This window comes from Armigeres subalbatus, chromosome 1 (genome assembly GCF_024139115.2).
Source record: "Armigeres subalbatus isolate Guangzhou_Male chromosome 1, GZ_Asu_2, whole genome shotgun sequence".
In the NCBI taxonomy this organism is placed as follows: Eukaryota; Metazoa; Arthropoda; class Insecta; order Diptera; family Culicidae; genus Armigeres; species Armigeres subalbatus.
In genome coordinates this window covers 267,422,350-267,548,317 of record NC_085139.1, presented here as the reverse complement: position 1 = coordinate 267,548,317, position 125,968 = coordinate 267,422,350, and the positions used below count along the sequence as shown (strand labels likewise).

Genomic DNA, 125,968 nt, shown 5'->3' with positions numbered 1-125,968 from the left:
CTCCCTCCATTCGGGTACGTACATTTTGCTCTCAGCTGAGCAAGAAATCCTTTTTCGCGAACGCATCACACGCGTTTTTGTGCGTGTGGAGCAGTGTAGTAGCTCCAAGTTGGCGGCAAAATAGGGAGCAGTTGGTATGCGTGCATTTGGGCTCCCATAACGGGCTTTCCTAATTCGATTGCGTGCTTTATTCGTAGATGGAAATGTCTACTCATACTCACCTATGAAATAATGAAACGCGATTTTTTATGGGATTATAGATTTATGAATGAAATTTTTTAAGTTTTTATGAGGCCGATACAAATATTAAATTCATTTTATGTCACCCCGTCCCCTTCTTCAATTTTCCAAAAATATCGAGGGGGTGAAAAACAAATTTTTTTAGAAGGGTTTTTTTTTTTAATTTTGAGCATTATGTTTCACTGTTTTTATTTTGGCACGAAATATATCATTTATAAAGCATAAATTTGTCACCAAGAGTATTTAAAATAAAAATACGAGCTTATATCTCTATCGGCATAAATATTCTATATCCTATCAGGTCACGAATATTAAAGGGACTCTTACAAATTTCGTCTAAGATCCCTTGCAATATATCGGTACTTATCGGTTGCTCGTCACACGATATCCAACTGTTATCGTCGGAATTATAAATTTCAGGCATCATCTGCGTTTCACGATAGAGTAGTACATTCGAATTTTGGTACGTGTATCAATCCAATCCGGTTAGGTCTCCAAGTATTTCCAAAACTCGCGAAGGTAGCCATTCTGACTAGTGCTTCAATGTCGATCCCAATTTTGCAATCTGATGATATCAGACTGTCAAGATATTGAAATCTTTCGATCGTTCGACTACTTCAAAGTTTGAGAGGCTGTTCTCGATGGCACTCAACCACAGCGCCGTAACGCTGGGTAGACACCTCTGCGTGGTGTTTTACGGTGTAAGATCAACCACGGTCAAATTGTCAGCTACACGCAAATCCTGACCCAACGAATACCTTCCCCAAAATCCAACTCTGTGGTACTTATGAGGGTGTCGCTGAGTCGGGGGCCTCTCGTTAAGTAAGTACTACATCAACACTTCCTTCCCCTCCCAAGCTACGGTGAAGATGGGCGTGGCCAGGAGTAGTAATCCTCAGATTGAAATCAAGGATCACACCCACCTTGATTTCTGATAGCAATCTGAATAAGGATTTCAAAAGAAAAACATCAGTATCACTAGTGTCCAATCTACGAAGTACACCGTAACTATGTTATGCTATGCTATGTTCTCGATGACACTCAACCACATGGTCCTGCTGACGTTGATGGTGAGATGTACCATAGAAGCATATGGTCAGCTCGTTGAGCCCATTCCGCAGAAAAGAGCGTTGCAGTACTGATATAGCGTTTCGTGGTCATTAGCCAAATTGCAGTCGTCTTGGTGTTTCACAAAATAAACTGTCAAACAGCTCAAGGTATGACACACCGTCAATCGTACCTACCAAGATCTCATTGATTGAGATGCGATGAGAAGTAACAATGGGCGCCACACAAATTTTCGTGATTCAGACAAAAGAAATCCTTTCCGTAGTCAATGAATATTTCCGCAGTCAATGATATTGTATAATAATTCCTTCAACATTCACACAGACAGCATAGGGGCAGCCCTGAACACCCCGCTGAAAGCCGATCATTAGATTTCATGCGTCGGATGGCTGCTTTTTGAAGAACACTGGCTGAGACTTGAAGAAGCTGTTATAAGTGCTCGAACCAACATTTCAGCTGTCCAAGTCAGTGAGTAATTGAGGCAATAATCTCCGGGTGCTGCAGCCATCCTTTCTTCATCGGTCAGAATGTCCACCTATGCCTGACTACAGCAACGCCCGTTTTCCACTTACAGATAAACATACCATTGACGGGACTCGTAATTTACTCCTCTGGTTCTTCCCGTTTTTCAGTCTTTGCTACTCTACGCTCCTAAATCTACGCCGCGTAACATATGTAATCCATTCTTTTCGTTCAATACACAGCTCACCCAAGTTGTTCTCGCCGGTTTCGATAAAAGCATTCTTCGCCGCCTACTTCTCTTCTACACTACTACCTTCCAGAAATGCACTACCCCAGTTACAAGTTCTTCAACGAACGATCTCAGTTGGATCCTCTAGTCCAGCGGTTATCAACCTTTTTCTCGAGAGGTACCCCTTCGAACTTCTCAATTCGTTGAGGTACCCCCTTTTCCAGTATAAATAAAAATAAGCGTAACCCATAAGATACATGAAAAAGAGTCCTGAAAACTATCGAGTCTTTTGAAAGGAGATTTCAGAGACTTTTGGAGAAAGGCTTCTGAGCTTTCTGAAAGGAGGTTTCTGAGCCTCTTGACAGGGGGTTTCCAAGCCTCTGGAAAGGAGGCTTCCGTGCCTCTTGGAAGGAGGCTTCCGTGCCTCTTGGAAGGAGGCTTCCGTGCCTCTTGGAAGGAGGCTTCCGTGCCTCTTGGAAGGAGGCTTCCGTGCCTCTTGGAAGGAGGCTTCCGTGCCTCTTGGAAGGAGGCTTCCGAGCCTCTTGAAAGGAGGCTTCCGAGCCTCTTGAAAGGAGGCTTCCGAGCCTCTTGAAAGGAGGCTTCCGAGCCTCTTGAAAGGAGGCTTCCAGGCCTCTTGAAGGAGGCTTCCGAGGCCTCTTGAAAGGAGGCTTCCAGGCCTCTTGAAGGAGGCTTCCAGGCCTCTTGAAAGGAGGCTTCCAGGCCTCTTGAAAGGAGGCTTCCAGGCCTCTTGAAGGAGGCTGAGCCTCTTGAAGGAGGCTTCCAGGCCTCTTGAAGGAGGCTTCCGGGCCTCTTGAAGGAGGCTTCCAGGCCTCTTGAAAGGAGGCTTCCGGGCCTCTTGAAGGGCTTCCGAGGCCTCTTGAAGGAGGCTTCCGGGCCTCTTGAAGGAGGCTGAGGCCTCTTGAAGGAGGCTTCCAGGCCTCTTGAAGGAGGCTTCCGGGCCTCTTGAAGGAGGCTTCCAGGCCTCTTGAAAGGAGGCTTCCAGGCCTCTTGAAAGGAGGCTTCCGGGCCTCTTGAAGGAGGCTTCCAGGCCTCTTGAAGGAGGCTTCCAGGCCTCTTGAAGGAGGCTTCCAGGCCTCTTGAAGGAGGCTTCCAGGCCTCTTGAAAGGAGGCTTCTGAGCCTCTTGAAAGGAGGCTCTGAGCCTCTTGAAAGGAGGCTTCCGAGCCTCTTGAAAGGAGGCTTCCGAGCCTCTTGAAGGAGGCTTCCAGGCCTCTTGAAAGGAGGCTTCCGGGCCTCTTGAAAGGAGGCTTCCAGGCCTCTTGAAGGAGGCTTCCGGGCCTCTTGAAGGAGGCTGAGGCCTCTTGAAGGAGGCTTGAGCCTCTTGAAGGAGGCTTCCAGGCCTCTTGAAGGAGGCTGAGCCTCTTGAAGGAGGCTGGGCCTCTTGAAGGAGGCTTCCGGGCCTCTTGAAGGAGGCTTCCAGGCCTCTTGAAGGAGGCTGGGCCTCTTGAAAGGAGGCTGGGCCTCTTGAAAGGAGGCTTCCAGGCCTCTTGAAGGAGGCTTCCGGGCCTCTTGAAAGGAGGCTTCCAGGCCTCTTGAAGGAGGCTTCCAGGCCTCTTGAAGGAGGCTGGGCCTCTTGAAGGAGGCTTCCAGGCCTCTTGAAGGAGGCTTCCAGGCCTCTTGAAAGGCTTCCAGGCCTCTTGAAAGGAGGCTGAGCCTCTTGAAAGGAGGCTTCTGAGCCTCTTGAAAGGAGGCCAGGCCTCTTGAAGGAGGCTTCCAGGCCTCTTGAAGGAGGCTGGGCCTCTTGAAGGAGGCTGGGCCTCTTGAAAGGAGGCTTCCAGGCCTCTTGAAGGAGGCTTCCAGGCCTCTTGAAGGAGGCTTCCGGGCCTCTTGAAAGGAGGCCTGGGCCTCTTGAAGGAGGCTGAGCCTCTTGAAGGAGGAGGCCTCTTGAAGGAGGCTTCCGGGCCTCTTGAAGGAGGCTGGGCCTCTTGAAAGGAGGCTTCCGGGCCTCTTGAAAGGAGGCTGGGCCTCTTGAAAGGAGGCTGGGGCCTCTTGAAGGAGGCTGGGCCTCTTGAAGGAGGCTTCCAGGCCTCTTGAAGGAGGCTTCCAGGCCTCTTGAAAGGAGGCTTCCAGGCCTCTTGAAGGAGGCTTCCAGGCCTCTTGAAAGGAGGCTTCCAGGCCTCTTGAAGGAGGCTTCCAGGCCTCTTGAAGGAGGCTTCCGAGCCTCTTGAAGGGCTTCCAGGCCTCTTGAAGGAGGCTTCCGGGCCTCTTGAAAGGAGGCTTCCGAGCCTCTTGAAAGGAGGCTTGGGCCTCTTGAAAGGAGGCTGAGCCTCTTGAAGGAGGCTTCCGGGCCTCTTGAAGGAGGCTGGGCCTCTTGAAGGAGGCTTCCAGGCCTCTTGAAGGAGGCTTCCAGGCCTCTTGAAGGAGGCTTCCGGGCCTCTTGAAGGAGGCTTCCGGGCCTCTTGAAGGAGGCTGGGCCTCTTGAAGGAGGCTTCCGGGCCTCTTGAAGGAGGCTCTGAGCCTCTTGAAGGAGGCTTCCAGGCCTCTTGAAGGAGGCTCTGAGCCTCTTGAGGAGGCTTGAGCCTCTTGAAGGAGGCCTGAGCCTCTTGAAGGAGGCTTCCGAGCCTCTTGAAAGGAGGCTGAGCCTCTTGAAAGGAGGCTGGGCCTCTTGAAAGGAGGCTTCCGGGCCTCTTGAAAGGAGGCTGGGCCTCTTGAAGGAGGCTTGAGCCTCTTGAAGGAGGCTTCCAGGCCTCTTGAAGGGAGGCTTCCGAGCCTCTTGAAGGAGGCTTCCAGGCCTCTTGAAGGAGGCTTCCAGCCTCTTGAAGGAGGCTGGGCCTCTTGAAGGAGGCTTCCGGGCCTCTTGAAAGGAGGCTTCCAGGCCTCTTGAAGGAGGCTTCCGGGCCTCTTGAAAGGAGGCTTCCAGGCCTCTTGAAGGAGGCTTCCAGGCCTCTTGAAGGAGGCTTCCAGGCCTCTTGAAGGAGGCTTCCAGGCCTCTTGAAGGAGGCTTCCGGGCCTCTTGAAGGAGGCTTCCGGGCCTCTTGAAAGGAGGCTTCCAGGCCTCTTGAAGGAGGCTTCCGGGCCTCTTGAAAGGAGGCTTCCAGGCCTCTTGAAAGGAGGCTTGAGCCTCTTGAAAGGAGGCTTCCAGGCCTCTTGAAGGAGGCTTCCAGGCCTCTTGAAAGGAGGCTTCCGGGCCTCTTGAAGGAGGCTTGAGCCTCTTGAAGGAGGCTTCCAGGCCTCTTGAAGGAGGCTTCCGAGCCTCTTGAAGGAGGCTTCCAGGCCTCTTGAAGGAGGCTGGGCCTCTTGAAGGAGGCTTCCAGGCCTCTTGAAGGAGGCTTCCAGGCCTCTTGAAGGAGGCTTCCAGGCCTCTTGAAGGAGGCTTCCGGGCCTCTTGAAAGGAGGCTTGAGGCCTCTTGAAGGAGGCTTCCAGGCCTCTTGAAGGAGGCTTCCAGGCCTCTTGAAGGAGGCTTCCGAGCCTCTTGAAGGGGCTTCCAGGCCTCTTGAAAGGAGGCTTCCAGGGCCTCTTGAAGGAGGCTTGAGCCTCTTGAAAGGAGGCTTCGAGCCTCTTGAAAGGAGGCTTGGGCCTCTTGAAGGAGGCTTCCAGGCCTCTTGAAGGAGGCTTCCAGGCCTCTTGAAGGGAGGCTGGGGCCTCTTGAAGGAGGCTTCCAGGCCTCTTGAAGGAGGCTTCCAGGCCTCTTGAAGGGAGGCTTGAGCCTCTTGAAGGAGGCTTCCAGGCCTCTTGAAAGGAGGCTTCCGGGCCTCTTGAAAGGAGGCTTCCAGGCCTCTTGAAAGGAGGCTTCCAGGCCTCTTGAAGGAGGCTTCCAGGCCTCTTGAAGGAGGCTTCCAGGCCTCTTGAAAGGAGGCTTCCAGGCCTCTTGAAGGAGGCTTCCAGGCCTCTTGAAGGAGGCTTCCGGGCCTCTTGAAGGAGGCTTTCAAGCCTCTTGAAAGGAGGCTTCCGGGCCTCTTATAAGGAGGCTTCCGAGCCTCTTGAAAGGAGGCTTCCGGGCCTCTTGAAAGGAGGCTTCCGGGCCTCTTGAAGGAGGCTTCTGAGCCTCTTGAAAGGAGGCTTCCAGGCCTCTTGAAGGAGGCTTCCAGGCCTCTTGAAGGAGGCTTCCAGGCCTCTTGAAGGAGGCTTCGAGCCTCTTGAAGGAGGCTTCCGGGCCTCTTGAAGGAGGCTTCCAGGCCTCTTGAAAGGAGGCTTCCGGGCCTCTTGAAGGAGGCTTCCAGGCCTCTTGAAGGAGGCTTGAGCCTCTTGAAGGAGGCTTCCGGGCCTCTTGAAAGGAGGCTTCCAGGCCTCTTGAAGGAGGCTTCCGGGCCTCTTGAAAGGAGGCTTCCAGGCCTCTTGAAAGGAGGCTGAGCCTCTTGAAAGGAGGCTTCCAGGCCTCTTGAAAGGAGGCTTCCAGGCCTCTTGAAAGGAGGCTTCCAGGCCTCTTGAAGGAGGCTTCCAGGCCTCTTGAAGGAGGCTTCCAGGCCTCTTGAAGGGCTTCCGGGCCTCTTGAAGGAGGCTTCCAGGCCTCTTGAAGGAGGCTTCCGGGCCTCTTGAAGGAGGCTGAGCCTCTTGAAGGAGGCTTCCGGGCCTCTTGAAGGAGGCTTCCGGGCCTCTTGAAGAGGCTTCCGGGCCTCTTGAAAGGAGGCTGGGGCCTCTTGAAGGAGGCTGGGCCTCTTGAAAGGAGGCTTCCGGGCCTCTTGAAGGAGGCTTCCGAGCCTCTTGAAAGGAGGCTTCCGGGCCTCTTGAAAGGAGGCTTCCAGGCCTCTTGAAGGGAGGCTGGAGCCTCTTGAAGGAGGCTTCCGGGCCTCTTGAAAGGAGGCTTCCAGGCCTCTTGAAAGGAGGCTTCCAGGCCTCTTGAAGGAGGCTTCCAGGCCTCTTGAAAGGAGGCTTCCGAGCCTCTTGAAAGGAGGCTGAGCCTCTTGAAAGGAGGCTTCCGGGGCCTCTTGAAAGGAGGCTTCCAGGCCTCTTGAAAGGAGGCTTCCAGGCCTCTTGAAAGGAGGCTTCCAGGCCTCTTGAAAGGAGGCTTCCAGGCCTCTTGAAGGAGGCTTCCAGGCCTCTTGAAGGAGGCTCCCGAGCCTCTTGAAGGAGGCTTCCGAGCCTCTTGAAGGAGGCTTCCAGGCCTCTTGAAGGAGGCTTCCAGGCCTCTTGAAAGGAGGCTTCCAGGCCTCTTGAAAGGAGGCTTCCGAGCCTCTTGAAGGAGGCTTCCGGGCCTCTTGAAGGAGGCTTCCAGGCCTCTTGAAGGAGGCTTCCGGGCCTCTTGAAGGAGGCTTCCAGGCCTCTTGAAAGGAGGCTGGGCCTCTTGAAGGAGGCTTCCAGGCCTCTTGAAGGGCTGAGCCTCTTGAAGGAGGCTTCCGGGCCTCTTGAAGGAGGCTTCCAGGCCTCTTGAAGGAGGCCTGAGCCTCTTGAAAGGAGGCTTCCAGGCCTCTTGAAGGAGGCTGGGGCCTCTTGAAGAGGCTTCCAGGCCTCTTGAAGGAGGCTTGAGCCTCTTGAAGGAGGCTTCCAGGCCTCTTGAAGGAGGCTTCCAGGCCTCTTGAAGGAGGCTGGGCCTCTTGAAGGGCTTCCAGGCCTCTTGAAGGGAGGCTGGGGCCTCTTGAAGGAGGCTGGGCCTCTTGAAGGAGGCTTCCAGGCCTCTTGAAAGGAGGCTTCCAGGCCTCTTGAAGGAGGCTGGGCCTCTTGAAAGGAGGCTGGGCCTCTTGAAGGAGGCTTCCAGGCCTCTTGAAAGGAGGCTTCCAGGCCTCTTGAAGGAGGCTTCCGGGCCTCTTGAAGGAGGCTGGGCCTCTTGAAGGAGGCTTCCGGGCCTCTTGAAGGAGGCTTCCGGGCCTCTTGAAGGAGGCTGGGCCTCTTGAAAGGAGGCTGAGCCTCTTGAAGGAGGCTGGGGCCTCTTGAAAGGAGGCCGGGCCTCTTGAAGGAGGCTTCCAGGCCTCTTGAAGGAGGCTTCCAGGCCTCTTGAAGGAGGCTTCCGGGCCTCTTGAAGGAGGCTTCCAGGCCTCTTGAAAGGAGGCTTCCGGGCCTCTTGAAGGAGGCTGAGCCTCAGGCTGGGCCTCTTGAAGGAGGCTTGGGCCTCTTGAAAGGAGGCTTCCGGGCCTCTTGAAGGAGGCTTCCAGGCCTCTTGAAGGAGGCTTCAGACCTCTTGAAGGAGGCTTCCGGGCCTCTTGAAGGAGGCTTCAGGCCTCTTGAAAGGCGGCTTCCGGGCCCCTTGAAAGCCGGCCTCCCCGCCCCTTGAAAGGAGGCTCCCGGGCCCCTTGAAGGGGGGTTCCCAGCCTCTTTAAAGGGAGGCTCCGGGGCTCCTTGAAGGAGGCTTCCGAGCCTCTTGAAAGGAGGCTTCCGAGCCTCTTGAAATGAACCTTTAGAAAAGAAAAGAACCTTCCGAGCCTCTTGAAAGGAGGCTTTTGAGCATTTTGAAAAAAGGCTTCCGACTCTCTTAAAACGATATATAGATTAAAAAACACATTAATAAAGATTTAAAAAAAAGAGGCATCCGGGCCTCTTGCAAGGAGACACGGGCTTCTTGAAAGAAGGCTTTCGAACCTTTTGATAGAAGGCTTTTGAACATCTTGAAATGAGGCATTCAAGCTGCTCTGAAGAAGGCTTCCGAGAAGCGTAGAAAGATGTTTCTACTTGCAACGAAGCAATCGAGCTTTTTTGAAAAAAAAAACTTACCTGCCTTTCAAACGGAGGCTTCCGAAGCTTTAAATTCTAGATCTTAGTTCAAAAGCATGTTTCTAACATATTTTTCAACATATTGTTTAGATCAGGTAAATTGCATTGAAGTTTTTTTTTTAATTTGGTCATTCGACGTTTTGTACGTTCGATCTTTTGTTCCGCAGCCCTTCGTATGCTGTTCTGGTTAAGGAGAGTAGGGTTTAGTTAGTTTTGATTTACTGACATATGCATGGCTATTATGTACAAGACAAAGTTTTAAAATATAAAATATACAATTATTAAAACTTTATCAATAAGCTCCGATTGGAATTGTAAGAATCTATACCATTTCGTCGAAAGTCATTTCGTCGAAAGACATTTAATCGAATGACATTTGGTCGAAAGGACATTACGTCGAATGGACGTTTTATCGAAGGGACATTTAGTCGAAAATATATTTTTAATTCACTAGAGATGTAGAACATTCGGTCGAAAGACGTTTGGTCGAAAGGACACTACGTCGAATTGACATTTAGTCGAAATCAGTTTTCTGAAAGAATCTTCGTACATTTGGTTATATGACGTTTGGTCGAAAGTAAATTTTCGAATTGATAATCTTAGTACATTCAGTCTAATGACGTTCCGTCGAATGGATATTTGAAAAAAAACTTAAGCCAATAAAAATTAAAAAATAAATGATTTATTGCGGTATTCCTAAAAGTCATATAATTATTTTTCCAATATTGTCCAAAGAATGATGGGCTGATAAAAAAAATAAATAATACGAAAACGGTGATATATTATTCTTGACTAGATATTGACTTCCGCGAACCCCTCTAACCGACTACATTGAATCTATACCACCGAAAATAGAATAGGGTATACTGCCGCTAACCGCAAGTCGAGCACATCTGTACATGGAGCCCCATATACAGATGTGTTCGACTTCTGATGCTAACTGTCTCTACTACTTCTGAAGGTTTCAATTTTCAATAATCCACCAGGTCTCCAGAAGTTTCTGTTAGCTTAGATGAAAAATCCTCATTGGCTTCCTTATTCGTTTCTTCAGCTGCCGATTGAAATTCCTCATGTCCACTGAATTCCTCCAACCAGTTTATTCATGTATCTTATGGATTATTTAACCAGAAATGTCTAAATCTCCTTTCGACTAAATGTCCATTCGACTAAATGTCCTTTCTTTCAAATGTCCATTCGACTAAATGTTCCTTCGACCAAATGTCCTTTCAACAAAATGTCGAACTAAACGTCATTCGACGAACTGTCCCAAAGCCGAATTCCATGAATTGACAATTTTTACGGACGTTCCGTATCTTCTGGAGCACCTCCGGTGGCCACCCTTCTTCGTCTTCTTCTTATTGGCATTACATCCCCACACTGGGACAGAGCCGCCTCGCAGCTTAGTGTTCATTCTGCACTTCCACAGTTATTAACTGCGAGGTTTCTAAGCCAGGTTACCATTTTGCATTCGTATATCATTAGGCTAACACGATGATACTTTTATGCCCAGGAAAGTCGAGACAATTTCCAATCCGAAAATTGCCTAGACCGGCACCGAGAATCGAACCCAGCCACCCTCAGCATGGTCTTGCTTTGTAGCCGCGCGTCTTACCGCATGGCTAAGGAGGGCCCCTGGGTCCACCAAAATAGGCCCCCATAATCATTTGTTACTCAAAGTACTATGAGGAAAAGCTTTGGAATAAGCCGCTCCCTTTTATGATGAGTTTCATGAATTGGCCATTTTTACGGACGTTCCGGATCTACTGGAGAACCTCCGGTGGCCACCCAGGTCCACCAAAATGGGTCACCACAATCATTTGTTACTGAAAGTACTATGAGGAAAAGCTTTGGAAAAAACCGCACCCTTCCATGATAAGTTTCATGAATTGGCAATTTTTACGGACGTTCCGGATCTATTGGAGGACCTCCGGTAGCCACCCAGGTTCACCAAATTGGGTCACCACAATCATTTGTTACTCAAAGTACGATAATGAAAAGCTTTGGAAAAAAAGCGCACTTCTAGGATGAGTTCCATGAGTTGACAATTTTTACGGACGTTCCAGATCTTCTGGAGCACCTCCGGTGGCCGCCCAGGTCCACCAAAATAGGTCCCCACAATCATTTGTTACTCAAAGTACTATAAGGAAAAGCTTTGGAAAAACTGCACCCTTTTATGATAAGTTTCATGAATTGGCCATTTTACGGACGTTCCGGATCTACTGGAGGACCTCCGGTGGCCACCAAGGTCCATCAAAATGGGTCACCACAATCATTTGTTACTCAAAGTACTATGAGGAAAAGCTTTGGAGAAAACCGCACCCTTTTATGATAAGTTTCATTAATTGGCCATTTTACGGACGTTCCGGATCTACTGGAGGACTTCCGGTGGCCACCAGGTCCACCAAAATGGGTCACCACAATAATTTGTTACTCAAAGTACTATGAGGAAAAGCTTTGGAAAAAACCGCACTTTTTATAATAAGTCATGAGTTGGTCATTTTACGGACGTTCCGGATCTACTGGAGGACTTCCCTTGGCCACCCAGGTCCACCAAATTGGGTCACCACAATCATTTGTTACTCAAAGTACGATAATGAAAAGTTTGGAAAAAAAGCGCACTTCTAGGATGAGTTCCATGGAATGACAATTTTTACGGACGTTCCGGATCTTCTGAAGCACCTCCGGTGGCCGCCGGGTCCACCAAAATAGGTCCCCACAATCATTTGTTACTCAAAGTACTATAAGGAAAAGTTTTGGAAAAAACCGCACCCTTTTATGATAAGTTTCATTAATTGGCCATTTTTACGGACGTTCCGGATCTACTGGAGAACCTCCGGTGGCCACCCAGGTCCACCAAATTGGGTCACCACAATCATTTGTTACTCAAAGTACGATAATGAAAAGCTTTGAAAACAAATCGCGCACTTCTAGGATGAGTTCCATGAATTGACCATTTTTACGGATGTTCCGGATCTTCTAAAGGAACTCCGGTGGCCACTCAGGTCTATCACAATGGGTCACCACAATCATTTGTTACTCAGCGTTCGATAATTAAAAGCTCTTCTAGGATGAGTTCAATGAATTGACCACTTCTACGGCTGTTCCGGATCTTCCGGAGGGACACCGGACCGTGAAATAACCAGGAATTGTGTTGATCCATGGAAATGGACAATGGCTACATTCTAATAGAATTATTGCTACACAAATTAATGAGCATTTCCAAAATCACCCTTCGAAAGGCAAGAAATCACGCCAAAAATTGACCTAAGAATCTATGTTCCTTCAACATCGATTCCTGGGAACCAGAATGGCCAAAGTGCAAAAATCTGTCCGTAGCGACATCCGTGGATTCCATACCTTCAATTTGGTTCCAAAAGATTGAGAATCGGTTCGAAAATGAACTTTTGGGAGCGAATCAATTTAGGTCATTTTGACCCGCTAATGCACAATGTGTCACTTTTTTTGTTGTGGCGCTCCTAGAGGTCGCTGATAGCTGGTTATCACCCCAAAATTTTCATTTCCAAAAGTTAGGAAAAGTCAGAAAATTTCAACGCCCTATCTCATTTGATTACAAAGCTTCAACGTTTTTAAATCATCTCTGGGCCAAAATAGACCCCAATGCACTAGGAAGGAGAAGCCTAATAAAAAAATCGCCACGCCGATTCACGACGCCGCCGCCGCCGGCTAAAATCCGAAAACGCCGAAAACGCTGCCGCCGCCGACAAAAATTCTAACAAACGCCGCCGCCGCTAAATATCGGACCGGCGCACATCTCTACCGCGAAGTGTGTTCCTTGATGGAAACGTATGATCATCCGTATGATTCAGCATCCGGATGGCCAGTATCGACAAACTGTTGTGACTGCAATAGGTGGTCTGACAATATGTTCGATTAAGTACAAGCCTCCCGGAATCCAAAACTAAATGCACTCGCGTTTTCAAGGGCACCCCAAGCTATGCACAATTGTCATTTTAATATTCCACGCATGCTGTTGGAATAATAAAAATGACAGTTGTGCGTTGCTTCCGTTTTGAATAGTTTACCCTTGAAAACGCGAGTGCATTAAGTTTTGGATTCCATCAATGCAATATTTTATGTTGAAAATTGTGGCAGCTAAATGAGAAAGTATTTGACTAAAAAAATATCTCGATACTTAAACGGACTGCAGAACAAGAAATATTTCATAATTTCACGTTTATTATGATGCACATTGCACATATTTGAAGCTTGAAAATAAACGCAAAATAAAACGAGTGCGCTGTAATTTAAAACGCAAAAAAAAGATAATTGCGCAATCGCGAAGACATGAAGATGATTTAATTGAAATTTAAATATACATTGTGGTTGCAAATAACATCTAACTGGTTTATTCATCTCATTAGTTACTTCCTCACATGTCGTGTAATTTTTGTTTGTATGTAGATCATTTCGATTCTGTGTTGTACATAAATGGGAATAATTACGAGCGATTTGGATTCGACTACAAAACAGAGAAAATAATACTGCATTCGGCTGCATCCATCAATAAATCCCATCCATCAAATTCTGCTTAAGGTCCCCTCAGATTTTAACCCCAAATTTTTCGGGTATCTATTCAAATTTGTTATCCTATTTGATCCCCTTCCAAACTGGTAGCGAGAGCAACCCGCGAATCCCAACTGTGTTTGTTTAGTAAACGGGAGTAGGCACGTACGCAAATTTAAGCCCGTACGCAGCAGGAAACCAACTTTTTCCACCTTTTGTGGTCGTTCGGAAAATGCAGCAGCAGTGATGGCTGATTGCCTGGTTGTCGTCCGGTTCCGTGGGTTGGTTTCGCAATCGCGACTGATGCGCCCGGCACCATCCCGCTGGGACCGGAATATGCTTTGCCTTGTTCTCGCTCCCACACTCCTCGCTATATCAGTAGCAGTAGATACGACGGTCGATAGATAACGATATTTCAAACAAGCTCGTTTGGTTAACTGTGTGCGTGGGCGCTTAGCTATTCAGAGAGAAAATTGGATGCAAACGAGAGATGAAGCATCTATCAGTCAACCGAGTGTAATACGATTTCGCATTCACGACGCCTACTCAAACTCAATATTCGCTGCTGCCGCCGATGTAGTATTGCTATGGCTCGTTGGCTTCGATCGTTGAAAGTGTGCAAAAGGACCTACCAGGCGATGACAACAACGCAACGGGGTAAGAGTTCCAGCAGCTCAGACAGCAGGACGGATGGCTGGATGGCTGCAAGGAAGCACATCCGGTTTGCGTGATTCCACACAGCTAACTTGGATGGATGCGCTTAGTGTTCGTGACGATAGGTTTGAGGCCCACCGTTAGTGCAAATTTCGTTTCGCGAGGAATGCTTGCGTTTCGCTATGTTCATTTTATTATTTCGGCACGTTTTATTACCACTTTAAAGTTCATTATAATCGGATCTTATTTCTTTGTGAGCTGATGGATTATCTTTCCATTAAATTAGTTAAATTGTTCAAACGAAGAAATTTAAGGTTCCCCCAAACACACGCGACGCGATTCTATCGCTTGGCGACAGCGATTCTGTCGCCGTTAATATGGAAGCGTAAATAGAACATTGCCTGCAGCGACCCAACGATAGAATCGCGGCGACTAGTTGTCGCCGTCGCGGCGATGAAATCGCTTAGGTCTGGGGGAGCCTTTATATGATTTTACAAGCTGTCATTGTTATTTTAGAAGATTAATTTTAAAAACATGTTCAAATAACTCAATCATTCTGCCGATACTGTCTAGCCCCGGATTTTATCATGTTACAATAAAAAAGACAGGAATTGGATTCCCCTTCTTCTGCCTCATCACTCTTTCGGACCGTCATCCGATAAACAATGGACATCTTTACGCAATCATGACAAGCGTATGGCTACGTGTAGCACAAAACAATGCAGGATGACGACGGCGACATTCCACTGACAGGGTGGACACAGACGAGTCTTCTGCGTGAGCCACGACTAACCAGCGTTGCTGGAATAACCAGAAGGGGACTCGCTACTCCAGTGCTGCAATATTCAAAACACGTAGCACACAAAACGGCACAGAAAGCCCTCATGCAAAGTAAACCAGTCGCTCTAAATCACCGCGATAATGGCCTTTCACTACGTCACGAAAGTGCGAGAACACAGCATCCCTCCCAACCCTTCCTTCCTAGGCGAGGTGAACGAGGGATGCAGCGAAACCATCTTCCAGCTGGAAGGCATCCTCGCTGAAGCTGTTTGAACAACGATGCATTCCCGTCCCTTCGCTGTCTGGGCCGGGCTGGCGGCTATCAAAGTATGCCAGGCGGCCAGTTCATTGCAGCATCGACCGGCGATGCTTACTGCGATATGCATGGTGAGGTAAGAAGAACGGAAACGTATAGGAACAGAAGGTGAATCCATTTCTACACAGCTGAGGGGTTGCCTAACGTTGTGTTGGATAGAAATTAGTTTGTATTCGCGAAGTGGGTACTTCTATGAAGGGTTTAATTATTGGTTAGAGAAAGTAGATGGAAAATAGATTTCTGTCAGTCTTTTTTGGCATGTGAAATTCAAAGCCAACTACATATAAATTCAAAACAAATGTGAATGACTTAGAAAACATAGGGGAAGAAGCATGTTGTGGACTGATCTTCCTTTATTTTCCCTAAAAAATGTGTTGCGACAAATAAATTAATTGTACCTTTGAGGAACTATTATTCTTCAACCGTGTGTTCAAGAAACATTGTCGTCCTACATCATATTTTATATATTTTAAATACTCTTGAATAAAAAAAAGAATTTAGCAGACATTTCTCTTTATCCCATTTCTTTGACCGTTTCACTTATATTTGAAGAAAATAGCATTACGAGTTTAAATGTATTATCATGAGGCTTACTCTTAAAATTCGAAAACAAGAATGGCAATCTGGCTTAGGAATCAACTGATCATCTACCCTTTATTCTGGCAGTTATATTCTTGGCTGGGTATTGCAGACCCCCAATGCGTAGAGTGACCGTATCTTTGTCTATTAAAACAAACATATTGCCAAATACACGATGTAAAGCTCGGAGACAAAGACATAAACGGTGCAGGTTTTAAAGGAAAAAATATTTCGCTCAATCACGTCAAAGTAATAGAGAACGTTTTAGTTTAATTCCGTATGCCTTTTGGCACAATATTTTTTGAACATATTGCAAAGTGAGGAATAGTAAGTGAAATTTATTTAACTGATAAGTGGTGAGAGTGTTGAATTCATTCTTTTCACTTCTTCCTCTTGTGAAGTTAAAAACGAGACATTAAAAGTGAAAATGAGAAGAAAGAAGTGAAACAATAGAAACAAGAAGCAATAAACACAAAAAAACGAAAAAACGGAAATATGCCAATAGAAAGGATAAATTGGAAACAAATAAGTGAGAAGACGAAGAAAGACGAAAAATAATCAAAGAAAAAAAATTGACATTGACATTGACACAAAAAAACAGAAGGAGAAAAAGTAAAAGGAAAGACAAAAAGACAGAAGAGAAATGGAAGAAGAAATGCGAAACCAAATGGGAGGTTAAAGATAGAAAGAACGTAGTTAATAATAAAAGAAAAAAGAAATGAGAAAGTAATTATTAGCAAAGAAGAATACTGCGGAAACTTAAAAAATAATAAGGAAGAAGAAGGAAAAAAGCGATGAGAGAAGAAAACACATTGGAAAAAAGAAGAAAGACTGAAGAAGGAGAAGGATGGAGGAATAATAGAAAGGATGAAAAATATAAAAGCAAGAATTGCAACAATATTGAAATTATGGAAAAAGGAAAGATCGAAGATAAAAGAAAATGAGAAAAGAATGTGGAACGAAAACAAAAAAAGAAGAACGAAGAAAGAAAACAAAATGTGAAAATGAAAGTGAAGGGAAAAATTTAAGAAGAAAAAAGAGAAAACAAGAAAGGAAAGAGAGACGGGTCAAACACATTAGATGAAGACCAAATAAAGGAAAAAAAGTAATTAAAACTATTAAAAAAAGCAATAGAAGAATTAAAAAAATATGATAGAAACAGGACAAAAGTGAAGAGATGAAGGTAGACAAATCTGGAAAAAAAGGAATGGAAGAAGAAATAAAACAAGTAAAATAAGTCGAAGTCGAGTCAAGTACGAGACACTGAAGACGGCCTTACTTTTGAGGTCGAAATACGTATCTGTCAAGATACAATTAAGTGGTGGAATTCAATGGGATTGTATAAACTCGTATTATGACAGTTGAAGTAAAATAAGACAGATGAAAGAAGAGGAAAGGCAATGAAAACAGAAAGAACAGTTGAATGAAAAAAAAGGAAAATTGAGAAAAAAACAACAAAATACAAAACAAAACAAAATGTAGAGAATGTAGGTAAAGAAATAGAAGAAAAAGATGAGGTTTCGAATATTCATTCAAAAGAGCTTGTAGGAACTTGCGCAAAAATACGTTGAAGAACTTGAGAAACCTCCGGAGGAATTCCTGGAAGAACATCCGGAGGAATCTATGAAGGAATTTCCGGAGGAATTTCTGAAGCAACTTCCGGAGGAATTTCTGAAGGAACTTTCGGAAGAGTTTCTGGTGGAACTTCCGGTGGAATTTCTTAAGGAACTTCCGGAGCAATACCTTAAGGAATTCCTGGAGGAACTTCCGGAGGAACTTCCGGAGGAACTTCTGGAGGAATTCTTGAAGAAACTTCCGGAGGAATTCCTGGCGCACCTTCCGGAGGTATTCCTGGCGGAACTTCCAAAGGCATTCCTGGTGGAACTTCCGAAGGAATTCTTGGATGAATTCCTGATGTAACTTCCGTAGGAATTGCGGGAGGAACTTCCGGGGGAATTCCGGAAGAAACTTCCGGGTGAATTCCTGGAGGACTTCCGGAGGAATTCCTGGAGGAACTTCCGGAGGTATTCCTGGTGGAACTTCCGAAGCAATTCCTGGCAGAACTTCCGAAGAAATTTCTGACGGAAATTGCGGAAGAATTCCTAGCGATACTTCCGAAGGAATACCCGACGGAAATTGCAAAAGAGTTCCTGCCGAAACTTCGAAAAGAATTACTGGCGGAACTTCCGGAAGAATTTCTGGCGGAACTTCCGGAAGAATTTCTGAAGGAACTTTCGGAAGAACTTCCGGATGAATTCCTGATGGAACTTCCGCAGGAATTCCTGGAGGAACTTCCGCAGGAATTCCTGGAGGAACTTCCGCAGGAATTCCTGGAGGAACTTCCGGAGGAATTCCTGGAGGAACTTCCGGAGGAATTCCCGGAGGAACTTCCGGAGGAATTCGGAGGAACTTCGGAGGAATTCCCGGAGGAACTTCCGGAGGAATTCGGAGGAACTTCGGAGGAATTCCCGGAGGAACTTCGGAGGAATTCGGAGGAACTTCCGGAGGAATTCCCGGAGGAACTTCGGAGGAATTCCCGGAGGAACTTCCGGAGGAATTCAGGAGGAACTTCGGAGGAATTCCCGGAGGAACTTCGGAGGAATTCCGGAGGAACTTCGGAGGAATTCCCGGAGGAACTTCGGAGGAATTCCCGGAGGAACTTCGGAGGAATTCGGAGGAACTTCGGAGGAATTCCCGGAGGAACTTCGGAGGAACTTCCGGAGGAATTCCTGGAGGAACTTCCGGAGGAATTCCTGGAGGAACTTCGGAGGAATTCCTGGAGGAACTTCGGAGGAATTCCTGGAGGAACTTCCGGAGGAATTCCTGGCGGAACTTCTGGAGGAATTACTGACGGAACTGCCGGAGGAATTCCTGGAGGAACTTCGGAGGAATTCGGAGGAACTTCCGGAGGAATTCGGAGGAACTTCGGAGGAATTCCCGGAGGAACTTCGGAGGAATTCCGGAGGAACTTCGGAGGAATTCCGAAGGAACTTCGGAGGAATTCCCGGAGGAACTTCGGAGGAATTCCCGGAGGAACTTCCGAAGGAATTCCGGAGGAATTTCGGAGGAATTCCGGAGGAACTTCGGAGGAATTCCCGGAGGAACTTCCGGAGGAATTCCCGGAGGAACTTCCGGAGGAATTCCCGGAGGAATTCCTGGAGGAACTTCCGGAGGAATTCCTGGAAGAACTTCCGGAGGAATTCCTGGCGGAACCTCCAGAGGAATTCCTGGCGGAACTTCCAGAGGAATTCCTGGCGGAACTTCCGGAGGAATTCCTGGCGGAATTTCCGGAGGAATTCCTGGAGGAACTTCTGGAGGAATTCCTGGCGAAACTTCCGGAGGAATTCCTGGCGGAACTTCCGGAGGAATTCCTGGCGGAACTTCCGGAGGAATTCCTTGCGGATTTTCCAGAGGAATTCCTGGAGGAACTTCCGGAGGAATTCCAAGAGGAACTTCCGCAGGAATTCCTAGAGGAACTTCCGCAGGAATTCCTAGAGGAACTTCTGGAGGAATTCCTAGAGGAACTTCCGGAGGAATTCCTGGCGAAACTTCCGGATGAATTCCTAGAGGAACTTCTGGAGGATTTCCTGGCGGAACTTCCGGAGTCATTAATGCGGAACTTCCGAAGGTCCCATAGAGACCACGATGAGATGGACTCCGGCAACGATAACAATAACGAATGAGCATGAGCATGAGCAGGATAACCGTACAATTCGTAGTTGCTACTCCGTGATTGACTAGAACTTGCGAAATTGCACAGGGAACCAATTGAATGGAGCTTGGGTTTAGCTATCATTCTCAATGTGCAAATTTCGGAAATTCAATGCATTTTACTAAGTCAATTACGGCGCCGGCCACGTCCTTACGGTCATCAAGGGAAGGAAGGATTATTAGTTCAACTCTCGTTGCTACTAGAGACCGAGTATACCTCTGCATCTCCACGATAGTCTTAGGATAGGATATTGTGTTAGTATGAAAGGGTATATTTTATCTGGATTCACTTTGGTAAGTGATGCGATCTATGGGATAGGAATATATGAATGAGAATTAGAAGTACTAGAGTAATGAGAAAGTATTAAAGTGAATTCTAATGGGATTCATTTTTTACAGTTAGAATTCGAATGCTATTGGATTCTAATACCACGCACACGTTTACCACACCATCGCTACCCGCACATTAACCTCACACATTCTTACTTGTATGAGGCCTGCACGAGCATAGCGACCGTATATAGCATTCGTATGCGGGTACAAATGAATACCAATCTATTTTTACATTTTATTTACTGCTACTAAGTAACAGGCAGCTTTTTATAACAATTCTATATTTAGAATCATACTTGCTAGCAATGAGAATTTGATTTGCAAAGAGATTGAGTTATATGACTAACGAAATTATCTAATAGGAAATTGGAAAGGGCCAGGGATCAAACCCTTAATCTCCTGCTTATGAGGCAGAAGCAGTGACACAAGGCCACCAAGCACCCCTTCTCCGGCAACGATAACAATAACGAATGTCTAAAAATAGATGCTATGTAGATTTTGTTAAGGAACACGGAGTGCCTACCAAATAAAAAAAGGAATAAAAAAACAAAAATAAATAAAAATTTAAAACGAAGAAAAAGAGAGGAAAGAAGAAAGAAAATAAAGATAAACAACAACAAGAAAGAAGAAAATAAAGCCAAAACAAGAAGAAAAACAAAAATATTGAAAAGAAAATTGAATAAAAAAAGAACTGAAGAAAAAACATTTGGATGCAAGAAGAAGGAAGAATGTGAAGAACAAAAAAATAAGAAAAAAAAGGATTAAAAGAGAAAAAAAACAGAAAAACAAAAAAATAGATGATTTCTGAAGAAAAATATAGTACAGAAAACTATTTGAACGCGTTTAGAGGAAAGTCTTTACTAGTCGTAGGATGGGTAGACTTTATTGAATTTACTTCCAACACTTTGGTATACAACACGATATGTATTTTGACCTCAACAATAGGGCCGTCTTCAGTGTTTCGTTCACGACTCTACTGAAAACGAGTAAAATCCGTCTGTACGGCCGCTCGAAACGATGGTCTTTGCTGTACAATCGTACATAAACAATATTTTTCTGTAATGTACGATCCAGGGTTTGCATACATAATAAAAAATAAATTTTAATGATAAAATTTAAGTGACTTTTAATATATATATTTTTTTTGATAATTGTTTTAAAAAGCTAAAGTTGTGCCGGAATAACATAATTTCATTCGAAAACCAAAATTAAATAAGATGTAACTTGTGACAAAAACCGTATTTTTGATTCATTTGGCGATATGTAGAAAACAATGTTCCGATTTATTCCATCTTATGAAAAAATATCTAACATCTATCAAACGTCCGGTATCGAACAGCAGCACAATGGCAACCGCTCTTGTTTCCATTCCTTTTTGGTAACGAATGACTGAAAATTTATAAACTGTCCATCATCGTACCGGTTTTCACTCGGCTTCGTTCTTCTGCTGGCGGGGTTGCTCTTCTCAAAACGAACCTAACTACCAAATAATTTACGAGGAGTAGGTATTTTGGAGGGTGGCATGCAGGCGAGACATTCCCCAGTTATGTTCGTTCGCCATGCGGCAACCTGGTGATCTCCCTTTCCCCCTGGGGGGGTTTTGCCCGACCGCATTTCCACTTTGTAAATATTTCGAAGAAGTTAAATTCTACCGACCGACCAACCGTCGACGATGTTGGAAAGGTGAAAATGGATTCTTTCTAGCGGACCCAAAGCACGTAACAACTCTTAATTACCACGTCGTGAAAGTGATTTATTGAATTGGGTCGCTTTTCAGGGCTACGGTTTTTTTTTCAGCGTCTCTTTTTAATATTGTTGCGCCGAATTAACATTCGCCCGACCATTATCGGATGATCGCTTTGGCAAAGGAAAAATTCAATTTCCTTCAACCGCAGCTAACCCCTTTCGGGTCGAGAATTTGCTCTAACTAATTTTTCGAGATTTAATTAAAGCTGGTCAGACGGCACGGCACGGAGGGCCATTTGCATGCACTGTGGCTTGCATCAAAAATCAGCCATGCATGCGTTTGCGTTGGTTGCATAATTCAGGAACAGCAGCACCGCAGGTCGCCGCCGCCGCCGTTGCCGCTGCCATGACTATGGTACCGAGAGTCAGCTCGACTGAGCTCGAACCGGAAGGTGAATTAGCATCCTTCCCTCGATTTTAGGCAAACGTGTACAGAGGGGTTGTTGATTCAGTTGCTTCGGCGGCAGACGGATCTAACTGAAAGGGTCAGCAAATGTATGCAAATAATAATTTACTATATTCCGAACCAGTATGTGGGATCAATCCCTTGCTGTAGCAGGAAATGTAATCCGGATTCCTGAATTCGAATTGTTTGCTTTGCTTTCGACTGCTATGCCTCAAATGCTGGCGATGATAGGGGAAGTGACGTTTTTGGCAGATTTTGTTCTATTATTGGCAGGGCTTTATATGTTTATAACTTTCAATAACTACAAGAGTATTAAATGGCAACAGCCAGGCAGGCAACGGCATATTCTCTATTAAAATGTATAGCGAATGGAGATTTTGGTAAATAGAGGGTTAACCATCGCATTAAAGCTCTTAACGTAGTTTACTGTGCAGGTTTAACACAACTCCCTCCATCTCGTTGAGTCGAGCTCAACATGTAATAACAGCCAGTGGAGATATATCAGCTTCCACACTGATATTCTTCCCTCCCCCTTCATACGGGAGCTTGGCAGAAGGAAGGTCGTGCGATATATGCCATCACAAATATTGCCCTCCGCTCGCTTTCAAATCGACTTCTATAAAAACATTCTTCATGCCTGCCGTATCCTAACGGAACTATCAATTCTATACTTTCGCCTCTAATGCTATCATGAACATGTACGTCCAAGTTTGGAAGATGATATTAGCATTTCCATATCAATGTAATAACTTATTTATATCGATTTGACCCGGGGCGTAAAAATAACTCTTTTTCCCATATATTGATCAATCAGATAACGGAGCACGCAAGGCACAGGCTGAAGTGAAGACGATGATGGTCGGATGGCCAACACCATGCCATTGTGTACCCCAGTTCCATAGTAAGGCAGGTGGCAAAAAGCAACAGCCCACTATGAACCGTTTTTCTTCGAGAAAGGAAACATTAACGAAGACGGGCGCAGGACGAAATGAATGCCTTCGCGTGAGCAGTGATTTCCGCCGACCCGGTTGGCTTCTTCGGGGTGGGATTTTCGATTTTCTGTTGCTTTGCTGCTGAACAATTGTGTAATAACTGCGAGCCAATAAAATGTTTTTCTCCATAATGTTGTCGAGCAAATAAAGTTTCGAAAATTGTAGCAGCGGCTAGTTATTGCCCAAAAAAGAAACCGACGTAGATCGACGATATATAAAAAAAAACTAACTGATTGAGAGCAATGAAAATAGTTAATGTTGATAAGTTCATGTTTATTTACCATCATGAAACCTCAATTTCGAAAAAAAAAATTATCAGCTCAAATATTCAATTTTGAACAATGACTCCATTTAGCGTCCCACGAAACTCGACGCTGGATGCTTTCAGTTTTTCCTTTATTTTTTTAAGACAACTACTGTAAGACCACTGAAAGCGTGAGTAGGAACAGCACGCAGAGGATCGGAAGTGCGATCTTCCAAAATTCTATAGTAATCAGCACTGCATCGCTAGCCGATCCTGTCCCAACTACACGGTTAGAAAAAAGTACCTAATTTTAGGCACTTTTTTCTCTTGCATCTCCCTCCCTCTTTCCTTTGTTGTTATAAAATGAAGAGCAAAACCACTCAACAAGGGCATTAAAGTGTGGGAACCCAACGTTGAGTAATCTCATGTTTACAAAAGTTGAGTTAAATTCACCTAACTTTTGGTTAGTTTCTATTTAAAATTAAGTATATTTTACTTAATAGAATTAGATACTGGAGGATCGTAGTGTGCTGCGGTTCAATGCAGAAGCATTTTTTTTCACGCGTCAAAATTTTCCTTATTCGGCATCAGCGGAAAAGCAAGGTTTCGGCTGGTGGTACTATAGTTTATGCGCCATACAGGGAAGTGTATTTCGAGATGTTATAAAGTCGTTTTTGGTGTTGGACACATAGGATGGTGGAAGATGGTCGTATGTGCTGCCTCTGCAGTTCCCGTAGACCCGGAACAATCAGGCGAGTTCGTAATGTTAAGCCTGTGCGATGGTCTGGACGATGCCTGGACGATTTATTGTTTGCACATTTGGACGATTCTATTGTACGATTGCTTGCTGGCTGCCAGACGATGGCCCTTGGAATAACAAATTGCAGTTTGATAAGTATTTTTTTTCTTATTTCTTATATAAATGTCTAGTTAGATCTAGCTAGATTTTGATTCTACAATCACATCATCTCTTCCAATAATATGTTCCTGATTGGAAACATTAGATTTCGCGTTAATTTCCTATTACACTTTATCTTTAAATCTTTGGTTCAAATGAAACTATCTTAACAGAAATCATAACTATGTCATCTTTACCTATTTCTTCATTTCATATTCTTCCTAAAACAATAATATTTGTAAACTGGAATGTTAAGCTTTGAAAAAGCATCAAATTTATACATTAGGCCGATATAAATATTTAAAAACAATGTCCTCCCTCGGATTCTTTTGCCCAACAATAATATTTTGAGAAAACAACAAAAAAAAAAGAAAAAAATTCAAATCAATTTTTAACAAATCCGAGGAGTTGTTTTATTTTATTTTCTTTTTTTTTTCATTTTAATATTTATTTTTTAATCCCTCCTTGACCTTTTGAAGACCAGTAGGACATAATTTATATTTAATATTTGTAACAGCCTTAAGATCAAGTAATAAATACTTTAGTAGAGTTTATCTCAATAGAGTACTTTAGTGGAGTGTACGAAGTATTGTTTAACTACATTTTCCTCAACCGTCTAAGACGGGTTGGGTACTCTCCGTTAGATTCCACCAGTTAATTTTCGTTGTCTTTGCGGATACGTGTTTCGACCGCAGCTGTGTGGTCGTCTTCGGTGTCTCGTACTTGACTCGACTTGTGCGAGACGCTGAAGACAGCCGCGCAGTTGTGGTCGAGGTACGTGTCTGCGGGGATGACAGGGATTGGCTGGTGGAGTTGGATGGGGAGTGCTTGATTCGTCTTAGACGGTTGAATACATTCCACTAAAAGAGCTTTATATATTTTTCTACATTTTCCTCTTTCCTTGTTATTGTGTAATGAAATTTATTTAGCTCATTTTATAAAACAATGACCGAATAGATACCAAATATATTAGTAACTTTATTACATGTTTCTATAAGTAATTCATTTCGTGTGAAATTAACACCTCTGGTTATTCTACAGTTCAATCCTAAACACGATCAGAAACAATCAGTACAGTGCAGATTTGTTCGTGTTTTGTATTGGACGTAGAACGATCGGAGATCGCGTCCAGACGTGTTTGCTTCGGTAAGCAGAACGATCGGCCGGTCATCGAAATTTGATTCTGCTTTGTGCGGTAAGCAGAACGATCGGCCGACAACCGAAAAAAAAATTTGTTCTGCTTCGTGCTTGTGTGTAAATTAATTTGAAAGTAAAAGTTTAAATCGCGTCCAGACATGTTTTCTTCAATAAGCAGAATGATCGGCCGGTCATCAAAGTTTTATTCTGCTTTGTGCGGTAAGCAGAACGATCAGCCGATCACCGAGATTTTGTTCTGCTTTGCGCGGTCTTAAAACAAAATAAAAAATCAAAATTAGTATTGTTTTCATCGATCAAACTACACGCTATACACGGCATACCGTTTACCAAAACGAACCCTGCCACACTCCCTACCCCATATATCCAACATCCCAGTGATCTCTCGTGGAAGTGCAGATGACTCGTCAGCTTCTATCAAAGCGAGTATCACGTCAACAATTTCTTACCTATTCCTTAATTGACCTGCATTCGGACACGGCCGGCGCTGGTATTGCTTATTTTTGGGTCACCAGTTCTTACACATTGAAGATGATGTTAGTCCCAAACTTCATCTGTTGGTTCTCTGTGTAATTACAGCTGGCCTGGCAATAACGGAGTAGCAACCGTGGGCGGTCAATCATGCTCATGCTCATGCTCATGCTCATGCTCAAAATTAAGTATATTTTACTTAATATAAAGTGAGTTTTTTTTTAATTTCAAGAAAAAATTACTTAATTTTGAGTTCCCACACTAAACCTCCGATTTGAGTGAAAAGTACCTAAGGGAAGATCCATTAATTCCGTAACGCAAAAATGGTCATTTTCAAACCCCCCTCCCCCCTACGTCACACTTTTTGTATGAATCATAAAAAAAATTTGTATGGATTGTCACACTTCGGTCAACCCCCCCTTCCCCCTCTAAGCGTTACGTAATTTGTGGATGTTCCCTAACCTAAAAGTTTCTAACCGTGTACAGAGTTGAAGACAAAATGCAAAAAAAGTCGACTACAGCTACGCTACACGGAAGAAAAAAAGTACCCAAAATTGAGTATTTTTAAACTTACTTTTGAGTTATTTTTTCTCTTCTCTTTCATCCACTCTTTCTTTTGTTGTCAAAAACAAAAGAGCCAAACAATCCAACGACGCCAGTTCAATACGGGAAGCCAATTTTGAGTTTTATTACCTGAGGTCGAAATGAAGTGAATTAAACTTACATTTGGGTAAATAAATTTTCCGTTGGGTACTTTTTTAACATGGGAGTAAAGGCAAACTACTTCGATCCTACTCAATTTTGGCTTCCCGTACGGATGTTCGAGGTTGGGTGAATTAAACTCACTATTGGGTAGTTTACTTCTTCCGTGTAAGGAATCGGGACGCCACGTGTCTGACGACTCAGTCAACACCCGTAGCAGACGATGCACATAGGAGTACGCAGTATAAAAGCGTGGCCAAAACTATGCCAATCATTTTGTCGGCTGTAAATGCATTCAAGTAACAGTAAAGCGTATTTTATTGTTTTTGTGCGCTTTGTATTACACTAGTAGTGTAGTATGACCACCGGCGGCGTCAGTTGTTATTATTAGGTAGAACACCACTTGGCGTAAGAACGCTGCTTGCGACGAGTGGTGTCCTCCTCTGACTCTGTCAATGAGTATGGTTTTTATGTTAATTTTCATTCTTTAATTATTACTTACTAAGATTGCTGAAAATGTGCTTCGTTTGTTCACTTCAACTATATCAATTTGTCATCGGATAATGTTAAAGTCCCTGGATAATGTATTGATATTACAATCAATGGAGCAGATCAGATAAATTCGTTGCACTTCAACCGCTTTATTTCTTAACAACCTTTTACATCCGAAAAATTCGTATGCTTTTCATCAAAGTCCAGCTCTTCTTTGAAAGCGAACCATTTTATGAGCTTTGTCGCTTAAAATCATAAATATTTATTTTTTTCGCCTAGCTTTTATTAGAAAACTTCACTATATTCAATTAAAAACAATTCACGATTGCGTGAGGATGCGTGAAATGTTTTTCGTGGAGCTTATTGAGGAAACTTCAATCTTTCCAACGCTGACAATTTTGTTGCTTGATCGGGTTTGGAACCTAATCAAAAGTTTAATTTTGTAAAACATATTATTGTAAAAAGGGTATAAAAAGCTAGCAATTAATATCATCATTATGGATCACCTAAAACAATTTCAGATCGAATCATGCTTGGAAACGATTTTACATACCCTCATTATTGATACCTATATTGATTTTCATCTTAAAAATCAATAAAAACCCAGAAAAAAACGATAAAACATGAACATTTTTTCATGGACAATTGCGATAAAACTAGCATGTAAATTATGGTGAAGTTTTGGCAGCCAGCATTGCTCACAAGTAATCATTATTGATCCAAAAATTCCAGGGCAAGTTAGTATTACTATTTGAGAGTACAAAAACGAAAAATAATATGGAGATATCTAAAAATATTGTTTTTGACTTTTGGCCAGGGTTTGGGGTGAAATACTCCTTAGTGCGATGTACCCATTCTGCTTCTTCAAGAGATGAGAGCTATGCACTCGCTGCTGGAATCCTTCCGGCTCGAAGTTCAAACGTTAAGGATTGAAAACGACCATTTGAAAAGGCTACCGCAGACAACAGAGCTGCTTCATCTCGGATGCACAATTCTCCCAAACTGATTCGATTATTACTCCCGTTCAATCTCCAAGTAATTGTTTAGTATTTCTAGATCAACATTTGAAAAGGGTGTAACAGCCAAAAAATATTCCATCGGATTCCCCGTCTACATACTTAGCTATATAGGGGAACGGTTCGCCACTTCATCTCATAGCTCCTATTTCCATCCCATCAAAAACAAAGCAATGGAAATGAATTTGGTTTGTTTATTATTTTTGTGATTTTTTTTTCAGCAGTAAGCGCGCTCTTTGTTTAGCGATGAGATGGATATATGTACAGTGAGATGGAGATCGGAACAGTTCCCCTACATAGTCAAGTATTAAAAAGAAAAAAATAATCTCCATCTGTCTGCGGTAAATTTTCTACTGCCCTGAGCCTCACAGTTTTCGCAAAAAAGCAACGCCAACTCGACCAATATTTTTCCTGGTCAGGACCAAGATGAATACACCACTAGGTGTTCCAATCTGCCAAATTCACGATTCAGCCATCTTGGATTTTAGTATGGGAGAGCCAGCCGGTTTGTTTTCGTTTTGCACTGAAAATGAACTTTTCACCCCCGCCGTCTTCTCTTCCACAAACTTGGCAGGTTGGAGCACCTACTACTATATTCATCTTGGTCAGGACGTTCAGGTCAGGTCCACAAAACCAAACACATCCAACAAAGACCAGTGGACAAAAATTCGCCTGCAAGTGTCCAAATTCCCTGACGGCGTCCCTTTCTGTCATCTTTCCCACACTGGAACGGAGAAACATTCTTTGACGCCCGAGAATGGATAGGAGAAGGATGCTTTATCCCCTTGCAAGTATTCGAGTAAGCACAAGGTATAAAGTCCCAGCAGACCCGACACGCGGCGTCCCAGGCAACTCTGGCACATTTTCTCGGGTGAACAAGAACAAAAGAACCTCTAATGTCAATCCAGCTCCCCTCACTGACCCTATTTCTGGGTCAAGATGTCATCCAAGCCTAGCTTCCCAAGGAAATCCTGTCAATAGCCGCACCCCTCGGGAAGTTCCAGGAAATACAATCCCAATTTCCAAAATGATCTCCGGTTTCCATCCATCTCCCAGAACTGTTGACCAACGATAGTTCTCAATGAATTATCGGCCTTCCAGACTTCCCAACTCCATGGACCGATCCCTTGGGCGACAATACCCATCAGCGTGGTATATGTCCCTCTCCCCAAAGTTGAGTGATAATTTCAACGGTTCTCCTACCCCCTCTCCATCTGTGGAATATGAATTCGCACCATCTGGTCTGGAAAGGTACCATCTCGGACCCCCCAGATGTCACTTTATCATTTGAGACAACAGACCTGGTGCCATTCAATAATGGACCACCACCTTGTCCACTCCGCCACCGCCATCGCTGAAACATCTCTCGTCAGTCCATCTTCCCTACACTAAAATGGAAGGTTGTTTCCGAACTCTATGAAAGCAACAATTTTCCAATTCAGTTCTTCAGCTTTAGCACCGCTGCAGTACGTCTACACTACCCTAATTCATCTAGATCGAACTCTACTGGAGCGTCTATCCCACAATCTAGTACCAAAACGTGACTAAAAGCTCTTCAATCAGGGTATAAAAATACATCGAGTGATAAGAAAATTATTTTGAGCTTTTTAGTGGAATGTTTTCACCTGTCATAAGACGAGTTTATACAATCCCATTGAATTCCACCACTTAATTGTATCTTGACAGATACGTATTTCGACCTCAAAGGTAAGGCCGTCTTCAGTGTCTCGTACTAAAGTCGAGTCAAGTACGAGACACTGAAGACGGCCTTACCTTTGAGGTCGAAATACGTATCTGTCAAGATACAATTAAGTGGTGGAATTCAATGGGATTGTATAAACTCGTCTTATGACAGGTACATCGAGTGGACAAAGCCAGAAAGGAAATCCCTCCAAGTGCTCAGGAGGCTTCCCCTGGTCATCCAGGTAAGGCAAATGCTTTGCTAGAATATAAAGAAAAACACTATGAGTGCCGCTCAGTCATCCAAGAAAACGGTGAAAGGACTTATTCGATTCCATCAAACCGGTCCAATCCGCCGTCGAACTAACGCTATGGAGCAAAATCAAAAAATTTATTTTGCTCCACAGCGCTCATCTGATTCTTTATCACGTTCTGAGTGTCCTCTGAAAATTTGAGCTCATTTGTATTAAAACTGATTTAGCACAAGCCCATCCGATTACTAATTATTGGGACTATAAATCAACATGCGGTTTTTATTGAGTAAAAGTTTTTAAACATTCCTCTTAGCTATGTAGGTTTTCTTTTAACCTGCGCTTAATGGGGAAGCGTCATTAACAGTATGATGAAAAAATAAATGTCCCCATACTAATTGGCCTGCAAACTTGAAACGACTTGTGCTAAATCAGTTTTAATCCAAATGAGCACATAGTTGGGTAGAGAGAAAAGGTGTGAAATGTTGCCAAAGCAGATTCGATGGATACGAAGAATTGACTAATATCATATCGTTACTAGCTGGTTATAAAACAACTTCTCGCAAGGGCAGCTGTTGTGTAGTTGGTAATACGTCCGTGTACTTAATGGAATAATGTGGGCTCAAGTCCCACCGGCATCTTTTTTCGCAATTTCCCTTAAAAAAACATCTTAAATGGCAAACTTAATTATGTATATCAAAATTGAACATCTTTTCCAAAAAAGTAAAAAATCTGACTGATACCACTGACATACCATGTGAGTCTAACTTGGATACTCACCCTACCACCTGATTCCCACTCTAGCACACCAATCCACAATAGGACAGCCCCACATAAAGGTGTGGCCAAAACTACCAAAAGGCCAATTTTCGATTTGGGCGAGTAAAATGTGATGAATACACAGCTAATAACCTGTATTTCTATAATCAGGACGGTTTTTATTTTTTAGATTTTTTAGGGAGGGGTGGGGGGCGTTCAAACTAGCCCCTCCTAGAAATTATATGTTTACGTTTTTTGGGAGAACGGACAGCTTTGCCATGTTTTCGTCTCAAAAGTAGCATATTTATATATCGTTACAAAGCTCTTAAACAGATCTATGCAATAGGCTTTATAATGTAATGATAGCTCCGTCCAGAATTCAGTTTTTAGTAGTTTTGTAAAAGCATATTTTACGCAATATTTAACGAACAAAACAGTTTGGTACCCCGCAATACCCCGCAGTAAAACATCATGCACTACACTATTGAACTCTTAAGCTTTGAGGACCATGAATAAAATTCTGCCCAAATTCACAACTTTGTAAGATACACGAATTTTAAAAATTGCCCATTTTTGCCTTTCTCGTGTACTTAGTATGCGTAGAAGCTATATGATCGCACTAAAAGCATTTAAAATAGCCCAAAAACTAATAGTGTTGTATACTGATCGACTCAGTTCGAAGAATTGAGGTGATGTCTGTGTGTACGGTGTGTGAATGTCTGAATGTGTGTGAGCAAAAATGGTTTTAACTCTTTTTTAAGCACTTACTTTAAACCGATTTACTCGCAACAAGTTTAATTCGTCAGAGAACGTTGGTCCATTGTTCCCTATTAAAAATAGGCTTGATCGGACTATGGGCTCAAAAGTTATGGCCAAAATACATTTTCATATAATGTACGAGAAAGACAACATTACCGCTAGGGGGATTAATCAGGTGTTTTGGTAAACTTCTTATTTTTAAATTTTAATCTGAGTTACTCAATAATGCCACTTTAATTGAATTTGGTGACGAACACAATTCACATAACATTTTAAGGGAAAGGGTTATGCCTTAACGTTTCGCATAATTCAAGAAAAAATCATCTATCATATAAAAAGCGTTGAGAAGGGAAGTTGTTCAAAATTTAAAATTTTGACATTACTACATTATTGGAGCAAATTATAGATTCAACCATAACGTGTCATAACGTGTTGGGTGAGTAGTGTGAATAACTCTTTGCCACAATTCTATTTATAATTATGAAAGAAATCTTAATGAAATATCAAATAAATGAATATCCATTTCGTTGATGTCACAATATGACGCTAATTGAATCTGTTCTGCCCTCCTTTGTTGGTTTAATAAGTTCTACTCAGTGAATTTTCAACGCCAGAAGCTAATAGTGCTTTTTTGATCATTTTAGGAAATCTGTGTTGCGTCCATTTGTCTGTGACACGAATATACAGTATATGACCATTAATATTTTATCTAGCATCAAACAGGCTTATTGCAAGCCAAAAAGTGACCAAATTCCGTTGGTTTTGTAGAATATGACAAAAATCGATGCTATGCCGAAAATTAGCCCCATACCCCATTGAAGGCTCAGAAAAAATATTTTTCTTCTCTATCTATGTTTTTATGATGAATACCACCGTTTATTGCAGGATTCATAATTTTGGCCAAAAATACCTCCTTTTTTCCTATTGTGCAATCTGAGATTTATTTGGGTGTTAGTCTTACTTAGGTTCTCACTTAGGTTCTCACTTCTGACATGCCACGTGAGGCTGACTTGGATACTCACTCTACTCTCCTCTGACATGCCTCGTGGTGTCGATAGCGATAGGTACCGACAGTTACGACCGTCCTACCTCGGCATGTGCAGTCCATACTAACACCTATGCGCTCACTCTTCTGCCATGCCTCGTGGTGGCAACTGCGAATTTCACCCGCTGCGACACTCTTACCTCGACATGTGCAAATCTCTCATTCACTTCCCCGCGCTTAACCTGGTTTCGCTCTAACTAACCAATTACAAGTGTGCCATGCTTGTCGACTGCTGCTCGGCGCGCCAGATTCTCTGCAAGCTGCAAGTAATGTGAGTGATCGCAGTTGAATCTGCGTCTCACTTCTCCACCGCTTGGCACATCCTCTGGATAAGGGTACCCGAAGTTGTGTCCCGACCGCAAACGTCTAGCATAGCTCTTCTTTCAACGTCGAAAGGACATACGAACAGTATGTGCTCTGCAGTTTCATCAACACCTGGGCAGCCAGGGCAGACGGGGCTCTCCGCGTGTCCAAACCTGTGGAGATACTGCAGGAAGCAGCCATAGCCTAACAGGAATTGTGCCAGATGGAAGTGAACTTCCCCATGGGGTCTCCCCACAGGCGCGATATGTTAGGTATCAGCCGGTGGGTCCACCTGCTTTTAGAAGAGTTATCCCACTCGTGTTGCCATCTGACAACCGAAGTCACCCTGATGCGTTCGCGGGCTTCTCTAGTGCTACGTAGCTCGAAACACTTTCGTCTTCCCGGATGACCAGCCTGACTGGCATCATGCTCGCAAGCACGTAGGCTGCATCGTATGATATCGTGCGGTAGGCAGTGTTGTCCTACACTCACGGCAAAAAATTCTGCTCTTTGATTTTACTCCATCTAAACGATTTTATAGTCTCCACTGAGTAAGTTCAACTAATAAAAGGATATTTGAATTTTCTAAATGTCATGGCAAACTGTCAAAAAAATGCACTCCAGAGCCACAGGAGCGCGCGCGCTGAAAATACACTCCAGTGAAAACACTCCAGTGCATTTTCAGTGCGCGCGCTCCTGTGGCTCTGGAGTGCATTTTTTTTACAGTTTGCCATGACATTTAGAAAATTCAAATATCCTCCTATTAGTTGAACTTACTTAGTTGAGACTATAAAATCGTTTAGATGGAGTAAAATCAAAGAGCAGAATTTTTTGCCTTGAGTGTAGGACAACACTGGCGGTAGGCAGATATCACTCTGAGACGCATCACGCGATACCTGCTCTCCAGCTAACTGGTTACTCCCAGAGCTCTCGCCCAGGACGGGCCACCGTACCTAATAGATACGGCAACGCCTGCCAATAGCCTATGTCTTGGCACACACCTTTGAACTGTTGGACATCATCCTCAATAATGCCGCAACAGCAGTCGAAGCCCTCTTCAACGCATAGTCGACATGGCTGGCAAAGGTCAGCTTGTCGTCTATGACGACCCCAAGGAGCTTCAAACTCCGCTTTGATGCGATCGCGACTTCACCCACGTGAATCGCTGCATGTTGAACCGACTTGCGGTTGTTGACATAACCACATCCGTCTTATGTGGAGCGAGCTCCAGGCCTCTAGCACTCATCCAATCCACCATCGTGCTGATCGCGTGTGCTGCAGTAAGTTCTACCTCGGGAATTGACTCCGTAGACCTCCAAGGTTACGTCATAGGCGAAGCCGACGATCTTAACATCAGGAGGGAACTTTAGCTGCAGAACCTCGTCATACATAAGGTTCCATAAAATCGGGCCCAATATTGAACCTTGCGGAACTCCTGCGGTAATAGGAACGCTCCACTGACCGGCATCGGTCTCGTATAATAGTACACGGTTCTGGAAATAGCTTTCTGAAATCCGGTACAGGCCCACCGGCAGGCTAAGCCGGTGTAACGAGAGCGCGATGGCATCCTAGCTTGCGCTGTTAAATGCGTTCTTCACATAAAGTGTCACTAACGCACAGTATTGAATACCTCGTCTTTTCTGTTGGATAGCTATCTCGGCGGTCTTTATCATCGTGTCAATAGCGTCCAACGTGAACTTACTCTTGCGAAAACCGAACTGGTTGTTGAACAGGCCGTTCGTACCCTCTGAGTACGAGGTCAGCCTGTTGAGGATGATCCTCTCTAGCAACTTGCCCGTCGTGTCTATAAGACAGATTGGTCTATGCGCCGATGGGTCACCCGGCGGCTTGCCGGCCTTCGGTAACAACACCAGTTTCTGTCTTTTCAATCTTTCGGGGAATCTACACTCATCTAGGCATGAACATGTTCGGGTTCACTATGATTGCTGCCTTGAGAGCGCTGTTCGGAACTCCATCACGCCCTGGAGCTTTGTTCGTGACTAGGGATTTGGCCATCGCGAGTAGCTCTTCGTTCGTCCCCGGAGCCACCATTTCAGACGCACCCATATTGCCTTCCGGGGAACGTTCGGGGGTGAAGAGCTCCCTTTGGTCTTGGCCATCACTATCCTGTAGGTGTCACCCCACGGATTCGCGTTGGCTTCTTCGCATAGGTTGTCGAAACTCTCTAACTGCTCTTGATGGCCTTGTTAAAGACCAGTTTCGCAGCTCGATGGTCGCACGATGGTCCACTCTTTCATCCTCGGTGCGGGCACGTTGCATTTTTCGTCTAACCTTGAGGGAGGTTGATCGAAGGGCCGAAATCTCGGGCCTTCACCAGTTTACCGGGCGTCTGCCATTTTTCGACAGGGCTTTCCTCGGCAAGGTGGCGTCGCACGCGCGTGATAGGACAGCTACCAACGCATCCCCACTTAGACCTTCAGTGTTGACTTCCAGTCCCAGGGCCGCGGTGAAAACTTTGCTGTCGAAGTGATTGGTTCTCCACCTACGGATCTGACAGAGATCCCCGGGCGTTGCACGCCATAGTTGATCTTAAAGCGAATTGCTATATGATCACTATGGGTGTAACCCTCGTCCACCCTCCAGTTCAAGTCTGGTTCCAGACCGGGACTGACAAACGTTACGTCAATCCATGACTCGACCCCTTCCTTCTGAACGTGCTAGCGGAACCATCATTGACTAGCACTGCGTCGAGCTTCGCCAGCGCCTCTAGTGACGCTTGACCCTTTCGATTGGTGGAGCGGCTGCCCCACTCAACTACCCAAGCGTTAAAATCTCCTGCTATGACGACCGGCTTACGACCCTCAGGTCAGATCTCACCTCGACGTCGTCACCCAAACCTTGGGGATCCCAAAACGAATCGATTAGGGAAAAAATCTTGCAAATCGATCAAGCGAGTTAAATCGTCAGGAAAGAAATCTCAGCTCCTTTTTATTATATAAGATAACTAGCTACAGTCAGACTGATGAGGTGAAAATCATAATAGGTGTAGCTTGTATGTCCACAGTAAAAGTTTACATCACATCCTCCACTAGGATATTGCCGCATCACAGGACATAAGTTCATTGGAATGTAATTAATCACCGCTAGGTGGATTAATCTGGGTTTTTTAATTGAAAATAAGTTTAACACTCAAATTCCCTCGGGAGTTTCTTCGAAAATTCCTTTGAAAATCTCCTCCATATTATGATTCGTTCCGGAGTTATTCCTGCAGAAATTTTGTATAGTTTACTGCAGGAATTTTTTTAAGGACTTCCTGGAGAAAGTTCCAAAGGAGTCTCTGAAAAATAAATAAAAGGCCTTTCCAGAAGGTTTTCTGAAGGAATTCTTGGATGATTGTCCAAATTAATTCATGTGGCTTTTCTAAAGAGATTTTTGAAGAAATTCCTGGAGGAACTTCGACTCTATTCTTTAAGGAATAACCAAACGAAAACCTGAAAAGATTTTCGAACAGAATTTTAAATGAAGGATTTTTTAGTGGATGTCCCAAACAAATAGCTATTGGAATTTAAATAGAAATTCCTATATTTCTCCAAGAATTGCTTCGAAAATCAGGACAGTAGTGAAACAAACTCAGTTTTGACTCTAGAAACAAGACAAGAAAAACTCCCAAAATATCGAGATGGCGGATATTCGGATATTCTCAAGAATTCCTTGGGAATTTACTGCAAGAGTTCCTTCGAAAATTTCTACAGATTTTTTCGTAAATACCTTAAATAATTCACTAGAAAATATATTCAGGATTTAATTCGGTAAGACATCAAGAAACTCATTCTAATATACCTTCAAAATTTCTGTCAGGAATTTCATCGGAAATTTCTCTCGGAATTCCTACAAAAAACGTCCACAAATGAAACCAGCTTTTTCTTTGAAATTTCCCTTAGGGATTGCTTCGGAACTTCTTAGGACCTTAGGAATTATCTTCAGGAACTCTTCTGGAAATTCTTTTAAAAATTCTTCTAAGATTGATTTTGACAATTCCATCAAGAATTCGTTCAGAAATTCTTTTTGGAATTGGAAAAAAAAATTTCTACCCATGTAGATGGGTACACTTCCCCACAGTTGTAATGGATTGGACGCACCTTCTTAAAAGAAGCCACCCCTCGAAAAGCTCAAAAAGGATTGTGAATCTATTTATTAGTCTGTTGGATTACACTGTCGAAAGGAGATTCCGATGGCTTCGCGTAAGTGTCCCTGCCTACGGGTCTGCCGCCTCCGCTTTTTGCCCTTCATACAGCAGTGCATTGAAACCAAAATGGTATTTAAATTCGATTGTAATTTTAGGTGGAGCCGCATGCAGAGAAGACTCAAGCCAGAATGATGGATAACTGTACATACACACACACTTTTGAAAAATTCCTTCGGAAATTATTTTAACAATTCCTCTGAAACTTTTCCAGATATTCTATAAGACATTTCATTCCCTCGGAAATTCTTCGAGTAATTCTTTCGGAATTTTCTCCGCCATTTCCTTCCAAAATTCTAGAACAAATTTTCAGATATCAGATATAATTTCCAAAGGAATTACCGACATTTTTTTGTATCTTTTGTAGCCTCCTTACTTTCAGCCCTTGGCTGGTTCACCTCCGGGATTACCGACATTCTTAAATTCCTTCAAGATTTGTTTTTGGACATTTCTTCTGAATTTTCTGCAGGGATTCTACCAGAAAATCATCCAAAAATTACTATGAAGATAGATCCAGAAATTCCTGAAGACTCTAAGCAATTTCTTCAGGTCCATTCCTTCAGAACTTTCTCCATGACTTCCTTCGGAATTTTTTTAAGTAAACCTAGAAATTTATTTGGGTATTGTTTATCAACACATAGTATTGCGTATTTATTTATTAGTCTGTTGGACTATACTGTTGAATGGAGATTATCTCTATCCCTCGTGCTTCGCGTAAGTGTTTCTACTCTGCCTCGGATATTCATCTAGTATTTCCTTCGGAATTTTCTCCGCCATTTGCTTCCGAAATTCTAGGACGAAATTTCGGATATCTCCGTACGGATTCCTAGAGCAATTTCCAAGAGAACTCCTTAAGAAATTGCCGACATTCTTAAATTTCTTTAAGAATTTTGTTGGACATTCCTACAAGAATTCCTTCAGAATTTTCTCCAGGGATTCCATCAGAAAATCATTCAGAAATTACTACGGGGAATAATCCAAAAATTCCAAAAACTCTAAGAATTTTCTTCAATTATTCCTTCAGAACTTCCTCCAGGATGTCCTTTGGACATTATTTCAAGAAAACCAAGAATTTTTCATCAAAATTAATGAAACCCGATTTTTTCAGAAAAATTCTAGCAATTTAAGTACAAGGAGTAGTGAAGGAAATGTTTAATTTGATGGATCACGTGTCCCATCGTGCTCCAGGTCCAGAAGTAAGTTACCATTTTTGCATTCGCATATTACGAGGCTATCACATTGATACTACATGCTCAGGGAAGTTCAAAAAATCCTACCAGACTGGGAATCCAAATCCAACTTTCATTGTGTTGACTTGTATTCGCGAATATAAGCACTAGACCAATTAAGATATGTAACATTCAAACCTTTAAAAAGATGATGAACCACCCAATGCGACCAGAATGAGGTTATTCCGCATGAAGTTACATATGAGATTAGAAGTTCATCACTGCGCTCGTTGATTTGTAGGTCTGTTCCCAAGAAGTTCTTGAATGACCTTGCATTTAACATGCCAAGTCACAGAGATAAAAACAAAGCGGCTAAAGGTATAACAGCTATTTAATTAATGCCTGATAGGTTGCCTTGGTTCGGTAGATGGAAACACATTACATACTGTGATTTTTGTGTTGAGCAATTATCGGCGTGAAATAGGAAATTCGGCGGCGTGGAGCCAATCGGCGTATGGCGCGCCGCCGACACCTTGACCGGCGTCGGCGTACGTCAATAAGAATCGGTAGCGGCGGCGTGGTGCGGCGGCGTGGTGCGGCGGCGCACAGGTCTATGTGGAAGTGCTTAATGAACACTAAGCTGCGAGGCGGCTCTGTCCCAGTGTGGGGATGTAATGCCAATAAGAAGAAGAAGAAGAAGGATGGTTCGGTCAATATTTTGGCCTTTGTACGAAACTTCCCCTCCAAATCCTTATCGGAAACCAAGCCTGAAGAACTTACCAGGAACAGTGTCGGTTCTGGTAGTCACGTTATTTCTTGTTGCATTGAGCGAGGCGGTTATATCTTACTTCCCAATATTCACATTTTCATCTACATCGCACCGAGGACATTTTACTATAGTCGTCGGCGGAGACACCGCCGGGCGAACACATATTAAGACGCGTTTTATACGCCGGATCCTATGCAAATCATGGCCTGGCATTTGAAAAAATTGTTCTAAGTGCTCGAACCAGCGTTTCAGCTGACATCACGTTGACATGAGCGTTTACTCCCTTCTCCAGATCCAAGTATCGTTGACGGGCTAAGACTCTGGCTTCGCTTTTCCGCAGTTTTGGCCTCTCTTCGCTTCTCTACCTTCCTTCAGGTCTCGTCAGTGACCCATTGTTTTCTCTGGGTACGAACGTAGTTGGCCCACACTATCCCAGAAGGTGACAGCGGAGAAGACCAGTGGACAGTGGTGACGTTGTTCACTCTTGAGCCTCTTTCTATCATGTACTTCGTCTTCGACATGTTGATGACTAGTCCAAAGGCTTCGCTTTTTAGTCTGATGTAGGCTTCCTCCATCTTCGCAAAGTTACGTGCCATAATATCAATGTCGTCGGCAAAACCAAATAACTAGACGGACTTCGTGAAAATCGTATTATTCTCGCTGGTGGCGATGAAGGCACTCTTGATAGCGGTCCACTGGTCTTCCCCGCTGTCACCTTCTGTAGCTCTAGTCTTCAGTTCTTCAACGAAGAATCATTTCACCGTGGCATCTTCCAGTCGGCGTGTGTTTAGCCGTTGTCCAACTCTCTCCTGCCGACGAATTCGCATAATGCCCAGACGTATATCGCCGATGAAGAGGTGATGATCAGACGCGATATCGGCAGTCGGCACTACGTTTATTTTGTATATCACGAAGGTGCCGTTTCCATTTTTGGCTGACGCAGATGTAGTTGATTTTTCTGTAAAGCCGTCACCGGGGACCCACGTGACCTTGTGAACCGGTCGAAGGGCAAATTCGATCCCGCGATCATCATGTCGTTGTTACTACAGAATTCTGCCAACAGCTCCCAGTTTTCAATCATTTTCCGTGTCTTTTCGTGTGGGAGCCTATCTTCGCATTGAAATCGCCCATATAGTTCTTGATATCACCCTTCGGAATTCTATCTACGGCGGCATTGAGATCTCTTTGTTTGGCAGCATCGGTTAGCGCACGACATTGGATTATAGTAAGGTTTCGTACCCGTGTTCTAAATCCAGCAACGATTATCCTTTAACTTATAGGTTCTCAATTGGGCGCTTAGTAGGAAGCCATCTCCGTGATGCCGGGGGACGTGTTTACCTCGTAAACCCTGTCGTAGCCAAGCAAATCCGTCTTCCGATTTGCCTTTTACCAACGAAAACAAGCGCGGAACACCGAAGGATAATTCGCATGTTCACGCCTCAAAAACATAACACTGAATGATCGTTTATTTTCACCGTTCGAATCATCTAGAATTCCTGTTAGCCTACTGAGATTGAATTTCTTCTCATTAGCTTCTTAGTATGCTGGCATTTCAAATGCCAACTACGATTGAATTTCAAATTCGTTATCATTTTTTTCTATTAATGTCATTTTTAAATATTTTAGTTTATTTCATTATTTTTATCATGGAATAAGAAATACTTTCCACTTATCCATCAATGTAACCAACAAATGCAAATGCATTTTTCAGATTCACTTTATTCCTCACAAACCCCAGTATAGCAGAATTTGTCCCGACGGCATTCTGTGTTCTCCAAAGTATGGCCAACGGACATCACTCAGTCCCAGGCAAAAATCAACAACGTTGATCTATTAACGACATCGCCGCAGCTACTGAAAACAATTTACAAATCTCTTCTGATAGATTCTCCCCAAACACAAAACATTTTATATCAAGCAGGTAATAAAAATAAACGAATAAAAGTAATGCCCGTCATCACCTGAACCTCACTCTCAGGTCGCACCCACCATATAAAGCTTCAAAGCTGAGTTCCAGCAGATCTTTATCGATTAAGCAGCTTTCGGTTTCGTGCCATGATTTGCATATTATTACCGTCGGAGTTGTTCGAGTCAGAAGGAATAGAATTAATCAAGCAGGAATTCTACACCTTCAAGAAAATGAAAAACAAAAAAAAATGGTTTGCTAATGTCAAACCATCCGTTTCGAAATCGTGCAACCGAAGCGGTCTTCTCACGTACGGTCGAACAGAGCTGTCAAAACCGGCCGAAGGCCATAAATCCCGGCTATTATCGTAACGAACCTGCATCATCGGATTCTAATGAACATGGGAAACTCTCCAAGTGAAAACCGAAGGGCTGACTGGGGAGACGACGAACATCCCCCTTCCTCTTTTCCGGGACCATGCAGGACCAAATCCGGTCAAACCAGGCTCTGGGCGAAAGTGGAAATGCTACTGCTGCTGCTGACCACACCACCAGCTCGCTCTCGCACACAAGCACATCCATATGCACAACAATCGTCGAGGCGAACGGTGGCCCGAAGGGAAGTGAACCGGTCTGTCCCAGTCCAATCCTCTGGCCGCATTCTAACTCGCCCAGCTCCTATAGCATCAGTAACCAAAGCCACGGTCTCCACCGTATAGCCAACAATCGCACTTTCTAACACACAAGACTGCGATAACCTCGCGGTATTTTCCTTGTGCTGTCTCTGGACTCGCTGTTGAGTCGGAAGCAGGCACAGGCGGATGGCTCGGTTGGGGTGAACTTTCTCCTGCCCTACTATAGTTAGTGCTGTGTGCATTGCCGTGGTATTGGTTCTGCATCAGCGAGCTAGATGTGCTTTAGCCTAGCATATACTAGGGGAAGTGGACTGGAATGCATTAGTGGAACGCGATTTTGTATCAACGCGTAGGGGGCTTCCAAATAACATATTTAAGAAATTTTAACAATTTTACGTGCAAAAGTTCAAATGTTTAGACCCTACTACCTTAGTTGATTGATTTTTCTGTTTCCAGGACAAAAAGCATGTTTATGGTGCATCATCTTTTTGATCATTGTAAAAAAGAATTCCAAATTGCTGTAAATCAATAATTACTTAAATATTCTGCAGAGTTCTCTCACATATTCCATTAGTAAGGAAGTTTAAAAAATCATTGATGAAGATAAAAATATGCATATTTGATCATTTGTCTCCACAAATTTGCAGGAACAAGTATTGGCAGTAAGTATCACTGATAGCGTGAGTTATACATAGCGTATAGAAGAGTTCGCCACATTTGTGCATGTATGGATCGAACTCGTGGTATGTATTGGCTAACACGATAACCTGGCCGAAAAACTACGGCAGAGCAAAACTCAGTTGTAATCATATGTGCGAAAGGATTGGATATTCGGAAATTTAGGTCCAGAAAATTCCATGGAGTGATGCAAAAATTAGAACAATTTTATTTTAAAAGTGAAATGAAACGAAAGAAAAAACCTGTCAACTGTCCAAAGATCAGACTAAATATATCCCGATTGGAAAGCAACCCAAATAATACTTACCAAAACATAATGAGAGAAAATAGTGTTCAGAATTTGCATGAGAAATTCTTTAGCAATTCCACATGTTTTTTTTTTTTGGATTTTCAACAGAAAATTCCCCGGTATGTCCATGGACAAAATCCTCGAAATTCAAAAGAGAAGCTTACCGGAATTTCCACGGAAATTCTTCTTACGATTCTTTCTAAATTGCAACGTGATTATTTTGGAATCTCCGTACTTTGAACATAAAATAATTAGCCTCCGGAGAATGAAAGAACCTACCATGTGCACAGCCTTATGTGCCGACACCTTCCTAAAACAATTTTAAATACTGATGGCAGTGAGATATTGTAAAAACAAGGCCGAATGTATTCAATTACTCAACGCAAAGTAATTTAAGCATTCAACATAAATTTAAAATGTTGCATGTAGGAATTGTTGGGTTAATTTACTTTTCAATCATTTAAAAGTTATGTGAAATATCGCATACCCTTATCACGGTTTGGCGAAACCGTCGGAAACAGCTTAGTCAGATTTACTTAACTGGAGCGCGGTGGATTGACATGTTCAAACGTGCTCACATATTGGACAGTGCACGATATAGCGGTACATAGTCGCGATCGTCATTGATGATGATGCATTGGCGCATATGTATAGGACATTTAGGAAAGAATTTGTTTGGGTGAGGAGCGCGGAATAATAACTTAGCCAAAATGATAGAGACAATAATAATTGTGATAATACAGGTGTATTGATATAAAGGAGTTTGTTGCCCAGTATGAAAAACAGAGAGAACATGATTTTGTTCTTACCAATATAAACTTGAAAGGAAATATTGATATTGGGGTCTGAGTGGTTCGGAAAAGGAAGAGCCGACCTAAAGGGGTAATGATTCGCTAGGGAAAGGGGAATTTAATTCATAGCCCAGTTGAAAGAAAGAGAAAAATATTGATTGATTGATTTTTAAGAGTATACTTAAAATCAAAGAGTAATACAAGCGGTAGCTGTTAATAGCTCGGCGGTATGGTGCGCTGTTTTACAAAGAACCCATGCTGGGTTCGAATACAGATTTTCAAGTGAAGGTTTTCACAACTCCGTTGGTTTAGTAGTATCATGCATTATGAAACATTTGGGACTTGTTGAACATTACTCTGTGAGACTGCAATGGTCAAGTTTAGGTGTAAAGAAAGGGGCAGGACTTAGAGATACTCATTTTATACAAAAGATATATGAATTAATACATTAGTAAATTGAAGTAGCCACTTGAATGTGTGCTCGAAATAAGAGAGTTTTAGAGAGTGGAAAGAGAACAGAATTTTTCCAAGAGAATTTCAAAGGGGACATCCAAAAAAAGGGGGCAAAGTTTCGTAAAGTATGGAAGTCCAATATTAAGGCTGAATTAGCTAATTTATGACAAGAAATTAAATAACTATTGTAAAAATTTGGAATGAAAAGGAAGTTGTTTCGGAATTTATGGATTTTTCAAATAAGCTGATTAAGCATTTCGTGCAAGAAAACTTTAGGGATCATCCATAAAGAATGCAAAGTTGAGTAATGAATGGAAGCTAAAAATTGAGGATATTTACGAAGTTGAAATTAAAACCACATAGTCTGAACAGATAAATGTGGAATGAAGAAAATGATTACGTTATTTAAGGATTCTCAGACCTTCCGTGGGGTCCAAAGTCCAGTCTGATGCAATTCATGAAATCATTATGAAATTCAGAACTCGGATTGACTATAAAAACCGTGCGCTTTTCCAAGCTCAGGGTCAGTCCCAAATATTCAGCAGCACCTTTATTGGAATTCGGCGCTTTCTAGGTTTCCCTAGCCGGCCTACCGAACACTCCAATTGAATCAGGGTTGTCCCTTAGACATCTCGACACTCGTGACTAGTGCACGAATCGAGATCTAAGTTTAAATTAATTAACTTCTTGAAAAAGATAAAAGTGAACAGTTAAATAGTCCGTCGCGGTAAAATCGAAAATCGGTGTTAGAGTCTCTTGATAAATATCGAAAAAAAGTGTTAGAAACTTGTGAAAACTTCATACGGAAAATAGTGCAAAAGTTTGTAAAAACGAAAATATTCGAGTTTATAATTATACGAAAGTGTTAATTGTAATGAGTGTAATGAATAAGTGCTAAAATGTAAAAAAAAGTTTATAAATGTACAAACAAGTGATACGTAAATAATAAAGTTTTATTCTAACCGTAATTGAGTGTTTGAACTAGAAAAACCGAAAGACCAGTGCCGCGCCTTCGGCATAGAACGCTTAACACATCGTGGAAAGGTGATTATTAACATTTGAGCGTGAACAATACGTCGAACAAAGGAAGTTTCGTTACACATGAAAACATAGCTTCAAGAGAGTGTGACAGCTGACACACATAAGAACATGGATCGAAACAATATGTGGAGTTTTTAATCAGCTATCAGGAATACGTAGCCAGGCATTGCAAGTTATCCCAACGCCTACCGGCTTGTTTTCGATCTAGAAGAAAGCGCACAGAAGAGAAATTATCCTTCCTAAGGGCCGATTTCTTCAACTCCGCTTAGTGCTTAAACCCGGTTTAATCGTATGGGTAAGCACCGCTTAAGAGTTAAGCGGAGGTGAAGAAATTGGCTCTAAAAGAAATTATCCATCTGAACTCGACGTACAGAATTCTGTCGCGAATTCTATTCATCGACTAAGACCACTTGACGAGTCCTTTATCGGCGAATACCAGGCAGGTTTCCGTTAGGGTCGATCAACGACGGATCAGTTTAGCCTACGGACAGAGCCGTAGCTTGTGGACCGCCATTCCGCCGGATATTCAAAAAGTTATGAAATTTGATAACCATATTACGTTGATCAGATTAGTCCCTTTTAGTGGGGCAGTGGGGAGTTTTTTCTTGACAATCTGAGGCATGTTTCACAAGTTTTCCGGGCCACTAAAAGTGATTTCGTAGAATTCATTTCATCATGGCGACTCCCATATGGCCTTGATGTGCCAACTCAACTGGTTTTGCTTTTAGATTGGTAGAAAGTATTACCCGATCAAAGCTCCTAGAACTCGTAAATTCTTGGCTTGGCATTCATTTGCACGCAGTTCTGCATTCCATACATTCCATATCAAGGATTCTCGAATGCTTATTTACTCTGAGTCAATTTCTGCTTCCAACGATGCATCCACATAGAGTTCGGTTCTGTTAGTTTGGCTGTAGTACCTTTAAGCCTTTATTTTTGTCCAGGCAACATGTGTGAGGTATTCAAATTCTCTGTCTAACTCCTCAGACCAATAGAACTTATCTGACCGTGCCAACTTCCTCAAACGCCATGTTCTATCTGCCCTGTGTGGAATGATCCGGACGATGTAATTTATCAAGTCTAGGAAGCTCTTTACTTAGTAATGATTCTTCGGTTTGCGGAAGTTTTGGATTGCTCCGATTTTCTTATCTTTTAGGCTCCAGCCAGCGGCGGATAAGTGGAATCATAGTAAAAGTACTTCCTGCTAAATGAATTAGACATTTATTTTCGGTTAAGTGGACGTAAAGACCCGCAAAACGCTTCATGACTTCCTTGAGATTTGCGTCGTGCTCTTCTTTAGTAGATCCGAAAACGAGCTCATCATCAGAATAGTTGATTGTTCCATTACATCCCGATATAATAACGGAATGCATCACTTCTCGAAAAGTTATTATTATTGTCTTTATTAGGGAGACTTTCAGCCCGAGGCTGGCTCGTCTCCGTGTCTTGAAAAGTGTCTGCCGCATTGCAAAGACCAAATGACAAGTGCTTACATCTGTAGGGTGTTCAATAAGTTCGAATACAAATGTTTGATCATTGATGCGATTGCGAAAATGCGATTTAAGCCTTATTTGAGGACAATTTCATCGACTTTTTGGACAAAACTTTGCGACCTCCCAGCTTCCCGGATTAGAACCCTCTTAACTTTCTTGTTTGATCATTTATTATGTTAAAGCTGTACGAATACAAGGCCAGTAACTTGGACCAATTCAAGACGTAATTCTGAATGCGTGCCGCTTGCGATGGGTTTTAGAAACGTTTGAAGCGTTCGTGAAGAAGTATAAAATAGAGGTCATTCTAAAAGAAATGTTTTTTTTTTTTTTCCAAGTTCGTTTATTTGGTAGGCTCAGGCGTGTATAACACTTTACGGAGCCATGGTTCTTTGTGATATATACAATCAATATCATTTTATTATACAGTTAATAAGAGAGGGGAAGGAGCCAGCGTACTCGTGGTAACTCGAGGTTAGTTTACAATGTTTAGGGATGGACGGGGCTTAGGATTTGGGATAAGGAAATTTCAGCTTCTCATCCGGGCATTTGGCGTCAGTGACGATGTGGCGTGTCGTCATGCTCGAGGAATGGTTCGACTGGGAGCATCTTCCGGATGGCAAGAGCTATGGAGCTCTACGGAACAAAAAGGTAGAGACTAAACAAAAAAAACTTTGAAGAAAGAAAAAAAAAACAAAATATTAAATTTTGATGTCAGAAGCACAAAGAAAACTATAAATGGCCTGCATATAGACAACATCACGATCTCCCAAAACACCTCGAACTTCCCTGAAGGGTTGTTTACCTCGGGCCACAAGGGTATCCAATAATTGCTCTCTGGAGGCGTCATTTTCCGAGCAGGACCAAACTACGTGATCGATGTCATCATAACCGGCTCCGCACCTACATAAGTTGCTATCGACAAGGTTTATTCTGTACAGATGTGCGTTTAGTGAATAGTGATTAGACATAAGTCTCGACATCACGCGAATGAAGCCTCGACTTAAGTCCTCACCTCTGAACCACGCTCGCCCAGAAACTTTTGGAACTATAGAAAATAGCCACCGTCCAAGTTCGTTGTGTGTCCAATTTCTTTGCCAACTTTGAAGAGTACTCTGACGGACTAATGGGAAAAACTCGTTGCTCGAGAATTGTCTATCATAAACCTCACCTTCCTGTGCGCCCACCTTTGCCAGCGAGTCTGCCTTCTCATTGCCGTAGATTGAGCAGTGAGATGGGACCCAAACAAAGGTAATCTTGAATGATCTTTCGACCAAAACACGCATCTGCTCTCTTATGTTTGAAAGAAAGTAAGATGCGTGCTTAACAGGTTTCATCGACCGGAGTGCCTCGATAGAACTAAGACTATCCGAGAAGATGAAATAATGGTCTACGGGCTGATTGGAAATTATCCCCAAAGCGAAGTTAATTGCTGCCAGCTCAGCAACATAAACCGAACACGGTTCCTGAAGTTTTTGGAAGGTGGTTGAAGTTACATTGAAAACACCGAAGCCAGTGGATCCGTTGATGCGAGAACCATCAGTGAAATATCTGTTGTTGCAATTGACATGTTCATATTTTTCAGAAAAAGTGAGGGAATAGATATTTGTCGAAGATGATCTGGTATTCCTTGAATAGCATGTTTCATGGACAGATCGTATACAATTGAGGAACTGTCGTTGGTGAAGTGAACTCGAGGGGGATTATAACACGGAAGACAAAGATCTGACGATATGTAGTTGAGATAAACTCTCAGGAATCTTGAACGACAAGTTAGTTCAAGCATATTATCGAAGTTATCTAAGACAAGTGTGTTACTTGTTCCACATTTGATGAGTATTCTAAGTGAGAGCTCCCAGTTACGGTGCTTTAACCTTCTGTCTGTGCTCAAAAAAACTTACGTTGTCTGTGCTCTGGGGTCAAATTGACCCCAAATTGAAACTGCTATAACTTTTTTAATGTTTGGCCAATTTTGGATTTCAAGGGCTGTTTCGAAAGATAATTTAATCATCTTTCAGGTCGTTACCAAAGATTGACTATATGTGGGCGGGTACATCGCGGGGAGGGGTTTTAGTGAACAAGGGTACAAAAACAGTGATTTTTCATGATTATTTTACTTATATCCGAAAATCCTATCCATTTTGAACTGCACCTTTTTTATGCAGGAAGGCATGTGCTTTGGCATGAGGCGTTGATAAGTTTAGAACTCGGCCGCCAGGTGGTGGTATATTTGAATTCATTATTTTAGACTACTTAAGATATTCCGATATATAGAATTCTTCTCATTGTATATATTCTAATGGAACAAATTTAAAATTGGAAAAGTGCTTATTATATTGAGCACCGCGTTGTAGTGCTAGACATCCTAAACAATGTTGCCGAATACAACTTGGGTGTAGGTATGAGGGATCTCAAGCTGAAGCAATATTTCATATATGCAAGAATATTGCAAGTACGCTAGCGCCGCCTATTTGTAAATTTCCTAATTATTTATTCCGTCACATGACAGTCCATTCCCACCAGACGAACTTTGTTAAAGATGTCATCTTTACAAAGTTTCAAATTTGTGTGATAAGAATATTTACAATGAGGAAAATTCCATATATCGGAATTACTGGAGTAGTCTAAATTAATGAATTCAAATATACCGCCACCTAGCGACCAAGCTCTAAATTAATCAACGCCTCATGTCAAAACACACGCCTTCCTAAATAACCTTTTTGAAAAGGTGCAGTTCAAAATGGGTAGGATTTTCAGATATAAGTAAAATAAGCATGAAAAATCACCGTTTTTGTACCCTTTTTTACGAAAACCCCGCCCCGCGATGTACCCGCCCACCTATAGTCAATCTTTGGTAACGACCTGAAAGATGATTAAATTATCTTTCGAAACAGCCCCAAAAATCCGAAATTGGCCAAACATTAAAAAAGTTATAGCATTTCAATTTAAATAATTTGACCCCAGAGCACAGACAACGTAAGTTTTTAAAAAAAAAAGTACACTGTAGCGCATATTTTCAAGATTTTTCAAGCGAATTTGCACCTAGGAGACAGATCTCGATGATCACCAAACTACCAAAAGTTAGGAGAATCGGTTGAAAACTGAAAAATGGCAGCCACTCAAAGTGGCCTGGGGTCATATTGACCCCAGAGCACAGACAAAAGGTTAAAGGAGTGACTCCAGCAAGCACCTCCAGGCTCATGTTATGCGTTGAATGCATGCAGCCAAGGCCAATACGCGAACAACGATACTGAATTCGTTCCAATTTGATCAGGTGTCAATCAGCTGCTGAGAGGAAGCAGAAAAAGCCGTACTCTAAAACAGAGAGACTATAGTCGTTCTATAAAGCTTGATGAGGTTTTCCGGGTGAACACCCCGCCATGTTCCGGAGATAGAACATAGAAAATGGATCTTTTTCCGGCATTTTTGTATCAAATATTCAATGTGGAGTTTCCAGGTACATTTGGAATCAAACACGACCCCAAGGTATTTAGAAGATAAAGATTGGTTGATGTCATCATTCAACAGCTTGAGTTTCAGTTGAGCAGGATACCGCTTCTTAGTAAACACAACCAATTGAGTTTTTTGCGGTGAAAACTCGATCCCTAAATGTCTGGCCCAAACAGTCAGATTATCTAAGGTACTTTGCAATGGTCCTTGCAAGACAGCTGCACATGGACCTCTTAGAGAGACCACGGCATCATCTGCAAGTTGTCTGAGCGTGCATTGTCCTTCCAAACAATTGTCAATATCTTTAACATAGAAATTATAAAGCAAGGGACTTAAACACGAACCTTGGGGAAGGCCCATGTAGCTATTTCTGGAAGTTGTCAGAGTGCCGAGTGTGAAGTTCATTTGTTTTTCTGACAACAAATTGTACAAGAAATTATTCAAAATAACGGGTAATCCACTACTGTGCAGATTGCCTGACAGTACTTCTATGGAAACTGAATCAAAAGCGCCCTTAATGTCCAAGAATACTGAAGCCAATTGCTCCTTGTACGCAAAGGCCAGTTGTATATCTGCACAGAAAAAATAATGAAAAGTAATCGACGCGTAAATAATAAAAACGTGGAAAATTACACTATTCTGGGCGTACATGGATCCTTTCCAACAATTTCGCCCTAAATGTATGCAATTAACATAGCATTATGACACTTATTCGTATAAAAAGTGACATAATTTAATATAAATTGGATACATTCAGGTGGTAAAATCTTTCAAATTGACTCTCTTGTTGGCATTCCCTTTATGTGCATTACTTTCGTGTAAATTTCAACAACTTTTTCTATCTGTGTGAAGAAAGCAACGCTAGACAATCGTTTGTTCCTTTCCCTTTTCTAAATCCAAACTGAGTATTTGAAAGCAATGCATTTTCTTCGACCCAATGGTCGACTCTTGAAAGGATCATTTTCTCCAATAATTTTCTCATGCATGATAGCATGGCAATCGGTCGGTATGAATTGTGATTAGACGCTGGTTTTCCAGGCTTTTGAATAGCTATTACTTTGACCTGTCGCCATTCAGGTGGCACAATGTTGTACTCCATGAAACAGTTGTACAGGTCAAGTAATCGTCTTTTTGCGACATCTGGGAGGTTTTTAAGAAGATTGAATTTGATGTTATCGCATCCCGGAGCAGAGTTATTCGATGATGGTACGGAATCTGGACAGACCTTTTTTGCGAAGTTGAATATCCATCGATTGGAGTATTCTTCACTCTCGTTGGTGGAAATGCGGTTCCGCATGTTGCGGGCCGTTTTCCAAAGTGTTGTCATTGAGGTTCCTCGCGATAGTCCCTCGACAAAACGTCGCCAGTAGCTACGTTTTTTTGCCTTGAGAAGATTTTTGAGCTTTCTTTCGAGCCTCAAATACTCTTCAAAAAGCTCGGACCTTCCGTGTTTACGGAAGGCCTTGAAGGCATCAGATTTCTCAGAATACAACTTAGTACATTCATCATCCCATCCAGGAGTGGCTGGTCTTCTTATGATAGATGTACTTGGAACGCGTCGTTTCTGAGCTTCTAGCGCGCTTTTTGGATCAACTCAGTAAGGAATCGATATTCATCCAAAGGTGGAAGAGTATCAGTTGATTCAATACCAATTTTACCCGCCGATGCAAATTTTGGCCAGTCAATGTTTTTCGTGAGGTCGAAAGGAACATTAACTGGCTCAGATTGTTGATAGCTACTTTTAATTGTGGTAACTATCGGCATATGATCACTACCATGGGGATCTTGAATTACCTTCCACGTGCAATCTAATGATAGTGAATTTGAACATAAAGACAGATCAATACGGCTTTGTTGACCATTTGGTCCTATTCGAGTTACTTCACCAGTGTTCAAAATATTCAAATTGAAATCGTCACACAAATCATAGAAAATAGGCGCTCTATAATCGTCATACGTTTCGCCCCATCCAATACCATGTGCGTTCATATCACCCAATATCAATACTGGAGATGATAGAAGGGAGACTGCGCTCCAAAGCTGTCGACGATTAAGAGATGCGTTTGGTGGAATATAAACTGAAGCTATGCAAAGGTCTTCATTCTTTACATTTACTTGGCAAGCGACGATTTCTAAGCCATTAACAACCGGAATGGGAATTCTGTAGAAGGAGTAGCATTTTTTGATCCCCAAAAGAACGCCACCATAGTGGTCGTCCCGATCTTGGCGAATAATGTTAAAATCGTGGAAGTTGATTTCATCTTCAGAAGAAAGCCATGTTTCACAAAGAGCAAATACATCACAATCGGAATTGCGAATCAAAAACTTGAACACGTCCAATTTATTTTTTAGACTATGACAGTTCCACTGCAGCACAGTGATTGTATCTTGTATGGCCGTATTATCCATCGAAAGATACAATTTCTGCAAGAAGGGGCCATGAAACAGTCAATTGCTTCAGATAACTTTCAACTGTTGGAATAAAGAGGTCAATGATTGGCCTCAATGAATTCGGAATATTGAACAAGTTCAAAAAACGGTCCACAAGGTCCTTAAAGGAGATCAATCCTCGCTTGGACGGAATACTTTTTCTAGAAGTGCGAATTTGTTTTTTTCTTTCGTTGATTCTCCTAGCCGGATGTTTCTTCGAAACATCGGATTTTGGCAATGGCGGAATGCCTTACTGCAACTAGGATCAAAAGAAGCAGTAGGGACAGGTTGCTTCGGGATTTTAAATAAACCCCCATTACCTTCAGATTTTGCCAAGCTTTTATGGATGATTTTTGTTCTCTTGCGGCGCGATCCCGGGGAAGACGGTTGCTTCCTCTTTTCGGGCACGTGTACCTCCGCAGGATCATCCATATCGGCTGCGTCAGAGTCCAATTCATCAATGGATATGGAATCATAATAATCACTCACACGAACGCACAGAAGGACCAATCTTCAAAAAGACGGTCAAAAACCATTTTTTCAAAATGATTCAAATTGATAACTTGAGTCATGGGGTGTTAGTAGAATACTTGACGATGATGTTCACATAGTTTTGAGTCATTTTATTCGGGTGGATCTTACCTTTACAGTCAATACAAGTTGAGCATGTTGTCGATTTTTAATTCTGTTAAATCTTGTAACATTTATCTTACTGCTTCATTATGTTGGCCACGGCGTATACATCACCCAAACCTATTATATTTGGCACCATCACAAAGTGTAGTCCAAAAACTAATAAAGCCACGCATATACGTTCGTAAATTATTTTTGATCGCGCAGAAAGTACTCGGTCTTTATTATGTATAAAATTATTATTGTATTATCTTCTTACTGTATTCATTGTGAAATTCAAAAAGGTACCCATCGGTACCCATCAATGAAATTCACACTGTAGTTTCATTTTTTTGTCAGGAATCCAATCCTGCAGAGATTAGGTTCCGCCACCCTCCGCCCGCTCAGTTATTACGGTTTTACTGACAGCGGTCGTTTCGGTCTTGCCAATCAATTTTGATAAAAAGCAACGCACAATATGTTTTCTCTTCTTCTTCTACTTCTCATTTGCCCCAATACAATGGTGCGACATCAGCTGAAAATTGTCTAGGGGTCGTATACTTATTACGTAAGCGTTATTTCTGGTTTTTTCCAACATCCCTCCCTTCATGTAAGATTTCTTACATACAAATGATTTTTTTATTTATTGGTAAAACAACAGATCCCCCTCCCCCATCAGGGCATACGTAATATGCGTACGCCCCCTAGTACCATTTGTTCTCGTCTCACGCATACTTTAATTAAGGAAATTCCACGTGATCATGAGTTTTTACAGGCACTTGCGCTCTGAGATTTTGAAAATATTGTTAAAGGAAGTAGGACAAACTATCAAGTCATGTCATGTTTAGTCGCAATGCAGGGAGAGTATTTTATTTGACCCCTACGTCCAATTTTCCATACTTACTCTGTAAAAAGATCATGAGTTTTTCACATGAACCGTAATATCAAGAAACGATTTGCGCCTCTACAGCTTTACTTTGTGTAGGGACGAAATATAATCCATTCTATATGTTTACAATTTCTAATAATGGAATATACTTTTCCGTTAGCACTGCAGTGAGGCGACGACAGAAATTGGTAATTAAAGGAATACCTGTGAAATTGCTCATAGAAATAGAACTCTACACTGGCGACGCTAGCCATTGATATTTGATGAGGCACCACTTGGTGCAAGCACGTTGTCTTCGAGAACGTTAGCGTGCTTGCGACGACTGGTGCCCCACCTCTCGTTCCGGTAGTGGATCTCTAGCTTATGGGTCGGTGATGTCGAGAAGATGAACCATCCATTCAATGAAATATCATAGTATGTGGCCTGCTAGACCATTTTATTCACTTCTAACATTTTTGACCGTCTTTTTTGGAATTGGTCCCACTGTGGAACGGTGGCTGAAATAGCAGTCGATGCAGTGGCTGTGGCGGATGTGTCTTGCGACTTAACCATTTCCGCATACGACTGCTTGGAGCGCTGTACCAACGAGCGCTTCACTTTTTGGGTGCGCTTTTTGTACACCGGGCATTCCTGCAAACCATGGGGAGGATTCAAACCACAATAAGCACATTTTGTTGCTTGTTGCTGGCAGAACTCCTCCCGATGTCTTTCTGAGCATTTGCCACAACGTGGTTTGTTGTCACAAAACTCGGCAGTGTGACCAAGTTGTTTGCAGTTGGTACAATTAAATACCCTTGGCACAAAAAGACGCACCGGAAACAACATATTTTCTATATCTACATACTTTGGAAGCATCGAACCGGCGAATGTCACCCGAAGCGAGCCCGACTTGGAATAAACCTTTTGCCATCTACCGTGGCTGCTGAATGCAATTCCTTGCAGTCCAGAATATCCACGGTAGATTGCAGGGGCGTTCTTTAGGCGACCTTTCCCTGCAAGCACATCCTTGCAAGTCAAGCTCGCTGCGTTGATTACGCCTTCTATCTCGACCTCCCGCGAGGGCACATAAACTAAATATTCAACATTGTACGCCCTGTCGCCAGCAATTTCATTTGCCACCTGGTATGTAGGTGCGGTGATGCGTAGTTTGTTCCTGTTGATTTGGCTGAATTCAAGCTTCGTAAAACGACGCGTCAAATCTCGTTTTATGCCCAGAAAATCTAGGCTCTTCACTTTCTGCCGAAAGTAAACAACCCAAGGCCCAGGCGAAGCCGCATGGTACAATCGTGTGCGCCCTGCATCTTTTGGAGGCCCATTGCCTTCCACAGTCTCTGTCTCCATTCTCACCCCGCAAGGTGGAAGGATGATTTTGCTTATGTTAACTTAAGACTAATAGCTAATCAGAAAAAAAAACTAATTTTATTTATTCTATCAGTCTCACTTCGAATCAAGCAGATGGGAGAACAATAAAAACGTTTCAACTTATCTGCCCCTGCTGCTGTAGGTAGCAGCAGTAACAATAGTCTACTTCACTGGCGTCGCCAGAAGCAGCTACTTCACTCGCCGACAGCGATCGCCTTGGATCCGTAGGTAGGCACCACACAATAGACTCGCACTACCGAACACAATCCGCGATGAGACACAGCACACACGTCTGGCTCGTTCGAACTATCGGCACGGAATGGAAAAAAAGAAATGTTATAAACGTTTCTTATAAACAATACTTTCAATGAAATGAAACCGAGAAAAAAAAATTAATATCAATTTTTAAACATTTTTTGAAAGTGTATTCGAACTTATTGAACACCCTATATATGCCATCTCCGGTGAAGAAATTCGTCAGATGTCGGTAACGTTCGTCGTGTTCAGTGTGAAAAAATGCATTATTGAGATCAATTGTGGAAAACCACTTAGTCCCATGAAATTCCATCAAAATTGTCTCGTAGGCATCTTGAATGGTGTGCGGTAAATGCATTTGATTGGACCTCTTAAATCCACGACCAAACGGATATCGTCCTTACCTTTCGGCACCACTAGCAAAGAGGAGCAGAATGAACGGTCCATATTTTCTGACACCGTGGTGTACCGGTTCGATTATTCCGGAGATCAATAGTTCACCAAGCTTGTGCTGTACTAGGCCCTTCTGTGATAATGACTGATAATTTATTTCCAATGCTCGTACACCTTCTTATCTATGTCGGATTCGCCGACCTACTAGGAAGAGAGTAGGGCCATGCGATCTACTGGTGAGAGGGTAGGTCCGTCCGCCCTACTGACATATTGATCGCAGTATACAGCAAACATGTACTTCCCAACATGTAGTTAGATTCAGGTTTTCTTTAACATAAGTTGCCATGCAAATGCTTACACACTTGTACAGTTCAATCAAAGTTAAGGTGGTTATACATCAAAGCCACAAATCGGCCATCTTGGGAACCACGTGCTTTTTCTTGTGATTTTCCAAGAACACGAATTGAGAGAACCACAACACACATGGGCATGAATCATCCGTAGATCGTTTGCTTACTTATGGTAAACAATCGACTTTAATTTCAGCATTGATCGAAAATTATTACGCTAGATTTGAACTTTTGATAATAGGAGTACAAACCGTGTGGTGAATTTGAAATTCACCACTTGGCTTGATTGTATAATCACCTTAATTGCCTATTTCCGGAGATTAAACCACCCGACTTGGACGTTAATTTACAATGTTATGAAAACTCATATGTGAATATGCACGTTATGTGGAAGATATTGATTTGGAAAATGTGTTGGAGGTAACCACTTTCCCTTCGATGGGACTCGAACCCATGACCCTACAGTACGCTAGACTGGTGCTTTAACCAACTAAGCTACGAAGGACCTCCGTCGGCCTTCGCAACCTAGAGGCTACTGAACGAGCTCGAGATTTTTACATTTATTTCATACAAATTTAATCATTTAGCTGTATATGCTGCTGAACATTTTTAAATATCTCTACCAACAGTTTCACCTTGATTTAGTATTTTAACTTCTATGCAAACATGAAATTAATCATGACCAAATAATCTCGGAATTTTCCGAAGCAATCAACTAACGCCAGTTACCAGTCGATTTTAGAAGTCAAAAACAACAAATGCAACACTATTCAATTAGCATTGCGGATACTAGATTTTTTTTTCTAATTTTGTTGTCCAGTGTTATTAATCAGACCACGCGGACTACGCTGCTTTTTTTTTTTTGTTTAAATGTTTGATGTCGTAAAAAATTAAAGATTTTTTTCCCCGTGGAAACTTGATGTTGCGGAGAGCTTGGAAATCTACCGACAGGTATAAACGCGGCTGTTGAATAATGATCAAGAAAATGGTAGCTCCTGGCTTTTCAAGTTTATACCTAAGCATTAAGCGGGGGGGGACGAAAGAAGTGAAAAGTTAGATTGGAGAAGTGATAAGAAAGAAAGGGGCTTAAAGAAGCATGATGAAAAAAGGAAGAAGAAAAAGAAAAAAAAGGAAAAATTAAGAAGGAAGAAAAATGAAAAAAGAAAGAAGAAACAAGAAGGAAGAAAGTAGAAGGAAAATGGAAAGAAAGGAAAACAAAGAAGAAGAAACTAACTTACTTACTTACTTATGGATCCTGTACACCTCCGGTGGTGCAAAGGGCCGACTTGAAAGATCTCCATCCTGAGCGTTGCCCGGCTATCGCTTTAACCTGTTGCCAGGTTAGATTTCGGTCGACTTCTTTTATTTCTTTATTGAGGCTTCGCCGCCATGCCATGAGCCTCTGGGTCTGCATCTGCTGCGATGTCCCGCTGGGTTCCAGTCTAATGCTTGTTTACAGATTTCGTTTCCACCCCTACGCAGAGTGTGGCCGACCCAGCCCCACTTCCGATCCCGAATTTCTGTTGCTATCGGCCTCTGGTGACAACGACGATGGAGCTCGTTGTTTGAGATCCAATTGTGAGGCCACCAGGCCCGAATTATATACCACAGGCATCTATTAGTGAACACCTGCAGCCGTTGAGTGTTCTCCACTGATACACACCATGTTTCGCTAGCGTATAACAGCACAGATTTCACGTTAGAGTTGAAAATTCGTATTTTGGTGCGTTCACTTATCTGCCTGTTTTTCCAGATATTTCTTAAACTCGCAAAGGCAGCCCTTGCTTTCTTTATCCGTGCGCCTATGTCGATCTTGGTACCGCCGTCTGACGCCATTTGGCTACCAAGATATTGGAAGCTTTCAACATTCTCCACTGTTTACATCCAACGATTTGGTTTTGTTGACGTTGATGACTAAACCTGCCGAAGAGGAGCGCTCGGCAAGGTAGTTGAGCTTACTCTGCATATCAGAGCGCCGTTGCGCGAGGAGTGCAACATCATCCACCAATTCGAAGTCATTTAGGTGCTCCATGGTTATAGGCTGCCAGGTAATGTTTTATGACAAAATTACTAAATTTAGATAGAGTGGCCCCGAAAAAAATAGTTTTCAGCTTCCACTTTCACCAATTCAAAATATTTTCAAAAACTGTCCAAGCATCGCTTCACGGTCTTTGGAAAGCGCATCTTTTGGTTACATAAGATGGTTGATAGCTTCATTTTCAAGCATATTATAAGCGTTTTTTCATGAAAAAGTGATATTTTTCTGAGCATTCTACTGCAGCTAGTAGCAAATATTAGCAAAAATTTCAATCGTATTCTGAAAGTATACATGCAGGCCCATCAAATCCATGGTATTTCATTTGTCCATCTTTGTCCACTTTTGTTTGAAAATCATATTAATTTTTGTATGAAAAATCAGCTATTCCATGGAAAACACATATACCATATCTCTGTTTTCGCAATATTTAGTAGAAACATTCTTTTTCGAAAATGAATAAACTCACATTTTTTGTTTTGCCGATACAGTAATCTCTATCCAAGGTGGTCAAAAAAATCAACATTTTTGAAAAAATATTTTTTTAAAACATAATTATCGAACTACTAGACGGATTATCAATGTTCATGGAATCACCTGTAGTCATTGGAAACCCTCACTTAGAAACTGCAAAAATGGAATTGTTCTGCGAATCAACTTGAATTTTATGGATTCGTTTTTCGCCACAAAAGTAGCGCTCTTAAGCATTTATTTTATGTACCTTATATACCTTAAAAATCGGTCCAGTGGTTAAAATGCCAAAATGATTTTTTCGACTGCTTTTCACACGAGTTGATTTGAATATTTTAGATAAAGAACGATTCTTTGTGGGCTTTGTGGCCGTACGGTTGGCGACGTCAATCGTCTAAACGCATGTGATACGGAGCGTGAGTTCGATTCCCGCCCCGGTAAAAAGGGAACTATTCGTGATCGAAAAATTCTTCACCGGTCCACTGAGTATTATGTGTCCTGTCCGTTGTCTATTTGTTCAATCTATACGACCTCTGGTCGAAGACTGTGTTTCTGTCTTTTGTTCTACCGAATATTAGGAAAATCCTAAAGATGGTATAAGTGTTCACATGAAATTCCTTATTTTTCGTACAAAACTAATATTATCATCAAACAAAAGTGGACAAAGATGGACAAACGGAATATCATGGATTCGATGGGCCTATATGTATACTTTCAGAATACGATTGAAATTTTTGCTAATATTTGCTACTAGCTGCAGTAGAGTGCTCAGAAAAATATCACTTTTTCATGAAAAAAGGCTTATAATATGCTTGAAAATGAAGCTATCAACCATCTTATGTAACCAAAAGATGCGCTTCCCAAAGACCATGAAGCGATGCTCGGACAGTTTTTGAAAATATTTTGAATTGGTGAAAGTGGAAGCTAAAAACTATTTTTTTCGGGGCCACCCTATCTAAATTTGGTAATTTTGTCATAAAACATTACCTATATGAGATAAAATAAATGTTTATTAAGCAAAAATGCTTAGAATTAAATTCTCTATAACTTTGTAGAATAATATGATCTCCTAACTCAAAAGGTTAAAAAAATTGATTTTCAAAAAAATTTCACAAAAGGGCCACCCTAATGGCAACTTACACCAAAAATAGATCTTTTCTTGTAGATCATTTCTTCTGAAGAACTCAAAACTCTAGCACTGATAGTTTTCGAGTTATCGATTTATGTCGTTAAATTTGACGAATCCGACCATTGTGCGAGGTGGTGATGGCCTGGCTGGCACTTGAAAAAGTTGTTCGAAGTGCTCGAACCAGCGTTTCAGCTGGTCAGTTGGGTCGGTCAATAACTGATCATACGCGTCTTTCACAGGCATCGTTGCATTCATCTTCGCCCGCTTAAGCGTCGTGAGATATCGTAGAGGAGGCGAATGTCCCCGGTTGCGGCGGGTCTCTATCCTTCGTCGGCCAGAGAGTCTGCCCACGCTCGCTTGTCCCGTCGACATGAGCGTTTTACTTCCTTCTCAAGAGCCACGTATCGTTGACGGGCTAACACTTTGGCTCCTCTGGTTTTCGATCGCTCTATCGCGGCTTTGGCTTCTCTTCGCTCTCTATCTTCCTCCAGGTCTCATCGGTGATCCATTGTTTTCTCTGGGTGCGTAGCTCGCCCAGATTGTTCTCGCTGGTGGCGATGAAGGCATTCTTGATGGCGGTCCATTGGTCTTCCACTCTGCCACCTTCCAGAATATATGCAGCACGCGTCTCCAGTTATTCAACGAAGGACCGTTTCACCGTGGCATCTTCAAGTCGGCGTGGGTTGAATCGTCGTCCAACTCTTTCCTCCTGCCGACGAATGCGCGCAATGCGCAGGCGTATTTCGCCGATGAGGAGGTGATGATCAGACGCGATACCAGCACTACGTTTATTCCGTACATCAAGAAGGCTCCGTTTCCATTTTCGGCTGATGCAGATGTGGTCGATGATTTTCTGTAAAGCCGTCACGGGAGACCCACTTGACCTTGTGAACCGGTCGATGAGGGAAGAGCGATCCCCCGATCACCATGTCGTTATTACCACAAAATTCTGCGAACAGCCCTCCGTTTTCGCTCATTTCTCCGAGACCATGGCGTCCCATAATGCGCTCATGGTTCGAGTTGTCGGATCCGATCTTCGCATTGAAGTTGCCCAAACAGATCTTGATATCACCCTTCGGAATTCTATCTACGACGGCATTGAGTTGACTGTAGAAGTTTTCTTTGTCTTGCAGATCGGCAGCATCGGTTGGCGCATAACATTGGATTATAGTAAGGTCTCGGACCCGTGTTCTAAATCTGGCAACGATTATCCTTTCACTTATAGGTTCCCACTTCATAAGCGTAGAGTGTGCCTGAGCGCTTAGTAGGAAGCCAACTCCGCGATGCCGGGGAGCGTGTTCACCTCGTAAACCAGAGTATAGCAGAACTTGTCCCGACGGCGTTCTGTGTTCTCCAAAGTTTGGCCAACGGATTTCACTCAGTCCCAGGATCTCAAGCTTCATGCGGCGTGCCTCATTGGCAAGTTGTGCCAATTTACCCTGCTGGGCTAGGGTTAAAACATTCCATGTTCCTATTCTTGTCCGTTGTTTCGCGCTAAGAGTCGTCGCCATAAAATCAGTTCGTATTCTTTCATTATCGGATTCTCGAACAAATTGATGTTTCGGGAACAGTAGGTTGTTGGCCCTAGGTTCCCTATCCACCGGGATGGGGCTGCCATCTTAGGTATAGCTCCCGGGGAATAGCATTTCATACTCAACCGCTGGATGCGGAACAGACGCTGTTGGAGCCGCACCTCCTTGGTGAACAGACGCTCGGTCAGTCGGGTCAATTTGTTTAAAGTCCCACTCAACACCAGGACTAGGATAGTGTGCTTTGAGCGGCACACGGTCGCTTTGATAGGGCCTGCTTGGGGACACATGCAGCTTTTTATAGAAGTTCTACAGAGCCCACTGTCGAACTCCACCACATCCTTGGCAGACCCCACAGGACGCACCCTCTCACTCTAGCTGATGTCAGAAGGACAACAGTGCCCAGGCTGCACTACCAGCTAAGTACGCAACCCTTAGCTGGCGGTCAATTGTCATCGGAAGACCCGTGGAAGCGTGAGTATTGGAACTTGTGAGAGCAATAGATCCATAACAATCAGCTTAAGAGCTTTGTACTCAGCGATGTGATGCCTCGGTAATTGTTAAAGCCACTCTATCTTCCTTTTTTCTGTGAACAGGAAACATGTGGGCGAATTTCTAGCAAGATGGAAACATGCCACTGGATGAAGACGAACAAAATGAACGCTGAGGCGGCACTATCCAGCAGGAGGTATGTTAATTCAAGAATGGAGCTGCGAACCGATTATGAAGCTCTAAAATACTCGAGGCCTAGATGTAACGATGCTATAGCCAACCAGATATACAGGTAGCACAAACAGGTAGATAAAATAATTATTTGAAAACAAATTTTCTACATACATGAAAACAAAGCGAATTTAAACAAAATGCTAATTAGACGAAATTATTAGACATATTTTTAGAGTTAAGGTCAAATTGAACAACTTGAAATATGATTCATTGAACATATTTCTAGAAGGAAATAATTGGTAATCGCAAAATAATCCAAATTAGTGATATTTGCTAAATTACGAGAATAAAACAGAATAGAACAGATAATAAACAGCTAGAACATCTCAAGAAATTATAAATCAACATTTGACTATGTATTACTTTATCCATTCTGTTCCATTTCACCCGGCCTAGCATCCCGGAGAGCATAGTTCCGAATCCACCCTTCATTCAAGCCCCACACATCGGCACAGCCAGCTGCGACGAGCCCGATAACAGCCACACCGCCGTAGCGTAGGTATAAGACGTCTCCTTCACTCGCGGTCACCATCGACCGTAGCAAACGCATGCGCCTGCTTGGATCGTATCACTTGGACGTTGATAGAGGCCCACCACCCTTCTTCGCGGCTTTCGCTCGTCGTCCTTCGCATTCGAACAGGACGACACAATCGCATGCACTGCAAAGTATGTGAACATGAGTGTTGGTGCGAACGCTCGCGTATGTTCTGCGGCCATCGTCGTAGATACTAACCCTAAAGTGCGTTGCATAATTGTCTGATCGTCAGTTGGGCTTACATAACATTCGAAGCATGTGGAAAAGGGAAAAGCAAACTCATGATAAGCATTAGGGTTGGATTTATGATTACGGGCATAACATTTTATGGATGGACGTACAACTTTGAGACGCACTGTTTGAGGGAAAATCGATTTTCCACCCTTACTGCCTGCACGGAACAGCTGAAGCGGCAGACTCGGGCATGCAGGAAGCTGTGCGGCGCTGCCAGGGGAGTGTGATAACCGACACCAACACGAACCAGTTGTCGTGCTGCGGCGCTGTATTGGTGCTGTCCCCCTGAAATCTGGAAAAAGGTTGAGCCTTGTTCCTGATTTTTCTTCGGCACCGACTCCAATCCAGTGTATATTTTCCAGCGCTAGACAAGTTGATTTTTCGTCTGTTCGTGCATCATCTTAATTTTGTTATAATTTTTGCAATAGTAATATTTTCAAGTTTCGAGAGTAAATTTCGAGGCAATTTCCGAGACCGAAGATCATACATTTGAGGGTGCGACTGGAAAGTTGAGCCTGAAGCTCGAAATTGTTTTTTCGTGGGCAAGAAGACGCCTGGTGGCCGAAATTTTCTCGACTCCGGAACGCGGTAGACGACGGGTCCTTCCGAGAAGCCGGGGCGTAGCGCGACCTCCGAATAAGGCGAAAAGTGAAAATTTTCCTGTTCTGGAATAACGCACATGGGCGGGAGTGGATTTTAAGTGTTCACGGTTGTCAAGTTTCCTCCGAATAGAAAAAAAAGTCCTTTAAAGTGGCAAAAGTTAGTTGAAGAGAAAGTTTGAAAGTTTTCCGTTCTCCCTACGTGACTGGATTTTGAGTTCCTCGCGTCTTCTTCTACCACTGATCAATCAATCTACATAATACTACCACTACTACTACTACGACTACTAGTTATTGTTCCATCCGTGACTTGGTTTAAATTTTCATCGGTCCGGGAGTGAGAATCATCGACGACGACGGCGAAGACGTCGGCCATCGAGTGTTAGAAGATAAAACGAAAAATTGATACATATAGCAAAACCAATTCCACCTTTTTCTCTAAACCAAAGTATTGTAAGAATAAATCGAAGGTGCTTCTGAAAAGAGCGAGAGCGCAGACGACGGTCCGGGAATTTTCCGAGGCAAACACGCCCTAAACCGAGCTAGCGACGAGATAAGCGATAACACCAACTAAAACTACCAGTAAATCACAAAAGCAGTTTTTTTTCCATCCCATAAATCTCCCCTTCGCGAAGAAGCAGGACGCGGCTCTGAAGCGCAAAGTTGTGGAAAAACTCGGAAAATTTTAGAGGAAAAAACGGGATCATAGGTGATAAGGAAATTTTACATCTTGTAATCTTTTGGATGCACTTTCATGATATAATAAGATACTAGGGAAGAACAAAACACAACCACGAGGAAACATTTTTGGTAAGTACCCCGAATGTAGACCGCAAAAAATCCACCCACACGACGTCATAATCCCTAAACCAGGACACAGGAAGCATCACTCTAAATATAGCTGGCCGACCCCACCCTAGAAGAATTTTTCCTTCATCCTTCACCAAGCGCGCGCTCTCATTTTCCGTCCTTCGGCAGAGCGTTTCGTTTTTCGCTCTCCCCGACCACCTCGAATCGCAAACCCACGAGAAGGCAACCTGCCACCACGCACCCCTGTCAAGTGTCAATCTTCTGGCAATCTTTTAGGTACGCGTGCCAAAACTCGTTCTTCATCATTTCTTGGAAGAAAAACTTGATATACGCCCGTCAAGGCCTACCCGACTGCCGATTCAGCCGCCGACGACATGCACTTTAGGTTTGAATGGCGTGCGCTGTGCGTTTGATGCGGCAACTTTTCCGGGATCGTGCTTTTCTGGGGCGGAAGATGGTCTTGTACTCATATGCCGGCGAGCATATTTAACAACCAGAACTTATATCTTGTCGTGATATAAACTTTATCAATATAAGAACTTTAAATCACTTTCTGTCGCTTTTTAATTGTGAATATTTGTGTTCTGGCCTAAGAAGGGAGGGAAAATATTTGAACATAGAAGCGTTGAGTGGTGTGGCATGGTATGGTTTGTAATTATCTTTTTATAAAATTCTATACGTCAAAGTCGTTCTAAAAAAATATTTTTTGTTAATTCCAAAAATGATTTTTCATGTCTCTGTAAACTAATACTCAGAAAATAACTGATCAATCGACACAAGAAATATTTTCCTGAAATAATTTTAGTGTATTGAATTTCAGAAGATAACATGGTTGTGTGGATAAAACAATTTTTCGTGAAATCATTTTTGATCATGAAGTTCTCAAAAAAAAACAATAGGTACTGATTATCCCTAAGTAAAAATATTTTTCTAGTAATCCTAAGCGCCAAGATGGTTCTGGTAACGAACTTACTATTTGGCAAACATTTTTTTCCTGTAATTCGATTAGTCAAAATGGTTGATTCTCAGAAAAACAAATTATTTTCCACCAGTTCATATGTTTTTCCTGATTTTCTAATTCTATAAGTGTCATGTGGAAGGAAATGGTTCGTAAAATTAGACGTTCATCAAATTCGACACGGCCCCAAATTTTTCTCTATTTTTTTTTGTACGCCTGAATGATTGTTGGAAAAAAAATCATCATAAAGTTCAATACGACAAATGGTTTTCGAAATGAAGCTTATCCTAAAGTTTATAAAATTTATATATTTGAACCAGAAATTCCTTTGCGAATTTCTTTAGGAACTTCTTAAAGAAATCCTTCAGGACAAACTTGATCCATGAAAGCTTTAAGCAACTCTTTCGAAAAATCCCACAAAAAAATCCCAAATTTCCGAAGCAATTTATTGGAGAATCCACTACTTCTGGGCAAACTCGAGGAAAACAAGGCAGGAGTATTTGTGGAAGAATTTCCAGGAGCGGATTTTGAGTGGAAGTAACAGGAAAAAAAATTAGGGAGCTTTCGGAAGGAATTTTTGTAGATGCTTTAGTGGAGATTGCCGGGAGAACTTCAAATATGAAATTTCCAGAATTTCTGAAGGAATTACTGAAGAATTCCAAAACTATTCTTTTGGGGCTTTTTGGAGGAATGTTTTGGGAAGTACCTGGAGGGATTTCCGCAATAGAATTTCTCTAAGTATACCTGGAAAAACTCCTAGAGATATTTCCCGGAGGTGGGTTGGAGTTGCGTTAGACATTCTATTTGAGATTCGAAAGGAGTCCAGTTATAATTTCTGGAGAGTTCTCGAATTAATTTATGAAGAGTTATTACAGGAATTTCTGGAGGACATCCTGGAAAGTATTTCAGAAGAGATTTCTTGAGGAAAAACTGGTGGAAATTCTAGAGGAACATCCGTTAAAAAGGAGGAATGGAGGTATTAACGGTGATATTTCGTAAAAGCTCCTATGAAATATCTGAACTCCAAAGGAATTTTAAAATGGATTTTGGATGAATTTATTCAGGAACTTCCGGAAGAATTCCTGAACGAAGCTACGAGGGAATATCTGAGCGGCTTATGAACGAACTCCCTGAAGAACTTATGAAGGAATTCCTGGTGAAACTTCCAAGAAAAATCTTAAAGAAGCTTCCTGGAAATTTTGTAAGAATTCCGGAAATAATTCTTAAAGGAACTTCCGGAGGAATTTCCGGAGAAATTCCTGGAGAAACTTCTGAACGAAATCTTGGAGGAACTGCCAGACAAAATCCTGGAGTAACTTCCTAACGAAATGCTGGAGGAACTGTCGGACGAAATTTTGGAGAAAATTTCTAACGAAATGCTGGAGGAACTTCCGGACGAAATCCAGGAGGAACTTCCGAAGTAATTCCTGGAGGAACTTCCGGACAAAATATTAGAGGAACTTCCTGACGAAATTCTGGAGGAACTTCCGGATGAAATCCTGTAGGAACTTCCGGATGAAATCCTGGAGGAACTACTGGTCGAAATCCTGGAGGAACTTTCGGATGAAATCTTAGAGGAACTTCAGGACGACATCCCGAAGGATCATCTGGACGAAATCCAAGAGGAACCTCCGGACGAAATCCTGGAAGAGCTTCCAGATGAAATCCCGGATGAACTTCCACACGAAATTCTGGAGGAATTTCCGGAAGTCATCCTGGAGGAACTTCCGGACGAAATCCTAGAAGAACTTCCGGTCGAAATCCTGGAAGAATTTCCGGAAGAATTCCTGAATGAACTTCCGGATAAAATCCTAAGGAACCTTCGAACGAAATCCTGACGGAACTTCCGGATGATATCCTGGAAGAACTTCAGGACGAAATCCTGGAGGAATTTCCGGATGACATCCTGAAGGATCATCTGGACGAAATCCAAGAGAAACTTCAGAATGAAATCCTGGATGAACTTCCACACGAAGTTCTGGAGTAACTTCCTAACGAAATGTAACTTCCGGACGAAATCCAGAAGGAACTTCCGGACAAAAGCTTGGAGGAACTTCCAGAAGAAATTCTGGAGGAACTTCCGGATGAAATCCTGTAGGAACTTCCGGACGAAATCCTGGAGGAACTACTGGTCGAAATCCTGAAGGATCTTTCGGATGAAATCCTTGAGGAACTTCAGGACGACATCCTGACATCATCTGGACGGAATTCAAGAGGAACCTCCGGACGAAATCCTGGAGGAGCTTCCAGATGAAATCCCGGAGGAACTTCCACACGAAATCCTGGAGGAATTTCCGGACGTCATCCTGGAGGAACTTCCGGACGAAATCCTAGAAGAACTTCCGGAAGAATTCCTGGATGAGCTTCCGGACGACATCCTAAGGAACCTTCGAACAAAATCCTGGAGGAACTTCCGGATAACATTCTGGAGGAACATTCAGACGAAATCCTGGAGCAACTTCCACACGAGGAACTTCCAGACGAAATTCTGGAGGAACTTCCGGACGAAATCCTGGAGTAACAACTGGTCGAAATCCTGGAGGAACTTTCGGATGAAATCTTAGAGGAACTTCAGGACGACATCCTGATGGATCATCTGGACGAAATCCAAGAGGGACCACCGGATGAAATCCTGGAGGAGCTTCCAGATGAAATCCCGGATGAACTTCCACACGAAATTCTGGAGGAATTTCCGAACGTCATCCTGGAGGAACTTCCGGACGAAATCCTAGAAGAACTTCCGGACGAAATCCTGGAAGAATTTTCGGAAGAATACCTGGATGAACTTCCGGACAAAATCCTAAGGAACCTTCAAACGAAATCCTGGCGGAGCTTCCGGATGACATCCTGGAGCAACTTCCACACGAAATCCTGGAGGAACTTCCGGATGAAATCCTGGATGAACTTCCGGACGAAATCCTGGAAGAACTTCCGGAAGACATTCTGGAGGAACATTCAGACGAAATCCTGGAGCAACTTCCAAACGAAATCCTGGACCAACTTCCAAACGAAATCCTGGAGGTACTTTCGGACGAAATCCTAGAGAAACTTCAGGACGACATCCTGAAGGATCATCTGGACGAAATCCAAGAGGAACCTTCGAACGTAATCCTGGAGGAACTTGCAGATGACATACTGGAGGAACTTTCGAACAAAATCCTGGAAGAACTTCCGAAGGAATTCCTGGAGTAACTTTCAAACAAAATCCTAGAGGAACTTCCAGACGAAATGCTGGAGCAACTTCCTGGAAATACTTCCGAAGAAATGCCCAGAGGAATTTCTTGATAAACTTCCCATCGAACTCGTGGACAAAAAATCCTGAGGGATTCGTTGAGGCACTTCTGAAGAAAATCCGGAGATTTTTTACGCTTGTATTTGCGCACGCCATTGCGCCGATCATCAACGGCGTGACGCCGCCGCCGGGAAAAATTCAATCGACGAACGGATCTAAATAGGACATGAACCATTTTTATAAAAGAAATTACAGCCCTTTGGTTACGCGTGTAGACCTCAAGGCCTATACTCCAGAGAATTTTTGGATGATCGGAAACTGAACAGTTATTGAAGGCGCATCCAATTTTATTTAATGGATCGAATAGGGCATGAATCAGTTTCAAAAAGAGATATCAGCCCTTTGGTTATATGTGTAGAATCTACACTGTAGATCTTAAGATCTTGATTACACGTGTAGGCTCCTGCGAATACTTGGATGACATGGAATGGAACACTTGTTCCTTTTTTGCCGTTGAAGGAATTGTTCACGGACGAAACAACGATGTTTAACGTCTTTTGACTTCAAGTTGTGAGAAGCCAATCAGAATATCCGTAGACTTTTTGAAGAATTCGATGCTTTTCAACCGCCGATTTCGTCGAAAGAAACAAGGAAACAAAACCTTACCGCAAATGACAGTTATCGGTTACAAAATCAGACTTTTAAAACGGCCCATACTGTAAAACGTCAAAACAAAATCACTAAATTGTAAATGATCTTCGTTTAACATGTGTTTGAGCTTGGTTTGGGATGTTTTGGATAAATCATCTGTTGCCAAACTGTGGGAACTTAGTTGTTGAGGTACCGCAAACACTCGTAGACCCCAAATTTGATATTTAAAATCATATTTAAAAGTATTTTTGCATATTTGCCTTTTTGACAGTTAGCTGATCGATGGACAGTTCATTCCATAGTAAAATCTAGTTAGGGGTGTTGTATATGCGAAAATATTAGATCTTCCGATTTATATTTAAAATTGATCCCTTGCACAAAATTCATGAAATTTTGGAGCCCCAGTTTGTATAGTATATTAAATATATGATCTCAAGTTGATCGTTAACTTTATTAATTTCAAAAGAAAAGTGGCAATTTCCCATAAATACAGCATCGTTCTTTTTCAATCAGGTTTCATAGTTGATGAACTGTCTCCCATTTAGTAATTCACGAATCCCTGAACAGCGAAACTGTTTTGATCACCTCTAGCTTATCCGTGCGGTAGCACTTAAGCTAGAAGATGAAATATTGAAAAGTTGCTTATCTTGATACCAGTTTAGGTTCATCAGAGACTCTCAACTTTTTTCTTGAGAGGTACCCCTTCGAACTTTTGCATTAATTGAGGTACCCTCTCTTGGGAGTAGACCTCTTGAAAGAATAATTCCGAGCCTTTTGAAGATAGGCTACCGATGCTCTTGAAAGGAGCTTCTGAATCTCTTGAAAGTAGGCTTCCGGGCCATTTATAAGAAGGCTTCCTTTGCATGATGAAAGGATGCATCTGCATCTCTTGAAAGTATGCTTCTAAGCCTCCTAAAAGGAGGCTTCCAAACAACTTCAAAGTAGGCTTTCGAACTTCTTCAAAGTCTCCCTTGCGAGCCTCTTGAAAGAAGAATTCCGAGTTTCTTGAAGGGAGGCTTCCGAGCCTCTTGAAAGTAGCCTTTCAAGTCTCTTGAAATGAGATTTCCGAGGCTCTTAAAAGTAGACTTCCGAGCCTCTCAAAACGAAACTTCCGGGCCTCTCAAAACGAAGGCTTCCGGGCCTTTTGAAAGAAGGCTTCCAGGCCTCTTGAAAGGAGGCTTCCGACCCTCTTGAAATGAGGAACCTTCCAAGCTTTTAGAAAGAAAGCTTCCGACCCACTTAAGGTCGGAGGTTTCCGAGCCTTTTGAAAGTAGACTTCCAGGCCTCTCAAAACGAAGGCTTCCGAGCCTCTTGAAACTATACTTCCGAGCGCCTTAAAAGGAAGCCCACGAGCCTCATGAAAGGAGCCTTCCGACCCTCTTGAAATGAGTTTTCCGAGCCATTTGAAAAAAAAAACCTTCCGAGTCTCTTGAAAAAAGCCTTCCAAGCTTTTGAAAGAAAGCTTCCGACGACCCTCTTGAAAGGAGGCTTCCGAGCCTCTCAAAAGGAGAATTCCGGGCCTCTTAAAACGAAGCCTCCGGACCTCTTAAAAGGAGTTTTCAGAGCTTCCGGGCCGCTAAAAAGAAGGCTTACAAACCTCTCAAAGCAAGTTTCCTAGCCTCTTGAAATGTAGCGGGAACTTTTTGAAAGAAGGCTTTCGAACATCTTGAAAAGAGTCCTCCGAGCTGCTTAGAAGAAGGCTTTCATGAAGCGTAGAAGGATGCTAAAAACCTTCATGCCTCCGTTTCTGGACCTTTAGATTCTAGATTTTAGTTCAGAAGCATATTCGTAACATATTATTTAACATTTTGTTTCGATCGGATAGATTGCATTGAAGTTTTTTTTTTAATTTGTTCGTTTGTTGTTGTTTTGTCCGTTTGATCTTCTGTTCTGCAGCCCTTTATACACTGTCCTGGTTGTGAAGGGCAGAATTCAATTGGCTTTGATATACTGATCGCCATATGCATATTACGTACAAAAAAAGTTTTGAAATTAAAATTATCAAAACTTTATCAATTAGGTTCGATTGGAATTGTAATACGTTTGCCATTACGCATTTTTGACCGAGGTACCCCATAGGGCCAGCGAAGGTACATGTTGAGAATCGCTGGGCTACAGTATAGATACATTTATGCCTATGGCGTACTGTTGAGCTCCATTGAACCATTATATTATAAAATACATTATGAACACTACTCTCAAATTCATAATTCTGCTCACTCGTAATTATGATCTTTCTGTATGCTGGTCACGAATTAGTGACACGAACTAAATAGATAATGTCTTATCTTCTTTCTTATTAACAAAAAATACTTCTAACTAAGCTACTTACTGCAGTTGCCTCTCCACATCTCGATACTGAAGAGACCATCGACATAAGGGAGATCGAGGCATGGAAGGACAATTGAAATGGGTACCGTGCGAATTCAAACTTCGGACGCTTTTTTGCTATGAAATCAATCTGTTAACACACATTTTAAATCTCACCGTTCTAATTACCATCACAATCATAAAAAATATCGCTTGTACGAATTATCGTTTAGAATCCAATTAATAAAAATGTCCGGCTTCTGTTTTATTCAAACATATTTCGGACACAACATTTCAAACTTCGGACATCAAATAACATAATATTGAGAAGAATAATTGCAAATAATTGTCACTAGATAGCTCAGACTGACATTAAATAATTTCGTCGCATTGAATTAACATGGATTACAAGAATAAAACTATCCCAAATAAAGCTAAAACTATGTGCCTTTTCGATTCAGCTGGATGAAACATTTAATTGAAATATTTCTGAAATGCCATTTCTTGTTTTTCAAGTGCTTGTTTTTCTTCCAAGGTCTTGTAGCCTAGAAATTTGAATACAGTCCGTTATGGTGTCTATCCAGGAAAAGCGATGGCATCGTTGGTCAGCATCTCGGATTTGGATCTGATGACACGTTTCCCGGGCCCTCCTTAGCCGAGTGGTAAGACGCGCGGCTACAAAGCAAGACCATGCTGAGGGTGGCTGGGTTCGATTCCCGGTACCGGTCTAGACAATTTTCGGATTGGAAATTGTCTCGACTTCCCTGGGCATAAAGTATCATCGTGCTAGCCTCATGGTATACGGATGCAAAAATGGTAACCTGGCTAAGAAACCTCGCAGTTAATAACTGTGGAAGTGCTTAATGAACACTAAGCTGCGAGGCGGCTCTGTCCCAGTGTGGGATGTAATGCCAATAAGAAGAAGAAGAAGAAGACACGTTTCCCGGAGCCAATCGATATTCAGGGTAACTCTGTGAATAACGGCCGCAGCATTTAACGAATCTGGTATAACTGTTTGGACAATTCTCAACCCTCGCTTGAATTGAGTAGATTTAGAGAACTTCAATCCGATAAATAAAGGTGAAATTCTATGTTAGCTTCACTTTGAACACAAAGAACTGCTGAAAATGTTTAATAGTTTTCAAGGATTTTTTTTACAAAAAAAATATGAATTTTTAAGCATACGTTTCTAAAAGTACTTGAACAATCAAATTTGTTAACTACTAACCGAGCAGTAGTTTCGGTAACTTATACTAAATGATAACAAAATTCCTATCATTTAGTTTAAGTTACTACATCTACCGCTATAGCTCCATTAGTGGAATTTAAAAAACGAACTGTTAGGCAGAGTCGCACTAGAAGTCCATCATACAAGACATTTTGAAATTCAACCTCTGGAATTAGTTATTGACAAACTTCTAAATGATCGAAAACATCCTTGCTTATTGGCCCACGCGGTTCATTTTAGATCACTTTTTCTCGCATGCTACACATCCACACTTGACTACATGCCGGCATTCGGCACCAAATCTACCTCCCACTTCACAAGGGCGGCACAGCTACCAACCTCACGACCATTGTAGGTAGCAGCTGCAGAGAAAGGGATGCGGTAACATCCATCCAACCCAACCAAGCGGCTCCATAGCCGCCGATTGTTTGTCCTCTCAAGCGAAGAAACGTTTTTCGGCGAGAGTCGAAAAATTGTTCTCTCCTCTTCGCCGGGTCCACCGAGACCGACTCAGTGTGGGGCGGCGAGAGTGCATGCCGACACTAACTGGCGTGGTTGTAGATTGGAAAAAGTCAAGCGGACACTGTAGAACTATCATTCTATGTCGGCTCGGGTTTCTTATTTACTCTTTGATTGTTATCCCAAAATGTGAGCTGTAATAGTTGAAAATATTAACGAATCATCATCATTCAGGCATCGAAACATCATTTATTCGTACAAAAAAAACAGAGGGTAGGCCAAAAGTGTAAGGTCAAAGGAGGTCACGCGAGAATTTGAACCGTTTGTTTGAGAAACTGCATATGTAACATTTTTGGCCAAAATGGGATTTTTGTATATTCTGAATCCTCGTCCAAAAATACATATTCTGGCAAAAAAGACGAAAAAAAAAAATTTTGTTCAGGAATGTATGAAAAAAATTTCGTTTGTTTGAGAAACTACATATGTCCACGTACTTTGAAGAGCAATTGTGGAGTACTGCTTACATTTTTTGCACTAAAAGTGCCCCAGGGTGTTGAGTTTTGCCAAAAACTATTGATCTGTATCGAAGAAATTGAAAGATTCGGTGCAAATTTGTTAAAAAACAGTTTTTTGTTGTTTTCTCGAAATAGTGTAAAATGGACTTATGCAGTTTCTCAAACAAATGATTCATTTCCATTACTGACTCTCGAAAATTGATCGCCGTCGAATATTTTAAATTTAAAATAATAATTCGATTCCCATTTTGATTCAAATTCTAGGACACTTAAAAACTGTGCAAACTGTCATTGGCGTAAATAAGGGGGGCCGGGGGGGGCCTGGCCCCCTCCAGACCTACTTGTGGCCCCCCAGAAAATTTTGAAAAGTAATTCCAACTTAGTCAGTTATTATTTCATTCACATATTTCCTACATATTTCTTAATTTTTATTATGAATTCTATAAACATATTTTTGTTGCGTTATCACATCTATGACCATTTGTTCAGCAAAGCATCGAAATATTTAAGTTGGACCCCCGGAAACATTTTCTCGATTTTTTAAATAATAAATTTGTTCTGCATTTGTTTGACTAGTATCCTGGTCGCAGAAACATAAAAACATAATTTGTAATATTTCTGTTCTATTAAACTACCATCCACTTCAAAAAAGACTGAAGCAACTACATCAAAATGAGCACATGTACACAAATCCGGTCAATGAAATTTCGAACGACCATTCTTTCGAAAATCTTCGAGTCGCAAGGTATGCCGCAAAACAGTTGATCAAATTCCTATGGAGCTTTTTGCTCTCGCTATATAATTCTGGCACAGAAAGATATAAAATTATAAAACTTAAGAATCTTTGTTACAATGACAGAAAAATCAACAACGCATTCCATTGAAAGTATTAGGACAAAACTTAGGCAACCTTCGCACTCACAACAGAGATTGCATTAAAGAAATATTTTTATAATCCTCAAAAGATCTTGTTCCATTTAATTTTTTGGCGATTTCATAAGGATCATCGGAAAACTCATTTGTGCCTGCTTTAGTTAGAATTTATTTTTTAGGATAAAAAAAAATTAGATTTAAAAACCAGTTCGTATCAGAAAACATTTCTTTTGCAGCACAATTCAGATCGATTTGGTTGATTCTCAAGTCTCTTTGATTTTTGCAGAGAAATCTCTTACCTATTAAGAAAACCATAATAAAGCCTCTTCCTAACATCAGTAACTACAAAAACCCTATGTTATTCTGGAATTTGATTTATGACTCATAATTTTATGACTCATGGAATTTATGACTCATAAAAAACACTTTAGGATTCCAAATTTGTGTTCACCGGTACTTAACTATTTCAGCACATAGCATACATTTTGGAATTGCATGAATACTTATATTGATTATGACAAAATTTCGTGGAATTTATTCCACATCTAAAGAGTTTCAAAATTTTAAAGTTTCAAAAAAATCGAGATCTTTATGCATTAAGTAATCAGATCCGTTTCTTAGTTCCGTAGATATTCCGGATTTCGTTTTTGAGTAATAGATTTTTTGTGCACGGAAATCCTTTCCCAAGCAATTTAACTATTATCCTGTCAGAAAATATACTAAATTGCCTAAATTGTAAAATCATGACAAATCGGGCCCGAGTATGGCCAGATTGGCGCAGATAAAAAAATATTACACAAAATTGCCAGCAATGAGCTGGCATTGCAAAATCATTGAGTTTGATACGTTGTATGGCTCGGTCTTGATAGAATTGGTAAGTGACCACTTTCCCCAGGGCCTTTTATCTATAATGCCACCAGGTGCTTCCAAAATAGCCTAATAATCACAGGGAATTTATCAGATCATTCTGCATTATGTAGTAGGGTAAAGTGCCCAATAGTGGACCCCCAACCAATAGTAGACCCTCCAGCCATTTTTGCATTATTACAGCACAACGTAAACATTTTGCTATGAAATTCCATCGGGAGAACCCAACCTACAGTCCTATGATTTGATTACATGCATTGGAAATGCTATGGAAAGTAAAATTAGATGATTTTTTACAATTCTATAAAAAAAAAACACGAGAGTGTCCATTATAGGAATATTTTGGAGGGTTCAGAATAGGGAAGAAGAACGTCCCGAACCGGAACATAAACATCAAGTGAGGTGTTGACTATAGGGAAGCAAATTCCTATTATGGAAAATGTTAATTTCAACGAATAACGTCGAGTATTTGAGTGCTTCATGTATGTATCGTAAAGAAGAGATGCAGAGCTTGATATTAGATATCACGCAAAATTGATATTTTGAAAATTTTTACTCCTTATGCCAGGAAAAGCAAAATTTCGCTACTAGGGGGTCCACTATTGGGCATTTTACCCTATGACATGTGTTGGTGAATTTTTATTTGCTGAGAAAGGATTTTTTCCGCACAAAAAAAACAATTATCGCAGCCCCGGAACCGGAAGTTTTTTGTAAAAATGTATTCACCGGAAAAGACATATTCTGATAAATATGAATGTCGATGAATATTTCCGGAAAGACAGATAAATCACACATCCATATGAACTTCATACCCGACAAATGCGTCACTAAACGGAATGACATTCACCTTTTCCACAAACGGGATGCCGCATGCATGATTGACTTCAGTATTAAATGGCTCACGATCACTCCAGAACAATAACTTTAGCTCTCTCGAAAAACTCCTACAGCATCTTAGAACAATGTTCTTGATTAATGTTCTGTTGAAAAATCCATTTGTCCATAAAAAAACAACATGTGATTTTGCAGAATATCTCGATAGACACAAGTTTGTCCATGATGCCGACGATACGCAACAATGGCCTTACGCCTTTGTTCCATACCATAATGTTACCTCAAATATGCTTTATATTCAGGACATGGTACCGAACATTATTTCTATAGTTGATTAAGCTGCGATCGGAGTTCAATGTTGGTGGGCTAAAAAAATGCAACCCAACCCTATCTATGAGTCCGTGGCGTTAGGCATAACGACGTTGAGCATAAGTACGTGTGCGGCCTCGTTTGGCCGTGGATAACTCCATTGCACAGTGTTTTATTTCGTCATTTTCACGATCGAAATTCAAAAACTCGAAAAGTGTTGATTTTGGATATAGGGTTTGTTCACAGAAGTTTCAAAATATTTAGTAGCGCATCTTTTGATAATAACAGTTTGATGATTAATCCCCCTAAAAGTAAGTTGAGACAATTGTTTTTCCAACAGAATAAGATAGACACGTAGTGTCTTCCACAAAGTTGTAGTAAATGTTAATACGAGCAACTTTGCTGAACATCCCGAGTTTCTATCTCTTATATATGTATAACAAACTCTTATATCCTCTTAAAATTATTCTCTTAACTTAAACTAACTCTAATGATTTTTCACATTTTCCGTCTCTTCTACAAAGTTGTCAAACAAACCCTATATCCAAAATCAACACTTTTCGAGTTTTTGAATTTCGATCATGAAAATGACGAAATAAAACACTGTGCATTGGGTGGTTACTCGCATCCGCAACTACTGGTTGTCCGATGAGGAAGGAGGGCCAGTCATGGCTTGCTGTTGGCTGATTGAACATCATGAAATCTTTCGTTATACGGGAAAAGCTTGCATCTAGGTATCAACTAAACACACACATCAGTTGAACTGCCCATTTTGCAACATATATTTTACCCTCACAGTACGTTAGGCATAATGAACGTTAACTATAATGTGCGTTAGGCATAATAGACGTTTGGCATAATTCTGCATGTCATGGGCTGTTCTTTGGGTCATTTTATGCCTAACGTCCATTATGCCTAACGTCTTTATGCCTAACGGAGTATACCCCATTTCTGTTTTTCGCCGAAATAAGTGGTTTTTAATTGGCTGACGAACATGCAGCTAAGCGATGCTTGACGCTTGATAGGTGAGGATTTTTATATCATAAAATTAAGCCATCTGTTCATTGATGTTTGTGGCCGATTTTTTGATCTGCATACGAAGTCATCGTTATTTGCGATCTTGTCTCTCAAGGCGATTTCTCAGGGGCATTTCTAATGATACCTGTATCTATTTTTTGTTGACGAGAAATGTGAAAATCCTGTGCAGCTCCATTCTTGAAATATTGCAAAACGCGTATACCAGATTCACTTCGTCCAGTTTGATCCATATGAGCTATTTCACAATCCATTGAGTAATATATATGCGGAATATTTGTTCTACATTTACCACATAATTACCACAAAGTATATACTTTGTCAAACGGTTTTTAAGTGAACGAACATTAACAGTATGAAAATAAAGAATCTGATCCTAAATAAAACTCACAACTTCGATGCCAAGCCAAATCAAAACAAACGAATGGCAAATTATTCAATTATCCATGTTCTAAATATTATTTTTCCGAAAAATCAATTACTTTTGAGCGTTACTGTACCAATGCCTTATTCAGCACAAACACCTACTTGTAAAAGAGGTATCATATCCACCAGGGATGAGATGAAGTCTATGAGCACTGAGCAATCATGTGGGGCTAAAAATCTCAAAAAGTAATGGACGTCATATTTGAATCGCCCCATTATGCTATTCTTCGTATTATTTGATCGGTAATTACTGAAACGAGATTGTATGTTAATGTGGAATATACAGAAAGACTTCACCAGTATGCAGATTTCAGTTGGATCGGAAAAAAGTCCGGAGCATAAACAGGACCAGTACCTGTCGTAATTGTGAGGGTAAAATTCTGAGGTATTATTTTCTTGTTTTTTTTGCAATCGCAGAGCTCCGAGAAATTTTGGAAAATTCTAGAGTAACCAGCGACATTTTGTTTATATTGATGGAATCTAACAGAATGGAAAAACTCCAAGAAAGTCTTTAGCGTATTTTATTGATCCTGAAACTATTACGTACAGTGAACTCTCCCGTACCCGATATTAAAGGGACCATAGAGTTAAGGTTTTTATTAATTATTAAAAAATAAATTAAAATTTATTTCCTTATTCAGTGAAGTGAGGAGTGAGATGTTCGAAATGAATAGTGAAAAGTGAGAAATGAGATGCCAGAAATCAGCACTTCTCACTTTTTTCCTTTCACTTCTCACTTTGCAGTTCTCACTTCACAAATTTTATTTTTCCATTCTAACTTCTCAAGGAAAGCAGGAAGGAAGGAGAAGCAATGATGAAAAGGAATAAAGATTAAGTTGAAACATTTCAATTTTCAGCTCACTTTTCACTTCAAGATGCTCTTACTTCTCAGTCTTACTTCACTCTTCTCACTTTTTACTTCTCACTTCTCTACTTCTCACTTCTCACCATTCACTTCGCACTTCTCGCCCCTCACTTCTCACTTCTCCCTTCTCATTTTTCACTTCTTACTTAGCATTTCTCACTTGTCGCTTCTGACTTCTCACCTTTCACTTCTAACTTCTCACCTCTTACTTTACATTTCTCACTTCTCAATTCTTACTTCTCACTTCTCAATGCATACTTCTCACTTCTCACTTTTCGCAATTTCTCACATCACACCTACCCACAATTCTCTCTTCGAATTTGTCACTTCTCATTTTTTACTTTTAACTTCTCGCTTCTTACTTTTCTTACTTCTTACTTTTCACTTCTCACTTCTTATTTTTCACTTCTCATTTTTGACCTTTCACTTCCCACCTTTCCCTTCTCACTTTTCACTTCTCAATTTTTTACATTTAACTTCTCTTTTCTCACTTTTCACTTTTTACTATTTACTTATTATTTCTCGTCTTATTTTTTATGACATGTGCGAAATGTCTCAATCCTCTTTTCTCGCTGCACACTGCATGTAATTCTAACTACTCATTTCTAATTACTCATAATATGAGTTTTCTACTTTTCGGCCAAACGGCATTCGGCCAAATGACCCAACATCGTATATATTGTGAATGTAAACTGATTCTGACAACATCGAGTTAGCGAGGTGAGCATGCTTTGGGAAATTACTTCGACTTAGAGTATATCGAGTAAGGGAGATGTCGACTTACGGAGTCAAGAGATCTAGAGTAAGAGAGTAAGAGAAAATATCGAGTTATAGAACATCGAGTTAGGGAGAGTTCAATGTAGTACTTTGAGGCTCCTTTAAATATAATTTTGTTAAAAATATCCGGAATGAGAAGGATTCTGCAACAATGAATCGACTGCTTTGAGCGTGCTTACAGCGGCACACTAAGAGTTAACTTTCTAAAATCAGTATGGCGAAAGGCATCTAATGTTGGATTTCTCAAAATTAAGCACTTTAATCGAGAAATATTTGGTAGGCGTAGTAGCGGACACCATCCCTCATAACCGGTACCAAATAGTTTTACATGAAAAGTTCTTAATTCTGAGAAAACCAGCGTTAGATGTCTTTCGCCATACAAATTTCTCGCGGTTAACTCTTGCTGGCTATTTTGTGCATATACTATAGCGCCTGGATTTGGCTGCGGCGGGTAGAAAATCAGCCACTGCCAATAATTCATTTGTATCGTTCGAAGCGAACAGCAAACAAGAATGAATGTCGAAGTTAATAGGACGATTGTTATTAAATTCGTTTCATAATTTTAATTCGATTTTATTTTGTTAAAAGCCTCCGGATCGAGCAAGATTCCAAAAATTGTTTATGATTTTTGAAGCGAGATAGAGTCCAACGCATTTGGTTAGGTTGTTTAAAATTTTCGAAGCGAAAAGCACTACCAAAACATTTTCAAGAAAATCTTTTACGCATTTTGTTCGATTCGAAATTAGTAGAACTATGAGACACCTCTGTTCTTAGTTTGTAGGAACCAAGACTTCTTACCAAGACTTTCAGGAACGAGTGGATTCATTTTGTTGATTCCAAAATCAAAATTCCGTACCACTTTGTTTTTTTTTTTTGCTAAACTGGAGCGAGAAGTACCCTCGCACATTTTACATTTTTTCAGTCATTTATGTTAATTCCGAAAAAAATCTACAGCAAGTAGCGCTCCGAGACATTTGTTTCGTTCTATTTCAAATTTTCGGAATAAACAGCACTTGAGAGCATTTTTTGTGGCTGTAACGAGAAAGTCTTCGACGTATTTTATTAATTCCACCACCAATAGGATTTAGAAGCTCCTCGTTTCTTTAAAAAAAACATGCGTAGTGAAAAAGGATCTTACAAATGTCTTACATTTTTTGTTTTAGGAGCGAGTCGAATTCTAATGCAACGTACACACCAGTCAAGCAGTTGGACGAACATTGACTCCGCCCCCAAGAAAACGCTTCGGTTGCTGCTTTGTTTGAACGTGTGTGAAGTTGTTCGAACAACCATTTGACAGTTGGCGGCTCGGTTGGAAAAATTAAAACGGTTTGATTTTGGTTTGAGTTGTCGGGGGTGGAGTCAAGGTTCGCCGAACATGTTTGAGCATTTGTAGTGAAGTTGCACAAACCCCCGTATATTTTTTTGATGGTTGGTGCTCAAGTTGGTGCTTCGGTCGTTCGTGTGTAATATTGTTGGTCGAATAAATTGATTGTTCGTGCCGCTGTTGGTAAAACTTGACGGATGTTTGAATAAACGAGAGGTGGAGTCAATGTTGGTCAAACTGCTTGACCGTGTGTACGTTCCATAATGCATCGTTCGCATTTTTTTTAAATGTCAGGACAAGAAAGTCTTTAATGCAACGTACACACCAGTCAAGCAGTTTGACGAACATTGACTCCGCCCCAAGGAAACGCTTCGATTGCAGCTTTGTTTGAACGTGTGTGAAGTTGTTCGAACAACCATTTGACAGTTGGCGGCTCGGTTGGAAAAAATAAAAAGGTTTGGTTTGAGTTGTCGGGGTGGAGTCAAGGTTCGCCGAACATGTTTGAGCATTTGTATTGAAGTTGGGGATATTTTTGATGGTTGGTGCTCAAGTTGGCGCTTCGGTCGTTCGTGTGTGATATTGTTGGTCGAATGAATTGATTGTTCGTGCCGTTGTTGGTAAAACTTGATGGATGTTGGAATAAACGAAAGGTGGAGTCAATGTTAGTCAAACTGCTTGACCGTGTGTACGTTCCATAAGGCAATTCTATAGAACTAGAACAAAGCATTGCTGTCAGCTCCGTATCGAGTTGGACTTCAGGGAATCTTTTTCATTTTGTTTGAAGCGCTGCTACGCATTTTGATAATACCGGAACCAGTGGGACTTCAAACATTTTTGTTATTTACGTAGTTAATTGAACTTTGGAGCAACATTTAATTTGAAAGATTATGCAAAACATGTGTTATTATTATTTACTAGTCGACCCGGCAGACGTTGTCCTGCTTAGTAGGCGAAAATGCGGGTTGTATACTGCCCATGCGAAATTTCTATCCGATTCTTCATTTTCGTTTTTCACGATTTACTCATTTACTCGTAATTTTCGTATGAACAAATTTCATATAAGCCCGTCGGAAACGATAACGAACATATCTGCTGAAGGAATGAAGAAAATCCATCTCACCGTTTTCGTCGTATGCGGGTACGAACACAGACCAACTCATTTTTATTATATAGAAGAAGAAGATAGAAGAAGAAGAAGATTTAGTGAAAAAGTCTTCGAGACATTTTCTTATATTCCAGATAATGTAGAACTGCGAAGCACCTTCGTTATTATTTTGTTTGAAAATCTACAGCGAAATTTCGAGATATTTTTTGTAATTTCCGTATCAAGTAGTATGTACTTTAAAAAATTATTGTGATTGTTTTATTTGTCAATTTCTGTGAGTAAATTTTTATTCGATTGGAATGTTTGAAATAAGGGCTCAAACGCATTTAGTAAATTCTGCAATGAGACTTACTTATGCGATATATTTTTGTTACATTCTTTTATTTGCAACTGAAGAAGACTGCCCAAACAATTTGTATTGTATGGAGCGAGTGAAATTCTAAGGCATATCTTTGTTTTGTTTGAAAATTCCGGAATACAATTAGGATATAGTATTATTTTAAACTAGCGAAAAATGCCCAGCTTTACCCGGGCGTTCAAGTTGCAAATGCCATATTCTGGACTTTTTGCAACATCGCACTCTAGATCAATTTTCGTGCTATTGTTTTGTTGCCTTAACCACTGACCCAAAGCAGTATTCTACTGATTTTCTACCTTTCCTCGTTATATTAACCAACTTTTTGTACATACAAACCTTACAGATCCCAAGACTAATCGATTAATGAGAAAAATTTGCAAATCGTTGAACCCGTTCGGGAGTTAAAACGTCATTAAGAAAACCTTTGCTAAATTTTATTTACATAGTTTGGAGTGAGTTCTCAAAATGTTTGAGTAACACAATCTACTCGTTGTTCAAATCAGCAATAAACTGAACAGAGCCAGAAAAAAATGAAACGGCCTTAGGGGAAAAGGCATTTTTGCCTTTCTCGTATACTAAGCATACGTAAAGGCTATATGATCACTCCAAAACCAAACTTTTGATAGAAGGCTCGGAGACCCATAGAGTTATATACCAATCGATTCAGCTCGACGAATTGAGGTGATGTCTGTTTGTGTGTATGTGTGTATGTGCACAAAATTTTGTAGAAACACTTTTTGGAACTTTCCTATTGTTTGCTATTGGAAATTGGCCATATTGGACTATGGGATCGGAATTTATGGCCAAAATACTATTTTCTATGCGCAAAGCACGCTAAATCTCACTCACTCATATATTTTTTTGCGCAAGGGAAGCACCAACACCGCTCGGTGGATTAATCAGGGTTTTTTAAATTCAATTTGGATAACTTCTCATCTCTCTGTAAGAGCAGTTTTTTTTTTTGCTAATTTGTACAATAGTGTAGATCGGTGACGCAACGATGCAAGAATGGCGGCAGCGGCGTGGTGCGGTAGCACACACCTCAGATATTTGTGTCCATTCAGGAACAACTAGGACTTCAGAGATAATTTTTCCGACTAAAACTTCCGGAGTGAAAAGAGCTCCAAGGCATTTTGCTATTTCTTTAAGGGCTAGAAATTTCTAAAGGGGCTTCAATCTGGAACGACAGAACCATCTCTACAGACTGAAATGAACAGATTGGGTTGGTTTTTAGTTGATTCTGGAAAAAAATGGTAATTAAAGTTTTAGGTGCCTTATTCAGCTCTATAATGGGCTGGGCATACAACAGTGCTGATAAATCCATATTCAAGTAAACATCAATTAGTAGTTTCCGGAAGTGGTAAATTCTTTGAAATGCCTTCAACTGTGTACAAAATATATCGATATTCGAAATATCCCTTGATTTTAAAAAAAAGACATAACCTTTTGAAACGGAAGTATAGAACGTCATAGTGGAAGTGACTTGACCGATATAGGAAAAGATTGTTCGTCACACCAAGGAATTTGTTCAACGATGATAATTCTACAAAGCTGCTATTAAAATCCACTTATAGCCTGTACCTTCATTAAATGTCAGACACCGCCCTTTTCCAACACAGCTGAAGCCCTTCATGAAATGCCAAAAGAGTAAATTGGCCAAATGATGTAATTATCACTCGGTTCTTGGTATGTTACCACATCGAGCGTTAGTGTAGTGTAGTGCATTCAGATGCTACCAGCACTTGCAAGCAAACGGCAAGCTCGGGCACTGCAAACGAGCTATCGATGTCGTTGTCGCGCAAGCTTTGCCTTCCACGAAGATGTGGTTTTTCACGCTGCTGCTGGCTCCGGGAAGCATCCATCTATCCAACCAACAACCCTAGACCGGCAGGAACCACGCTTCTGCCGGGCTAGATTTGACCTATTTTCTTTTCCGCGAGAAAGGGAGTGCCAGAGCTACTTTCACCACTACCAGTGCATCAAGGCTGCTATTGTGCAGCTCCTACAAGGATAATAGCATCGCTATACGACCAAAGTCGCTGCAATCAGTCTGAAAATGGTGGAAATATTACTTGATCAATTATTTTAATTGCCCATTTTTCCCTGATCATCGCCGTTGAGTTCAGTAGGCATCCCATTGGCAGTTTATCGAGCCCCAAATTTCCGAGCCAATTTTCTCTGACCTTATCACTAGCAGAATCACGCACACCCAGGCCCCAGGCGGCGACACCTTGTTTACACATGCAATCCAGCACGTTCTCGAAGTCTCACTCCGCGCCACCAAACGTTGCACCGTAGTGACACCGTAAGGGCCGGATCGCTCGACGGATATGAAAATGAACAAAACCAATCGATGAAATACTCCCCATTAATTTACAAAAACGAATCCGACCCTGTACTGGCAATACACTGCGGCGAGAATCGCTCCTTTGAGTATGCTTTTCACCTTTCGTTTGCTTTCGACATCCGACACCCACACCCACCCACAATTGCCGGTGCTCCGGCTAAGGGTGGGGTAGTTATCAAGAATTCACCGGATTTTTCATTCATTTTCTGCAAGCCGCTCGCTCTATGTTGGTCTGTTTTCCCTCTCTCCATCTCTCTCGAACACAATTTGAGTACAACTGCACGAACACGGCCGTGATTGTTGAATGAGATAACGCCAACTCACACATCCACACACACATTCGGTCAGTAACGCAATAGAGACGAAGGAGAAGGACATCCGAACGGCAAGGAAAACGCAGCCGTACCACCATTCTCCTCCCCCTGCCTGCTCGCACGAAAAGGTGCGGCTGCCAAGGATAAAATCGATACACTACAATGTCGCTGCCGACAATCCCGGTCCTCTCGAGTAGATATAGCTCGGGCCTGCGAAAGCACGCGACCGACGCAGGATTGTGATGATGGCAGAGCTTTCATAATAGTTTTTTAGTGGCTCAGGTGTGCTATTTATTTGATATTCTCAGGAGAACCGTTGAGACGATAATTCTCCATGACATTTGTGAAAGTTGTCATGCACGGTTCGAAAGGCCACCACACAAATGAATTGGGAGAATAGGAAAAAAATAATATTAGGTTATAATGATTGATACATATATTTATTGTGGAAGGGTGGAATCGATAAGCTTTGTGACGGGACATTAAAATTTAGATTTACTTCCACTTCTGAGCGATTGTGGAAAGATAGTCCGAGTGCGATGGAAAAACTAGCTTCTGTAGGGTAGCAATAAAATGTCTAATGGGAAAATCGCGTGCCGATAAACATTTCATCAGAACTACAAGTGGAACCATTCTTAGCTTAATAAGTAGAAATAGAATGGAAGGAAAAATGCATACTGGGCAACAATGGAGTCAATGTTTTGTCAGTCTACGTATTTCTTATGGAGTCATGAAATCTCGAACACCAAATGTTTTTTTTTCTATTTAACTAAACGTCTAATACTCCTGGAGTATGAACTTTTTCCGCTACCAGCTTCCAACATTCTCTATGTAATAAACATAACACGTGTTCAAGAATGCATCTAAGCGGTCCAAAATTTTATGCAACGTGTCATTAATGTCTGAAAATTGAATCAGAGATCCGGAATTTGAATGTTCAATAATAAATATTAATAAATACATATGTACATGGCAGATAAAGTTCAACTACACACCGAAATTACTAAATTGTTTTGTTTTACACTTCCAATATTCAATTAAGTAAACCGGACGATGGCGATGTTTATTTACACTTAACAATCGCATTAATCAAAAGAATAAACAAATGATAACCATCAAAATGGCGAAGATAACATTCGCTTAGGACTTATTTAGTAATTATGACCATTATTTTTTTTCTAAATGATCGCTTGAAAAAAATTGATTTTACGTTAATTGTTCCAGTAAAATCTCCAAGATTATTATTTTATTTATTCAGACTAAGGCCGAAGTGGCCTGTGCGGTATATAAGAGTCTTCTCCATTCGGCTCGGTCCATGGCTACACGTCGCCAACCATGCAGTCTACGGAGGGTCCGCCTAATCGATCCACCTTGCCCGCAGCGCACCTCGCCTTTTTGTGCCCGTCGGATCGTTGTCGAGCACCATTTTCACCGGGTTACTGTCCGACATTCTGGCTACGTGCCCGGCCCACCGCAGTCGTCCGATTTTCGCGGTGTGAACGATGGATGGTTCTCCGAGCAGCTGATGCAACTCGTGGTTCATTCGCCTCCTCCACGTACCGTCCGCCATCTGCACTCCACCATAGATTGTACGCAGCACTTTCCTTTCGAAAACTCCCAGTGCGCGTTGGTCTTCCACGAGCATCGTCCAGGTCTCGTGTCCGTAGAGGACTACCGGTCTAATGAGCGTTTTGTAGATTGTCAGTTTGGTACGGCGGCGAACTCTATTCGATCGGAGTGTCTTGCGGAGTCCAAAGTACGTATACGATTTCCAGCCACTATGCGTCTCCGAATTTCTCTGCTGGTATCATTTTCGTCAGTCACCAGTGAGCCCAAGTACACAAATTCTTCTACCACCTCGATTTCGTCACCACCGATGCAAACTCGCGCTGGGTGGCTCACATTGTCTTCTCTTGAACCTCTTCCTATCATGTACTTTGTCTTCGACGTGTTAATGACTAGTCCGATCCGCTTAGCTTCCCTCTTCAGTCTGATGTAGGCTTCCTCCATCTTCTCAAAGTTACGTGCCATAATATCTATGTCGTCGGCGAAGCCAAATAGCTGGACGGACTTATTGAAAATTGTACCACTCGTGTTAATCCCTGCTCTTCGTATTACTTCGTAAAGACCATCACCTTGCCATCACGACCATCCCGTAACCCTGCGCGCGTTTCGAAGGGACTCGAGAATGCCCCTGAAACCCGAACTACGCACATCACCCGATCCATCGTCGCTTTGATCAACCGTGTCAGTTTATCCGGAAATCCGTGTTCGTGCGTTAGCTGCCATAGCTGGTCTCGATCGATTGTATCATATGCGGCTTTGAAGTCGATGAATAGATGATGTGTGGGCACGTTGTATTCGCGGCATTTCTGCAGTACTTGGCGAATGGCGAACACCTGGTCTGTGGTGAAGCGTTCACCCATAAAACCCGCCTGGTGCTGCCCCACGAACTCCCTTGCAATTGGTGCTAGTCGACGGCATAAAATTTGGGAGAGAACCTTGTAGGCGGCATTCAGCAATGTGATTGCGCGGTAGTTGCTACAATCCAGCTTATCGCTCTTTTTGTAGATGGGACACACGACACCTTGCATTCACTTCTGCGGCAAAACTTCCTCCTCCCAAATCTGACCCAGTGCAGCGCTCTAGCCAGTGCCTCACCACCGTGTTTAAATAGCTCTCCTGGTATAGTTGGTCAACCCCAGGGGCTTTGTTGTTCTTCAGCCGGCCAATCTCCTCCTGGATTTCTTGGAGATCCAGAGCCGGTAGAATTATGTCCTGCGCGTGCTCCTAGGTTCATTACCATACCGCCACCGTTGTCTGCCATATCGCCATTCAGGTGTTCTTCGTAGTGCTGCCGCCACCTTTAGATCACCTCACGCTCGTTTGTAAGAAGGTTCCCGTTTATGTCCTTACACATATCGGGCTGCGGCACATGGCCCTTACGTGAACGGTTTAACTTCTCATAGAACTTTCGTGCGTTATTAGCGCGGTACAGTTCCTCCGTCTCTTCACGGTCTCGATCCTCCTGCTAGCGCTTTTTCCTCCAGAAAATCGAGTTTTGTCTGTTCCGCGCCCGTTTGTATCGTTCCTCGTTCGCCCTCGTGCGGTGTTGCAGCAATCTCGCCCATGCTGCATTCTTCTCCCCAACTAACTGCTCACATTCGCCGTCATACCAGTCGTTTCTCTGATCCGGAGTCACCGTGCCTAGTGCAGCGGTTGCGTTGCTTCCAATGGCGGATCGAATATCTCTCCAGCCATTTTCAAGAGGCAGCGCCTAGCTGCTCTTCTGTTGGGAGTGTCACTTCCAGCTACGGCGCGTTATCTTGGGCTAGTCTACCGTCTTGTAGCCGCCCAATGTTTAGCCGCGGCGGACGACTCCGACGCGTGTTGATCACCGTCGAGAGTTTTGAGCGCAGACATACTGCAACGAGGTAGTGGTCGGATTCAATATTCGCACTGCGGTAAGTGCGTACGTTCGTGATGTCGGAGAAGAATTTACCGTCGATTAGAACGTGGTCGATTTGGTTTTCCGTTACTTGATTAGGTGATTTCCATGTGGCCTTGTGGATATTCTTGCGGGGAAGAAAGTGCTTCGGACTACCATTCCGCGGGAGGCTGCAAAGTTTATGCATCGTTGGCCGTTGTCGTTCGATACGGTATGCAGACTATCCGGTTCGATGACCAGTCTATACATTTCCTCCCTTCCTACCTGAGCGTTCATGTCACCGATGACGATTTTGACGTCCCGCAGTGGGCATCCATCGTATGTCTGCTCAAGCTGTGCATAGTACGCTTCTTCTCGTCGTCGTGTCTCCCTTCGTGTGGGCAGTGCCCGGTGATGATGCTGTATTTGAAGGAACGGCGTTTTAGCTTCAGCTTACACATCCTTGCGTTGATTGGCTGCCACCCAATCACGCGTTGGCGCATCTTGCCCCACACTATGAAACCGGTTCCCAGGTCGTTGGTAGTGCCACAGTTTTGGTAAAAGGTAGCCACTCGATGCCCGCTTTTCCACACTTTCTGTCCTGTCCAGCAGATTTCCTGCAGCGCTACGACATCGAAGTTGCGGGGATGTAATTCATCGTAGATTATCCTGTCGCAACCTGCGAAGCCTAGCGACTTGCAGTTCCATGTTCCAAGCTTCCAATCGTGATCCTTTATTCGTCGCCTAGGTCGTTGCCGATTGTATCGAATCGTATTATCTTCTATGTCGTTCGTAATAATTGTTTTTAAGGGCGGCTTATTGGGCCTGCGCAAACCTCCTGTCTCGTCGGAGGGCCGTCGTGTCGGGTCTGTTTAGCGTCCCACCTAGCACCAGGACTTGGGCTTGTGCGCTTTGAGCAGCACACGGTCGCTTTGGCGGAGCCTACTTGCGGATACATGCAGCTTTTTATAGAGGTTTAACAGGGCCCACTGTCAAACCCCACCACATCCTAGGCAGGCGCCACAACTCGCAGATGGCCTGGGGAGGGATCGTCGAGCCCTTGGACATAGTCCCTGCTGCCCCCATTGATCACTTCTTACAAATAGCATAACTTGATCTCCTGATGATATTTTAGTGCAAAGTATTGATATTCTCGCCTGATCTTTTATCTCTTATATCAATCATGTCCATATCTCTTGTTGCTATATTATCAACATTTGATATTATTGAGCTAGTTTCGTATACTCAGGGTTTTGTACTATTCCATTTAATTCCACCACGTTGTAATGTTTTCAGATACGTATTTCGACCTCAACTACATATAAGACCGTCTTCATTGAAGACGATGCGTATCTGTAAAGATAACAACATTGCGGAATAAAATGATTTTTCTTTACCTTTACCAGTTTACTGGTCTAGCCAACGACAGCCAACGGGGCGAGTGCAACTCTTTTGTGATCCTCGAGTGCCAGAGTCTTGAAGAGGACGTAGGGAGGCTTTCAAACAAAGTTAGCCAAGAGATTCAAGACTTTGATTCGAAAATTGCAAATGATTCAGGAGTGCATCAGTTGGTCGATCCCGTAGAAATACCGCGGGACCCACGAAGGTCACGGCCGATTGGCTTTTGATAATGGAAACTTTTGATTGGGGTCGATGAATTGGGGGCTCAAGCATTTCACAGCGTGGCAATAGACTGACTTGTCCGGTAAAGCAAAATGGCTTACGGCATCATGCGTCTCTCGGCGAGCCTTGACTGACTATCACTAGGTAGGGATACGGCAGATATTTCCATCCTTCGTCGTAGGGGCTAAAACCAACGAAAGCAACGTACATTTGCTAAAACTCCACTATAGTAGAACGTTTCTCCTGAGCTTACGATTTAGTACGTATAAGTTATACAAAAAGCATCTTTTTATTGGTTTTCGAGACTATGACGAACAGACAAAAATACCTGCCGTGCCCCTATCGTGGGACAGAGTGTAAAATAATCGATTTTTTTTAGTGAAGTCCACCTTTCTTCACTTTTCAGCTCACTTCCAAACACATTCATAGTCGGCTCTGGACTGTCAATATTCGGTTGAATATTAATGCACATTCTACTAATTGTTAAATTATCTGAAATCTGAAAACGTTTAAATTGAGTAAAGTAATTTATCAAATAGAACGATTTTCATCATCGAGGCACTTTCAACGGTAAACAACAATATAAACAATAATAATTATGTTTTTTTCTGCACATAGTAAACACATTCAGTGACAGTCGAATGAATGAGTTCGTGGAGTAGTCGCCTGACCAAGATGAATACACCACTAGGTGTTCCAATCTGCCAAATTCACGATTCAGCCATCTTGGATTTTAGTATGGGAGAGCCAGCCGATTTGTTGTCGTTTTGCACTGAAAATGATTTTTTCACCCCCGCCTTCTTCTCTTCCATAAACTTGGCAGGTTGGAGCACCTAGTAGTGTATTCATCTTGCGCCTGACTATGTCATTTTTCATTTTGAATAATCATGCGAAGTTTGTCAAAAATCGGACTGAAGTAGCTTCATGAAGATGAATATTTTAAGCTCTGGTTAGGAATACTTGTTATTATTCATCCGGTCGTAGAATTTATGATCGAAGACCCTCTTTCTTACGTTTTTGGCACGATTTCGATCCGTTTTCCCTGACATTCCTTCCGCCATCTTTGGCTCCAGTGCAGAGATGCATCCTGTCCTGAACAGAACATGAGCCAAGAGCGTGCCTTGGTGTTCTTAGTTTTGAACTCTGAACACAGTTCAGTGTGCACTGGGTTGGTACGCAAACAAAAACGATCATGGTAACGAAGGTTCCCTAGATTTGAAACTATGCAAAAACATACAAGCATGCTTGATTTCTATCCGTTATATGCCCTCGTGCTCCATTACTAGACGAAAAATGTGTAGCATGCCGTCGCTTGAATTCGTTTTTCTAGGATACAAGTTGCTATGTTAGGTTAGTGCTCTTGAACAGTGTGCTGTGTTCAGAACGTTTTGAACACGCGTTCTCGTGTTCAGAATGCGGTGGTCTGTTATCCCGTCGTCTACCAAAAACCGTTTAGTGGAGGATTTGTGTTTCTATCCACCTTGGCAGCAGCGCTACATGCGGAATGGATTCTAAAACCTACCGCTTTCTTCATAGCGTAAAATATTGTGTCCCTAATTATAATCCCTAGCATCTATTATTGTTACACATAAGCACTATTAAAACCACGTTGATTATCAACGATTATGTTCTTTGTTTAGCTTGTATTGATCGTGATTCCAATCCTCGCTGTCTCTCTATTAAAAGACGCAAATTTACTCTTCCGCGACACGTCAATCAATCAATCCTGTTAAAATCGTTATCGACCACAAAGCGCAGAAGCTAATGTAATCGTTTGATAATGGTATCGCTCCTGTATACATCAGGTCTGCTTATCACTTTCCTTACACGAATCAGTCATATTAGTTTCGCCGGAAAACCATGTTCTAGCATAATTTATTTTATTCCACTGAATCATATGCTGTTTTGAAATCAGCGCAAAGATTATGTGTCTGAAAATTGTAGGGTAAGACGGTATAATGCGCCCCACCTGGCCAAAACGCCCCCCTTTGGTTTCTAGAAATCAGTCAAAATCAGTTGTTACCTATTAGTATTTGTAAACCTACCATACTATGTAAATGTGGAAGTATTTTTGTATTACACAATGAAAATAATAGCAAAATACAAAAAGTTACAGTTTTGATGTAACTTTTCATGTTTGTTTGCTCAACATTCTGGAGCGACTCTAGCATACTGTCCGCAAAACTTGCACTGGAACACTCAGTTGGGCAACCAAATGACTTTTCTCAGTGGTTAATAAGATAAAAAGTTGTTTCCATCTTAAAAAATGTAACGATTTCCGAAAACATGTTTCACTGGCCAAAACGCCCCAGTGTAGGCAGGACGATATGCCCTTACCAACTGGACACAAGCGCAGCAAGCCTGCAGCAGTTGCTTCCAAATTGTATGGAAAATATTCAAATGTAATTTACACCTGCTTAAATGGACCTATGTTGGTTTTTAATGTCAAGCACATAAGAATTTGAAGCCTTTTATTATGGGATTGATAAAATACTAGAAGGGCTATGAAACGTCTTTGGTTGAGGTGGGGCGTATTGCCCAGGCACTTTTTAAAATCCATTTTTCACGACTTTTCAAAAAAGCTTTACTATGTGTTATCTGTAATATTTTTGTATGACTACTCACGGGCAATGCATTTGCGACTTCCTGGACTACCAAATAAAACAAAATTTGCATAAATTGCGTTGAAAAGTAAAAAGTTATCAAGGAGTTTCCTTAGGGACGCATATTATACATGGGGGTGGGGATTTCGAATATTCCAGAAAAAATACTTACGTAATAAGTGTGCGACCCTTACGAACTAGCCTTGCATAAGAGGCAAAATACCAAATATTTATATGCAAAATGCTTTAGGCATACAACCGCTTAGGTATTTCAATATCACAAATTATTATTCGTTGGGTATTGAAATACCTAAGCATGTTATGCCTAAAGCATTTTGCATTTTGAATTTTGGTTTTATTTTTTGGTGTTTTACCAGTTATGCATGTTCATAACAGAGTATGGTATCATTAACAGAATGAAGTATTATTGAGTTAATTTCTCATGCTCGGGTAAAAAGGGGGCATATGGGGCCGTCTAACAAACTAGCAGGCAATTCGTATTCCTCCCCTTTTTTCAACATCATATGGTGTAGCATTGTGTATAGTGTCTAACTGCCGAGCCTAAAGACGATCAGCCGGGAACTGGTCCTTCGCCGCCGGCTTGTTGTTTTCTAACTCTCTAATGGCTTCTCCATCATTATCTGGTGTAGGCGGCTCCACAATGGCGTAAAACGATCAAAAATCTTTCGATCAGGTCTATAAAGTATCGGGGAAAACATTCACTACATTGTGTTATTGGTATTCAATTAATATTCAGTTTGATCTTTTGTAGTGTATTTCGTTTAAACGTGTAGCGAGCTACCTTAGATATTTAGATTCGATCCGGCAAAAAAGATTTCTGGATGATCGTGTGAGAGCATAATGATAATCAGTTTGAGTACTGTTGCGACGAACGGTCGAGACAAGAAATCTCGATCAGGTCATGACAGTATCCATTGTTTGTAATATGCATGTTTATAATATAAAACTGACTCGTTCCCGATTAATTGTCACTACAACTGTTACCAACTGTAGGCTCTTGAACATGTTGAGAATATTAACAATGAAATCATTTCAAAATTAGCATAGGTAAATAAAGGAAAAAAAACACTTCCCTTCCGTGTGCGAGTTTTCAAGAAGTATGCAGAACGATCGCGCGATCTTCCAAAAATTGTTCAATGTTGTTTGAATTGCCCATGAGAAAAAATAAGAATTCACCGAATAAATTTAAAAAAGAATAACAATAGAAAACTCAAAAGAAATTCATTGGTAAAGTTTCTCGGGGAAATTTGGAAATAAAATTGCGGTTTAGTAGTTTATTCTGGAAAAACTAGTTAAGAAGAATATTCTGAAAAAAACTTTTAAATTATCGGTTAAATTCACGCCTAGCCAAATCCAAAAGATTTTCCCGGAAATCCTAACAAAAGTTTCCGAAAAATCCTAAGAAGTATCCTGGGGAAAAACAGATTGAAATTGCAGTCATTTGCTTTCAAACTGAAACTAAAGAACAATTTATAGCACGTTATTCCACCTAGTGCTGATGATGCCTTTTCCGTGCCTTTAAAATGTATTGAGAAAAATACATTAGTAATGTCAAAATAGAACTTTGGGAGATAGATTTAATTATTTCTATTAAATCACATTCACAAAAACATTCGCTACCAGACCCAGGTTAAGTAGTAAAAGAGCATGACAGAAACACGTTGTAGTTCAGATATTACCTTTCGCCGCGATGGGTCCAAATGAACATATCTGCCACTTTTAACATTAAGCGCCACACATGAAATCTGATCCTCCCGTCTACACATCCATTCGCACCAGACATCTTAACAATGCTCAGTCCATCCCACACACCTGTCTATTATTTCTGTTCCCACGAACCCATGTGGAAAATCGATTTCGGCTGCAGAGTTGAATGGACTGTATGGCCGACTGTTTCGGTGTCTGACTTCTGTTGTTCGAATAACCATTCCTATCATCATCAGCCGAAGGATAGTTCTTGCTCACCACAGCAGATATAAGAATCCCATCCCATCATCATCGTTGCCAACCGACTCGGCATCTCTCGTTCTGTCGCACGGATTCGATTGGGTTTCCAGCCACGCGTTTATAATGAGAACCAACCGGGCGGAAAACACCGCCAACGATAGAACGCCCTTCTATCTCTGGGTGAATAGTGAAAGTGTCTTCTACCCACCGAACTCAATCCAGCAATAACAACAACAACACAACGTTAGTAGAGCCAAAGTTTGTGTCAAGTTTGGATGTTCTTGTTCTAAGATGTGACTGGGCTGTATGTAGCCCAGATACACCAACAACCGCGCTAGGGGATGATGACGGCGATGTCTGGTCTACCGCGTTGCGAATGCGACGGGCGGCGGCGCGCCATTCCAATAATGGGCAAGATTGCAAACTCGGAGGGGGAATTCGAAACTGCTGACGTCCTTCCGACTGCGAGCGCCGGGAAGCGTGAACCTCTGGGATCTGGAGTCATGCTGGAGCGAACATGTGTTTCGCTGGTTCAGCTGTGTTGGTATAGGAATTGCCTTGCTGCTGCTAGCAGGTCGGTTGAATTTTAATATTTCCGAAAGAAAGCAGGGGGAGAAATCATCTGATTTCCGTGCGGATTGATAAAGATGAAAGTGAAACGCTACGCAACACATACAGGTAGATGGGCGAGGGTTCTATATTCATACCGAAAATAAATTGCGTATGATTTTTTGATGACGTGCGAGGTGCGAGTGAAAGGCTAATGGACTGAAATAGATTGAACTTATTTGATGGAGAAAATACATATGTTCAAAAGGGTTTTGATGGAAAAATCAATATTTAAAAAAATAAATTTCGATGTGCGTATTTTTCTATCGTGACCCTACGTTTCTTCTTTAACTGGATCTACCTTTTATCTTTCGACTTTTCCCAGGCCGCCAGGATGTCCAGGGCACATTTTTTCTTGCATACTGACATCGGGCTATGTCTATTGATGATGATGATACCGCGCTTGTCACAGGCTCGACTTTTCCGCGTAAAAAGATCGTGAGCCGAACGGGACGTGCTGGAAAGATCTATAGATGCTTTTTTGTTTTTCGAAGTCAACACTGTTTTGAGTCGTCTAGCAACACGTAGAATGTAATCCTTCAGAACATTTGCAAAATTCTTCAAAGGCGAAGCTGACTTCAGTCGCCCTTTGGAAGCTTCTGATGCGATCACATCTATTTGTGAATTGCACCGATGACGATATGGCTTGACTGGTGGTTTGTAGAAATCCTAATTTCCAACTAGAGTGTTTTTTGGCATAATATTGTAGATGAAACGTTGGATGTGGGGAATTACTTGTGATGCAATTGACGAAAGCAGATAAAATGGTGGATTTGATTGCTGGGTGTGAATCGGCAACGATACGGATCGTTCTTTAAAAGCTTTTGGTCGAAAATCTGCTTGTAGGAGCTGCTAGAACTGCTGCTTTTACGATGGCGGTCCCTCAAATTGCTCATTAGGTTCCATAGCACGTGAGACAATGTCCGCAAGGTTGTCCATGCCCGATATATGGGCCTATACATCGTTCGCTATTAAGTGACGAACTTCTGAAATCCAATTTGCCACCAAAGTTTTCCACCTGGTGGGAACCGCATTGAGCCAGCGAAGCGTTATCATTTAGTCCAACCAAAAGAAGGATTGGTGGTTTTGAGCAATGCTGGAGTTGAACTTGTAGTATAAGTGCATCAATAGCAGAACCGCTGGGTAGACTGACTTGTTTTGGCCTTTTCGAATCTCCGAGTGAGGCCACTTTGGATTTGGCAGTAACTTAGATGGTATCGCTGAAATAATGGCATTGGAGATAGATACTCACTTTCGTAGGCTACAACCAGCATCCTCGTCTTCGACTCCTGTCTTCTATATGAAAGTCCTTACCTAATACTTTCGCAGCTTGAGGGAAATCGTTGGATCCCTGTTTAGACAACTCGAGGAGGCTTAAGTATTCAAAAGTTCCTTAAAAGTACGTCTTTCGCCCTTGACCTTTCTGTCCCTAATGTATGTATAAATAAAGGGCTTTCAAAAATAAAAACTGCAATTCCTTCGCAATTAGTTACGATCTCAATTTTTGATTAATTTAAGTTTGGGTCAATCCTCAGTACGGCTCCAGAATCCGTTGGGCTCAGTTGTCTCCGTGAAAAAGTGCCCATTTACAGAATTATGTCGAAACAGGTCGTGTAACACATCAAGCTTCATGATTTCACCCAACAATTATGGGAACAATATTTCTAGGGTCCCTGGGCAACTCGGATTCAGTCCGGCCACACTCCGGAGGACTTCCGGAATGGCAATTTCCTAAATTGAGTTGCTGGTTGTGCGATTGAGGTGATGAATCCACAAAATAATGATGGGATTTTTAGGGTTCCAGGGCCACTCAGGTTAAATCTGGCGACAATCCAGGGGACATCCGGAATGGTTATTTACAAAATTGAGTCAAAACAGGTCGTGCGTGTATCGTGAAATCATCAAGTATGAGTTGTCACACGCTCTATTTTGATTGAATTTAAAAACTGTCAATTTTGCAGGTCCTCGGATTGTGAAGTTTGAGGTGTTACACGACCTGTTTTGATTCAATTTAAAAACTGTCAATTTTGCAGGTCCTCGGATTGTGAAGTTTGAGGTGTCGCACGACCTGTTTTGATTCAATTTAGGAAATGGTAATTTCGGAGGTCTACCGGATTGTCGCCGATGTAGCTGGATTGAACCCGAATGACTCAGGAACCCTAAAAATATTATTCCTCTAATTGTTTTGTGAAATCATGAAGTTTGATGTGTCACATCAAAATATCGGTGCGCTTGGTGTTACCACGATTCGCCCAGACTCGTCATGAAAAGCTTTATCTAGGAAATTCTCTTCAGAGCAAGCTTCGTCGGGAAATTGTGTACAGGGTAACCAACAGGACTCCAGGTTCCAAAAGCAAGAGATTGTGTCTTTGGAGGGCGAGAAAGCCTTGTATTATGTACTGTTCTTGGTGTTGATGATCAAAAACCTGCCAAGCATCATTCTCCCTCAATCAGATTCCAACCGTGATCCGAGTGAGGCGATCCCTCCGCCGAGTGCAATGATGCGCAATGGGTGATATCCGGACGCAGTTGCAAGTCACATCTCCCGGGTCCCGAGTAGACGAAAATAGCTTAATAATATCAAATGTTGATAAGATAGCAAAATGAGATATGGATATGATTGATATAAGAGATAAAAGATCAGACGATAATATCAATATTTTGCACTCAAATATCATAAGAAGATCAAGTTATGCTATTTGTAAGTAGTGAACAATATCATGTGCCATTAGTTTGTTCTTATCCATAGCATATCTTGAAATTTAAATGATATTTCGGTGCAAATTTTTGATATTGTTGCCTGTTCTTTTATCTCTTATATCAATCAAGTTCATATCATGTTTTGTTATTCTGTTCATAGCTTCTGCCCGGGGTCACAGCTCATAAGAAAGTTCCACTCCCAGCAAAAGATCTATCGGGCCTGGTTAATGGATCTTTGAATCGGCGAGGGTAATGCCGGGATAAACTGTCCATCACGAGTAATCAACTACATTCGCTGGAAGCTCACATGGGAGATTTTCTTCAGTATATGCGAACCCATTCGACCGTTCACGGCATGGTTGGAAACGATAAGCTTGTTGCCTACTCCATCAATTTTTTGGGCGATAAGGATACTCGGTTATTAAGGGATTTTTTTAAACATTATTCAACAATGCCCTGGCCCATTGTAATAGATGTGGGAGCGGCTTGAGAGTAACGTCGAGTTTGAGGGAGACTGTTTCGAGGAGTTGGATGATTATCCGGTTGCGAATCGAAACCTGCAGCTGCAACAGGCGATGTGCTTGGTTCTTGGTGGGAGGTCGAGCGATCGCTAGGAGGTTAGTGTACCGTATATAACAAAGATTCTCTTTTTCCACTTCCATGTGAGCTACAAATCTTCCGTTTGAATGTCTTGCTCCAGTCAATCGTATGAATGCCCATTTTGTTGCTAAGAGTTAAATCCGAATCCACTGTTTGGTGTGGCGCTGTAGCGTCCATTCTGTGTCAGCACTCCACATTCATCGATGTAAAAACTTAAAGCAATAATTTGCGAATAGATTTGGATTTGTCCGGAAATCCGCAATAAAGTGTTATTTGGCATTTTAATTTCCTCGTAGATTAGTGGTCCTACATTTCGTTGTTCTTCAGCTGCTGGTGCATTGTGGATGAATAGCAACACGTCAACGACCGTTCATCCTCCATTACTCTACTCGGTTTGCAGATTTGCTGATATAGTAAAGTCGGTAATGTTTTCTGTTTCCTCTCAGCAGCTGACTACCACCTGATCAAATTGGAACGAATTCAATATCGTTGTTTGCGTATTGCCCTTGGCTGTATGCATTCAACACATAACATTAGCCTGGAGGTGCTTGCTGGAGTCACTCCTTTAAAGCACCGTTACTGGGAGCTCTCATTAAGATTACTAATCAAATGTGGAACAAGTAACATACTTGTCTTAGATAACTTCGATAATATGCTTGAACTGGTTCATCGGTCAAGATTCCTAAGAGTTTATCTCAACTACATATCGTCAGATCTTTGTCTTCCATGTTATACTCTCCATCGAGTTGTTCACCAATGACAGTTTCTCAATTGAATACGATCTATCCATGAAACATGCTATTCAAGAAATACCAGATCATCTTCGAAATTATTCTATTCCCTCCATTTTTTCTGAAAAATATGAACATGTCAATTGCAATAACAGATATTTCACTGATGGTTCTCGCATCAACGGATCCACTGGCTTCGATGTTTTCAATGTAAATTCTAGCACTTTCCGAAAACTTCAAGAACCGTGCTCGGTTTATGTTGCTGAGCTGGCAGCAATTAACTTCGCTTTGGGGATAATTTCCGATCAGCCCGTAGACCATTATTTCATTTTCTCGGATAGTTTTAGTTCTATCGAGACACTCCGGTCGATGAAACCTGTTAAGCACGCATCTTACTTTCTTACAAACATAAGAGAGCAGATGCGTGTTTTGGTCGAAAGATCATTCAAGATTACCTTTGTTTGGGTCCCTTCTCACTGCTCAATCTACGGCAATGAGAAGGCGGACTCGCTAGCAAAGGTGGGCGCACAGGAAGGTGAGGTTTATGATAGACAACTCTCGAACAACGAGTTTTTCCCATTAGTCCGTCAGAGTACTCTTCTAAGTTGGCAAACGAATTGGACACACAACGAACTTGGACGGTGGCTATTTTCCATAATTCCTAAAGTTTCTGGGCGAGCGTGGTTCAGAGGTGAGGACTTAAGTCGAGGCTTCATTCGAGTGATGTCGAGGCTTATGTCCAATCACTATTCACTAAACGCACATCTCTACAGAATAAACATCGTTGAAAGCAACTTATATGGGTGCGGAACCGGTTATGATGACATCGATCACGTAGTTTGGTTCTGTCTGTCTGTCTGTCAAAATCCAATAATTTGTTTTTTTTCTTCTTCAAAGTTTTTTTTTTTTTCTCTACACACTTAATTTTTTTTACTGGGATCTCAGCAAAATGTTGAACTTTTACCGAGATTCGCACAGCCGTGCCCCAGCAAACATGTTTTTTGTGGAGATTTATGTCAAAATATTTTGCCTAAAATCAGCTAACAAGCGTCATTTTTGCTGAAATATCAGTTTTTGTTTTGCTGGCGCACGGCTGTGCGGATTTTTGCCGAGCTGCAGAAACTAAGTGTGTACCTTTTTGTTCCACAAAGTTCCGTAGCTCTGGCCATCCGAAAGATGCTCCTAGTCGAACCATTCCTCGAGCACGACGACACGCCACATCGTCCCTGACGCCAAATGCCCGGATGAGAAGCTGAAATTTCCTGATCCCAAATCCTTAGCCCCGTCCATCCTTAAACATTGTTAACTAACCTCGAGTCACCACGAGTACGCTGGCTTCTACCCCTTTCTTACTAACTGTATAATAAAATGATATTGATTGTATATATCACAAAGAACCATGGCTCCGTAAAGTGTTATACACACCTGAGCCTACCAAATAAATGAACTTGGAAGAAAAAGTCGGTAATGTTGTTGGTCTGAGTAAAGTGTATGCCTCACGATTACTTTAAACATTGGGCAGAATTTTCGGTTTCAAAACATTTCTGATCATTTCGATACAGGGATTGGAAATGACGGATATTTTCAAGAAAAACAGTATTATCTCTGCAATCTACCAATGTATTCACTAGGTTGTGTAAACAGAAATTAAAACTTGTCGAATTCGTTTTTAAAAAGTTCCAACCTAGGTTGGAACCAGTTCCAACCTAACTGCTGTCAAAACGTTTTTTTATTCACTCAGGTTGGAACTAGGTTCGCACTAGTTCCAACCCCAAAGCTGTCGGGTTCGCACTGTGTTGTTTCACAGTTTCGCACCAGGTTCACCAATCTTCAATCTTCAACTGTCAAAACCATATGGGTGGAATAAACAAGCCGAAGGGAAATACAAACCAGAGTAAAAACGAAACTGTTTGTGCATTTAATAAAGAATGCGCATCGAAATACGTTTTCCGGACATTTTTATCCCCCTATGATATTTGTGTTGATTTGAATCAACCCCATATTGAGTAACGGTGATAAAACCAATCAAAAAAAATTATGATATTTGATTACAATTGCATTATATTTAAATTCACTTAGGACTTTTTTCAGTATTCCCAGGAGAATTTGTTTTAAACGGAAATATTATGGGCCTTCGAAAAATCATTTGCAATTTGTTCGAAAGTTAATTATTCATTAAGTAATCATATAGAAAATCTCCAAAAATTTCTCATAATTCTTCCAGGTATTCTAGGAAATTTCTTCCTCGCCCTTGTCTACTCGCTTGCAATCCGGTGGGTGGCACGACGCCATGGTTTTGCAGCCATGTTTTTTGTTTTTGCATATTTGCAACATCTCAGTGTAAAATTCATGATAGTATGTGTTTTGTTTACTAACATCACATATGTTTCTCTTTAGGATACAAAACTGTCGGTGGGATACGGTCGCGCAATGTTGGCTGTAAAACAAACCTACTGTGTGAGGTCAGGATGCCACCAGGCTGCTTGCAATATGATTTAAGACATGTTAAGGCGTTGATGCTTGAATCCGACAATAAAGACTTCTTCTTAGTGCAGTTCTATCAGATTTAGAACCAGAGAACACCCGCTCGCTACACCCAACCGGTGATTGATATGTTTTCTAACTATTATGTATAAGAATCTACCAAAGCCTGTATGAGAACTGTGCATATGCGAAAATGCTAGATGCTTTTAGAAATGTTGTATGAACCTTACAATTTCGCAAGCTTTTCTTACAATTTTTGTTTGTAATCTTATATTGTATAAGAATCTAACAATGTTGCATATGCCCAGTTCTTATACAGGTTTTGGTAAGTTCTATACAGAAGTGTATGGAAATCTAACAGTCGCTGGTTGGGTATATCAATCGAAGTGGTTTTAATGGACTTCAATGCCATGAAAACCTTCTCCAGACTCGATACTAGTTCATCAGTTACTTCAAACAGAGCATGCTCCTTATTGATGAAATTATTCAAGCTACGACGCATTTCTCTGTTTTTGGTCCATGGCTTACAACTCTTCTATGGAGATGAAGCCTTGTTCCCGTCAGATTCAGAAAATGATGTGTGGATCGGAACTTAAACAAACTTAATTAGCTGGTGACGGGTAGCGATCGAAAGCCCAGCAGAATTCGAAAATTACCTTTCTTTACTTTGAAGCCATCTCATCTCTTGATGTCTCGGCGCTCATCTACTCGTTTTAGAATTTCATCGTGCAAATTCGAAGTGAAAGGGTTTTGCTGTCTATTCAGTTCAGATAGCAAAAAGTCTAGTCAACAACATTACGTCACGACCCTTCAGCGCCTTCGATATCACCTCAACAGGCTGGGGAGCGTCGAATATCGATTGAACCAGATCCAGATAATTTTTGATTATGTACGTACTTTTATTCTTATGGAGCGATTTCACAGTTCACTAGTTTTCAGAACATCCTGAACGAGTTGAAGTTGTTCCCTAAACCGGTTTTCATCCTTCCTCTGGAATTCGAACAATGTTTCGGATTCGTTTGAAAGTTTCTCCAAAATCGGTTTTATATAATCTGAATTAAATTCAACAATTGGTTGAGAAAATCAATATAATATTAGTTCAGATATTACCAAATGAGAACGAATTGAGTCCTGATTTTTCACTACCATTGATGTCGTTGAAACAATCGTCGTCATCATTATCTGAACATTTTTATTCCGACATAATCGTCTTGGACTTGGGGGACTTCGATGAAGAACGTCATTAATAGCGAGGTGCGACAACTTGGGACAACTTCGGCTTTACGGATCGTTTCCGGCGGAGAAGATAAAGCAATCCGTGGAACAGCTGTTAACGAGTTGTGACATTGAACACAATTGAACCGTTTGTTTGAGAAACTGCATATGTAACATTTTTGGCCAAAATGAGATTTTTATATTTTATGAATCCTCGTCCAAAAATACGTATTCTGGCAAAAAATACGAAAAAAAATTTTTTGTTCAGGAATGTATGATTTTTTTTTTTCGTTTGTTTGAGAAACTACATAAGTCCACGTACTTTGAAGAGCAATTGTGAAGTACTCCTTACATTTTTTGCACCGAAAGTGCCCCAGGGTGTTGAGTTTTGCCAAGAACTATTGATCTGTATCGAGGAAATCGAAAGATTCGTTGCAAATTTGTTCAAAACAGTTTTTTGTTGTTTTCTTGAAAAAGTGTAAAATGGACTTATGCAGTTTCTCAAACAAATGATTCAATTTCGTAGCCGCAGTTGATCGCACATCGGATGGCGCTTCGATTATTGTGAAATCTGGAAAGCTGATTCCTTATTTTCATCAGCTGTATGTTCGCTCCAAAACAAAATATTCAGAAGGCTAGGAGACCTATATTGTTACTCATCACTCTCTCGACCAGTTGAGAAGATATCTGTGATTGCTTGTTTGTGTATGTTTGTATGTATGGGTGTGCATAAGACGTGCGGCAAAATAAAATCCGATGGGCTAACAAACTAGAATCGGTGCAATTATGCAGAACATACATACATTAATTTATTTTAAATATTTTGGTTGTCATGTATTTTTTAATTTCGGGAAATCCTGGGATTTGCATAAAAAGTGCATTACATCCCGGGATATCCCGGGATTTTTGTCCCGGGATTTCCCGAACAAGACCCTCTAATCGGAAGTACCGGACTTCGGGAAGTCTCTCAAGAAATTCCTCCGAAGTCCCTTCAAGACTTCCTCTGAAAGTTCCTTCAGAAATTCCTCCGTGTTTGCAACGGATTTGTAAATTTATTTTATAAAGATTTTCCTATCGGGAATAAAACACGTATTTATAACTGTTCAATATTAGGCTCTCCGGCTATTCTAGTATATCAATTGAAATTGAAACTTACCTGATTCTTTGTACTGGGAACCCAGGTTGATGAGAAATTCTTTTTGCTCAAGAAAATTCCACAGCATTACATAATTATGTAGTATTCCACCTAGTTTTCACTGGTATAGTATAAGGAAGATAAGCACCCTTCGTTTTTTCGGAAATACGTTTAAATTCTCCCCAACGGACTTGGTAGTCATATGACCATATGACTACTGCTTCTGCCTTCTCATACGCAGGAGGTCGTGGGTTCAATACCAGGTCCATTCCATTCTCCTACTTTGTATCTTTCTCTATATTTCTCATGTTCTAGCAATGGACTTCCATACCGTTTCCATTTCTATACTATACCTTCAATTTGACTGTTCTAGTAGAAATTGCTAGAATTGGAAATGAACGAAAAAGCTCGTTTCCTACATCCAATAAGAAATTCTATGCTTTATCATATCTGTCACATTAGCAGCTCGTTATCCAAGACGAACCTCTGCCCCTCGAACCTAACACAAGAATTCCAACAAATTTCGCTTGAACTCGTGGCAAGTGCAGAGGTATATTCGGTTTGCAGTGGGCGAGTGATTGCATCATCATTTCCTCTCCTTTCCCTGACCTAACAAATGAGATCACCAGTACTTGTACATTGAAGATGAGTGCTAGTCCCAAACAAACATCTGTTGGTTCTCTGTGCAAGAACAGCTGATCTGGTCATAATGGAGTAGCAACTACGGGCAGTCAATCAAGCTCAAGCTCAAGCAAATACGTTTAAATTCTCCACTTCTTAGTATTCGGCGATTTTAGCAATTCCTTTTAAAGGTTCATCGAAAGGTTTATATACTTCGTTGACTACAAGTCGTAGCATAATCAATAGCTTCCAGTTCGTCTGGATCAACTGCCATTCCATTTATAGTTTCATCGTCAGGTAGTTCACCATCTTCTTGCAAAAAATCCTTACATACAGATTCGTTCATCGTTTTGATCATCTCGATCATATTCGCTCCATTATCCACTGTTACGAAAAGATTTGCGACTTTTAATTACCATATTCCGTAGTGAGGTTGACCAATTCATTGCAAAGATTTGCGCCAGTATGCAGCTCAAAAAAGCTCAATAACGCCTAAAAATGCAGCAATTGTAGAACCAAATTTTATATCAATTTCAAGATAAGTACCTAGAGTGCGTTTTTCCAATTTACCATCCAGCATCTACAGGCAGTTCATACCGAGAACGCTGCGGTACAGTTTCGAAGCTGCATCAATAATAATTTAATAATAATTTTCTTGATGTTTTGAGCTGTATTGTTCGCAAAATCTCTTATGTTGTGGCAATTCACTACAACACCCAGGGCATTGGATAACGGATTGATAATATCACGAGTCCCACTCCACAACATCGAGGCGAAAGGGAGACAGTGAACCGTCACCAATTTAACCAACGCTCCAATAAACGTTACTCTGCTAATCGCCACCGATACCGTTGGATCACTTCGTTTTTTCTTCTCTGGTGGGTGTTATTCTGGAACTGGATATCCGAGCTTCATTAAATTGTATGTTTTCTCGAGGGTGTATGTTATTATGATACCAAACGCATCAAAAATTATTATTCGTTTAGTATTGAAATACCTAACCATGTTATGCCTAAAGTATTTTACCTCTTATGCAAGACTAGTTCATACCAATTTCTGTTGTTGAGGTGCCGCTCCTACTCGGGGAGATCTCAATATGTAGAAAGCAAAAATGTACGTAGATTGAAAGGACTGAGCAAACCATCAAAATTGGGAGGCATTCCGAGATGTAGAGAGTCGACTTTTTTCATAGCAAATGATACAAACGACATACAACAATGGTTTCTTAAGCAAACTGCCTCAAAATTAATAAGGAACAACTTTCTAGAGCTTTGTGCAAAGACGAGCTCGGTAGTCTAGTGGCTACCGTTTCTATCTTATAAGCAGGAGATCGTGGGTTCAATTCCAAGCTCGTCCCTTTCCTACTTTGTAGTTCTATCTTAGTTCTTTCTGTGTTTCACGTTCTATCAAAAACAATTCCTACTGTTATAACCTTCTACACTAACTATTGCAAAACCTACCGTGGCAGCTATGAGAGGTCGTACAGTTCTCTGCATCTTTCTTGAGTAGGTGTCCAACTAACCATCCTTCCCTAGTAGCACATTTTAAATGGATTTGGTTGCAGCAACTCCAATATGACTTGAATTGGTCGCATATGAGTTACAGTGACTTAAATGTGACAAGTGTGCTACTCGGGTTCTCCTTTCTTAGCATTCGCAAGAACGTGGCCAGAACAGATCCCGACTATTGGAGAGCGCATTGCTTCCATCTAAAGAGCCCCGCACATAGCATACGTTTGCGTTGCGTTTGACAGTTTTCCCATGGGAAATGTGTCAAACGCAACGCAAACGTATCCTATGTGCTGGGCTCTTAAGAGATGGTGATTAATCCCAAATAAATATCTGTGGTAACGGATGAAAGTGATAATACTCTCATACAATAGTCTTGGCTTGTACCAGTTACAAATTTGTGCGAATTGCTCAATTCTAATGCTAAATGTTAAAAATATCTAGAACATTGTGCAAACATCAAAATAAAGCATAAACAATATTTAAGCGCTTCGACTTTTCATTTTCTGAAGCTAACATATCTTCTACGTGAAAATATTTTTTACCTACTAATTTTTCGGCGCGGCCCATTGTGCAATTTAACTTCGGATACTCTTTAAAACCGCCACCGTCAGACAAAATTATGCGAATTACCGCCGTAGAAGATTTTCGTACCGGAACATGCTTCTACCGAAAATGCCAGCGAAGAGATAATGATGCTTCCTGCCCAACCCTTATTCATACAAATAAATACTCCCTGCTTATGACAGACATTCAAAACTACAACACTTTCAACACTATTTTGTTCTGATTTTTTTTTTCAGATATTCGGATTTGGATCTCTTTCCTTGGCAACAACGCGAGATATATACAAGAGAAATAAGAAAGTCGAGAAAAAACAATATACAATATTTATAGCAAAAAACCGAGATAAGAAAAGGATCAATTGCTTCCTATTTACAATATAAAACCAAACTTAGCAAATAAATTAGCAAAAGAGACGAAAACAACAGCAGCATCAAACTCGAAAGACGAGGATTTCATCCCCGAGGACATACTAATTCCGGTCACTCACACCAGAGACGCCATTGCACGTCATCCAACCAATACAAATCGACCGCTTTCGAATCTATACCCCGAGGCACTTCGTTACCACCCACTGAAATTCAATCGCGAATCAAAAGAGAGATAAAAAAAAGTTAAACTTTTCTCCAGTTTCCCAGAGGAATTCCCACACGAGTCAAACTTGTATTCCGAACTTGCACAACCCGTTTCCAGGCGAGATCACGAAAACCGAACGCGTGTACCTTTACTTGAGCATCCAATAACAGCAACTAAAAATCGCAACCAAAAACCAAGAGTCAGATTAACGACAATCAACACTTAGCAGCACCACAACAAGAACAACAGCAACAAACACCCAAGGCAAACCAGGAGTGAAATTTGAAACTACACTACAAAAAAACAACACAATACGAGAGCGTAACGCTCCCGCCACCACATAGATTCGGATTCGCCGGTTGAAGCTTTTCCTATAATATTGGTCGCCCCTAGAACGGATCGGAGAATTTCCTGCAGAAATCCAGAAGCAAAAGCAGATTTAAGAATTAGAAGAGAATTTCCTTTACTATAAGACAAAGAGAAAGAGCAGAATTTCCATTACATTAGCTATATTACAGCGAGTGCATAGCACGACATTCCCCGTGAAAGATTAGAAAATCAGTCTAAGCTACTAAAAGAAGTTGATAGTGATTTACCTTAGCGCTAGCGCTACCACGTTGTTAGGAGCAAACGATTTGTATCTGATTTAGAGCGAAAGCAAAAGCAAACAGAGCAACAGCCAATCCATCCAAAACACAGTACCAGACACTAATCTAGAGAGCACAGATAACCAGCAGAAAAGACCGCGCACGGCAAGCAGACGATGATGGCGAACGGTTTGGAGACAGTGCAGCAAAACGGTCGCTCCGGTTCCATCGGCAGCGGCCAGGAGGACAGCAAGACCAACCTGATCGTCAACTATCTGCCACAGACGATGACCCAGGAGGAGGTGAAGTCACTCTTCTCCAGCATCGGCGACGTCGAGAGCTGCAAACTGATTAGGGATAAAGTTACCGGTGAGTATCTCCGTATCAGAATTTTTTGGGTAACAAGTCACTAATACGGGATTCATTTCTTGTCTTTTCTCTTCAATACAGGACAAAGTCTCGGTTACGGCTTCGTCAACTACCACCGCCCGGAAGATGCGGATAAAGCAATAAATACGTTTAACGGATTAAGACTACAGAACAAAACGATCAAGGTGTCGTTCGCGCGGCCCAGCTCGGACGCCATCAAGGGCGCCAATCTGTACGTGTCCGGCCTGTCGAAGAGCATGACCCAGCAGGATCTGGAGGCGCTCTTCCAGCCGTACGGTCAGATCATCACGTCGCGCATCCTGTGCGACAACATTACCGGCCTATCGAAGGGTGTCGGCTTCATCCGGTTCGATCAGCGCTCGGAGGCGGAACGGGCCATCCAGCAGCTGAACGGTACCACGCCGAAGGGTGCTTCCGAACCGATCACGGTCAAGTTTGCCAACAACCCGAGCAATAACATCAACAAGGCGATCCCGCCGTTGGCCGCCTACCTGACGCCGACGCCGAACCTGCGGCGGTTCCCGCCCGGGCCGATCCACCCGCTCAGCGGGCGTTTCAGGTGAGTTGAAAAAAGTGGAAGTGTTGTGGCGTATATATGTTGGAAAGTTTGTCGACGAAAATGATCTAAGTCGTAGACAATCGTAGACAACAACGGGTCTGATAAGCAGTTTGAAGAATAGCAACTAGGTACATACGTATGGCAGCGAAATCCCTTGCGGAGTCCAAGCTCAAATGCGACTCCAAATTTATATACTGGTGAATAGGTCGGTGGTCACAAGCGAGACTAAATACAGGAACTCAGCGGCCTCTTCGGTTTAACATCCACCGCACAGTGGTTCCCCCATAGGTCATAAATCCAAAAACATCACCTTATCAAAATTCAACAAGCTATCCCTAAACTGCTACTTTTTGGTATACTATATAAGATGCAATCGTCATTTTGTAGAATTTGAGCTAATATGATCTGTATAAGGACTCGAATACAAGATAATCTAGTTATATAAAGTATACAGGGGTTAGGCAAAATGATTGAGATAGGCAAAATTTGGCCCAAATTCAAATCCTTATAACTTTTTGAAAAATTGATGAAATTGGACAAAACCGGAAGCATTTGACGGCAAATTTAGTCAAGATTTAGGAATATGCACGGATATTGGACACCGGACACCGGAGATGTTCCGGATTTTCGGAGGCCATGTTAAAAACACATTTTTTCTGCCGTTCGTATTTTTATGTGGTTTGAAGTTACATCGATAAACAATATTTTCCTAGAAACTAGATCCTATTGAAAATTGAATGCGGGCGGTTGCGCTAAGATCCGTTGAAAAACATCCGAGATATGGCCATTTCAGTAAACCTGGTTCCGGATACTGTGGTCAATTATGTATATCCTTCCAATCACGTATATATTATCCGGTACCATATCAATATTGGTATCAAACTTCAAGATTTTTCATGGAGATGCTTCAGGAAGCATATGCAGGACGATCAGTTGCCCTGACCACTCTGTAGTAGGTTCCAGGTGCCCCGGGGGAAGTGGCCAATTTGAAAAACGTTCAGAACCCTATCAATATGGGTATCAAACTTCAAGATTTTTCATGAAGATGCTTCAGGAAGCGTATTCAGGATGATCAGTTGCTCTGACCGCTTTGTAGTAGGTTCCAGGTGCCCCGGGGGAAGTGGCCAATTTGAAAAAACGTTCAGAACCATATCAATATGGGTATCAAACTTCAAGATTTTTCATGAAGATGCTTCAGGAAGCATATTCAGGATGATCAGTTGCTCTGACCACTCTGTAGTAGGTTCCAGGTGCCCCGGGGGAAGTGGCCAATTTGAAAAACGTTCAGAACCCTATCAATATGGGTATCAAACTTCAAGATTTTTCATGAAGATGCTTCAGGAAGCGTATTCAGGATGATTAGTTGCTCTGACCGTCCTATAGTAGGTTCCAGGTGCCCCGGGGGAAGTAGCCAATTTGAAAAACGTTCAGAATTCTATCAATCTGGGTATTGAAGTTCAAGATTTTTCATGAAAATGCTTCAGGAATCATATTCAGGATGATTAGTTGCTCTGACCGCTCTGTAGTAGGTTCCAGGTGCCCGGGGGAAGTGGCCAATTTGAAAAACGTTCAGAACCATATCAATATGGGTATCAAACTTCAAGATTTTTAAAGAAGATGCTTCAGGAAGCGTATTCAGGATGATCAGTTGCTCTGACCGTCCTATAGTAGGTTCCAGGTGCCCCGGGGGAAGTGGCCAATTTGAAAAAACGTTCAGAACCCTATCAATATGGGTATCAAACTTCAAGATTTTTCATGAAGATGCTTCAGGAAGCATATTCAGGATGATCAGTTGCTCTGACCACTCTGTAGTAGGTTCCAGGTGCCCCGGGGAAAGTGATCAATTTGAAAAACGTTCAGAACCCTATCAATATGGGTATCAAACTTCAAGATTTTTCATGAAGATGCTTCAGGAAGCGTATTCAGGATGATCAGTTGCTCTGACCACTCTGTAGTAGGTTCCAGGTGCCCCGGGGAAAGTGGCCAATTTGAAAAACGTTCAGAACCCTATCAATATGGGTATCAAACTTCAAGAGTTTTCATGGAGAAGCTTCAGGAAGCATCTCCAGGACGATCAGTTACCCTGACCGCTCTGAAGTAGTTTCCAGGTTCCCCGGGGGAAGTGGCCAATTTGAAAAACGTTCAGAACCCTATCAATATGGGTATCAAACTTCAGGATTTTCCGAGGTGATACTTTTAAATGTATTTTAGAACCAGCAGCTGTCATGACCACTATGTAGTAGGTTCCAGGTGTCCTGGGGAAGTGGCCAATTTGCAAAATGTTCGAAACCATATCAAAATGAGTATCAAAGTTCAAGGTTTTTCATGGAGATGCTCTTGGACTCTCCTGTCGAATAGAGTTCGCCGCAGCACGAAGTTGACCATCTACAAAACGCTCATTAGACTGGTCGGCCTCTATGGCCACGAAAGTTGGATGTTGCTGGCGAAGGACCAACGCGCCCTTGGAGTTTCCGAATGGAAGGTGTTGCGGACTATTTATGGTGGGGTGCAGATGGAAGACAATGGAGGTGGTGGTGGAGGCCAATGAACCACGAGTTGTACCTGTTAGGAGAACTACCCACACGGTACAATTTTGGCGGTTACAGTGGGCCGGGCAAGAAGCCAGAATGTCAGACGATAACCCGATTGAGATGATGCTTAGATAATAATCCGACCGGTACAAGAAGAAGAGGCGTGCAGCGGTCACGGTGGATCGACCAAGTGGAACGCAACCTGCGGATCTTTCGCAAAAATGAAAAACAGACATCATTCAGGATTTGTCATCATATCAACAAATACCTTGTCTTCCAAAATAATTTGATAATCGGCAGGCTTCACTTTGCCATTAAGTGCCATAATAGGACCATGGCCATGTCAAGATATAGCACCCCACACAATTGCTAAGTCATGCTTGCGACCTGCTGCCATTGATGGCAGGCTATCTTACACTTGGTCGATCCACCGTGACCGCATCGCGCCTTTTCTTCGTGTACCGGTCAGATCATTATCGAGCACCATCTCAATCGGGTTGGCGTCTGACATTCTGGCTACATGCCCGGCCCACCGTAACCGCCAAAATTGTACCGTGTGGTAGTTCTCCTAACAGTTACAACTCGTGGTTCATTGGCCTCCACCACCACCTCAATTGGCTTCCATCTGCACCCCACCATAAATAGTCCGCAACACCTTCCATTCGGAAACTCCAAGGGCGCGACATCCAACTTTCGTGGCCATAAAGGCCGACCAGTCTAATGAGCGTTTTTTAGATGGTCAACTTCGTGCGGCGGCGAACTCTATTCGACAGGAGAGTCCAAAAGCATCTCCATGACAAACCTTGAACTTTGATCACTTCCTCAAGACACCTAGAACCTACTACAGAGTGGTCATGATAGCTGCTGGTTCTAAAATGCATTTAGAAGTATCACCTCGAAAAATCTTGAAGTTTGATACCCATATTGATATGGTTCTGAACATTTTTCAAATTGGCCACTTCCCCCGGGGCACCTGGAATTTACTACAGAGTGGTCATGACAACTGATCGTCCTGAATATGCTTCCTGAAGCATCTCCATGAAAAATCTTGAAGTTTGATACCCATATTGATAGGGCTCTGAACGTTTTTCAAATTGGCCACTTTCCCCGGGGCACCTGGAACCTACTACAGAGTGGTTAGAGCAACTGATCATCCTGAATATGCTTCCTGAAAAATCTTGATACCCATATTGATATGGTTCTGGATATGGATATGGTTCAAATTGGCCACTTCCTCCGGGGCATCTGGAACCTACTACAGAGTGGTCAGGGCAACTGATCGTCCTGAATATGCTTCCTGAAGCATCTCCATGAAAAATCTTGAAGTTTGATACCCATATTGATAGGGTTCCTCTGAGTAAATATTTACACTCTAATCTATCATCTACATGCTATTTCAGCTGGGACCGTCCGCAACCAAGCAAATGGTCAACGAAAAACTTTACTGCGTTTGATGAACGGATTCACAATTTTCTTCTGAATTTCTTTATCATCATCCACCAATAAAATTTGTTTTCCATTTAGATCCCCTCCAGAAACATTTCCTGAGTGAATATTTACACTATTATCTATCATCTAAAGGCTATTTCAGCTGCTACCATCTGCGACCAAGCAAATGGTAAACAAATAACTTTACTATTTTTCTTCGACGGAAACACAATTTTCTTCTAAATTTTGTTATCTCCATTCTCCAAGAAAGTATTCCCACCGGAAACATCCTGTGAGTAATATTAACACTCTAATCTGTCATCTACATGCTATTTCAGCTGCGACCGTTTGCGACCAAGCAAATGGTAAACAAATAACTTTTCTATGTTTCTTCGACGGAAAAACTATTTTCTTCTAAATTTTGATATCTTCATCCTTTACGAAAATATGTTTTCCCTTGAAATCTCCTCCAGAAACATCATGTGAGTAAATATTTACACTCTAATCTGTCATCTAAAGGATATTTCAGCTGCGACCGTTTGCGACCAAGTAAATTGTAAACAAATAACTTTTCTATGTTTCTTCGACGGAATGACAATTTTCTTCTAAATTTTGTTATCTTCATCCTCCAAGAAAGCATGTTTTCCCTTCAAATCCCATTCAGCAACATCCTCTAAGTAAATATTAACACTCTAATCTGTCGTCTAAACGGTATTTCAGCTGCGACCATCTGCGAACAAATAGCTTTACTATGTTTCTTTGACGAAAACACAATTTTCTACTCAATTTTGTTATCTTCTTCATCCACTAAGAAAGTATGCTTCCCTTCAAATTCCTCCAGTAACATCCTCCCACTAAATATTTACACTCCTATCTTTCATCTAAAGGCTATTTCAGCTGCAACCGTCCATGAGAAAGCTTAGGGTAAACAAATAACAAAATTATGTTTGTTTAACAAATATCATGTTTTCTGCTCAATTTAATCGTGTACCGCTTCAATTTCTTTTTAATATCCTTTAAGGGTCTGTCTCATTTGGAGAATTGAACTTAAAAGTGACAGTTCGAAAATTAGCAAATAACCCGGTAATAAGAATGGCTGGTGCTACCCAGCAATTCCAATAAGACATCGATGCAAAATGATTCGATATCTGTCAAAAGTAATCTTGCTCTGCGAGCAGGGTTATTTGATAATTATTGAAATGTCACTTTTAAGTTTAATTTCAGTTTAATTCTCCAAATGAGACAGACCCTAAGTGTATTCATATTTCTGGCTGCTGCCTTAATGACATTTCAGTTACCACAGTCTGCAACTGAGCTTGGAAATAAATAATCGATGGTAAAAAATTACCAAAATTGATGAACACGAGTATTATAAATTAATGATTTTGTGTGTGTTACTTCTACGTGAAGTTAAACGATTTACAATGATATGGAAATGCTTATATCATCTTCCAAACTTAGGCGTACATGTTCATGATAGAATTAGAGGCGAAAGTATAGAATTGATAGTTCCGTTAGGATACGGCAGGCATGAAGAATGTTTTTATAGAAGTCGATTTGAAAGCGAGCGGAGGGCAATATTTGTGATGGCACATATCACACGACCTTCCTTCTGCCAAGCTCCCGTATGAAGGGGGAGGGAAGAATATCAGTGTGGAAGCTGGTATATCTCCACTGGCAAAAGGAAGGTGGTTTGACTTGCTCATATGCCATCGCGTGCGGAAGGATTTTCTATCGACGAGTACTGTCTCCAAATTTCTAATATGACATCAGCATTTAGTCGAATAGGATTTTTATTGCACAGTTCTGTTTTCTCATTGCGTCCGTCATATTAGAAATTTGGAGCACGAGCTTGGCAGAAGGAAGGTCGTGTGATTAGCCACCCTATAACCAGAGACCGGCGGAGTGAAAAACTGTCGAAATGGCAACGTATGAAAATGCATGAAATCGTGAAAATAATACCGGCATCATTTGAACTTACGGGAGCTTGGCAGAAGGAAGGTCGTGTGATATGTGCCATCACAAATATTGCCCTCCGCTCGCTTTCAAATCGACTTCTATAAAAACATTCTTCATGCCTGCCGTATCCTAACGGAACTATCAATTCTATACTTTCGCCTCTAATTCTATCAATCTATCATGAACATGTACGTCTAAGTTTGGAAGATGATATTAGCATTTCCAAATCACGAGTATTATGTTTTCTTTATCATGGTCAACTTTATTGGACTGAAAACATGTTTCTCCCAGATTTCCATTCTCAGACATCTCTCAGAAGATATTTAAATTTTTAGCTGTCTTTCAAGAGCTATCTGTGTGCAGATTATTAAATAGTATATCGTGGTATAATAGTATTATATTCAACTTTAAATTGATATATTAAACCTTTTGCCTTTCTTATTTACTAAGTATACGTAAAGGCTATACGTTTGTTCCAAAAACGAACTGTTATAGGATGCCCGGAGACCCATAGTATTAGATACCAGATGATATATGTCTGTGCGTGTGTATGTGTGCGTATGTATGTGCGCAAAAAAAACTCACTTATTTTTTAGGCACTTATACTTCTAGACCAACATTTGGAAAGGGCGTAACAACCAATATTTATTCCTTTTGATTCTTCGTCTACATATTTAGCTATACATGTGGACAAAGAATCAGAAGGAATAAATTTTGCTGTTACGCCCTTTTCAAATGTTGATCTAGATATAACCGATTTGTTCTGAACAAGTTGTGTTCGACATGGAATCTTGTTTTCTAATAAGAATTGGCCAGATCGCACAATGGGTCTAGAAGTTAAGGCAAAAATACTATTTTTTCATATGCACTAGAAAGGCATTAACACCGCTAGGTGGATTAAACAGATTTATTTTCGTCTACTACTTTCACAATAACAAGCATCTCCCACCCACACATCTTCCTCAAGAATGTAAATTGAACGTTGTTTGTTGGATTTTTGCATATAATACTGCAATCGGCTCCGTGAAGTATGGTAATGACTGAGCCTACCAAATAATTAAAAAATAGGCTGTTTAACCTGAAAAATACTAAAAGGACACCATTTTACCTTATAACTTTCGTAATTTATATTTATGACCGCCCTCCAAGGGAATGGAACCACTGTGCACCGGTGATAAAAACCAATATTATTTTCAAATACAGAATTCAAATTCAGCAGAATTTCTGCAATATCTAGCAAATGACGAGAATGTGATTCGTGGAAAAAATATTTGAAAAGTAGTTCCATTGGAAATTCTCAACCTTAAAACATGAACATTTTATTTTGCTGTGCAAGGATTTGACATTTAATAACATATTTTGCTGTGATATCAGGTTTTGTTATTTTTATGTTATTCGTGAATAACATAAAAAATCATTCTAACAAAAAAATAACTATTATTATTTGGTAAAATTTGTAATCCATATGTAATTGTGAGGAAGAACAGAACAACAAATGAAGAACACATTTTGCAATCATTACAAACTTTGTTATTCATTCATCATTTGCATTTTCATCATTTCAATAATAACTAACTTTGACGTTTCTATTTCTAAAAATATTTTTCTATTGGTTTGCTCCTATAATGGCAAAATGAGTTATTTTTTAGTTATTCGCTCGAACAATGTTCTCTATTGTTTTTGTTATTTTAGCAACTATATCAATCAAACTAACAACAAATGTTGCTATTCTGTTATTCATATGTTGATGGTAGAATTTGTTATTCTTTTGCTATTTTATTCTACCCGGGATTTAACGGTACAGAACAACCAGAATTCGAAATATTTATATCAACACAATCAATCAAGTATCAGATGGCAAATTTAGTTTGTAAGTATTTTTCTAGAACAGCGGTTCTCAACCTGGGGTACATGTACCCCTGGGGGTACCTTCGCTGGCCCTAGGGGATACCTCGGACAAAAATGCGTAATGGCGGACATATTACAATTTCAATCAAAATTCATTGATAAAGTTTTGATAATTGTGTATTTTCTATTTCAAAAATTTATATTGTACATAATATGTAATGCGATCAATAAATCCCAATTGAATCCTGCCTTCCACAACCAGCACAATGTATGAAGGGCTACGGAACAAAAAATCAAACGAACAAAACGTCAAATAAACAAAATGAATTTTTTTTTTACTAAAACTCGGTTGCTTCGTTGCAAGAGGATTAGAAGCATCCTTTTCAGGGAATCAATATTCGAGCAACGCCTAACAATATACCCTTTGTCATCAGCAGAGTTTGTTACTGACAAACGCACCTTTTAACAAGCCTTTGTCAGAACCTGAACACAATATGACAAGAATCATTTGCCTTACATGCTCTGATATTTCCGAGAATACGAGGCTATTTTTGTAATCAGCGTTAGATTCTCGAATGTTTCCATAAAAGTAGAAACTACGATAGCAGAAACCGAAATTTGCTCTAGAGAGAATGCAAAATAACGGAATAAAAAGTTAGTAACAAAATTGACTTCTTTTTTGTCGTGGACAAAATTTTTCGGATCTTTGTCATTTTTTTCTCCGATAAAATCAAAGCTTTGTCGTTGGTTCTCTTTTGTCGTTTGTTTCGTATGTGCATCGACGAAAAATTGATTCCCTGATCCCTTTACGCCTCTCGGAAGCCTTCTTCCAAGCAGCTCGAAGGCTTCCTTTCAAGAGGCTCGGAAGCCTCATTTTAAGTGGTTAGGCTGTCTTCTTTAAAGAGGTTTGGAAGCCTCCTTTCAAGAGGTTCGGAAGTCTCCTTTCAAGAGGTTCGGAAGTCTCCTTTCAAGAGGTTCAGAAGCCTCCTCTCAAGAGGCTCGGAAGCCTTCTCTCAAGAGGCTCGGAAGCCTCCTCTGAAGAGGCTCGGAAGCCTCCTCTCAAGAGGATCGGAAGCCTCCTCCCAAGAGGCTCGGAAGCCTCCTGTCAAGAGCCTTTCTAGAGGCTCGAAAGCCTCTTTTCAAGAGGCTCGGAAGCCTCCTTTCAAGAAGCTCAAAAGCCTTCTTTTCTAAAGGCTCAGAAGCCTCCTCTTCTAGAGACTCAAAAACTTCCTTTCAAGATGCTCGGAAGCCTTCTTTCAAGAGGCTCGGAGGCCTTCTTTCAAGAGGCTCAATAGTCTCCTTTCAAAAGGCGCTGAAGCCTTTTCCCAAGAAGATCGGAAGGCTCCTTTCGAGAGGCTCGGAAGCCTCTTTTCAAGAGGTTCGGAAGTCTCCTTTCAAGTGGTTAGGTTGCCTTTTCTCAAGAGGCTAGTAAGCCTGCTTTCAAGAGGCTCGGAAGTCTACTTTCAAGTGGTTCGGAAGCCTTCTTTCAAGAGGCGCAGCAGCCTCCTTTCAAGAGGCTCGGAAGCCTCGCTTCAAAAAGCTCAGAATTCTTCTTTTAATAGGCTTGGAAGCATAATATCAAGAGGCTCAGAAGCGTTCTTTCAAGATTCAACGGAAGTTTCCTTTTAAATGGCTCGAAAACCGCCTTCAAAAGGCTCGGAAGCCTCTCTACAAAAGGCTCAGAAGCCTCTAATAAAGAGGCGCGGAAGCCTACTCTTAAGGTCACTCCTGACGGATTCCAAGATTAAAAGTGCTCGCGTTTTCCGGAAGCAACGCACAACTGTCATTTTTATTATTTCACGCATGCTGCGACGCAGCAAAGCTAAATCAACAAAAATGACAGTTGTGCGCCGCCTTCGAATCGAGTGATGTGCCCCCGAAAACGCGAGCACTTTGGAACTTGGTTTCCGTCAGGAGTGACCTTAAGGGACTCAAAAGCTAAAAGGAGCTTCCCTTCAAAAGGGCTCGGAATTATGTTTTCAAGAGGATTGGAAGCCTACTTTCGAGAGGGGGTACCTCAAATTATGCAAAAGTTCGAAGGGGTACCTCCCAAGAAAAAGGTTGAGAACCGCTGTTCTAGAACAAGTAGTGCTGGCAGTGAAACAAGTTCAAATCCTATCCAAATCTAATCCAAAAGTAATCCAAATAAAATCCAAAATTAATCCTAATCCATTCAAAATCCAATCCAAAAACCAGTCAAATTTAAATCCGAACCAAATTCAGTAATAAATCCAATCTAATCCAAAAAATCCAATCCAAATCTAAAATAAATCCAAACTAAGTCCAAATCAAATTTAATCTAAATCCAATCATAATCCGATCAAAATCCAATCCAAATCAAAACCCAGTTAAATCCAAATTTAAAAAAATCCAATCAAGAAACAAATCCAAAATAAATCCACATACAACCCAAATCGAATCCAATCTGAATCAAATACAAATCCAATCCAAATAATATCCAAATGCAATCGAAATCCAATCCAAAACTTAATCCAGGTCCAAAATAAATCCAAACGAAATCCGAAGTAAATCCCATCCAAATCCAATCAAAATTAAAATCAAATTCAAATTTAATACAATCCACATTCAATCCAAATCCATTCCAAAATGAAATCCAAATCCAAACTAAATCCAATCTAAATCCGAAGAAAATACAATCCAAATCCTAAAAAAATCTAAATTCAATCAAAATCCAAAATTAAATCCAATTCCAATCCAATCCAAATCCATAACAAATTCAATCCAAATCCATTTTAAATCCAATGAAAACCCAATCCAAATGCAATCAAAATTTAATCCAAATCCAATCCACATTCAATCCAAATCCAATCCCAATCCTAATCTTAAATAAATTCATTCCAAATTCAAACCAAATCCAATCCAAATCTCTTCTATATCCAATCAAAATTCATTCCAAATCCAATCCAAATTAAACCAAATCAAAATCCAAGAATGCAATAGAAATCGAATTCAAATCTGAAAAAATCAATCAAAATCTAATCCTAATCAAAATCCAATCCAAATAAAATTCGAATCCAATCCAAATCCTGTCGAAATGTAATCCTAGTCAAATTGAATCCAATCTAAACCCAAATCCAATGCAAACCCCATCCCGAACTAATCCTGAACTTAATCAAATCCAATCCCAATTCAATCTAAATCCAAAATCCATGGATTTGGATTGGATTTGGATTGGATTTGGATTGGATTTGGATTGGATTTGGATTGGATTTGGATTGGATTTGGATTGGATTTGGATTGGATTTGGATTGGATTTCCAAACCCAATCCTTATCAAATCAAAATCCAATTCAAATATAATCTAAATGCAATCGACAATCCAATCCAATATCCAACCCCAATCGAATCCAAATTCAATCCAAATCCAATCCAAATACAACAAATCCACTGCAAATCAAATCTAAATACAATCGAAATCCGAAAATAAACTAAAATCAATCAAAATCCACTACAAATCCAATTCAAATCAAATCAGAATCCCATCTAAATCCAGTCAAAGTACAAAATAAAACCAATCCAAATATAATGAATTAGAATTCTAATCAAATCCAAATGATATCCAAATCCAAACAAAATCCGATCCAAATCCAATGCAAATCTAATCCAAATTCGAATGTAATCGAAATCCAAACAAAATCCAATCTAAATGCAATCAAAATCAAATCTAAATCCAAAATCAATTTAAATCCATTCCAAACAAAATTGACCTTACTCGCCGAAAATTTTAGCTCATTTTATTGTCTCAGTCAATTCTCATTTCAGGTCAATTTTTCAAAAAAAATCGTATTTTTGAAAGTCTCTAATTATTTTAAAACAAACACCGAAAATGTGCTGCACGTGTGAACCGCCCTGATATTGGTTCTAAATCAGGCAAATGTAAGGCAAAAACTTGAACAACAGCAAAGCCTATTCCCGAAAAATACTTTACGAAACTGAAGCTCAGTGCTGAGTTTGATTGACGTGCATCTCTTGACTATGATTTCTTTATTTTATCCTGAGGTGTTCCTGTTCACAAAGAAACGTATAAAGGGTCGTACACTTATTACGTAAGCACTTTTTCTACAAAGGGGTATTGAAAATCCCAGGAAAAATCTTTACGTAATTAGTGTTCGGCCCCCTAGTTTCAAATGTCTCGTCGTACATGCATTAGACATTACTAATGTTCATATCCTTCTTACAGCCTTCCTTCCAACTTCAGTCGCTACTCCCCGTTGACTGGCGACCTGGGCACATCAGTTCTCTCGGCCAACGCCATCAACGGTTCCGGCTGGTGTATCTTCGTCTACAACCTGGCTCCGGAGACCGAGGAGAACGTCCTGTGGCAGCTGTTCGGCCCGTTCGGTGCCGTACAGAGTGTGAAGGTCATCAAGGACCTCCAGACCAACAAGTGCAAGGGCTTCGGCTTCGTCACGATGACCAACTACGACGAAGCGGTGGTCGCCGTCCAGTCCCTCAACGGATACACCCTCGGCAACCGGGTTCTCCAGGTCAGCTTCAAGACGAACAACACCAAGTCAAAAACGAACTAAAACTGGGAAAAATTCTAAGTTTGTATTCTTCCCACTCGCACGCAACACACGGTTCGAAGTTGAATCCCACGTGAACGACAGATAAGATAGTAATAGTCCCTTCCTTGTCCTACCTTCCCCGTTCCCTCACATCCCTCAGCGAAGAATACACGCCGAACACAAAAAATAAAGCATGAACATAAAATACTTGCATTTGTCACCCCTTGTTTCCCGAATAGGAATCACTTCAAAAGACGACACCTGTTCCTTATATAGAACGAACAAAATCCAACATATTCAGTGTAGGAAAGTAGCGTCTCCTGTGTTGTTTTCCCGAGGATTCTAATTTACTTTGAATGCATGCAGCAACACTCGACAAAAGAAAGCCGAAAGGAAATATCATTCGTAAAGTTATTAAGATATCAAGTGAATCAATGGAATACTCTTATAACAAAAATTTATTAAGAAAAATATACGAAGACGAAGTGAAACAACAGAAAGGTGCAATAATATTTCAAAAATATTGTATATAGACGAATACAGAAAATAATTTGATATTTCCTAACTAGCAAAAAAACAATGCAAGTCAAGCCGAATTACTGAGGAAGAACAACAAATAGCAGAATCATTTAAAACTCAAAGAAAAGCCGAACACTATAATTGTTATTAGCCATTTACCGAGTCGGTTGAGGCACGTTCGGCCGTCATCCAGCACCATCTAGCGGCGAGCACACGAGAATGGAAGAACTCAATCGAAGCAACCCTGTTTGCCGCCGCGATCCCACGCGAGTTGAAGGAAATTAGCGAATTTTATCGAACGCTCAATGTTTACTCTCAGACGATGAAAATGAAGCAAAAGAAACTAAAAGAAGTCGAAGACCCAATTGAAAAACAAAAAAAACAAATATAAATGTGCAATAATGTAGTAGGAACATGGTACTATCCCTATATATTTAAATATATATTAGCCAAATTGATTCGTGCGGGGAAGCGGCGCTCGGGAGTGCAGTGGGCGATCGGTCGGACCCGAACAGCCGAGTCGTAGCCGAACCGTGTCCACTCGGTAACACGCTGAATGATCTCGTAACTAAATTGAAGCTAATCTAAATATAACGCAAACAAAAAAAAACTCTATTTATTTATATACTAATTTATTCTTGAATGTTTCAATATGACGTGAATAGTAAACACAGCAAACAAAAAAAAACAAATGAAATCATAAACAACGCGTAACTTTTAAGGAGGAAAGCGATGATGATAAAGAAGATCATAAAACCAATGGGAATGGTGTAATAAGTTCATTTAATTCATTAACCTTATAATTGTAATCTCACACATTGTATATTTATTCAACGGATAATTTATTTAATCAATATTATACAAACTTAACGCAACAAGCAAACAAATGTAAACGCTAATTATCGATGGATTTTTGAATTTTTAAGAACATCACAACCTAACTACAACAACGCAAATGCAATTTTAAGTAACACTTCTCTTAAGCCGTATTAATCTTAAAACTCTTCTTTCAAACTGTGTCCACTTTTCAATCGAGTCGAGAATAAATCCCGAAATCGATCATCTATCGCTCTCTATCTTTCTAATTGTAATTGTTCTCCCCCATTTTCCTAACGAAATGAAAAAAAAACGGAAACAAAACATGTGAAACATCAAATTAATCGACACGATAGCAGAAAAGACGAACACTGACACATTTAAAAACACACACACACACGAACACATTCCAAACAGTTTGATTTGACAGCAACGCAAACACACTTACGAACTCAATCTAGTCACCCTAATTTATATAAACATAAATGGTTTTAGATATAATTCTCTCGTGTTTGACTTTGTTTTTGACGTTTGTTCTTTGAATCAAGAAGAATGAGAAGGTGGAAAATCAAACAAAAAAAAATGATGAAGGAAAATGTACCCGTACTGCAATTGATTTAGTGTTATGTTTAGCGTTTAAGTGGGACTAAGCAGGAGGAAACTAACTGAAAAAAAAAACTTTTTTCGTGGCTCGTACTCGTTTACTAAAACCAAAAGGAAATTGAATTTAAGCAAATTTGACGTCTAAGTAAAGAAAAATATTCAGAAAATACTCTTACAAAATGTTGGTAGTGAAATTTTACTTCAGTGGGTTTTTTCTCTCTCTTATAATCCCTTATATCAATGTTTATATTCGTGATCAGTTCTTAAACTAAATTTAAATTAGTGGAACTAAGTTTAAGGTGAATTTAAAAACTATAAACACGACAATTGCGCTTAACTCAATTTTTAAACTAACTGAACGGAAGCCATCTTATATGTGATGCGTCGTAGCAGGCGGTGAGACAGAACAAAGAATAGGCGGAGGCAAGGTCGGTGAGAAACAAAAGACAACAAATCTGGTACGCACACTGAAGCGATCTTTGATCTTTGTTCAGATTCCTATTTTCAGACGATCTCTTTGTTATTTCTCTGACAAGGCTACTTTAAATCAATTGTGTGAGCTAAAACAAATAATAAAGTATTAGACAACCGAAGCAAAACCTATGTAAATTTAGTAGAGAAAAAATAAAAAATATTAATGATTTTATGCGTAAAAATTACTTTCATCAATTTTAGTCAAAATTTTATTGATTAGATATTATATTCATATAAATTATTCAAGTCGCAGCATACGCAATATGTTTAAGGAAAAGTATTGTATCAATTATTGTGCAAGTAGACACATCAGAGCAACAGCCATCATTTTGAAATAAAGAGAATGGAGTGTGCCATTTAACAGCTAATCGGAAATAAACAATCAGAGCCAGCTAGGTCCGCATCACTCGAACGGAATGACAGTTCTCAGTACCGAATGCTTCACTCACACACACATACACCGACACATCCACAAGCGTAAGCCAGTAAGTTCATTGTACGATCACATAAACTACAGAGGGCAGATAATTTTACGGCAAAGCCTGCTTGATCGGGTATTGCACGACAAACAAATTAACCTATTTTCTTACATTTGACGCACACAAACGAAAGAACGCAAACTCACACAAACACGAACAAAATTCTTCGCAGAATCGCGCCTAGAATCACACAAACACAAGCAAAAGCAAGATGAGCAAACTTGTCATTACTATTGATATTGAATTTTATGTATTCGAACAAGAAAACTAAAAGAAATTAAAGAAAATTATAAGATACATGTTATATTTGCATATTATTATAACGAAAACAAAAAAAACTACTCTATTATCATTCATTGAAAACAACTGAAGCAAAATGGAAGCGCAAAACTTTTCCAGAGTTATCCAGAACTAATTTCTCTAACGTGATGTAGCCATTGTGAACAACCAAACGCAAACCAATCCGAATCTCCCATTCTACAAACAGAAAACAAGCAAAATCCATTTACAGGAAAAGACAAACCGCAATTTTTACCCCCCGTTGTATTGAGAAAAAGATCGAACGATAAAAATCTGTTATTTTACTAGGCAAAATATTGAGCAAGGCAAATAATTCCCGAAACAGCAAGAATAATAATAATTAAACAACATAAGACAAACAAAAAACAACTGTTGGTAAACAATGAGACTGGATGTAAAAGTTTTTAAAAAACACTCAGTGTAAGCGAAGCATTTGTATTCAGCGCGCAAACTTACAGAAAGAAGACAGAACAAAACACCCGAAGCATACGTTTGTAGCGAACAACTTCCATGAAGGAAACAATAACCGACGACTAACCAGTGAAGCAGAAAACGGCAGCAGAAGTACGTCGTAATGTCAACGAATACAACGAGCAAATCATACGGAGAAAAAAACATACATTAACAGATTAACAAAGCAAACCAAGCACACACACACATAAATCGATCAAACATTTTCACTTCAGTCCATTGTGTGTGTGACAAGGGAAGAAGAGGGCGCCACACGCCAGAGTAAAAGAAAGAAACACCAAGATGACGCTTTTAAGGTCCTACCATCTTTCTGGATTGTTTACATACTACCAGACCTCAAACAGACATTTTCAGTTCCACACATCAAGACTCTTTCCAGACTGAACGTCTACTTTCTGCGCAACAAAAACAACAAAAATAATCTCCATCCATTCGTTAGACGACAATGACAGCTATCAACAGCTAAACAATGACATTTAGAGGGCAAGGCACAAAAGTGATAGCGCAAAATCCACCACCACAGTAGGCCGAGTGACCCGTTAGACAGATGCCACTGCTGCATCGCGCCGAGGGGCCTAGCGTCGAGCCCCATCTCGCCCTTACTCAATCCCTCTGCTCTGCTGCTAGTTGTAGTCCGATACTGTGGCAAACACCCACAACAAGTAGGAAATTTTCTCACTCATGTGAAAAACCAATACGCTTATTTAGACCCGAAAATTTTCCCCTCAATCAGAGAGAAAAAAAAACAGAGCCATTTTCCCCACCTTGGAGATTGAGAAAGTCGAACGCTGCTGGATCGATGCGATAAAAGGACCGTTCGGCGCGATCAGTATAATAGTAAACAAAGAATATTACAACCCATTAAGATCAAGTGTCAGACCGAAATACAATATGATTGTTTCAGTACCCCTTAACAAGCAAACCAAATCTACATTAATGGCAATTGTATAGAAAAAAATAAAGTTTTATGAATCACAAAACCGATAAAGCATTTTATTTTCGATCCACTACAGCATTCAATGGTCACAGGAAATAAAATAGAAGCGCAAAACATCGGAAAATTCATCGGACTGCCTGCGCTAACAAGAACAATAGCCTGAGCAGCAGTAAACCAGTGAAATTATATAAAACTTAATAATTAACGAGAAGAAAACGTAAAAAAATATTATCAGTATTCAAAAATCCCCAAATTAATGGAAAACTAAGCTACAAAACCTATTTAATTGATTTTTATGTCATTTTAGAAAAAGAGGAAAACGGTAATAAAAGCAAATAAAACAGTTTAAAAACAATCGCCTTCATCGAGTTAAGTTTCTTTGCACCGAAACATGAATGAAAATCCTTGCTCCCTACCAACACCATCGCAAAAACGCTGTTCCAGCAGCGCACGAGTACCGAAAAAAGAACGGGGTCAACGCACTCCGTCACACACTTGACTCGCACACGCGATGATGACAACCGCGCCCGAACCCAAAGCGCCGCGACAAGGAAACGAAGGAAGCACGTGTTTGCCGTCCGGCACAAGTCGGTTCAGTAAGTATTTATATGGGTAGGTGAGTGAGCGGAAGAAGGTAAGCAGAAGAGAGCCCGAAATTTAGCACCGCTGCTGCTGGTAGAGCTGCGGATGTCTTTGATCCCACCGATTATTGCAGGGGACGGATAAACACACCCTTTT

General features: G+C 41.4%; 1 protein-coding gene across 1 annotated transcript; it reads left to right on the top strand.

The window, feature by feature from the left end:
• The first annotated feature begins 62,567 nt into the window (after positions 1 to 62,567).
• Positions 62,568 to 125,585, top strand: LOC134207421 (ELAV-like protein 2). Its single transcript, XM_062683147.1, has 4 exons — positions 62,568 to 63,650; positions 106,465 to 107,757; positions 107,839 to 108,337; positions 120,304 to 125,585. The coding sequence occupies exons 2-4, from the start codon at positions 107,565 to 107,567 to the stop codon at positions 120,650 to 120,652; spliced, it is 1,041 nt and encodes a 346-aa protein (XP_062539131.1). The 5' UTR covers positions 62,568 to 63,650; positions 106,465 to 107,564; the 3' UTR covers positions 120,653 to 125,585.
• Positions 125,586 to 125,968: the final 383 nt, after the last annotated feature.

Coding starts and splice junctions, on each gene's coding strand:
- LOC134207421 (XM_062683147.1), top strand. CDS start 107,565: ATGATGGCGAACGGTTTGGAGACAGTGCAGCAAAACGGTCGCTCCGGT. Junction 107,758..107,838: donor GATTAGGGATAAAGTTACCG/GTGAGTATCTCC, acceptor TCTTCAATACAG/GACAAAGTCTCGGTTACGGC. Junction 108,338..120,303: donor CCGCTCAGCGGGCGTTTCAG/GTGAGTTGAAAA, acceptor TCCTTCTTACAG/CCTTCCTTCCAACTTCAGTC.